The 144179-nt window shown below is 42.6% G+C and overlaps 4 protein-coding genes and 3 long non-coding RNA genes across 9 annotated transcripts; 3 read left to right on the forward strand and 4 right to left on the reverse strand.

Moving 5' to 3' along the window:
• Window positions 1-13682: 13682 nt before the first annotated feature.
• Window positions 13683-54411, reverse strand: LOC111843469 (uncharacterized). 3 transcript variants are annotated; one of them, XM_023811107.2, is made up of 17 exons: window positions 54272-54411; window positions 52940-53102; window positions 44049-44203; window positions 37573-37689; window positions 33860-34022; window positions 33059-33225; window positions 31298-31531; window positions 30348-30429; window positions 28260-28372; window positions 27706-27936; window positions 26808-26886; window positions 26375-26425; window positions 21852-21991; window positions 20354-20590; window positions 19524-19599; window positions 17287-17394; window positions 13683-16525 (listed from the first exon to the last, which is right to left on the reverse strand). In XM_023811107.2, the coding sequence occupies exons 2-17, from the start codon at window positions 53001-53003 to the stop codon at window positions 16404-16406; spliced, it is 2139 nt and encodes a 712-aa protein (XP_023666875.2). In that variant the 5' UTR covers window positions 53004-53102; window positions 54272-54411; the 3' UTR covers window positions 13683-16403. The 3 variants fall into 3 exon arrangements, with proteins under 3 accessions (XP_023666875.2, XP_023666874.2, XP_023666876.2); XM_023811106.2 differs by having other exon boundaries at window positions 21852-22024; XM_023811108.2 differs by having other exon boundaries at window positions 16418-16555; window positions 21852-22024.
• On the forward strand, window positions 54294-59808 carry LOC111843472 (uncharacterized). Its single transcript, XR_002838170.2, has 2 exons — window positions 54294-54424; window positions 58837-59808. It is a non-coding gene; the product is annotated as an uncharacterized lncRNA (long non-coding RNA).
• On the reverse strand, window positions 59243-71779 carry ak1 (adenylate kinase 1). The gene is made up of 7 exons (XM_023811109.2): window positions 71625-71779; window positions 66748-66795; window positions 64361-64396; window positions 62452-62615; window positions 60535-60651; window positions 60252-60443; window positions 59243-59332 (listed from the first exon to the last, which is right to left on the reverse strand). Exons 2-7 carry the CDS (start codon window positions 66752-66754, stop codon window positions 59264-59266), a joined length of 585 nt encoding a protein of 194 aa, XP_023666877.2. The 5' UTR covers window positions 66755-66795; window positions 71625-71779; the 3' UTR covers window positions 59243-59263.
• Window positions 71780-73776: 1997 nt separating this feature from the next.
• On the reverse strand, window positions 73777-98545 carry gpsm1b (G protein signaling modulator 1b). The gene is made up of 14 exons (XM_023811110.2): window positions 98383-98545; window positions 88892-89113; window positions 87424-87559; window positions 86835-86977; window positions 85734-85857; window positions 85318-85433; window positions 84789-84944; window positions 83812-83920; window positions 82552-82666; window positions 80659-80729; window positions 80224-80388; window positions 77086-77203; window positions 76593-76801; window positions 73777-75902 (listed from the first exon to the last, which is right to left on the reverse strand). The coding sequence occupies exons 1-14, from the start codon at window positions 98439-98441 to the stop codon at window positions 75696-75698; spliced, it is 1950 nt and encodes a 649-aa protein (XP_023666878.2). The 5' UTR covers window positions 98442-98545; the 3' UTR covers window positions 73777-75695.
• Window positions 98546-101949: 3404 nt separating this feature from the next.
• LOC111843439 (uncharacterized) lies at window positions 101950-104801 on the forward strand. The gene is made up of 3 exons (XR_002838161.1): window positions 101950-102410; window positions 102933-103175; window positions 104736-104801. It is a non-coding gene; the product is annotated as an uncharacterized lncRNA (long non-coding RNA).
• A 25991-nt stretch (window positions 104802-130792) lies between these two features.
• Window positions 130793-140504, forward strand: lhx3 (LIM homeobox 3). Its single transcript, XM_023811115.2, has 6 exons — window positions 130793-130918; window positions 132553-132724; window positions 133065-133267; window positions 135072-135223; window positions 138555-138726; window positions 138928-140504. The coding sequence occupies exons 1-6, from the start codon at window positions 130912-130914 to the stop codon at window positions 139350-139352; spliced, it is 1131 nt and encodes a 376-aa protein (XP_023666883.1). The 5' UTR covers window positions 130793-130911; the 3' UTR covers window positions 139353-140504.
• Window positions 140482-141725, reverse strand: LOC111843477 (uncharacterized). Its single transcript, XR_002838171.2, has 2 exons — window positions 141603-141725; window positions 140482-140996 (listed from the first exon to the last, which is right to left on the reverse strand). It is a non-coding gene; the product is annotated as an uncharacterized lncRNA (long non-coding RNA).
• Between the last annotated feature and the right edge of the window lie 2454 nt (window positions 141726-144179).

The following is a 144179-nucleotide window of genomic DNA, read 5'->3' on the forward strand; positions in this document are numbered from 1 at the left end:
ATGGATTATCCCTGCTACCCAGCCGTCTTCACGCTGGAGTCTCATGGGAGGCTATCGGTTGCTTCACTGCTAAGCAAACTGTAGCCTAACAGAAGAAGAAAGCGGCATACAGATGCCAGACTAACACTGCATCTCCTGTGCCTATGATGCTACCCCACTAGAGCACTCCAGGACACAAGGCCCCAACCCTGATAGGTAACTTTTACCGATGGCACTCCGCGCTTTGATTAGCAGATTATTGATGTTCTGTTGTTTTTAGTTCCCTCTCGTTTCTCTTTTGGCTCCACAAATGTGTTTAAATGGCCCACTTAGGAGGCTCCCTACCCATGTCAGCCTACAGTCCGCAGAGAAGTTAATCTGCCCCTGGGATGGATGGATGGATGGATGGATGGGTGGATGGATGGATGGATGGACATAAATAATCACTGAAATTAATGATGTGGGCCGCTTCACTTTTCCCCTACCCTGGGACCTACCTAGATATAATTACCCCCCTGACAAAATGTATTCAGCTACTTATTCTAGGACCCCTGTAAAGTGCTGCCCTTCTGAATCAGCCAGGGTATCCCTGCCCCTACGACACCCCTGCCTTTATGCCTTGAATTACATCCCCGGATGTTCTAAGGATTCAAAGAGAAAGCTTAGTAATATTTGTTTGAATATGAGGTTGCAAGGCTGTAATTTTAATGCATTGACTCAGGCACTTCAAGACGACGATTTAACTCATTTGGGCTGCGACGTTTCACCCGAGAGCTGGGCTGCTGCCCTGTGTCAGGTCAGTCTGTGACCTGTGCTGGTTGTTAGTGTGGAAGAACGTGCTGGTTCAGGGATCTCGCTCAGATGCCGAAAGTGAAAGCAGGGCAGAACAACATGAGTCTCGACTAAAACCAGCTGCCCTTCCAATTATATTTGTCTGAAATACATTTAATGGTGAAAGGACTAATTAAAATTCATCTTTATCGCTAAAAACGATGCTAAATCACATTAATGAGAATTTGAAAACATCTTTTGGCATCTATTGGCATAAATTTTTAATCATGTGTATTATGTTCCATTTGAAATTGCTTCATAAATATTATTATAAACCATTAAGCCAGTCAGTCAGTTTTAACATCCATCTATTACACAATTCGAACCCGGGTGCCCTGTGAGCCCAGCTATCTACCCAAGTGTCACCCTCCAGGTTAAAATGTCTGCTTATATGAGTATTTGTCATCCAGTACAGTTTTCCCGTTAGTTATTATAAAACTTACAGTGTCACTTTTTTAACCTGTTTGCACAGCTGGAAGCTTGCTGAAGTCGCATGGGATTATGGGTGTTTCTCATGTGTACAGCAACTGCTAGGCCCTAGGAGTTCAAACCAGCAACCTTCTGAACATTCATCCAGACCCCATCCCCCCCAATATCTCCCCAACACCCAGGTGTAGTCTCTTACAATGGTGACACTCTTATAGGTTATCCGTAACATGTACCTGTAAGATTGTACCACCATAAATCAAAACAAGAGCATAAATCACTACATCTAACATTCACTCATCATAGAATCATTGGAAAAATTATTACGCGAGTGATTACGGTATGTAAATTAGATTTTGGGATAACCTTTAGGTCAGCTGTTCAAACCCAGGTGTGAGGACTCTTCAGCCAATCAGTCTACTAATTAGTAATGTAATTAGGGAGTTGCAGCGAAAACCTGCATACACACCGGCCCTTTCTGGTTAAGACTGCCCACCCCTGTTTTAGCTTACATACCTCCGGAGAAGATGGAACATATTGTGATAGTAAAACATGTACAACATAATTCTGAATGCAGTGTATATCTAGCCAGCATATATAATGAAAAAAATTCTTAATACAAGCTGTCTTGCATGTATTATTTAAAAAATAATCTAAATGTAGTTTATAGCTGGCTTTATAGTGCATAATGCAATGGTGGTATGAATTTAATGTTCTTAGCTAATGTATATGTATATCCCATGAATTTTCCACAAGAAAACCTAAATTATCCTGTGCTTAGGGGACCTATGAGATAGCAAGACTCCCAAAGTTTAGGAAAAATGTAATGAAATCATGCATATTATATTCAGAGGATTTAAATGTATATCACTTACTGAAATCTATGGGCTGTTCTTCCTTATTCCAGCACCCTTATTTATTTTATCATAAACGGGGAAACTCCAGCTTTTAGGTTTTAGATTAAAGTAGGCCCCGTAAAGTTTTCAATTATCATTGGCATAATTTTATGCTATTTTTAGGCACCTCCCCTGGATATTACTCAACTTGTGAATTAATATGCCTGTTTAGCACAAGTCACGTGTGAGCCACAGGCCAAGTAATATCATTTTTGAATTTTAAATAAAATATTTTGAAAAAACAAAGGTACTGCCAATATTGAATTAATGCATGACAGACTTTTGGCCAAAACATTTAATTACATTACAGGTTTTAGTAAAAGTATTTTTTCCACTGTTGCTTCTTTTTGTTTACTTGAATGAAAACTAATTTACACTTATCTCTCATTTTCATAATTTTTCTGAAAATATGCTTTTAAAAATTCAAGTATTTCTGAACAACAGCAGATATAAAAGAATGTCAGTGTTTATTATATTTCAAAAGCTATTGTTGAATTTGAATATGGTCTGTGTGGCAGGTTCGGATGCTGTACCTCTGATCGGAAGGTCAGTGGTTCAAATCCCAGGGTCAGCAGAGTGATGTCACTGATGAGCCCTTGAGCAAGACCCTTAACCTCCGATTGCTTCAGGGACCGTCTGACCCTTTTTTCTACAAAGAAAAATGCATGTCGCTTTGGATAAAAGCTGCTGCTAAATAAATATTAAATATTTGGAGAAGATTTATCGATTTATCAACGGGATATTGACAAGATTATTCTATTTTTTTTAGGGTAAAAATTTGAAGCAATTTGAATATGCTTCAAATGTCAGGAATGAAGACTTCCTGCTTTGGCTTGAACCCTGTGAAGAACAGGAGATGAAGAGCTGTCTAAAAATGTTTCAGGTTTAATCAACAATACCCACCTGAGTGGGTGAAATATTACCTGAGAGGAATAAAAATGACACTAAGGCATAATTTATAAACGAAAGGAAATAAAGTTTCAGTCTCGGTGTAGGTAGAGAATATCTTTTGTATAAATAGTAGTCCAATAATAGTCTAATAATGGTGACTTAATAGGGTGACTTGATATGAATGACTACATTAGTAAGAGCACCTGGGGTAGAACTAATGGTGTGCGGGTTTAAGGAAAACAGTGCAGGCATTTGTTTTGGAAAATCGTTTAAAGAAATTCTAAGCAGGTCGGGAGTACTCACTCAGGAGCTGCGTGGCGATGATGCCTGTCTAAACTGCCATTTTCTTATAAATCATCCGCCGTTGTTGACACTAGCTTTGGGTGACAGAGGCTTTAAGACATCTGCGCTTCATGCGGACAGGAAAGAGGCATCTCAGCATTTCCTTACCAAACAGCCGCAGACCTAATTCTAGCGAGGAGGATAAGGAAAACGCCGTGTTACTATTCAGCCACTGACATGTATTATTTCTACCAGAATATGGAGCAAATTTTACATATAATAACTACCAGTTAACACTCATAAGATGTTATTTTGCGCTATCTGTTGGGTATGTGGTTCCGTGGGTGAGGATGTTGTGCATGTGATCAGCAGGTCATGAGTTCAAATCCCAGGGTTGGCAGAGTGAGTTCACCATTGGGCCTTTGAGCAAGGCTCTTAACCTCCAGTTGCTCCAGAGATTGATTGATCCTGCTGTCTCAAAAAAAATTAAATAAGTTACTTTAGCTAAAAGTGTCTGGTAGAATAAATAAAATGTATTAAGACGGCTGGAAATTCAGGCAAGGTCATAAACCACTGGTCACTATGGCCTCTTCTCCTGACTTGACTCCTGAGAATGCATAAAATGATAATATTTCCATTTATATGCGCATTAGCATGAACGCTACTGCTAAGTTCGTTCTGCCGGTGTCATCGTTTGAGGGCCGTCGTCAGCAGATTGGTTTATGCTCCTGAGTAATTTTATCTATACGGCCAGGTCCCATCTGGTGCCTGGTTCCCTGCATCGGCCTGTGTAGTTGCTGCAGAAGGCTCCCCTCCAGCTAATTAAAGCATCTGTGATTGAGCGGAGGCAGGGAGTTTCAGACGGAGTCTGCAGCCTCCAATTCCGAGAGCGAAACCAGTCCTCTGTACAGCCAGAGTGATGTTTACCTACCGCTACTGTCCTGATTTGCATTTTTGTTGCTCCCGCGATTTGCATATCTTGGGACACACTGATGTATGGTGTAAATATATCAATCATGCTTTATGGGAAGGCGTGCTTGACTGGAGTGGGTAAGGGTGGGGGGGGGTGGCGGGTGTCCAAGTGTCTATAAAAACGAGATTCATTATCTGCGAAAGAAGCGTTACCCTGAAGACACGGTTTAATAACTTAAGGTCTAGTGTTAGGGTTAGTCTACTGTCAAAGATATTCTGCAGCTAAATCATCAACATGACAGGATTATTATTTTATTATTATTAGAAATAAAAATACACCCACACATTTCTGGAAGCCCATCCATCTTTTGAAATCAGGATTTATAAACTCAATTTGGAAAATATCAATGTCAGCTTAATTAAGCATGTTACTTCAGTTCTGTTTTGTTTAAATTCTACAATGAAAAATATATTGGGTGCAAGTACATAGATTCAGTAACAGTATAAGAATGCATTTATCCAGCTTCATGGTCTCTTCCGTCCTAAAACAGTGTTTCTCAATTTGGTCCTTGAAGGCCCACAGTTGGTCCATGTTTTTGCTCCCTGCCAGACTGTCCACACTTTTGCTTCCTACCGGGAACTAGGAGGGAGTAAAATCTTGGACTGTGTGTGGGTCCCCGAGGACTGTATTGGGAAACACTGCAGTAAAAGGTCACGTTGAGCCTGAACCTCTTTCCAGGATAGGGCATGAGGTAGGGGGCCCTGGTTGGGCTGCAGAGGAGCATCAGAGCCAGTAGGAGCCGCTCATGAGCTAACAGCATGGAAGTGGCATTTGCCAAAATGAAATAAGCAGCCCACAAACCTCAGTGCTGAACACAAGACTGGGAAACCAAGTACAGGGTGTTTTCCCAATTTTCTCATAAGATTGTGAACTTTGATTAAATTGCAGCTGGGTTTTTTTTTTAATACTGCTTACTTTGACTTGTTTTGTTCCTCAGTGAAGTGCGGACACACACACACACACACACACACACACATGCACATACATACCTATCCTTATGGGGACCGCTCATTCACTTCTATGGGAAAGATGCTAATGCTAACTATGACAACCTTAACACCCGCCCAACCCTAACCATAACCATAAGTAACCAAACAAAATACAAGAGTTTTTGCATTTTTAGTTTAGTCACCGATTTTTATAAAATAGAGTTTTCCCTTATGGGGACCAGGAAACTGATCCGCATTAGGGGAAAAAAAAGGATATTTGTCACGTTATGGGGACATTGTGTCCCTATAAGGATAGGTATACCCGCTCTCTCTCTCTCACACACACACACACACACACAAATACACACATATGAATTTTTTTCCAACCTCCCTGTGCTCTGAGAATGTTGATTAGCCAAAGAGATATTACTGGGCACAAAGGCACTTCGAAATCAACTATGACTCGTTAAGTAAAGTGGATCCCATACCTTTATACAAAAATGCAGAACACCGACTGTAGATGTGCTGCTACAACCCCACCGGTGAAATGACAACAAAGTCATCTACCAGTGTGAGAATCAAACACGACCTATGTACCCCAGAGCCGGGTGCAAACTGCTGTATATTTTATAATGGGAGCTGTTCGTTGGCAGTCGCTGCATACGTATGTCTGGTTTCAGTAATTTTGTCTGTCATGGACAAGGACGACCAAGGTTGTTGGTTGGTTCTCAGGCCTTGCCTGTCTTGTTATTATCAGTCAAAACATCCAGTGTGGCTGCAGATTCCGTACCACTGAAGGCCTGCATTAATATTAATTTGTGACTTCTGGTGAGGTGTAATTTTGACTGCATGCTTATTCCCAGTGACTACCTTTTGTTGAGTGTTCATAGGACACCTAGAAAATTTTGTACTTCATTGCCAGGACTGAATCGGTCCTGCTGGCTTCTTGATAACATAATGATTCAAATGGGTCATAAATGATCTATACGCTTAAATCAGCAGTGGGGACACAGACGGCTGTTTTCTCATAACTCGGATTCCTTCCTTCACCAGCTGTCTCCCCCTGTTTTTTCCCGCCTTTATTTCAGCGCATCGCTCATTAAGCCGTGATGTATCGACAGAACGCACAAGTTAGGATAAGGATATCAAATCTCAGCTGTCGATATGTTCACACCATTAATCATTCGATACGCTCAGTCTCTTGCGCCCGTGAGAATGTTTGGTTTGTATCAATGGTACACGAGAGGACCTTAGGACAGAGAGGCTTTTCTAGGAGTGAAAGGCAGGGGGAATAAAAGGGGGTGTTTGACTGTCAGGCACCCGAGAACTGTGTATAACAAGTCATCGTATGAGCCTGAGGAGTGATTCTTCCGTGGAGCACAAAGGAGGCGCGGATCCAGGGCAGGGCAAGATCCGCCTGCTTATAGAGGGGCAGCGAGGTGTGAGCATCCGCACAGGAGCACTCAGCTCACCCCGGTGTGAAAGAGAAGCCCTCGAGAAGCGAGACGGACAAAGAAACGGCGAGACGTATGCAGTCAGCGCCTCTCAATAAGATTTACAAGCCCGGTTACAAAAAAATCACGCAGGAGAATGCAGACACCAGATGCTTCAGAGGTGCTCGTGATAAGCACATCTGGCAAAGATAGGGATAATAAATAGGTAATAAATATTATGTCGGCCGGGGGGGCCTCACACTATGTAAAGTCTAAACCACCCCCTCCGCCTCCTGACCCAACCTAGACTGTCATTCTAGTGCAGACAAAAATGAAACATATAAAAGCAAGTCAGCTCTATATTCCCCCCATTTCCACTGCAATTACCCTTTGAATCGAAAGCAAAACATTAATGATGACAAGGAGGAAGTAACTGTGTAAATTGCACAGGAGTAATTAGAGACTGTCGTCTTAAAATAACTCCAAGCGCTGTCTGGGAGCTGCTCTCTCCGCCTGACGCAGCACTCATATATAAAACATAGAGAACGACGCGCGTGAGCGCCCCCCATTCCCCACTCCCACCCCCGCCGAGCGCATGCTAACGGGTGCCGCACATATTTTAATGCGCATTTCACAGACCGCAATGTGTTGTAGTGTCACGTCTTTCCTGCGTCGCGTTTTATTTTAACTGCGAAATCGCTGTAATCCCCAGAGCTTTCCTTTTGTTCAGCACTGCTGCAGCACGCGCGCTCTCAAAACAAAGACAAGAATAAACTTTGAAATAATTCAGAGTCAATTAAATCTATGATCTATATGGAGTAGCTAGACCGAACTAAATTCCAAAAGATTTTAACCCTTTTTTTCCTGGAAGAAAAATTTAATGGGAATCCGATCATTGTGCATTACAAAATGCAAATAAAAGCATAGTTCGGGACTTTTTCACAATTCATAATTCCTTTAAACTTAATATTTCACAGAATGCATGAAGTATTCTCATATTCATGTTGAAAAACACACCTGAATCACCACGAAGGAAACGATTTATCCCCTAAAAAAAAAAAATCATAGACACTGGCAAGCATACCAAGTATATCTATCATTATACCCGTGAGGTGCCCAGACCTACACTAAATCCGTACATGACAAATGAGCGCCCTTTCAGCTCCCATGTCACAGCATCAGAAGACAGTTAAAGAACATGTAACTTTATTGACAAGCACCGTGCGAGTTACGCTGACACGTGTGTGTGGTCGGGCTTTCTGCCCATCAGACATCACACTGGGTCCGCCGTCTACAAAGTGCATAAGCAAGGCCGCTAAAGCAGGACTGGAGCGCACAGTCAAATGGGTGTAGCCAGGCTGTGCGAATACGCAAGGATTGGTGATCAGCAAGCAGGGACCAATTAGAAACCAGAAAACAGGGCAAAATCACTGAAAGGTCATGATTGGGTCAAAACCAGGAAAGCTGACCACCAAGAGTAGATATGAACTAACCCGAGAACTGTGGAAGACACATTAATCGGAGGAGGTTTATACAGACTGATTGATTGATTGTGGGTGTGGCCAATTACAGACTGACATTTGTAATAACTGGACGTGGGTTTTGCCGTGGAGGATTGACTGTATGTCACTTCTGAAATGGATTCTGCACCTGACGTGACCCTTTATTCCACATAAACCATTCACGCTACCTTTAAATAATCCACATATCCCACCTTATACTTCCTATCCATCTTCCTTTTATTACTTTTAATATATTGTGTTTCTGTTTCAAACATAAAAAACGATTAGATTTTATACTCCCGCTATTACACCATCCAGTAACGGACGTGAAGGTGTCGTTAAATGTCAAGTGAATTATTCGGGGGTTAACAATGCCAGCAGAATATGCAACAGGAAAATAGCTAGCACACATTGTAATACAGGTATTAATAATGCATTGTATGAACTACTGTACGCACTTACCAAACTACATTATAAAATATATTTGAAAACTGCAGGACCTGCAAAAAAAATTATAATTGACAAATGCATGTGTCAAATTATAGCTCAGAGAATCTGATAGCAAAGTGCATTTGAAATGATGGAGGAAGGTTTAATAAGCTTTTTACCTTTGATTAAATTTCTCCAACTACATATAGAGACAACCAATGGATTATGAAGCCTTGTACTCACATGTAAATGAAGGAGTGGAGTCGAGGATGAGGTTCCTGAAAAACTGGGACAGGCCCTTACAGTTGCATATAAAATGCATCTAGACGTATGCTAACATTTTATCTAGCTGCTGTATTAGGTATTATTTTCACTTGATTTGTGCTAGGCTTGCTGATTTTTGATAGCTGCATTGTTCTACGAGTACTTCAAAAGTAATTGGTCATACCTCGGTGGTTTAACCTAAAAGACTTTTTTTTAAAACTACAGATGTTTTTATTGTTTTGCACAGTTGTTCGAAGGATAGGTGTATTGAACTAAAATATCTGCCGTTCTCCGTATTCTTTCTGATGTGGTGATATTAGAATTTTGGAATTAGTTACATTATTGGTTTCCCTTGAGTCAAATCAGGCAGTAATCACAAGCATGCTACAAACCTGTCCGCTGCGGCTTTCAAAGCTTTGTTTCTTCCAACACTGTGTGGTCTGGCTTAAGCGATTAAATGTTATCATTAAGTGTGGGGCATAAAAGCTTGTTCTAGGTAATAAAATACCGCATTGACTCACATGCAAAGCAAAAATGCCCATGTTGCACATCCATGTACAACTTTCTGTTATGACCAAAGGAAGTCAGTCAATGAAGGCAGACAAATCATTGCATGAAATAATAGATGCAAAACTGAGGTCCTAAAAGATCCCAGGGCATCTTTCCAAAGAGTAGGGGGGTACCCCAATGTCTTGGCTAAAATTGCCCACTGTGGTGCTTTCGAAAATCTGGCTTCCCAGTCATCCCCTATACTGTATCTAACTGGTGAATTCTCTCATGCCCCTTCACCACCTTAGCTACTGTGTGGAGTGTGTATTGGTGCAGAACAAAGCATTATATGATTGTACTATTATGTTTATTATTATCATATAATATTTGCTGTTAATGTAAATTTAAGCTGTTACAGTATGCTAGTGTGTAAGGTTTACTTACATGCTGCTTGTGAATGTTCTATGAATACATTATAAATGCATTGTGAAGGTGCAGTTAATGTGAAGCTTTACCTAGAAATGTATCATACATTCATTCATTCGTAATTCAAAAGTTAGCTGTTCAATTTTGGGTTTGTGAAGTTTGGAACTTTCCATTCCACACAATCAAAGTTCAGTAAAATTGTAAATAAAATGAATTTGTAAGAATTTATGACCTGTGATGAACTATCCTCCAATCCAGGAAGTACCGGTCATTGTGCTTCCTGGGATAGGCTCTAAGCTATTGGTGATTTTTAATGGATGGATGGATGGATGGATAATTTGTCTTAGCACAATCAAGCAAAAAACCATACATACACCATACATACAGTCCAAAAATGTTTGAGGAGAAACATCTGGATTAGCATTGTTTGCATACTGGAGGAAAGCAAAAGCTCTGCATGCTGAAATCCTGGCTGACACTCTGTAAGGCCACGTGTCATTCTGTCCTGCCTCTTGACAGAGGAAACACATACAGTCTCTGCTAAAACACCCAAAAAGCACCTCTAACTGGCCCAGCTTTTTGTCACCTGTGAACATGTCCATTCGTCAAGATCTTATGAAAGGCTATTATGTCCGATTATATCACTTTTCTCCACAGCCCCGTTATCCACTGCCGGCTCGTCCTGCTTCACTGGGCCGACGCACAGGCGTCTCCACATCTCATGAACAGTCTGTGGGCAGCAGTCTGTCCAGATTTTTCTCTCCTGGAAGCACGATTCTCCACTCTGTCAGTGGTACGGGATGTGCACGACCCATTTTAAACTTGTCACAATCCCGATATCTTGGATGGGTTCATCACACTGATTGGGGCAGTAATGAGAGTTTTTCTCTGTCTTATTCCTGCTGTTTTTCTTCTTGTAGTTCCATCCATCCATCCATCCACTTTAGCAGCTCTGGGTCACAGTAGGTCTTCCCAGGAAACACATGTGCTACCTTTTCCTTCTTCTTTTCTCCAATTTGAAATCATAATCCTTTGAAGTACCGATATTCATTGTGCTCAGGCCCCCACGCTGGCACTGATGTACCTAAACATATCGATTCGAACATGAAAGTGGTGTTTCTCCTCGAATCCACAAAGCATACTTAAGGCTACCTTTTGGGAACCTGAGATCAGTCTAGATTTGGATGGATGGATGGATGGATGGATGGATGGATGGATGGATGGACGGACGGATGGAAGTAACACTCTAGATGTAATTTAATCCTGACATCAGCTACATTGTTTTTTTATGTTTTATGTAAAATCTAGGTTATTTTCTTATTTTTTCATTGAAAACCCAAAATTATGTCACATTTATTTTTTTTTTTGTGATGAGAGCTATACTCTATTACCACAGTAATGTACATACATTGTATAGGACCTTGTTATTCCAGATTTGGCAGTTTTCTAGATGTAAATTATTTTATCGCTCCTATACTGCAGTCCGTTTGTAGGATATGAGTAACTATACCCAATTCAGCTGCATTTATTTTAGTAACGTGGATAATACAGCACATATCTATCCATTTAACTAATGTGGCCTCGCATTTCAGCCAATTTTTCAGTGATCAGTGAGACAATATAGCCTGCTATGTGACAGTAGTACTGTATAATTAAAAAAACGTCTAATGTAGCTCCTTGTCCTTGTGTAATTTAGCTAGCCCACTTAGCATCCAACCCACTGCTAGAACGTCCTATTAAACTTTAATTGCCTCTGATTCGTGTAACATTATGACAACACAGGTTTTATTGAATTTTGAAGACCAGGCGTGGTGTAAAGACCACTTCTAACGGCCGGTCCTATTTAGTGCCCTGAGTTGTCATGGCAACTTCAGCATGCCGCTAAGAGCAGGATCCTTCTTAAACCCACTCGTGAACTCTTGTGCACGCATGCATGCAGATAGGCATTTCTATCACCTGTTTATTCAATTGCTTCAATGGGATGGTGCACGTTACCATACCTGGCCGACATCAAGGTTGCCATGCCAACAACAACCCCGTCAAGGACTAAAAATTATGATGTATGAATGACTCGGGTGACAAATTATCATGGTGCAGCACTAGACCTCTGGGCTACTGAGCACCTGACATTCCCCTCTAAGTGTGACAGTGTCAGAGAACCTGAGTTACCTCCTAATAGAGAAATTGAGTCTTTATCTGTCTCCAAGCAACTTAAAAGTAATACCACAGTACATTAACACTGCAACTGATTTCTGAGCGTGCTCCGCTGCGCAGACGGTAATCTCTGTTGAGGCGTGCATCTGGCACGTGGCTGGGGAGTCAAATGGGCCTCTGGGATGTATCCCATAAGCCCAGTCCCTCTGGGGTCCCATCAGCAGGCTCCACAGGAGCTAGCGTAAGCAAAACACCTGCACTGTCACCTCACAGATGTACTACAGCTGCAGCCGAATGCTATGAAAAAACTGGGCGGGGTGGGATTGGGTTCCTGCAGTCACGTCACGGATGCGCAGCTGCAGTCAAGGTCATTGGAATGGCTCTTTGTCCATGCAATGGCTTCCATTTATCAAACTGAACTACTGCCAGGAGATGCACTCCCTGAGTTTTGGACAGTGGCGCCGATGGGACAAACCATTGAAATATTGCTTCTGACCCTCCAAAACAGTTGCCATACTTCACTGCCTTCACCTCAGATCTGACATCAGCAAGCAAGAATCCCCTATCATTCTTCATCAGTCAGAGACGAGATCTGCAAAACGTCTGCGAAGTTCGCACAATGAAGACCAACACACCCAACCCGGCCAACATCTCCTGTGGTAAATTTGACCCATTCCATCAGGGTTTGGCAAAAGAAACTGAAAATTGCAGTAGATTAAAATAGCTGATTGACACAGCTAAACAAATCGAGGCATGACACGCCTGTAGATGAAAGACCTGTTGTTGACTGATGACTGTGTGAGACTACAGGAAGCATTGAACCATTAGTGTTAATTGCTCAATTAATAACAGAGCAGTCTGAGGTCAATAAATCATTTCACTGCAGAAGATTCAAAATCAAGTCCACGGTCCATGAAACATAGATGACATAATTTATAAAGCTATCAATTTGATTTTTTTCCCCATTCTATAGAGGTCTTATTTGCAAGAACAGTAACGTTTTAATCAATCAGCAGCCAATGGTTGCTCTACTGTACATTTCAGCCTCTAATATGTAAAACGCATTCTTACTCGTCTTCAGAAACCCCATATTACCACATTTTAAATTATGCATCCGAACAAAAATGTTTTTTTCTTCCGCAGGTGAATCCATTGCAATATATAGCACAAACCACAAGGTGGCAGTCAACATAAGCAAAATTTTGCAGCATGATTCTGAACCAAGAAAGTGTCCAAAGGAAAAGCCACTTGGAGACTTAAGCTGATTGTGGTAATAAGGTGCCAGACCCGGTGAGCTGGATGTCAAGATGGAAACAGAGATTAGTCTGCTTCAAGGAAGTGCTAAACAGGTGAGTGATGGAAGCCTGTTTGCCATTATTTACGTATTACTATTGCTTTGCATTAACCTTCATTTATAAAATTTTGGATTCATGTGTTATTTTTATCATTAGCTCTGCTCTGAATAATAAATATACCAAGTGTAATGTTTGTAAGCATTCATTTAAAGAGCACTTCAGCAATTCAGCTCCAGTCCAGAAATTAATAAAGTATTTTAGATTCTTGATAGATGTCTTACTGCTTGGTTTTAATTAATCTATCTAATAATGCAGATACAGTATGTGTGCTTGATATTTAATGGGAAGTAAGAAACAGACCATAGATAAAATATATATTGGTGCAGGACTTGGAGGAAGAACGTGGTCTGATTACTCATACTGTCTATAAACAACGAGAGGAAACCCATGCTGGTATATCAGCAGTAATGAATACAACAAGCGTACTTAGATTAGTTTATTTATGTCTGTTTGTATACAATGAAAATTATATAAAAGACACCTTTACAAAATAAAGTGAATTTGCAATTATCGATGAGTGAGGCAAGGCTTTGCAAGGGCATTTCTGAAGACACACAACAGTGACGAAGAGAGAGAGAGCCTCCCTTCCAGAAAAGTCTGGAAAATTCCACACTCTGGTCAGCACATAACGTTGTCTCACCTGCTTAAAATAAGGAGAGACATACAATACACTGACAGAGATGTGTGTGGTGCTGTCTCCGGGCAGCGGGCTGGGGGGGGTTCAGCGCTGGTCGTCTTGTAAACTGTTTGGACGGGTCCCAAAGCTGTCAGCTGTGTCGCTTCCCTGAAACCACCCAAGCGATGTCTTGGGGCCCTGCCCTCCACCCTGTGTCCTTTCCTCACGAGACGATACTGTTACACAAACAGGCAAAATTGTGCTTCTTATGCAGAGTTAGTGATTTGCCCGGTGATGTAGTATCTCTCAGAGTGAAAGACTTGACCGAGGTCAAGAAGAGAGCCACGGTGACGAGGAGCAAATGGGCTGATGGATTGTGTGACTCCCCCTCCACGTGCCTCTCAATCACCCCCCCAGTCCCCCTCCAAATGTCTGTCTTGACGTCCTTCCCAAGGAAGGTCTGTCACTCCAGGCCAAAAAATTTCCATGCCAACCAGATCATCTCCACTCTATGCTGTGAGTCTCCCTTCTTGAGGGTATGGATGAAGAGGCCCAAGAGAGGGACTGCGGACTGTCAGAGATGACTAGGTTAACCGCCAAGTTTTGACCAGCAATCGCTCTTTGTTGTACAGCACAGATCATGGCTCCACAGTACACAATGGGAGAGAAGGTTAACAGCAGACACACGGCTGCACAATCAGTCCTAAGTGGGGACAGTTACATTTTTCATTAGAAGACACATGTATTTTGGCATTAAGCTCAAAATGATTTAGACCAGTGTTTCCCAACCCAGTCCTTGGAGAACCCCGGACAGTACACATTTTTGCTCCTTCCCAGTTCCCTGGTACAGGTGGGCTGGGAGCTTACAGGAAGCGAAAACATGGACTGTCCGGGGTTCCCCAAGGACTGGGTTGGGAAACACTGATTTAGACCATTGAATAGCCATTACAAGTAAGAAAGTAACTAACAACACAGGAATAAAATTATTATGAAATAGGAGATACTTGAAATACTATGTAACATAAATGTATACTTCAAAATATTGCACCAACTCAAGTGGCAAATATTTATCTAATATTCCCTCCACTTGCCCACACCTTGTGTTCACACAAAATCTATCTTTCTTCTTTTTTCTCACGCACACACATGCACGCAACACACTACACATATAGAAAGAGAAACACAATGTAAAGTGTCACCCGACCTCAATACACCAACATTAAGTGAAAAACATTTACGTGTGACATATATCTTGTGTTAAGCTACATCAAGTGAATGTTCAATTTTCAAACTGTACAGTACTTACTGAAAAGAATCAGAAAACGATTAAGAAGTCATTCGGAAAAAAAAATCTAAAGAGTCAAGATGCAAGAGTCAAGATACCAAAATTGAAATTCCAGGAAATGCAGCAAAGGTTTATGACATTTAAAAAAAAAAAAAAGTCATGTATATTGTAGTGCTCGACATCCTCACCAGGGTTGAAAAATTTCTTTGTTCCCAGCCAGATCAAAGAACAAAGTACATTTAACTGAGGATACAAATCTCATAAGTTCATATTTTCTGGACAATAAGACACAAAAACAATATATATATATAGACATTTACTTTTCATTCAGTCTCTCATTTCAACTTTGGTCAAATACTAGCCATGTATCACTCTCGAATATAAAAAAAAAGGCAAGAAAGTGTAACCTGAGATTAATATTTTTGTTATCTGATAACATCTTAAAAAATATGTGGTTACTTCTCTATTTGGCATTTGAGGAGAACAACTTATAGAAGATTCTACTAAAGGCATCCGATTCTCGTCGACACTAAGGGTGCCTTTTTACGACATATTGCCCAGCAATTTCCGTCAATGATGATGTGGAGGCACAAAAAAACAAGGGAAGACAGCCTAACTTAAGGCGACTAACGCAACAAGGCTCATGTAGGGTATCAACCAAGACGAAAGCATTATGGTTACAATCATGCAGAAGTTAGAGGTAGCCTTTTCCAAAACGACCTTCAGTCTGATAACAGACAACCTTAATTACATGGAAAGTGGTAAACCCACAGAAGATAAATATATCACGAGAGAAAACTTTTTTAAAGATGACGGACCATCCTGATGGGAAACAGGAAGTTAAAATCTCTGTGTCTAGATTATTCAAAATAGTTACTAATGTCTTGCCAAATCTACGGAAGGCACCATAGGGCAAAACAGTGTGCTGCACAATGTCTGACAGACTATCTTTGGCTTTTTTCTGTAGACATCTTATTGAGTGGCTATTGGAGCACCAGTGCTTATTAAAAAGAATGTAACAAATTTCCTGTTAGTCCTTGGGGGATAGTCTTTGCTTTTCCTGTTGCTTGAAGCAGACCTTTCTCTTGACTTCCCATGTCTTGTTTTGCTAAGAGGTCTGGGAGATGACTTTGGGAGGGTAGATCAGAACTTTCCCCCCAAAGTTAACCATACCTCTCCAGCCCCTACCTCCCGCACTTCCTACAGGAGGTGTGGTGGACAGCACCCAGCTGAGAGGGCCTCCCTACGCCATGCTGCTGGTGGGGGTGCTTTGGGTGCTATCGATGCTGCCATTGGCGCTGCTGTTTTCAGAAGGGGGTGGGATGGCAGAGACCGGGTCCCGCTTGGTTTGCAAACGGGGACACCCTTCATGAAAAACACAAAAGAAGCATCACCCTTAGTGAAAAAAAAAACAAAAGAGGCATCAGTGAGTGAGAAGGTGAAGTCACTGGATCAGCACATGCCGTACAGTTTAGCCCAGAACAGCATGTTACACTGCGGCAGTGTTTACCTGGATCTGATGGCCCTGAAGTGACTTTTTGAGTGGGCCCACAGAAACAACAAACCCACCCCTGAGGCTGCGCTGACGGTTCTGAACCTGTTTGTCTCTATCTGCTGTTACTGAGGCTCATGGTTGAGTTTTACTTACACAAAAATGTTCTGAGGGCAGAATGAACAATGATTGGTTCAGAGAGGTAACCAATCGGATTGTAGAGGAGGTGGGTCCAACATCTTATTAGTTGGTTCCGCCACCTCTAATTGCTTGGACCCATAGGTGAAATCTGGATTCCAATGCTGTTTGGAAATTAGCTTTTTTACAGTGATGTCTTGCAAAATCATAGGGCTGGTTGCATGTATTTGGAGGGGGTGAAAATGCATTTTCGGTTGATTAAATGCATCATATGTGATATATATAATATTTAATAAAACCATGCACCCCTGTATGGACTGATTCCATGCCCTGGCTTGATCAAATTTTTTATACAATTTTTGTCTCTGTCTTATACTGTTGGCCAAGGCGTTACATCTAGCAATGCCAAAGAAAAACAGCATCTGGAATCTGCAATCTTGCTGATTTTAGATCCTGACAAAAGTTCTGTGGCAGGAAAGCAGGACTGAGAACTCACCAGTACGCGTTCTGATGAACCACAGAATTCCCACGAAGACCACGCCAGTCAGGAACCCCCCGAAAGCCACCCCCAGGACAGCAGAGGGACCAAAATCAACACACTGCCCTGAAAACGACAGATGCAACGCGTTAGGATAAGCAGAGTACTGCAATGATACACTTCCTGTAGGCTTCCTATCAGGGTCGTGTTTAATTTCAGATACGACTTCTTGCTAAACACTACTCTGTTTGTCATCTTCACAACGTCTGTTATGTCAAAGACCAGGGCAATGAGCCAGGCATGTAGGAGGACTTCTACACAAAGGGCGGGGGGGTTATGGGGGGCCGGTGTAGGGGGTAAGGAACATCCAAGCAGGCTGGCTGCCGAATTTATTGCCATCAAACAAATGTCAAAAACTGGTTTCAGCTAAAGTAAACAGAAGCCCAGAGGGCAGCGTATGAACTTCCTAAAAATGCACTCATTCATTCAAATACCCAGCTGTACAGGCGAATGAACATCGCCTTCACAAGTCGCTTTGTTTGAATAAAAAAGATGTCCGTGAAGTTACTTGGTTACGTGATGTAATCTGACAGCTATTCTGGTTAAAGGACATCACGGTCAACCTTCTGCCTCATCCCTCCAAGAGCACAACCCCCCCCCACCCACCACCAGCCCCCGTTCTTTTCCCAACAAAGCCAAACAAGCCAGCAGCAGGTGCCGGGGACGCCCCCCCCCCCCACTCTCGCCATAACCAGTGGGCTTGTAGGCCCTCCCTCTTCTGACTGCTCTGAGCCCTGATGTGGATCACGGGACAGAGTCAGCCAGCTAATCGCCAGGCCCTAAGAGGCACTGACCTTGAAAGGCTCTCACTTACACTGTGACCTTCCCAGCTGGTCCTCACAGTCTAAGCGCACATGGAGTTCGGCCTTCTGTGCTAAAAGATGCTCCATTTTGTTTCTCTTGGCCTCCAGTTCTTATACAGCTATAGTTATATATTTCCTATATATAGCTACACCAAAATGAATAACTGGGATTCTATCTATCTATCTATCTATCTATCTATCTATCTATCTATCTATCTATCTATCTATCTAATATTTCTATATCTTTAAAAAAGGCCTGTGTCACATGACCAAATCAAATCATGGAAAAATGTTTATTTTTTGCTTATTCTGAAGTGTCACCTAATAGCTGTGGAAGCAGGCACAGGAAGCAGGTGGCCTGCGAAGGAGGGGCTCGGATTTCTGTCTTCTTGGGGGGAATCGGGAGGGTTCGGGGGTGCAGTAAATCAGCCCTCTATCATAAAGACGACTGTTACAAAAGAAACGAGTCAAGGATCTGAAAGGAAATAAGAAGTGAAGCTGAATGATCCCTTGTGGACTCGATGGCCGCCGTGCATCTGCTGGGGCCAAAGCAGGATGACTGACAGGGAAGAAGCGAACCCGGCCCTGCTAGTGATGTCATTGGCATCGGCGCCTGGCGGGTTTTTAAGGTCACTAAGCAGCCGCACGAGGGCTATTTCACAGCAGGAAGCTTTAGGCTTCCCCTGCTGGCTTCAGTCCTCACCCCAGCAAACCCTATTGTCCCTGAAGTCACAACCCCATTCCAGGACACAAAACAGAGGAAAAAAAACAGACAAAAACAAACATCACGTCCACACCTATTTATTTCCACCCAGAGCCAATGCTAATCGCCTTCTATAAAGGGTCACCAAAAAAATACAGATGCAGGAAAAAATCAGTTGACTTGTACGAGACAACGGGACAGTGAGGCGGACAGAAGCACAGGTGACCGACCCCCCCCCCCCGAATCGCTTCTGGATCAGCGGAAAGCAGTAGCGTCTGACGCCGTTGACAAGGCACGCGCTTCGCTTTAAAGAGAATCCGCCCCCACCCTCTCGCTCCCCCCATTCCTGATTGCGACCAGGAGGTCAGGCAACAGAAGCTTCCGGAGGTGAACCCCCACCGCCCCCCAGCCCCAGCAGACATCCCGGAGTCGCCAACTTGACGACAGCCAACGGCCATCACACGTCGTAGGGCGACCGCTGAAAGGAAGTCTTTGGAGTTCAAGGCAAAGGGTGTTTTTTTTCTCATTTAAATTCAGTGAGTTACACTGTTTTTTGTTCATTTTGAACAAGAAGAAAAGCAAAGTGAATGAATAATATGATGCAGATTGTTTCTCAAATGCAAGAGAACAAAATATTCTCTCGTGCTACGGTTTTCAGTCTAGACAAAGCTCTCTGGTCAGATACTCACTGGCTGGAGATAAGGATGCTCTGGTGATCTCTAAATTTCTCTTCACGGAGCCAACATCTATGCATTGATAATTCCCCTGATGAAAGATAAAAAACAATCAGCAAAAATTTAGCTATTGCACACTGCTATTGTTCTGCCTTAATTGATTGCGTTGGATTCACTTGCATAATTAAGATAAAACATGATCCGAGACACACATATATAACCTAGTATTCTATGTATTATGTTATATAATTTGACAAAAAGTGCATAGTTGCATAATGTGGGGCTGGTGTGCGGCTCAGTGGATCAGGATGAAAAGGGGCTTCTGTAAATCCTGTGACCGGCTAAATGATGCCACCATTGGGCCCTTGAGCGTAGCCCTTTACTCTAGGGATGTGGGTCAACCTTGCGGGTCATATGAAGCTCTCATCTATAATGCACTATATAATACTTTATAATGCAGTACAAAGCACCCTTAATGCTTATACCGAGCATTATAATGCATTATTACTTGCTATGAAATTGTTTATGAATTACTAAAGACTGGACCTTGAGTAAAGTGTTACCAAAACCAGCTGGTAATATGTCACCCTGAGGCCGTGCCTCTCTCCACTGAGCGGGAGAGACGTGGGGTATCTGGGTGGGGATAATGACACTTGGAGCTATCAGCTTTCCAGTAGGTTCCTGGCACCGATTCCTCCTTCTCAAACTCATCACGCTACGTCATACGACTGACGATGCAGCGCAATGTCATGCTGCTACTTGGGGATGATGGAATTGACTGACAACGCACGGCCTGCTGGGAAAGGAGTGTGACACGCGGAGGGCTGCCTGGCAGGCACACTGACCTCTGGGAAGCACATCTGGACGGGACACTCCAGGAACCAGCTGCTGGGGCGCAAATGCTGGAGGGGCAGGAGGGAGAAGCCGAGCCGGACGCTGTGGGGGCAGACTTTGGCCGGGCAGCGCTCGGTGGTGAAGGGCAGGCTCAGGCTGGCGTCGCAGCTGGACCTTGAGGTCACTATGCACGTGGTCACTTGGAGATAGACGGACATGCTGATGTCGCCCAGCGTGCGGTAGGCAACCTGTAGCGGGCGAGGTACCAAAACACGTAAGGAGCTGCGAGTAACCAGCTACAGTACAGGCAAAAGCACCTAATACAATAAAATACAACCAAATATTTATATTCTGTGATTTGGATAGGCTCTTAGAAAAAAAGGGTAAAGATTTGTACCTTTTCTTTTTTCTAAAATTTGTACCTTTGCTTGTCACTGAGGCTGTACCCTCAAGTGTCTGCCAATTGTACCCTTAGCTGTAGGTAAATGTACCTTTTAAGGTACAGATATGGACTTTGAGGAACATTTTTGTAACATTGATGGTACATTAATGCTGTTTGTACCTTTGGGATGTTCCTCAGAGTCCATTTCTGTACCTTAAAATGTACAGTTACAAGGGTACAGACCCAGTGCAAAGCAAAACAAATTTTTTCCCTTTTGTCTAAGAGTGTGGGTTGCACTGTGGTCTCAGACCGTCAAGGTCGTGATCTGAGTTTGCATGTTCTGCCTATGCAGATCTGGGTGTCTGTGGGTAGGGGAGGGTCACGTGTGGCTCTGTGGGTTCGGACTCTGCATTGGAGGGCTGCTGGTTCTAATCTAATGACCGGCAGAATAATTTAACCATTTGGGCCATTGAGCAAGACCCTTATCCCCAATTGCTCCAGGAACACTGTCTGCACCCTGCTCTCTGAACCTCTCTTTGGACAAAAGCATCCGCTAAATATGTAAATGTACGGCTTCCTTACGGTGCACCAGCATCCTCCCACAGTCCAAAGATGCTGTTTAAGCTTAGTGCTTTATCACATATATGAATCTGTGCCCCGTGATGGGGTTTCCATCCTGTCTAAGGCAGTGTTTCCCAATCCGGTCCTTGGTGAACCACAGTCGGTCCACGTTTTTGCTCCCTCTGAGCTCCCTGCCACAGTCCACATTTTTGCTCCCTCTGAGCTCCCTGCCAGACAGTCCACATTTTTGCTCCCTCTGAGCTCCCTGCCACAGTCCACATTTTTGCCCCCTCTGAGCTCCCTGCCCGACAGTCCACATTTCTGTTCGCTCCCAGTTCCTACAGGCAAAAATGTGCACTGTCTGTGGGTCCCCATGAACTGAACTGGGAAACACTGGTCTAGGGTGTCCCCAGCCTTGTGCCTCACCGTGGCTCTGTACTGGTTAAATTGCTATGGAAGCTGGTGGGACTGATGGGTTTATGCTGGCTGCTGCTTAAGAGTCACACACTTTTCTGTATATGGACAGCAGGAGGGGGTGTCAACAGTCCTGGGGAGGCCTGTCATACCTCAGCATAAAGGGGCTTGTCGCTCGGAACCCGGGTCATCGGGTCGATCGGATCGCTGAAATCCGTGGAGGTGAACAGCTGCATCAGCAGAGGTACCTGGTCTTTCTGGCTATCCGGAGCGGGCTGGCTGGGCCCAATGTCTGGGTGAAAAGAGAGAGAGGGGGCTCCTGTGTCTACAGAGGAGAATACGGGGCACACAGCAGCAGAAACCGTTACCCGAGAAAAATTTGATGAACTGAATGCAAATGCAAACTGTTACAATTAAAAAATAACTCAGACTCAAAAAATACAGTTATACATAAGGCCATGTGATTATAATGCATTCAAAAAGCAGTACAAACGTGGCTATAAACATTTTTCAAAAGGCTTAGCTATATGTATTATGCATTATGAAGGTATCTATAGTGCATGATAGATGAGAGCTTCATAAAGCATTCATAATGTATAACAAACGTGGCTATAATGTGTCATGTCTTTTTATAAATATTTATAGTCATATTTGTAATGCTTTATGAATGCATTATAATACATTATGAATGTGTTTATAAGTTACTAAAAACATGGCCTTAAGTGTTACGGAAAATATCTTTTCTATACAGAAGAAACCAAACTATTAAATCACCGCAACACTGATAAATTCATATTAATACAGAACAAAATGCTGTATATATAGTTAGTCCTGTCAACTATTTTACCAATCATTAAATATCATATTAAAGTAGTTATTAAGTTGTCTACTATACTGTAATCAGTTTAAGATCTCACATCCTTTCTGATATAAAGCAACAAAGACCTTCATATTGTCCTCGGAGCTTAAACTTAGCTCACTCAGGAACTTATCACAGCCAGGAAAACCTGGAAGTTTCATGAAGATATTGTTAAATTGCCGGAATCACACTGTTCTCTAAAGTCCCTGGTCATCATGACTAATTCAAAGACCATAAGAGGAACTTGGGGAAAGTAAATCAATGGCACAGGAGATGGCAGGACTGTTGGCGTAAGTCAACACTGTGAATTATAAATCCTCATACCAGAACACTCTCATGCAAATGGGAAGTGTGTGAGACAATTCCACACAGAACAGGGCAGCAGAAAACATTATGGACATGACCCCTGCCAGAGAAAGCCTGCGGGATAAAAACCAGATACAGCGCAATACAGGCTCTGAAGAACAACTGCCAAACCGGGTCTTAACGATGGATGAGAATTCTGCAGTTCACGGCTTGATTCCAACATTGAATGTGAAACAGATAAACACGGAGCTAGATACAGTCGCATTACTGACTGCAGCAAGCTGCGCAATGTGCTGCTAACCCATGCGACACTAAAACCTCAGAACGAGACACCGCTGTCCTCACGTGGGCAGATTTTAACGCAACACAACAAGACAAAGAAAGTCGAGGAGCAGACTTTCACCGAGCGCAGTTGCAAATGCTTGTTGACAAGGAGGACACAAGGGCGCGCTGAGGTGTCATCTGCCTGTGCTTTTCCGGGAGCCAATGGGACAAAGGCTGAGTAGGCTCCCCAGCTGCATGACTCTGTAGGCTAGAAGTCTGTGCCTGTATTCGGAAGGTCACTGGCTTGAATCCCATAGCTAGCAGAGTAATCTTATTGCCGTTGGGGCTTTGAACAAGGCCCTTAACCCAAAAAACTGCTCTGGGGTGCCAGAAAAATGGCCCAGTACCCTGCCCCGACCCCTACCCTGCTCTCATAGGAGAGCAAGATGGGATATGCAAAAGCCAAAGAAGTCCTAAATGCTTGTGCTTGTACAGATGGCAAATAAACTATCGTCATTATATTGTAATCTTTTCCTTTCTAGTTAAAATTGTGCAAGCAGAGCTTGATGGTCCATTTGGTTGATGCTCGTTGATGATCTTATTTCCCAAAGGCAGTGTGCTAATGCTAATTAGCCTTCCCAGAGTCCAAAGTTAACTAGACACCATATTAGATACTTTCAGGAATAACAAAGAGCATCTAAAAACCATTGGTGCCACACAAAAAAAGCAGAAAAGGGGAAATGGCACTTTTTCAAGATTATCTGGGTCACTACTGATGTTGAAGAACTTAACACAGTCCTCTGGGACCCACAGATGCTCCATGTTTTTGCTCCCTTTCAGCTCCCTGTCAGACAGTCCACATTTTTGCTCCCTCCCAGCCCAAAAACGTGTACTGTCTGTGGGTCCCCGCGGACTGGATTAGGAAAGACTGCAGTACTGAAAAACATGAGCCGCGACCACGGCAAATTCCGATGGACATTTTGATCAAAGTGCAATTCTTACCACTGATTTGGTATTTACAAACGTAACCTGCATAGTTTTTTTTTTCTCAATCAAAACATCTTGCCAAAGACACAGACCAGTCTTGCCTGGGACACGTTTGTCTGCATACAGACAGGTTGATGATCCCTGCTGACAACCAATAAAATGCTCGTTCATAGGAACTGATAAGAACTGCGGAGAATAAAGTGTATCCCCTCCCTTGCTGGAAACTGCACACGACGTTAGTCACTAACATCAAACACTAAGTCACACATTGAGGACAGGAAATCCACCATGCATGGAAATGACAGCAGCCTGTCTTTGTCGCCACTTGCCAGTGTAACTTCATGACAGCTTGTTAAGGGAAGCCTTCTGTGTCTAACTAGTACATGGTGCTCCTGTCACCACACAGCTGATCAAGAATGGAACGTGATCAAATCTAGTTCTGTCTAGTTCTGGCTACACTGAAAGGATCCGGCAGTTGTAAAGGAATAGCAACATTAATTCCGCATAGAAAGAAAACATCCAGGTTGCCTCATAACGGCTTTCTCAACCACATCGTCTTTTGGCAGGCATTCAAATACTACTGTAATACTACTGTTATACCGAAACTTCGGTATTTTTCGATACTTTGAAATGGTAAATGATTCAGTGCTAGAGCATTCGGTAGCTTCCATATTTAAACGGCGGCGCTGTGCCATCTGGCCATCGTGATTTCACGATCGCGCTCATTCACAAATGGATGCGTGACGCAGCAACACATCTGACCGCAGTTTCTTTAATTTGTTCAGTGAGAAACTAAAGACGGAACAAACACGGATACAGGAATATGCTGACTGCTTGTAGTGAAGTTGCTTATCTTGCTGACGAAGACTGTAATTCATAAGACATGAACAGGCTAGTGTGTAAAAAGTATTATAAGTCGGGGCAGAGCAAGACTGGAAACACCTCCATCCTGGCCAAACATCTCGCTGACCACCGTCCCAACCATTACTGAGAGCTCAAAAACCAGCTGGTTGGTAAAAAACTTGGTAATTAATACTTTGATGGTATTAATATTTAAAATACTAAAAGAAAACAAAGTATCATGTCAAGATTAAGCATACAATTAAAACTTTTTTTGTTGCAACACTTTTTAAATAGATCGAAGGCATTGTTACATGACTAAAATCGGAATATAATTTTACAAAACTTACTTTTGATATTTAAGTTTATTTTAGGTATTTAATTTTCTTCTGTTTGTTAATGAAAAGCTTTTATATTTATGCTGACTGCTGAAAGATTTAACTGTTATTTTTTATTTAAAGGTTATTTTATTATAAGAAAGTTTTGTATTTTGTTTTGAAGTATATATAAAAGTTGCAAATGATAGAAAAAATAAAATAAACCAATTGACCTTTGGACTTTAATGTTCTTTAATTTTTGTCATAGTATCATATCGTTATCGAAAACTGTGATATTGGTATCAAAGTCAAAATTCTTTTGTGACAACCCAATGCTATTGCATATATTACATGCTTTTTCTTTACTGTAAACACAGTAGCCCAAAGAACAGGTTCTAATTCTTCACAGCTAAAAGAAAAACAACTGAGAATGTATCTTGACTTAAGGCCTCCACAGACAAAGCAGTGGAGCAAAGCGATGTCAAGTGTGAAGGCACACGAGAGTTCAAAGGTCATATACTTCACTCCAGAAGGAGATGTTCTGGTGTGAAGCTACACCAGAGGTGAAAACTGGGTCATTGCCTCCAACTCTCCGATGGGACCTGTGTCATACAGAGGAACAACCCTGTCTGGGGAAAAGACATGGACTAGGTGCCATGAAGCACGGCACTGTCAGGGCATGGGTAGCAGCCTTTGAGGAGATCAAGCAGCCATCCCTGACATTCAGCTAATGTCCAGGCAAAGTGGGTCAATAGGCATAACTCTTATACGTTTGGTAGAGCAAGTGTCGACCAAAACAGTGCTGCATGGAGATTCAGCTCAGAGATTTTTGCATGGAAAGCCTATATTTATATCTGTCTCTGGTGAATAATACCAAATGTTCAGCTAGGTGTGGCTTGTCCGTCCTCTAACCCTGTTAAGTGAAACTTGAAGCAGAACGTTATTGCTGTTTCCAAATTTAGTAGCAAAGAAATGTCCATTGTAGGATGTAGCAACAGCAATGCATTGTGGGAAGAAGGATTGCTGCGAGAGAAAAACAAAGCAAAGATGTGCTTGTGTAGTAGTCTTAAATTCAGCAAAATTGTTAATCCTTGAAACCTACCTTTACGCTCCCTGAATACATGCGCTTGGCTGTCTTCCATAAATGGTAAACCTGGAAATTAAAGATGATACAGTCAGTGAAATAAAACAACCACATCATCACGTATCTGCCCTTTGTGAACTACACAAACTGATTTATAAAGTGCACATCAGCTGGTTGAATTAAAAGGACAATACATGTGGGCGGCTTAGGTCATTTCCAAAGGCCACAGACTGATCAATGAATAAAATGATGCACTGGGGTATGTGTCAGGTTGCCTGTCCTATTAACCTCTGAGTATCTTAACACAAAGTTACATTCAGGAATTAAATGATATCTGGTGTGAGACCTGCCAAGGCCATATATTCTGTGTCAAAAAATCCAAGATAAGTCTTCTTAAACCAAGAAAAAGATTACAGAGGATAACTTGTTTGGCAATAGATATTGTACTCACTGGTTGGAAATAAATATGAGGCAACCATAAGGTTTCTCCTCACTGAGCCAACATTTACACATCCAGATGTAAAATTATCCTGGGGAAAGAACAGAGAAATACTGTTAGGGCCGTGGAATTAAAACAAAACTTTTTCGAAAAGCATAATTTGGAAATAATGCTGCAATAGCATATATTCCAACTCTGCTGAAAGTCTCTTTGAAATATAAGCTGTTCGAAAATGGATGGATGATGTAAAAACACACTTTTACCTTCAGTAACTAGAAATAAAAATAACATACATTAAAGCTGTTGTAAAACTTCATTTTGGGGGTAACAGTAAAATCCACCAGTAATTTCTGGCTGAAGATCTTCCTGTACACAATATAGTGTGACTGATCTCCATAAACGAGTTTAATATGAAGTGTTTAATTAATTTTCATATTTATTGGAAAGTACTGTTGCATTTTATATGACCATATAATTAAATCAATGCTTGCTGGCATAACTCAACATTACACTGTAGTATTTTATTAAACAGATTCGGGAAATTCAAAAAAGAAAATCACTAACAAGGTCTGTGTTTGATTTCTGAGCACCAGAATTTTCACTTATTTTATTATAGAACAATCAGGGAGCATAATATTATAGATTTTAAATTGTTTAAATAAAATTGAATCTATTATGGAGGTTTAAGTGGTTCTAATTGGAAGGACACCACCAGGAATGACTGGGGGCTTCAGAGTTAAAGTAGCTACATCTAGACCATGGGCCCAAAGTTTCTGGAAGGCTTCACCCCGAATATGTCTCTTAATTACATCCTCAGCCCCATCACATTGCATGATATGCTTGATACTGCAGCTGTTTTCGATTTTCAAACTCGTGCGCTAAACAGACTGGCACTGGAGGGCGCACCAACCATGTTGGCGCACATCTGCGCGGAGCACTCCAAGGCCCAGCTGGCATCGGCTGGCTCTGGGAGCTCCATTAGGGAGAGGCTGAGCCTGGTGCTGTGGCGACAGGCTTGCGGAGGGCAGGGCACCTCTGTGAAGGGCAGATCCCACACCAAGCCGAGATGGAACCCCAAAGCCGCTGAACAGCTGGTAACTTTGAACTGGAGAACGATTCCTCCCAGAGTGTTGCTGGAAATCTGGAGCAGGCAGAGGAGGCGGGACTTAAACGACAGTATCTTCTAAGAATAAGTACATAGTAGGGGGCTTCTTTGTGCAAATCCCATCTTCCTCCATTTTGAGACGCAGACACCGTTAAGAGTGCAGCTTGGGATTTGAGCACAAGGTCAGGTTTTTTATCTGGCTCCCCTTGAGCATTTCGGGGGGGAGGAACATGCTCTGCTCCAGGGCCCAATGCACATGTGACTCTTCTGCCGAGGTCGGGCCTCAACCCAGCTATCGCCGGTACAGAGGCCTAAACCACTGAGCCACTCAACCCCCTGAACGTCCTGGGGAGTCGTACCTCAGCGTAAATGGGCGTGTCCCTCGGAATTCGGGTCGTCTGGTCGATCGGATCCATGAAATCTGGGGTGATGAACAGCTGCATCGTCAGAGGTACCTGGTCTTTTTGGTTATCTGGGTGAAATGAGAGAGAAAGAGTTTCTTTGACACCGTGTCACATTTAATAGGCAGAAATTATCATGATATTTGGAAAGATATCCCCTATAATCCATTAGGAAGACCGAGCATTTGGTGATGTCAGTTCTCGTTCCAAATACGGGTATCCCCTGTCTTGCCACAAATCGGGTACTGTGTTAGTCACTAAAGTCAACCTCTAAAGCGTTGATTAAGTAGAGCAAATCCACCATGCGTAGAAATGTCGACGGCTTGTCCTCGCTGTCACTACCTTGATGACAGCTTGCTAACAGAAGCAGCCTGCTTCTAACTAGTGAACGGTGCTCCTGTCACCACACAGCTGATCAAGAATGGAAAGTGAACGTATCCAGTTCTGACTACTCACGGTGTCTGTAAATATGCCAAGATCTCTGGGAGTTACTCCAGATATACTCCCATATATACCCATTTCAAGAGGAACAGATTAAACCTTAGATTCAACCTTAGATTTACTCTGGGGAGAAAATTATAAATTCAGGATGGTCATTGTGAAACAAGAGATGAATGGGAAGTACTGATGACCTTCACCTCCGGAGTTGGGGGTTTGAATCCCACCTCTGTGAATGTGGAGTCCCCACATTCTCCCCATGTTACAGAAATTTCTTCACATAGCCTAAAGACACACGGGGTGTTTCTCAATACCAGGAACACAAAGATCTTACTTGTGGTCTTGGCAAGACCGGACTTGCTAAATTGCCTTCCAAAAACGACCTGGGGAGCAATGAATCATGGGATTGGTTTTGATTGGCAAGGATGCAACCATGTATCCTTGATATTTTGGGGGACAAGAATGACATTTAGGGATTTTTACCATCCTCTGTACTTCTGTTCTTAATACTGGAACTGGTTTTCAGTAATGGAAGATGACATAAAACGGGGACAAAAGAACACAAGTACGGTCAAGAATGCATATTGAGAAACACTTACGGTTAATTAGCATCTCTAAATTGCAAGTGCTTTCCATGCCATAGACTGGTATCCTGTTCCAGTTGAAACAAAGTCTTGGTCTGGATTTTTACTTTCTGGACCTGAAATGTCCACCTCTGGTCAACACAACCATGTTATGTTCTGTGCCAGCCTGCAACCCTCACCAGGATATCAGGTGGGAAGATAATTGGATAAAAATTAAATCCACAACCATTGTCAACTAAATCATCTCCCATTAGACTGGAAGAAAGATTTGTTCGAACCAAGTTCTTGCAGCAACACTGGACACTGCAGACCTACTCATAAATATTCCAATAATAGAAACACAACCAAGAATGAATTTTAACTTAAAGCCAAAGACAAAGAAATCAGTGCACTAACATCAACACGGAGAAGTACAACTCAAGATTTTCTGGTGGAAAATGTCATTGTAGCCATCATAGCCATAAAGGAACCTATAAAATGTCAGGACCTGTACTAGGAACAAGCTCAAAAGGATAATAAGTGAACCAGCTGATGTCAAGACCACCACCATCAACAACCATGACCAGAAGACTGTGAGCAGATCAAATGAGAAGCCCTGACATTCAGCTAATGCCTAGACAAGGCATATCAGCAAGAATCAGTCTTCCACAGTGGCAGACTGTACAAAGTACTATTATTTGAAACAGTGTCACATAGACATTCAGCTCAGGTATTATTTGACACGGAGGACCTCTGGAACATGTGTACCTATATCTGTCTCTTGTGAATGAGGCAAAATAATGCCCAAGGCTCAGATGGATGTAGAATGAGTCCATCCTCTCACCCTAGTTCACGAAATGTGAAGCAGAATGTTACTGGACCTTCCAAATTTAGTTGAAAGGAAATGTGTTATGTACCGTGTATCTGGACACAGTGCATAGGGGTGCTGCAACATCAATGCACTGTGGAAAGGACTATAAAAAGGAGAAAGCAATGTATGAACGTACTTACGGGACAGCTTTAACAGAATGGATACTGTACTCACGTGCGGGATGTAAGGACGGAGGCGTAAGTTCAATGTTTCGCTTCACTGACGTAGAATATGCACATGGTACGGGGCGATCACTCTGTTAGGTGAAAAAAATTGGGTGGTGACTAAAACGATGCACTTTTTAAAAGCATATGTACTGTGATAATATACCTTTTTCTTTATGGGATGAAAACAAAAGTTATCCTGCAGTTTAGCCTACAATTATCTCTGTGGTCTCCATTTGAGGCATTCCCTTCAGAGTACAATACAGTACAACTGTGTTCAATTACAGATAAATAATCATCGTACTAAATATCAGACTGCCAGCATATTAGTAAAGATACAGGTCCACACAAATGCTAAGCTAATATAGGTCCGTATGCTTCAGACTTTCTGCGAATAGTTATTGAGAAACAATCTGTCAGCCTAATCAGAATTTTTATTGCTTGCTTAAATAAAGTTCAAACCATCACAGTGGTTTTAGACATGGTTTCCCTTGACTAATTACATGTATTTCTGCAGATTAAAATTATTCAGTGTCGTAAAGAAGACGAGCAGGAAAATGCCACACCGCATGACATTCTTATCTGTAGGTCAGCACCGTGATTGACATGGACCATCGGCGTGGCAGTGAACAGAACTCAGTTATAGTCAGACTGAGTATAGAGGTTTTTGGCTAAAGTACTTCGTTTATCATTCATACAGTGCTATGCAAATGGAGGCATGAGCCAAAACCACCCTTTCCTCAACTGTAATTCTAACATTACACAACATCCTGACATTCCCCCATGTCCAAGAAACATTGACTATCAGTGCTTTGGGGTACCAGTGAGAACATGCTTAAGCAACAATCAATTAAGCTAGCGGAATTACGAAGTCTGAAGAATTGCAGCATGTTATTAAAAGAGTTTGAAGCCCTTGGCCTAGAGAGTCCCCTGAAGCTCAATGGTGGGAGGTGAGCCAACCTCAGTGGTCCAGACCATCATGGAGCACTCCAAGGCCCAGTTGGCAGCGGTCGGCTCTCGGGGCTCCATGGGGGAGAGGCTCAGTCTGGTGCTGTGGCGACAGGCTTGCGGAGGGCAGGGCACCTCAGTGAAGGGCAGATCCCACACCATGTTATGGTCAGTGCCTGAAGACACTGAACAGCTGGTCACTTTGAAATGGAGAAGGATCTCTCTCAGAGTGATGCTGCTGGAAATCTAGAGAACCCAAGGGAGAAGACAAGGGATTGTCTGCTTAGGATGCAGAGAAAGAGGTTCAGGAATCAAAATCGACAACTGAAAAAGCTATGTTCCTAAGTAAAACAACCCAATTTTTTTCAAATAGCATGCTAATCTAATGTGCAAAAGTAAAAGCAAATTGCTTTAAAACATCTGCTAACTTAGTTTATTGACATGCAGTGATTTCCTAGGTAAATACGTGTAATACTAACACTGGAAAACAAGATTTTGCTACCAGAGTAAAAAGAGCTGTTTTATACTAAATTGAGTATGCTGATTCCAAATCTGAGCTCGTCTGGATCTTAAGTTATACAAAAATTCATGCATAATAACTTCTATGCGTAAAGATCATAGGAATCTATTGTTTGACTGCTGGCATCAGTAGGTCTGCTAGCCATTGAATCGAACACTTCCCTGAAACTATTTCACAGACAAGTTTGGGCAGGTCAGTATGCAGACATCAGCACTGCTAAGTCTGCAATGATTATACTATTCAACACACAACTGGAACATTTGTGGTGACCTGAAAGTAATATCGCTTCTCCTTGGTTTACAATTGAGTTACACAAAACATATGTGCTTCTTGTGCGTGTGGAATAGTCATGATGACAAAAATCATTACCAACAGAGACACTGGCCTCCTAGAACTGAAGACACAGTTGGCTGGTAAAATGTACAGCATAAGTCGATCCACAGAAAGTTTACCTTCCTGCACTCCATATAAAACTGGGCCTTATGAAAAAATTTGTTGTATCAATGGATCGTGATGGAAATGCTTTTACGTATTTCGCAAGAATCCCAAAGTCATTCGTGACACCACTTTCAGAACATTACTCAACCCACTTGAACTTGCTGCTTGGGATGCATTTGTGCTAGTAGTGCAAAACTTTCTGGGAAACGAGCGAGCTGAAAACTATGTTGAACTCGTTAACGACATGCTGACAGCATATCAGAAACTCAGTCGCCGGATGTCTCTAAAAATGCACTTTTTACACTCCCATCTGGATTGCTTTCCACCAAATTTGGGTGATGTAAGCGACATGGGGAGAGATTCCATCAAGATATTTCGCTCATGGAAACAAGATATCAAGGCTACTTTAATCCCAACATGATGGGCGATTACTGTTGGTTTCTACAACGGGATACTACTACCATCCACAAACGCAAAAGCAAAAGTTTTAAGCACTTTTGAACACTAGACCTATTCAATAAGCCCAAGTTGAATCTTCAGTTTTGCTACTCTTAATGCATCAATGGGATGATGATGATGTGCCAAGTTTTAGTTTTGCGTAATGTACAGATAAATTTTTAAACGTGTTGACTAAACTTTAAATCCTGATGTGCTACAATAAATCTGACTTCAGATTTGCAATCAGCGCACTCGATTTAGTATAAGATCATTTTTTTATTTTGTTGTCCTGTGTAATTTACACTTTAAGTTTCCAGTACTGGTGTGGAGTCATTCGCAGCATGCAGATGGCGAACGTGTTGAGAGACCTACTGCACCTCTGCATAAAGGAGCTTGCCGATCTGAACGTGGGTGGTGACGTCTACAGGGGCTGTGTAATCCGGGGAGGTGTATAAGTTCATCTGAAAAGACATCCGCTCCAACTGCTTGCAGATGCTCAGATCTGCAATAGCTTGTTCTGTCGGTGGCTGGGTGGTCCCACTAGCTGAATGAAGCAAGGGAAGAAGGACTTCTTTGTAGCCAAACAATGCCATATAATCTTAGGTAGACAAGCTCTCGTTGTGTTCATGTTCAAGTTGCTGCATTCTGTGTTTCCATAAACAAAGCTTACAATCTGGCCATTGATCTGATGCATTTTGTTGCCTGTCCTTGTTAGTCGTGGGAGTTTTACTTACACAAAAATGTTCTGAGGGCAGAAAGACCAAGGGTCCAAGGAACTGGAGGAGGCAGGACTAACCAATCAGATGTCTTGGCCCAGCGTCCTCTAGTTTCTTGGTACTGGTTTTATCTCTGAACCAATAATTTTTCCTTCTGCCATCAGAATATTTTTGTGTGAGTAAAACCCCCATGAGTATCCTTGTCAACTTTTTCTAACTGGGCTGCAGGGGAAACTGTAATCAGACTTAATCCAGACGTATGTGTGTGCTCTTAATTATGTTCAGCTGTGGAAGAATTCTGTACTTCTTCATGATTATGTTACTGGACCAGTTCCTAGCCATGAAAAGCTTCTGAAATGTCAGCTGATGTTCTACTAAAGAGATAAGCAGCCGATTCTGATTCATCTTAGTTGGCTCAGGGGACACGTTAGAGAACATTGCCTCATGTCAGTCAGAACATACCTTGTACCCCAGAGAAACTGATAGATTTTGGATCTTTAATCGAAGTTGAAGAAGTCACGCCACCGAAGAGTGCTGTGACGCCTTTCAGGAGATCCTCTGCATTTGAAGGGAGGGTCATCAGGACTGATACATGACCTTTTGTGGACACCTGATCGGTTGTCATCTGTAGGACGAAGCAAAGCAGCTTTAGTATTGTGTCGGGTCAAAGGTCGTGCTCTCACTTCCCAGGTTCAGGGCTCTTGGTTTGAACCAAGTCCCTGCTTTTCTTGCATAGAAATTAGTGTTGGATAAGTTTTGGATCCCCACAATTATGAGCTGAAAAGCTGGTTACTAAAGACAGATGGTGCTTGCATAAATACATCTCTAACATCTATTCCTTACATCCTTAAATATCCTACAATCCTTGCATTTGGCTTAACTTGCCTGGTGATATCAATTTTTAGTGGGGGGGGGGGGGGGGGGAGTGAATCGATTCTGTTACAAATCGTGATTTCTTTCAAGGTGGTAATTTTAATGTTTAAAGTTTAAAAAAAACAGTTTCTAAACATCAATTTAAAAATTTACTGAAATTATGTCATTCACATTTGGTACTACTAATATATTTGCCCAGTTGCACAGCTCGATTTCATTAAGGGACTGACATGCACGATTTTGACACCGTGCTATCATGCGTAAGCCTCTGCAGAGACTTTTCCGGCACCATCTCAATTTAAAGCCGTAACTAACTGCAAGTGTGTGAAATGTAAACTTTCACTGAATATCTCTATACCTCTTCCCTGAACATTAAGAACAGTTTCTAAATAAATGTAACTATTTACAGACCTGTAATGCTCTTCAGCAAAATCTGTTTAACAATTGTGACACACATTGATTTGGCCGATCACTGCCGATTCCCACCCATAGTTCTTAGAATAGATGATTTATATGGTAATAGTAGTAATGAGATAAAAAAAAAATTGCCAAACCATTAATGGTAATCAGAATAAAATAATCAATGCTACACATACCGATGCATTGTAACAGACTCCATCTGTTGCCTCCTCAACATTTGAAAATCAATTGATTCTCCCCAGCAATCTATTCCCCTCTCAAAGTCTAGGTCAACAAGCACGTCACCACAACTCCAACAAAAGTATCCCTTTTTCGGCTGGTTTTCATATATTTCTATATCCAGATATTCAGGGCTAACTGGAAGCATCACCTCTTTGTAAACATGCCATTAAGTATGGAGTTTTCTTGTGATGCTGAACAACTAATGATTCATAGAAAAGAAAAACACAGGTACCCATTAGAATCAAAAGCCAACGATTATAAATTGCCGGTTAAAAATGTCTTTGAGTTCCTACTTTATCTCAGAAGGTTGGGTGACCTTTGAGCCTCTGTTCCTTCTCTGCTGGCACGCTTTGGTGCTTCGGCACAATCATCCAATTATCACCCAACCTGGTACGGATCCCCCATCCTTTCCCTTTATTCTAGGACCAGAAGAGCCCAAAAGAAAGATTTACTACAGTAAAGCATCTGTGGTCCTCAAGCAAAGCCTTTCCTTTGTTTTCCTGGACAGGAGACAAATGAGATCTAACTTTGTGCATCAATGTGAGCCACTGGAGTCTATCTGTACATACATATATGCATGAATGTCACCCCATGAGTCTTTTGCTATATAATAGTGACCAAAGGCTGTAATTTAGTTAAAAAGTACAGCAGCAATAGGTGCTGGCCCTCACATGACTTTATAATGTTGTTTTGCTTTTCCATTGGCAGCACGCTGGCTTTTCTCCTCACACCTCCTGGCTTGTGTATTCGGATCTCAGAGTTAGAGAATCTCTCTCATGTCTGTACTCTTGTCCTCCATAATGTAAGGATGCCTCATGTTGCCCATTGTAGATGGTCTATAGAGCTTTATGACACATTTACCTTCTATCATCTAACACTGTTTACATCAAGATCTCCGAGCAATAATTTAAGAATGCTCTCTGGGTTCACTCATCCACTCCATAAGTGCCAGAAAACTTTAGTTGAACTGACAATTGTGCATCTGGCATGACAAATGAAATGAAAATGTGCTGCTTCAGTAGTTCTATATACCTCCAAAAACTTTAAACAATAAAACTTATGGAATAATTTCCCTCAGTGTGATGCGTGTAGAGTTCAGAAAATACTACATAGTCGAACATGTCTCAAGACTGCCAAGGATTGTCATTGTCTTATCACTGTTCAGTCTGTACTGTTTTTATTGAATATAATTCAGAGGCGCTGAAATATGAGGATATGACAAATAAAGACAGAAGGTGGAAAATAAGAAGATAAGGAAAAAGGGAAAATATAACTGATTTGGTTTTATGTCTGAGGTTTATCTTGCTTGGAAAACTGACACACAAGATATGATGACGCAATAGGATGAGGCCCCAGAATCTTCCAGAAAATGTCAGCCAGACTTCCTTCCTGACGCCTTGGTTGGTGGACTGATATGGCCTTCAGAGGTGGGTCCATATGCCCTCTGATCCACCGGTTTCATTAACCCCAGCGAGGGCTTCTGGCGTGGCAACAAAGTGCGACATGGGTCAGGTGGTAAATGGGTGACCCCCCCCCCCCACACGCACACACACACACACAAGGTCGTGAGTTATCAACATTGAGTGGGGACTGGAACAGAATCCAAGTCACTGTCATCTCTCATTATGGAGACCAAATCGCAGACTGATTAAGGGAAAGGTACGGGTCACCAACTCCCTATGTCCTGAAATGCCTTTTTAAAAGGCTGCAAATTGTGGTTTTTAATGTCCAATGAGCTTCAGGAAAATATCCATCTTTGAGTGATTCTGGGTAACGAATCAGATGAACTGCATAACTGTGTAACAGCCCAAGTCTGACTTGCGTTTCTCCACCAGCACATTAAATTGAACTTTCAGACAAAAAACAAAATTATGTTCATACTCCTTTTCATCAAATCGTCACCATTATAGTAGAGAATGTTACCCATCCATTAAACTGCATTATTCCAGCTTTTTGATTAAAAGTTCCTGACAAAACATAGGCTATGTAATTACAGTAGCGCGGCCAACAAAATATGAGCATCCTGCTTTGCTAAAACTGTTTCTTTGAATCAAAGAGTCACATCATTTTATGTTAAGCCACGGCCTCATTAGCAGCTTCTTTGAAAGGGAGTCAGATTGGTATACGGAGCAAAAACTAAACACGGACACCCATGGCTGGATTGGCTCCTGTTGCCCCATTTCATTCACCCCCCCAATTTACATTCCATGCCCTTTTGTCGACACCAGTCCGCTGTTTCATTGGTGCACAAATCCCACTGCATTATGGGACTGGTTAGATCCAAACCACGGTCTGAGCTGCAAGGCCCTTGTCTACATTTGGGAGGAGTGACTGGTCTCTTTAAAAGGCCCCAAACTTAACTATTTCAAAACAAAGTTTCCTAATGAAAATGGCATGAATTAATTAAAATATTTGTCTAACTTGAATTCAAGAATTTGAAAAAAAAAAACACAAAGCAGGATACGTTTCCTCTCGCGATTTGGAGCCCAGCTATCCAAAAGGGACAGCCAATACTCCACAATAATCAATTAAGAACAGACCAGAAAGACACGTCAATCCCCATGACGGGTTCACTGAATAAATAAATCGAGTCGAAACAGAACTTATTGTTGAATTGAAAGAAAAGCAGGCCACATAAATGGATGAGAAGTCACACTTACGATATTGAGGTGCTCTTTATTTTCCAAAGCACTGACGTAGATGGAAATCCTGACATTGCTGCTGACAATCAGATGTGATGATTTCATCGCAGTCAGGTTGAGTAACATATCAGACGACTATAAAATAAAAGAAAAACAGAAGTTAGACTTCAAACAGTAAATGTAAAAGGCTTTCATCTCTTACTTTTAAATGCTTTCTAAATGATGACAGAAACCTGTATTCAGTAAACAAAAGGAAAATACACTCACTCTTTTGAACAGGATTTTCACATACCAATGATCCTCTGTGCAGCTTAAATAGCATGTGGATTTTAGGGAGCTGCTTGATGCAGAAACAATTCAAAAACGGTCCCACAGGAAATGAGTCTTTATTATAAAGAAATGAGGTAGACTGCTATAAATACATTTTTCGTCTGTGACTGGAGGTCACAGTGAGGCACCATCACTCACGAACGCACGTCTATCCTAAGATCTCCCAGGGTTCGAATTACACAGCAGCTTTCGGTGTGCACCATGTCTTCCCCAACCACATGCACGTGCGTACATATATGTGCACAGCAGCGCAGTTAGTAACAGGCTACGGTGAAAAACATTCTACTATTACTACTGCGGGCAGTTAATACTGACGGTAACATTTCATTTAGGCACAGTAACAACAACATAAGAATCATGGAGGAAGTCTAATAGCCTAATCAGGGCAAAAACACAAAGCAAAATCGCAAAGCAGAAGGACACAGGCAACATCTTCTGCTTCTCATACATACCCCTTCAAGAACAACACATCACTTGGAGAAAAAAAAACTGAGCATTATTTAGCGGACTTGTTTTTAACCACAGTGAAATAAAACAGCTGTCTGCGGCTCGCGGCTCATATTTACACTGTTACAATGTTTTTTTTTAAATTTTATTTCAGGAACCTTGGTGTACAGAAAATAAATTATAACCTATAACACAAAAGTGGGCAGTTTTTTAGAGCTCCCTCTAGTGGTCTCAGGGGAGGTCATATCCTTTTCAGGGGAGCTCAGCTGCCCTTAGCTCCACTGGAATTCGAACATGACTTCTCCACTTTCTTCAGTTGTGTGCCAAGAAATGGAATGATTCACAATTAATATGTCCAGGAGGGGACAAAAACCTCCCCCCACGCTGCTCACACACTGGGCCGTGCCAAACCACTTCTTCCTCACCATCCAATCGCCAGGGAGGTAGTGCGGCTCCCGTGCTCACTGCGTCTGATCGAAGTAACACACACTGTTTACACGCCCTTTACACTGCAATGCTGAAAAATTTACCACATGCTTTTGTTTTTTCAGGAATAGATCCATGTTTGATACAACCATGTTAGTTACACAGAAAACTCCTCACTGGCTGCCCAAACGCACTGAACATTTGGGCAAACACGTTATTCAATCACCTAATGCTGTCTGATGCAAGTTTCCAAAAATCACAGTGGAATGCTATAGAATGCTTCCCTTTTATATAATAATGCACAGTCGGCTTACCTTTTGCACAAGACGGAAGCTAAATGTCAGAAAGCTCAGGCAAGAATATAAATACTTTATCAATTACTTTATATGTACTTTATAGTATTTATTAAATCAAAGCTAATAAATATTTATTGTTACAACTACATATTTCACTACATTCTGATATAAATGTAAATATAAAAATGTGACACTGCTTGGTGCTGAAATTCTTGATGTTTTTGATGTTACCATGAGAAAGAGCTTCATTAATTTAAAATCACAGACTGAATATTGATCGTTAAATATTATTCGCTCAAGGACCTTTTTGGCAAGTACTTCTGAGATGTCAGACACTGCACTGGACACTTAATGTGCGTGACTTTAGGTACCTGAGAGTTCTTTATCCACAATGACACAGAGACAGGGAAAAGGAAAGGGAAAAGTGCCCTTCACTTTTAAAACAGTTTTGGTTCCTTCAAACAGCTGCACGCCCCTTCAGTCTACTTGGAAATGACTTGTCAGGTCTTGCCGACATACCCTCGCCGAAATCACTAGCTGCCGACTCTAAGAACATTCAGGATCTGAACAGCTATTTTGTTCTGCAATGGGCTCTTTCTTTCTGCAACATAAAAATTGTGCGCACCTGTACAGTAGAATCCAGCAAATATTCAAATCATATTTTGTCCATAAATCTGGGTCAACAGCCTAAAGGTCAACAGCTCATCTAATACTAGCCAATGCCATCTCTCCACATCTTTGTCTGGGTCAGCTAGAGAATTTATGGCCCGATATGTACCAATTGATGCATAATATCTACATGTATCTTTTTTTCAGTCAGATATCCATGATTCTGAATTTGTCTGGTTTCCTCAGTAAAGGGATCCTTCTCCTCTAAAATGTCATACATAAAACATATCTAACACTTTTTTTTCTAACTGCCAGTTTCCAAATGAAATAACCTTTTACACAGGCATAAATTACACCAATGCCAAGTTTCCTACAGGTGCAATTAATCCTGTCTGCCTGCTGTGTCAAATAACTCTACGCTTAAAAATCTGATATGCAAATAACTAAGTGAAGACGAAGAATTTGATTTTGTCAAAAGACTCAACAGAACACTGAAATTAGAATTTTCTGTTATTTTATGCCAAGCGTTTGTAGTGTTGTAACTGCAACTGACATCTTTTAAAATGAAAGGATGTTACAGAATCACTTCATTTTCAATTAGACTCTCTCCTCGACATTTCCTAGGCCGCGCCGATTTCAAAGGAAAACGGTACATCTTCTTGATTAGTCAAGCCGGCACCTGCACCGTTTGGAGTCCTGATAGACTGAGAGCTCCGGGGCAAAGGGGGGTCGGGGAGAAGCAGACGGGGCAGCACACGTTTCCAGCAGAGACCTCACTACGCCGAAGGCGAGGATTCTCCGCCGCGAAGAGCCGGCACTCCGCTCCGCGCTGACAGGAATGTTAACACCGCTGCCTTATCTGTCGCTCACGGTGGCTAACAAGCTTGACCGGAACAGGTTCTGCATGGCTACGATCATGGCGTTTGTCTAGCCTGGCATGGAGAATTATCAGTGCACACAGACCGGCTAAGCTAAACAGCTAAAACAGCCCACATCACGCTGGGGGAACTGGATGCAGTGTCGCAACTCTCTGGTTTTTACTGCAAAGCTCTTTAATTAATGTCACTTTCTGCTTTTTTCTTTTCAGATGTTTTTTTTTTTTACAGCTTCCTCTGTGCGTCTGCAACAGGCTTTCAAATTGTGTTTGAACTTCCTGCTCCAGTTCTTTTTATAGGACTCTAACAGCCGATGACATCGCCAAGCGCCTGGAGGGTGTGGAATGTGGGGACACTAAGGAAGTGTCCCCCTTGGCGTCCGAAGTCACACACGTCCAGAGGGCCTTCCTTGCCCTCCCCCGCTCACAAGTTCCACATGAAACCCACGTCGATGGCAATGGTCCAGTTTTATTCCGAATATACTTGTCATCTGTCATCTGTTGCTGCCAGCTAGCATTTACAGAGCTTGTCCACTCTCTCTCACCAATTTACCAAAATAAAAAAATTAATAAACCATCTCCATGACTGTTTAGATCTGACATCATGCAGTAATTTAGAGCAATTGTGTATGACAGACGAGTAAAATCCCAGTCTTTGACTACTGCAACAAAGCTATATTTGGAGTCCTTATTGAAACAAATATAATCATTCTCTAATTCTCTCTTTTCCCACTTTTCTTTCAATAGTGACACACTCTGTCGATAATAATACATAACCAAACCAAGGTTTGACGCATTTTCATTCATGTCTTGGTGGACATTTCTGTACATGAAAGAACTCTCTTCCATCTTGCTCAGTCAGAGACATTCCTGTTTTTTCATGCTCAGAATCCATTGTCGGCGTGATTCCTATTCAATAAACCACAGCCAGACTTCCCTTGAACTGGCTGCAGAGGACGGAAGCTGATAGCTGATTCACAGGAAGGCCAGCAGAACATTCCTCCTTGTTTATGTCCTGGAATTTCCTCTCCCCCTCCCCCCCCCCCAGCGCCTCAAATAGGTGAGCTGTCTGGAACGCAAGACCTCCGGAGGAGGAAGGCAGAGCGACCTCCCTGACAAGGCTGATTATCTTGTGACATTTAGGTTACTCAATCACTGTCTTGGAAAGTTGGCACTAAGAGATGAAAGCATGATGAATGAATCAGGTCTTGCTCTCTCCGTACTCCAGCATCCACGTCGCATGTGTCCAGTGGTGATGTGGCCTCGTATGCTCGCCAGTTACTATATTTAATATGGAAATCAAAGCCTTCGGGAAACAATAAAACCATTAATTTTGTTTAGTTTTTTCTCACCAGTTTTTGAAGTGGAACAGCCCAGCATTTTTGTCCATTTTCTCCATCACTCCATCTCTGGACCTCGTCACACAATGAACACTACAGCCCATGATTACTCAGTGCGGCTATTTTGGTTCCAGGGCTTTTAATGTCCTTGTTTTCCTTTTCAGACCAGTTTGTTCTGTCGGTCTGCCTGGTGCATGGCTTCCCATTATTCCTGTCTACACCTCATCTCAAACTCCGGCAGCAGGGCGCTAGGTCACTTGAGGAAGAAATGAGGGTGTGGCCACATGGCCTGAAGGCTGATGCCCAAGTGAAGGCCACCCTCCCCTCCCTAAGCCCTGGGTCACCCACCAATTGTTTTTGGCTCCCAAAGACCCCCACTGTCTACAGCCACCTGGAAGACACTGAAAACAATGGCAGTGTCACTGCAGTTATGAAAATGGAATTTAACGCCACATTAAATGATTTCATCGTAAATCACACTGGGGGTAGTGTAGGGCTCAGCAGAATAGGCAGCTATGTCTGCGATTGGAAGGTTGCCAGTTCAAATCCCGGCGTCCACAGTGTGATTTCACTGTTGAGTAAAGTCCGTAATCCCCAATCGCTCCAAGGATTGTTTGACCCAGTTTTCTCAAAGAAATGCATGTTGCTTCGGGTAAAACTGTTTGCTAAATAAATGTAGATATTAAAATATTGAACAGCAAGAAGTTGCTGACTCCAAGCAAACATGTGGGGTTTCTAAGCAACAGACATTCATGGAGCCCATGGTCTGCTGTTCCCTTGTCATGAAGGAGCATCACAAATGCCTCTTAACTTTATGTGCAGCAAGGTTTCTCTCAGAATGTAGCAGCCAACCAGTTTATTTTTCTGATTTATTTACCTCAATGCAGTTCAGCAACAATTTATGTGAAACAATTATCATTCAGTTCATCGTTTATCCTTGTCAGTTAGTTGCCACATCGAGAAAAAAAAAAAAATCCATTGCTCTAACCTGTGATTACAAAGGGTAAAAAATTAACTGTGTGTAACCACATTAGTACAGGAGTCACAATACAGCTACTGACTTGGAACAAATTATATTTTTCTTTCTGACCTTTGTCAGGTCAATCGGAAAGGGTTCTGTTTGACTAAAGTCCCTCCATTCTGCTTTCTACCTCTAATGGCCACTGGCAAACAGGAACCAGGCTGTACCCGAGCCGCACTGTGAAGAGACACTAGTTACAGTGCAGTTCCAGTTCGCTTCAATTTTCCACTGCAGAAAGGTCGGCTCAGTAAGGCGTTGCTGGGTTTGGGTTTGTGATGAAAAAACCAAAAAGAAACTGTGTACATCATGATTTACTATGTTCTAATTTTCACTAGCATGTCTTTGAGAATCGCCATGTTACGTTATCATTAAATGCTAGCAGAATTAGCATTAACTTGCATAAATCCGCATTACGAATACATTCTGTTCAGCCCATCTCTAGTACTTTTTTAAGCAGGTGTTTGGAAATTGTCAAGTCGTCAGATATCTGGAATACATCGATACATCGCGATGTGCAATACTAGTATTAATGATTAATATATAGAATATGACCATTTTTCCTTCAGATAATCCATACACATCGATGCAAATCACCAGTATCTCTATGCACTTCAACCAATCAGATGGTGGTGATGCAACCAACGCGATTTGATCACACTTTCGGCCATGTCAGTGTGGGTACGGCTCAGATAATTTACAATGGAAAATCGTGCCTTTGCGGTACGTCTCTGGTACATCTCTGGTACGGCTCGGTTACGGCTCAGGTACGGTTCGGTTCTTGGTGGCAGTGGAAAAGCTTCTAAACACATCGCAGTTCTCATTTGCCTTCTGAACATCACTTGTTTCTGTCCTCGGTCGTGTGACTAACCAGACGAGATGCCAGGAAGATACTTAAAAACAATTTTACCTTTCTATATCACTTTTTCAATTACTGCAATTATCTGTGGAAGGAAATTCATGTTGATATTGATTTTAAAGTAATACCTTGCCTCGAGACATAAAGTTGAACCTGTATTGCAACTATAATTAATTCATAATGTGTCTGGATGAGTTTTTTTTTTAACTGAGAGGACAAGCCGTAGAGATACCCTAATGGAACATGTTGTAAAATAATAGTTTTTTATTTGTGGTCACACAATGGTGTAACTTACATTGCTGTCCGTAGCGGTGAACTCCAGGCTCAGAATGTGGACCTCGTAACTGTTCATGCTGTAGTTGCTCTGGCAGGCAGTTGAAATGTTCTGGGCCTCACCACTCCAGAGTCTCTTATCTGTTTTTTCCAGGGGTTCACAAGTTCTTGGGTATTCTACAAGAGAAGAGAAAGGGGGACGTTGATTACGGCTCTTCGCACAACTGACACCTTGTTTTTCCCGTTGTGTATCACATAAGGATCCAGACCAGCAGTTCGGAGGTCTGGCAGAAGCATGAGAGTGAGAGTCAGCCATGTCAATAAGCAGATCTTTCTTCACCAGTAAGAATGCACTGCAACGTTCATCGTACTTCATTCACGTGTACATTGCAGTGAACAAACACATCTGCTAAATAAACAAATGCTAATGTGCTAATGTGATACCATACTGCATTATAGGATACACTTGTCAGGTGGCAGACATGATCTTCTTTGGGAAGCTCGAAATTCTCTGACTGGGGGGGGGGGTGGTCCTCAGACCCTGCCTGCTCTCTAAAGGTCCTCTGGTGATTTAGTGAGGATGTGTCCGCACTGGGGGGTGCAGAGGGGGAGGGACAAAGCCTAACCATGAGGTCAAGTTGAAGCAGACGAACGAGCTGTTGAAACGATTTACTAGTCCTCCAGGGAATAACTTACACAGGGTCAATAAATACTCCCGGCAAAGAAAACAAGAAGCGCCTGGAGTCTGCCAGCATGGAGCCGGATCGGTACCTTTCTGAAGTGGACATATTTGGGCAGAACACGGGGGTGTGTTGGCCGATGTGCCTCAGTGTGGAGGAGGTCAGCCACGCCCAATTTCAGGGCCCAATCAGACTGTCCATCTGCCAGGGCCCAATCAGACTGTCCATCTCCCAGGGCCCAATCAGACTGTCCATCTCCCAGGGCCCAATCTGACTGTCCATCTCCCAGGGCCCAATCAGATTGTCCATCTCCCAGGGCCCAATCTGACTGTCCATCTCCCAGGGCCCAATCAGACTGTCCATCTCCCAGGGCCCAATCAGACTGTCCAACTCCCAGGGCCCAATCAGACTGTCCATCTCCCAGGGCCCAATCAGACTGTCCATCTCCCAGGGCCCAATCTGGACACTGTGTCGCTGCCACAAAGCAGATACAGGCCCGGGATGCACTGGCTGCGTGGTACGTGTCACGGCAGCACAAAGTATCCATTTTCATTTCAGTGCTCATGATTATATTAGAGCAGCCACTACCTGCGTGAGACAGACGCCCCACCGCAGCAGCAGCAGCGCAGATGATGTGGACAAACGTGCAGTTCAGCGCTGCAGCAGCGACATTCACGCCACGCAGCCATTGGCCCCGGCCTTATTTTCCTCCCACTACAGTACGTTTCTGTACCAAAATGACTTATTTAACTTCAGAGTTATAAGCAGTATGACACAATGGAGAGGGGGTGCTCAGTTAAGGCAGGTGTTTTAGCCACCAACGTGCTTCTTGACCTAGTAAGGGAATAGGGCCAATCCTGTAGGCCAAATCACGGTCCTCAAGGTTCGAGCCCTGCTGATTGTCCAGCCTTCCTTTACCTGTGAGCCAGGTGTGAAGCCTCTGACCAATCAGAATCAGTAATTATTACACTAACTACCTGGGAGAACTGAAAACAAGGCCTGGATTTGGAATCGAGGTCCAGATTTGAAGAGTTTGGCTGTAGGCCATATGGGCGGCCATAGGCCACCATCCTGTGAGGGGGTGCTGACTTAGCAAACCATTGGTACCACCCCCCTCTCGGCAAGCTTCATACCCCACCCTCACTGTCCAAGACAAACTGAATTTGGACAGTTAAGTCTTCCAGCGGGGTGGGTGGGTCTAGTGTATCGTAAATGGTATATGTGAATAACCAGTTAATAGGCTTAGTGAAAAACTATAGACCAGCGCAGAACAGCATTTCAGTGACTCTGACACTAAAATATTAATGATGATGATCACACAGCTACAATTACCAATCAACAATAATAATCTTTTTATTGTCATCATCATAATTGTGTGAGTCCACATGGATGACTGAACTCAATGCTCAGATGTAGATGTATGCGCAGTCTGTCATGGCAGTGAGGGGTTCATGTGACAGTCACTTCATCAGTACAAAAAAAAACTCTGGCTTTGCAGAGTGATGGCGCGGTCAGGGTCGTAATCACGACCACAAACTGCCAGTCTAGAAATCCAGCCTTGCAGTTTGATTTGCATATTTCATAGACATTCAGGCGTGAGTTTAGCTTCCTTTTCTAAACCACACCGATTGGATGTTTAGACATGTCACACGGAGCCAGGGGTGGAGCATCTGGTATAAACCAACAGAAGGTTTCTGTGGCACAAATTGCAGGTAATTTTGAAGATGGTCACTGCTGCGATGTGTCACAACACATCATAGAGCCTTGCTTTTTGGCCCATCAGTGAATACAGTTATATCATGTTCGCTTTAGAGGATGTGCAACAATCTCTAATATGTAACACATCTCTTCCTTTGTTTGCTAATGCCAGACTGACCCTTTCACAATGCACTCCACAGCACCCCCTCATTTCTGAAAATGCAAAACAGAGCAGAGCGTCCGTCCATCTCCATTCAAGCCGCGCCTGATGTAAGAGATTTTCCGATCCACGACAGAGAATGCTGGGAAAGCCGCCCTGCTCAGAGACATGGCTCCATCGGGCTCTGGCCCTGCTCTACATCTTCCTGTCTCCGGGGGCAATAGGAAATGCCCTGTTTAGACGATATGCCAACGGCAGTAGATGTGAGCGCGCTGCCTGCTTTAGGAAGGAGACCGGAGCTGTAAACAAAGCCTTACGTCAACACTGTTTGTCAGCCAGACAGCCGAATTCATCTGTCCAGACGACGGCTGGTTCATTCCTCGCGTGAGCATGTGAGAACATACGTATGTTTACATTAATTTCAGACTAACCCTCCAGAGAAACATGCCCATGTGCCCGCCGAGGCTGCACTCTCCTGCCTTGCTGACCCAGTGTCTTGACCCGGAAATGCCAGTCATCTCAGTGAGCAGTTCTACGCTAAATGAGGCATGAGAGTTACTGGATTCCCCTCCGACGTTATCTCTTTCGATCAGTGACTTCAATTTTGTTTTCCATGACAACAAATGTTTATGCGGCAGCGTTGCACACAGGCTGGAGTCTCTGGGAGAGATGCGGTAAATGTTTATCGCCTGTAGGAGACCCAGAGATGACGGCAGCCCCCAGGTTATATACACCCCCCAATCGCCACCATCTCATAATGCGGTTCCTTGAGTTCTGTCAACACTGCAGTGATGGGCACAGTTTATTCTGTACGTCTCCCTTTTCCCCATCCACTGCCTGGGTCTGCCTCTAACCCGTCATTCGGTTTAACCCGCTGACCTGCTGTTAGGACGAGACGAATGTCTCATCAGGGAAGTCGACCCTGAATCGATGTGAAGCAAATGGAGCGGTATATCTCACAATGCTACTGCCACACAGCAAATGGCAAAACCGGAATGACATGGGGGGGGCGGGGGGGGACTACAGAGTTTAAGGAACAGCTGTAGGAATCTCCAGACCATTGATAAGTGTGCTATTTTGTACTGGTGGGGTTTTGCTAAAGAGTTCTTTATTCTGGCAGTACTTACAGCCTTAACAAAGATACGAGCTATCAAATGCCTCAAGTGGCCAAGATTTAACCGATTTTCAGTATTTATTTGTACTCGTCATGTCGCGCAAAGTCCGCCACATACTGCAAGAGCAGATACGGGTCTTGAATGTCTCACTTCAGTGACTAATTGTTGCGTTAGAAGCAGGGAATGTGTACTGTGATAAGACCAGTGACAAGCCAGATCAGAGTCAGCAGAGGACTGGTAGATTTCAGCTGAAGCGTATACATTGGATTAGTCAAAAAAGTGAATTATCCGTGAAAGTTACTGGCAAAATTTAGGCACGGCCCTGTAGGTATAAAACCTTGCCCCGAATTATGATTGATAAATGGTCTATTAATACAAAATTTTGTTAATTCATATTTCTTGTGGACGGAAACGCAGCAGCAGGTCAGCGAGGCAAACAGATTGCTGAAGTGCAGCCAAAAGAATATTTGATGCGAGGATCTCACATTTCCCGGTACATGAGCAAGAGATGGTTTGAAGGTACAGAGAGAGCTTCCAGAAACAGTGACCCTCCTTCACAGAGTGATCAGGAGTCTCCCTCACAGCTATCACACCTCATCCAATCCAAAGTCACAAGCAATACTGAATTTGCATTTGAATCCTTCAACTGCATTAAATTTGCATCTCAATAGCTGCATCTGATATTCAGTAGTTTGTGATGGTGCATTTATAAATATGTGCATCACACTAACTCTTCTGATTTATTTGTCTGTAAAATTCACCCCATTCCATTGAAGTTTGCTAGAGGAACTTTACACCTTCATGTGTCGAATTTAAAATATCTCAGCAAATGCAGCAGGTTATCCTTCATCAGCATGCAAAACATCGAGTTTACCAGCTGTGACATTAGCCGGCACCTTTGTAAATTGTATGTTTCAATGCATGGTGCACAATGCAGCACATCCAGTGTAAATTTCAACTCAGCTGTAAAAAACGAGTTCTCAGTCTGTACCTAGCAAACAGTTTTTCATTTCTCATCAGGTAGTAAATTTGCAAAGACTATGGTTAACCACACTGCCTACTTCTGGACTTTAGTTTTCCAAAACAAAATTTTACCAGACAAAGCATATTTTTGTTTGTTCTTCAAAGGGTTATTATTCTTTTTCCACTAGCTGATAAATTTACAAAGACTACGGCTAACCACATCTGCACTTTCATTTTGCTAAACAAAACTTTACCTGACAAAAGGTATAATCGTTTTATATTTTGTTGTCCACCACTACATGTTAATAGCAGAGGCAGGGACTCAAGTTACTGACTCACAACTCAACTTGGACTCAAGTCTCAGATTTGATGACTTGTGACTTGACTCAGCAAAACTGATGGAAAGACTTGGACTCGATTTGGACTTGAGGGCAAAGGACTTGGACCTGATTGGAGTGGGTTTTTGCTGTAGCAAGTTTTAATGACTTAAAGTTAAATAAAAACTGACATAGGCAGGGACTCAAGTTACATGACTCACAACTCGACTCGGACTTGAGTCACAAATTGGATTGCTTGTGACTCAACAGCAAAAATGATGGAAAGACGTGGACTCAGCTTGGACTTGAGGGCACATGACTTGAGACTTGACTTGGACTTGCAATGTTTTGACTTGAGAGTTAACTGGGACTCGCCAAGGACTTGTTCCCATCCCTGGTAAATACCTAGATACAGATGTCCACCGGTTGCTGTAACCTGACAGTTTTTCTTTCTGAAAACGGGATTTCTGCAGGTGGAGCCTGGCCCACTCTCTGGGGGCGGAGGAACGAACTGTTTGTAGCCCAGGGTCAGGGTGTGTGTGGGGGAGGGGGGGGGGAATACAGAGGGCGAGAGGCCCCGCCAGCTACAGCTCTACACACCTATTGTCCAAGAGTTTCCTTGGCTGCAGACGGAGGGCTAACCATCCACAGGAAGGTAAACAAACTCTTATCAGGGGCCAGCAGAGACCTACAGTGTCCCCTGGCCTCTCACCCTGTCGCCGCACCTCTCTTCCCCACTGCATCACAATGATTTCTCATTCGTAATTATTATTATTACACGAGGTAGGGTCCTACCTACATTCTTGGCTTGTTTTTCAGTAATTCTAGTAAGTGCAGAACAGCAAGAGTGGAACACCGTGTGCTTTTCTACGCAGATTCGTTTTTCACATCAGAACCATTGGTACAAGAAGCCAGGTATGGGGGGTGGGGGGGGGTTCTTCTAGTAAGGTGGCTCCCTCCAGCATTTTTTAATCCTCAATACCCCTCCACCAATAGCAGCAGTCTCTTTTCAGTGCTTTTCAATACATACAACTTCACATATTTATAAACAAGAATAAGTAAACGGCTGCTGGCTGTGCATGTGGTACGTGGCAGAACATGAAGTGAGGCAGCTCATTCGATAAAAGTCCAAATCGGTGTTTACTGGAATGTTCTGAACCACATGCCGAGACTGGCAAGGGATGCTTGCAAGCAGCACAGAATCAATCTAAATCTGCATACATTTACTTGGTCCCAAGTCTCACTACATTGAGAGTTAATTGCCTTTACAGGTAAACATGAGTGTTTTGTGTTTGTATGTGTTATATGGAATGAATATGGAAACTGGATGTCATTCAGTAATTACCTTTTTGGTAATAGTGGCTACAGAATAACCTCATATAGGGAGTAGAACATATATCTATCATGAACTGAGAATTGCAGATGCTCTGCAATTTAGGGCTGAGATAAGTTATAATCTGCTGTAGTTAAATTGCCCAAAATGTTCAGGCAGCCAGTTGCCATTAACGTCACAGCCTGACAAGCGGGCAAAGTCGTCATCAGGGCACGTTTTGGGCCAGGGAGGGCAGTCGTCGTTTTGTCTGCGCCCGAGCTACCTTCTGATCCGAAGTCGGCCAGGAGCAGCGACCTGCACGGCTGGCCGGTCAGCTAGCGGTGAAGGGACTGGAAGCCTGCAGCCCATCTCAGACCACAGATCACTAGATCCGCACCGATAAACCCATGTGGCGGCATCTCTTATCGGCGCAGACGGCGGCCCGTTATCAGTGCCGCGACTCGTCCATGTTCTTTGGTGAGGGGTCTTCTGTGGGTGTGGCGGGGGGGGGGTTAATCTCGACCCACGGCTAATGAGGCGTTCAGAACTCTCGCCATTGCCGCCAACCCCCCCCCCCCCCCCCAGGGGAATCAGACACGCTGCCCAGCTGGGAGGGCGGGGCATCGAGCCGTTGATCTGTACAGCAGAGAGGCTCCCAGATTCGCTATGCCAGTTACTCATGTGTTGCTCCTACGTCCAGATCAGCTCTGTCATCTTTCCCATTTTAGTAATTTATGTAAAATTAACACTCCCCTCAAAAGCACAAACCAAGTCTTAACTATATGCTTCTGACTGTCACATTTAAATATACCTAAGATTACTGGGGGGACCATACTGCAATACAAAGGCAAGTACAGTAACTGCACATTTTATCAAAAGTGAATTATGAGCAAAATCGGGTCTCTTAGGTTATGTTTCCAGGACATAATACCTTTACCAACCTACTACATGTACAGATGGACAGTCGGAAAACTATGAAGCCCGTTCTCTCAGTACTTACCGTAGGTACAGCATGGTTACTGTGTTTTGGCATTATAGGACAGTTTACTCAAAAAAATCTAAGTATTTAACCCGCCCACTGCGCCACCAGATGCAGAACTTTCAAAACCTGCAGAAGAAAAGACTTTCTAATTCACAAGTTCAGACTCAAGTTACGAGAGTAACAGAAAGCTGAAAAAGTAAAGGAATCGGACATGGGATTGTTATTTGCTGGTCTGAGATAGAAATCGGTCTCCAAGGGCGACAGCTGGTCGCGTCAGTAGGTCTCCCTGCCACCCAGTCTGGCCGGTCAACACAAGTGCGAGGAAGTGGCTTATTTAGACTCAAGACGCCATATTTAGTTTTTTTTTTTTTTTTTTTCCTTTTTTGGACCTCAGAAGCCATCTGTCGTCTCCCGGTCTTTCTGTGTTAGTACCGTAGCTGAGTGTGTGTGTTCCTAAACAGTTACATAACCCCCCCCCCTCCCCCCGACCCCCACTGTTGATTCCTGAAGATATCATCCCTTAGCATCCCTAAGTCGACCTTCTCTGACCTACCCCCCACACCCTCCCTCCCTGCCCCAGAGAGCCTCTTTCCAAAACCCGTCCATGCCAAACCCCCCCCCCCGCGTCCGTTCGTCCCTCCCCCCCACCCTACATTTCAAGCTCTGGGTAATTGCCTTTGTACTTTTCCTTCTGCCCATGGACTGTGGACCGGAAACTGTGGAGGAGGCAGTAGGCCGCGCCACTGAACGCCAGCCCCTGGGTCCTGGGGCGGCCCTGCCCAGCCCAGAGGAGTTCCAGGGCCATGCTAAGCCCCACTGAACCCTGCTCACTCTGCGTCTCGCCACAGCATTGGTTCAGGTACCAAAAAAAGTTCCTGCTGTTGTACCCTTCAGTGAAGCACTCAATTCTAACAGCTCCAGTAAACCATAAGTGGGAAAAGCTGTTATTCACTTAGATTATAAAAAGCACTGAGGCTACAAGAGCACAAATTATAATATTCATTAGCCCAGCAATACATCTAATATGCTAAAAAAAACCTAAAAAATAATATTCATCATCAGTAAAACACTACAACTGTCGGGGATATGGAAATGAACTCATTAGTTATGTATTGCATTTCATCCTCAATATTATAAGGTAATCAATCTTTAAAAGATTTTTAAATTTATTTCATTGTCTCACCAAGGATTTTTTTAGGTGTAGGAGTCAAAATAGGCTCTAGTTTCTACTTCCAGTGGCACCCATTCTATAAATCCAGAACAGGGACCATTTCTTTGTGGACCGCGTGGGAAAAGAGAAAATAGTTCAAAAGATAAAATGAACACATAATCACACTGTTCATGCACATCAGGTGCTCTAAATGAGCAGGAGCAAATTTCACATCCATCCCATCCAAAAAACAAATGTACCGAGAAAGAATGCATGTGGTGTAATTAAGATTCAGTACCAGGTAGATAAAAAACAAACACGGATTCACAGGTATACATCTCAAAACAGACAAATACACTGCACTGATGGGCAAGAATCTTATTTAACTGAGTTATTTAGAAATGTCTCATAACTGCCTGAAGGAATGGTGTGTTCTGGATTCTGAAACGCTAAGCCTTAAATCGCCTTAATAAGCATAAAATTCGCAAACTGTCAGTGAGACACGTTCCAGTACTAAGCGGGTGAAAAGCGCTCACCTGAGGTTGCCATGGTTGCGAAGGCCAAAATCAAGATGGCGGCAGCAACAACAGGGGTCTCCATGTGTGAAGAGTGACTGGTGCAGTGCAAGCAACGGTGGGGTGAGTTGTCTTTCCAGTCGGCCAGTGGAGTGGATTCGGGGCTGGCTAATGTCCCAGGCAGCTGTGGGGCAATGGGGCAGTTCAGGGCGGTGCGGCTTATTTTGAACAATATGACAGACACAATAAGACACAGCTCTTCAGGTTAATTAGTCAAGTTACCACTGTCTCCTGTTCCTGTCTGCTTTCACTCGAACTACATTTTTAATAATGTTAAGAAACAGGCAACCAGAGAACTAATTAATGTTGCCATGGTGCCCAAATGATATCCACATGACATCTCAACCATATCCAGCCTTTAATACCATACAGAGGGCTGCAAATCTGACAGGAATTTTATTAGCCCACTCGACAGTCCACCCTCGGTCCTGGATATGTTTCCATGGCTGTTTAAAAACTCCATTAATAATTTTGTTTACTTGTTGATTTTCACGCATACCGCAGTGACTGCGTGACTGCAGCACGGACAGCCTTCCAGTTATTTTAAATGCCCTCAGTCACCGTCTCGCATACGAAAAACAGCAAGAATTCTGTTGATCAGTACAGTCTCTCGAATCGCGCCTAATTAGTTTCACTGGCTAATAATATGGCCTCATAATTCCGACGGCACCTTAAATACACAAGGGCTGCATGTAATAAAATGTTTGTGTAATTGAAGAAAAAGATCTTCATATGAAAATACTGCAATTAATTAGGCAAAGTCGCACAGTCATAAAAGTACATCTTAAAAGATCACATCCCTTCACGCACATTCATGCCATCCAAGCAGCAAAAATTATTTTGCGATATTTTGCAAAAACGATCTTAAACGATGTACCATACTACTACTATAACAAATAAGAATAATAAGAGTAACAACAACTACAATAATAATTATAAAAATAATAATAATAATAGAAGAAGAAGAACAAAAGATAAACACGTAATGTAAAAGACGACTATATATAAATAATGGTCACTCCGTATAAAATATAACAATTATATAATGACTACAGATGCTGGATTATTCCGTAAAGTACTTCTTGTGGACTTATTTAAGCTACTTACTACTTGTCAGTATCACTAGAATAATTAAAGTAAGTTATAAATAGAGTCAAACTAAGTTTACTATTGTAAAATTTGATGTCTTCGTGGTTAATACAGTCGGCGGGTTATGCGTACATTTCCTACACGAAAGAAAGCGATTCAGAGGCCAGATAAGCAGTAACTTGTATAAAATATAAAGGCACTCACGTGTTTTAAGTTGAGAGTCGAAATGTCTCTTTATATACTGAAAGGTACAGTAAGGACGGGGAAGGCTTCTGACTTTCAGCTGAACTCTTGCACGTCTTCCACTGGCTCGGAATTTACACTCGGCAAGCAGACGGGAGCTGCGCAACAAGTCCGGTGCGTATGTTACTCACGCCTATGTCCGGTACTCGAGGTCGGGGGGTTGGGCTGGGGGCAGCACGCTATTTTAGTCTTCCGAGAAAAAGCCCTAGTGCCAGGCTTAAATGCTTTATTCATATAAGTCTTCATTTATAGGAAAACGTTAATTTGTTAACAATGCATGTCATTTTAGGATTTAATTAAAACGCCATGACGTTAAAGTCTCCAGAATACATAAAACAGAAATTTCTTCTCTAGCCCTTTAAACAACACATTGTTTTTAGATCAAACGCCCCACAAGCAGGCTTGTGTGGGTATAGGCTATATTGCCTACATACACTGTGTATACAGACGGATTCGTATATTGAATAAACTTGAAACCTACATAACTTTCCTCGGCTGAAAATATTCAGGAACTCCTGAATGTTACAATATGAAGAAAATGTACATTTACTGCGACAAACGGCGGTGATCAAATGTGAACAAGTATGTGTGATACTGCTAATTATCAAATTCGCGACTCAAAAATTGCGGGATTGTGAGTGTCCTGCTTTGCCCCCTGTGTTGGCTGACCAGAATAAGCAGTTAAAGGATGGATGGATGGATGGATGGATGATTATAGCTGTTTTCAAGCTTCAACATTCTCTGTGCCATGTTATGTTTGCTGCAGTATATAAAAATATCAGTGCAATACATTTATCCTAATATGACATTGTACAGTACTGGGGCATTTAAAAATGCATTATTATTATTATTATTATTATTATTATTGTTGTTGTTGTTGTTATTATGATTATTATTAGAATGCTGGCAGTTCATCAAAGCAGGCACCGAGAAAAACAAACAATCCTTATGTGACATTAGGTTCAGACGGTGGAAGACACACGTACTCATGGGCCATAAACACTGTGGACCTCAAGCATACTTTTGTCCGAGGTCCTCCCAGGCTGACTTAAGAGTTCAGCACAGTCCTGTGCGTTTCAATAACAGGAAACGTTTTATAGGCTGTGTCATCATCTGTCAGGGTGACTACAAAGGCAAGACTCCATCATGTTGATACACGTTTAAAAAAACACAATAATAATAAATGAAAACTCAAACAAAACAGATAAACACAGTGTCTAATGATGTCTGAAGGTTTCCTGACAGCCCTCTGAGGGACAAACTAATGACGTGTGTGTGTGTGTGTGTGTGTGTGTGTGTGTGTGATGGAGAAAAATCACCAACTGAAAAGCCATAGGCTGCTTATTAGAATCATATTAATTAAACTCCAGTAATCATTAAATAATTCTCATGCGAATTATGATTTCTCTGGGAGGCGCATTTGTTTCAAATGGCTCACATGGTTCAGTGGCATTTAGTAACTTAAGGCTACAGTGGTTCTCTTTTGTAAAGCTGAGACGCCAGACTGTGCCTTCAGATTTTACCTCAGTTCATACAATGTGAACTCCAATGAGACAAATGCGGGTCATCTGAGGTTGCAGCAGTCCTGCTCAAAAAATTTTTGCAGAACTAATTCTTAGCAGCTGAGAGCACGGTAACTTGCAGTCATCTTCGGAGTTAGTTCTTTGTTGCATTCAGAAGGGGGAGTTGAACTGTTTCAGTTGCTTATGCATATTGCGGAATGACGTGTTGGACCCTCTACCAAAGTCATGCTTACATAATCCCCAGGTTATCGATCGACTGCTTAGTAAGGAAGCGCAATAATTTCGCTTGTGCGCTTGTCTGTGTCTTCAAAGCCGACGAGTGACCTCCACACCTCAAGGTGGCAGCAGGCTGTTTTGCCATCATGAGAAGCATGTGCACCTCTTATTAACTACTAAGGATTGGAATGCGTTGCCAAATACTTTTTCAGCGACCAATGATTTAATTAAAAATACCCAGGTCTGAAAATGAGTAGCATGACGCAGTCACTATCTCACTGAGGCAGGTGTTCAGGGGTCAGTATTGCGAAAGGTGCATCTCTGTTTGTTGTTTGTTTTATTTATTTATTATTTCATTTTTCATCTTGTAAGGTAGCTGACAGGGATGTTTTCCAGGCAACGGTCCATTATACTTCCCCACCAATGTCAACCACCTCTCTGCTTTCCTGTTGTACCCTGTATCAGATAATCACTGATTGGATGCAGGCTTAGTTTGAAGTTTAGTTAATGTCAAAGAGGTAGGTTTGTTTTTTTTTATCCTTTTTCACGTCACCATAAAAGACCACCTCTGTGGGTTTCGCCTACAAAGTTTATTTCTACATCGGTGTGACTATTGTCCACTAGTGGGCAGTGTTCACAATTATACAATTACACCTGATGTCACAGAACTGCCATAATCAATTTTGCTGTGGCTAAAGTGTTAAACAGTTTAATCTGATTTATTAATTAATTCAGTGGCATTTGAAATTATAATAATAATTTTATAAATAATAATATTGTATTGAAATGGTGTCCTTTGGAACGAACTCAGACGCTGTAAAGTTAAAACCAAGCTGATCAACTAAACAGATTTTACTGTTGCCTTATATGGGCCTGTAGCCAGAAATACAACTTGTGTGTGTGTGTGTGTGTGTGTGTTTGGGGGGGGGGGGGGGTACTCGGAGACTCTGTATATTTTGCCGATTTTTTTTTTTTTGGGGGGGGGGGTCACCATTCATGAATTACACCGACCTGGGGGGCTGAGCAAATTTCGACTGGGATTCACACACTCACAGTTTTACTCCCTGTCTGTGTGCCTGATTGGTAGTGAATAATATATATATATATATATATATATTTTTGTGGGGGGGATTAAGAGCTACGTGGCTGTGTGCCTGGCCCTATACCTTTGGGGTTGGGGACTTGGGAGTGAGTGTGGGGTCTGAAATTTCTCATTCTTGGCGATTAAAGCATGAATATGGATGGAGGGTGGATTTATATGCTTAGATTTTGTAATATATAATAATAAAAAAACCTTGTGTGTGTGTGTATTTCAAGCAAAAAGATGTTCCATTGTTGAAGTTTGCACACAGGAGAAAGGGAGGCAGCTTTAACTGAACCTTTTCTGAATTAAATCAAACGCGGTAGGATAAAGGCAAATGTATACTGAGCAAGGTTAATGCATGGTTTTCTGTTTCGGTTTGCTCAGCAGTTTTGCAGACAGGGCATGGTGGCTGCAACTCAGCTCTCCTGGGGAGTTAATGACCCTATTCCACCTTGCGCTGTTTAAGACTGCCTGTCCTGACCCTCCCCCGGCATCAGGGGAGGCGCTGAAACAGTTTGCGTATTTAGATTCGCCCCCCTGGGTGGGGCATCAACTTTTTTTCTTATAGTTGAGGCAAGTTTATCATCTTCTCGCACCTACCCCGGCTTCAACTAATTGGCTGTTTATCTTTGCGGAACATGCTTCTATGATTTACGTCAACTTGAAACGTTTACGAGCGGCACGACATGTGTATCGCAGCAAAAAGAACGCACGTGACCGACACTGATGCAGACCCAGCTGGCACGCCGAATGATGCGTCGGTGCAGTTTGAATTATAACTTAAAAAAACGCCTTAACAAATGTGGTGTTTTATATCGGCTAAGATGGATGCTTTGCACTGCACAATGCATTGATTGGTCTAGCTATTAAGTACGTGTAGGATAATATTAATATGCTGTTGTAAAATGTATGGGGCAAAAGTTTTCTTATTTGCATTTTAATATTTATGTACTAATTCACCCTTCTGTCTCCACCCCCCCTCCAAAAAAAGTAATTTCCTAATTTACCAACCACCTCAATTGACTTATTCAAGTACATCCATTCAGAGATATCCAAATAATTGCTCTTATTGGTTACTCTATTTTGAAAACATATATTAGGAAATGCAATTATACCAGATTCACCATATGCTTTAAATATAGTCAGTGAAATGCATTTTAAAGAGATGTACTCTGGGCCCCTAACAAATAAGTAAAAAAAAATTGATTCATATAGCTTTGAATATATGTTTCTCCCAGAACATTTTTTTTTCATTTTCTTCTAACTAAAAGACAGGAAGATTAAACCCACTGTCCCTGAAAGCAAAAGGACACACTAATAGGATGGTATTGTTAACTATTAATAACTGTGGAGATAAAGTACTGCAAGTGCCCTTTCAAGAAAAATAGCCCTTTTTTTGCATTGGTTGCGAAGCCCAATTCTACACACCTCCCTTGCTTATGTCTGCGCCCACCGCAGGCATCGCACAGCCAAGCTAGTGCAAGGAGATGACAGCTGCTATAATTACAAACAGCTAGCGTCAGCGAGACTGCTTCTGCATGTCGCAGGCGTCCCGAAATGTACGCCGGGCACCCATGAGAAAAACCCAAGGGTCAGCCCAATCTCAGGGGTCCTGCTCCGTTCTTCCCCAAAGGCAGGTACAACGAGAACAGGGACAGGGACGCAGGATTTAAACAGACCTTTTCTTTTTTTTATTATTAAAGGTGGTATTTAATGGGAGCAGAACAGAAACAGAGGTTGACAAGCACCCCCGGGTAACATCCAAAAACGGACTCTAGGAGGGACATCACAACAGCAGAAGGCAAAACAAGTGCCATGAGGAGAGATGGGAGCCAAACAGCCAAACACAAACTGGTGGAGTGGAAGCATGGGAGAAACAAAGGTACCCATGGTGAAAATGGTGAAAGGGACAGCAAATGCCAGCAACGCAGGAAGACGCCGATGGCGATTTCGGAGGTTGCACTGCAGCACCCGCAGTTGATATAATACAGTTAGGGGGCACTGTGAAGTGAAGTAGGGGTGACAATGAGCCAAAAAACCATTGTGACTTTTGGTGGGCTGTTCATGTAATTTGCGAAATATAAATATAAAAAGGCCAACAAAAGAGAATTTTTTTCGTTTGTGATGCCTTTATTTCATGGACTCGATAGCTTTGACAACTTGGCTGAAGACCGCATCCACAGTACCTTCTGAGTCAATCTGCAAAAAATGGGAAAGTACACAGTGAGAAAGGATATAATGCACTAACTCTTTAACTAAAATACCGCCTTCATGTACACAGTATATGTTTTAAGGCTTGGTTGCTTCAGTGCTCACAATTTTAGGCTGTAAAGGAGACATTTTTTCTTTTATTGAATCATAAAAGTGTAGTATTAATGTATTTTTCATATTAAATCATTAAATCAACACAGCATGTACACCGAACTCCAAGTAAATATATAGTGTTGCTAGGCAACTGAGCTTATATACTCTAAATTAATTTGTTTTTTATAGCATGTACCATAAATAAAATCACCCAAATCAGATTATTCATACTGGGAATTCTTAACGTGTAAATGTGAAATTAAATTACACAAATTCCATTTTGTGGATTAGATATAGTTAAAAATAATGAAACGCACTTGTGTACCTAAGATATTAGACCCATAAATACCGAAAGCAAGATTCACTTACAGTGACATCTACTGGTTAAAAGTATTTCAATTATTACAAGAACGTAACTATATAGCACCCCCCAGTGGAATTTTCAAGTATTGTTTCTGAATGAAGTATTAGACATGAATACAAAAACCTGAAATTCATTTTAATGTTTCAAAATGATTATAAGTGGTCTCTACCCTGCACAATATTGGTGTTATATTTTCAAATTCATTTGAATTGAGTAATATTTGTAATTTAGTTAAACTATATTCTCCCTCACATTGCAGCAATGATCCAACCAAGTATGATCTTGAAAAGTTTTGTAATCCACAGTTGGTGGGACTCTCAAGGAGTGTCACTCATTCCTATTGGTTGCTTTATTATTGCCAACTCAGAGGATCCAAGCAGTGACTGATAGCGCAAACTAATCCCGCCTACCTTGCCTTTAAAAAGCCCCAGAATCCCATCACAGGCTCACCTTCCTGACAATGCCGCGTCCCTCATAGAAAGCAATCACCGGCTCGGTGGCTTTGTAGTATAGGTCGAGGCGCTTCTTGATTGTCTCCTCGTTGTCATCGGCACGGCCACTGGTCTCCCCACGCTTCATAAGTCTTTTCACCATGGTTTCACCTTTGGCATCAATGTACAGCAGCAAGCTGGGGGCCCCGATCTGTCAATCGATGGCGACAGCACGTTTCAGACCACATCTGTGAAGCTGATCATTACACCAGTAACAACAAGACGTCCCTCAGTCTGGGCACCTTCTTCTCGAACTCCTCGCCCTGCTTGACCTCGCGGGGATAACCGTCAATCAGGAAGCCCTTGGACACGTCAACCTTGGCAATCATGGCTTCCTTTATCATATCCAAAACAGTGTCCTGAAAACACAGATATGCAGATTAAAAAGGGCACCGAAATTCCCACCCCCAGACAATTCATCAAAAGTAAAATCACAAGGCCTCAATCAGGTGCTAGATTTTAACTGAAAGGTTCCCATTGCTTGGCCAATTCAATAAAGTATCTCACCAAATATCACAACAACAACAACTCCTTCCTCCACAACATGACTCCCTATAATTCATCCTACCACTAGTCAACTACTTATCTAGTACAGGGTCTGGCAACCTAGAGCTTATCTATGGCAGCACAAGGCACAAGGCATAGGACAGTCTTTGTAGGGTTACAGTCTACAGGGTAGTCTCAATACAATCTATTGTATGCATCATCCATTAATAACATTTTCTACAATCAAGAGAGCAACAGAACAGAAGAACAAAATTGCAGCTCTGTCTGCCAAAGGCATGTGGCATTCATTCATTTCTGTCAACATATCCCTATTTGATAGTATTTAAGGTCTAATCCAAAACAACAACCAGCAATGGGGACCAGGCAATATCAGTGAGCCAATGGGAAGCAAGGAAGGCTTAGCTGTAGTGATGACCAAAGGAAGCTTTAACCACTTGTTGTATTTTCTGACCTCACTAGATAGTGTTCTCAAAAAGCAAGCTAAGAGCACCATCTAGTGGTGTCAAAAAATACAACGAATGGTTCATGAAGCTTCCTTTGGCCATTACTAAAGAGCTGTGTCATTGACCGTATAGGTGCAAACTGACAAGCCACTGATATAAAATGTTGTAAAATATGAGTGTGTGGAGCTGGTCACTCAGCAAAAAAGGTACAACGATTTGTGAGGCTTTACTTGAAGGAGAAGCTAACACAAGCAATGCTGTCTCGATTAATCATTTCCGCTCTATAGCTATACCACTAAGCCGGGATCTAAGATACTTGTGGGACAGTTCAAAGAAAACAGATTCAAAAGCGGGAAGCAACAACACTTTAGTCTTCAGTGTTTTTGCCCCTGGCTGAAAATGTCACGTCATGTGCTCACAGAGTGTTACATCCACTAATTTAGCAGCAATCTGGGACTTCGCTAAATGTCAATGGACCAGCTATTAAACACAGTCACAGACAGAGTCAGCTTGTGTTTGTTTCTTTAATTTTTTTTTAATCTGTGCTAAACTGCAGTCACAGATTTATCCAGAGCATGACTGAAGGCTCCCTGTCAACCTTATGGGACACTAAGGGCTCCAGGGTCACAAGCCATTGGGGTCGGGTATACATCTAATATGTCGCATGGGCCACAGGATCCTCTGGAAGGGTTTGCACGGGTCAGGGGTTATGCAGAAGAGATTCTTCCAGAAGTTTGGCATTCATGATTTTGTAAATATCTTGAGAGAACAAATCAGCCAAATTTGATGCTGATTATTAATATACACCAATAATGAACATGATTGATCAACACATGCTTGGATAGATATTGTCCCTTTAAATCTTCAAAAAGGTTTTTATTCCTCAAAGAATGTACATAACATATTTAAAATAATGTAATATACCTCACAATCCAGTCCAGGATAAGTCTATGTAAGATGGATAGATGGGTGGACCCCCCCCCAAAAGTGACTTTTTTATTTCAGTTGTGAAATTCCCCCATAGATAGATAGATAGATAGATGGATGGATGGATGGATGGATGGATGGATGGATGGATGGATGGATGGATGGATGGATGGATGGATGGATGGATGGATGGATGGATGGATGGATGGATGGATGGATATAGAGCAATCAAACAAGAACATGCCAGAGACGGCTAGCTTTGGTACCACAGCTCTCCCCTACCAGCGGGACGAGCTCTCCCCTCTGCATGATGGCGGACAGCTGCTTGCCCCTCTCAGATCCAGAGCTGACCTCGGCACGGAGCAGGTCTCCAGAAGAGAGGTGAGTATAGCCGTACTGGGCTACGATCTTCTCACACTGCGTCCCTTTTCCGGAGCCCGGTCCGCCTTGGCAAGACAGGACGACATGGTGAAGTCGGACAGTTCAGATTTTGTTACTCCATAGAGAAAATGATCTGTCCTTTTTCCCCTCTCTCTCCCTCTGATACTGAGTTATTGATGTGTCATCTATCGTGATTTCCAGCTTTGGCTCAGACCCAGGAACAGGCAGAAAAGTATGGATAGCAACAGGGACTCTTAAAAATAAAAATATATGTAGCGCAGCCGTTTCACGGGCGCAGCTCGTTTACGAGCTTGTTCAACATTACTGTTCCAAAAAGACATGAAGTGAAATGGCCAATGCATTTACTATGTTAATTTTAATATGTGCATTCACATATATTGTTAAGTATATATTAGTGCTGTCAAACGATTAAAATTTTTAATCAGATTAATCACAGGGTTGCTGTTGATTAATTTCGATTAATCACAATTAAATATTGAAAATATTTAACTTGTTTATTGAACATCTTGAACATGAGTCGGATGCATTCCATCTGCCACAGAAGTACAATACCATGGACGCATATCGAAAGTTTCTTTGCTTAGCCGGACAACTTGTCGGATTTAAGGTACCTCAGTTTAAATGGTCTCATCTTTGTTCACTTACAATTAGCCAGAACTACCGTAAATCCGACAAATAATCCGACTAATCATGAAATCCAATTCTAGCCCGGTTAATTGCCATTGTTAGCAATATCAGTTGATAACACATTACGCGCGGTGCTTTACGTATAAAACTCTGTAGCAACACGTCCACAGATAAGTTGGACGGTATAGTGTGTGCGACCGATTTAATAAGCCACAAATGAGAAGTAGTGCTTAAACAGTATAAAACTACAACTTTCCCTTCTGTTGATAAAAGGCGCAGCCATCTTGGATTCTGAACTCGGGATCCTCTGTGCTGCTCCAAGATATTTCTTGGATCTCCGAGAAACGGGAGTGCACATGCCGTCACTTCCGGCTTCAAAACTTGGAATCCGACTCGGAATACGAGTTCCCAGGGCAAAAGGAACGCACCAAAACTGCCCGAAATGGGTTGACAGAGACATTTCAAGGATTTTGAGTCATTCTGTGCATCAGATGGGATAATTGCGTTAAAAATTTTAATCAGATTAATCATGATGATGGATTAATCTGCGTTAACTCATTAATTTCGACATCCCTAGTATATATAGATGTTTTAAACAGATTGTTATACACTATCAACAAGTATTTAACATTTGTTCAGTAAATTATTCTGATAATCTTTTTAAATGCTACTTCTGAGTCTTACAAAGTTCGGTGGTTCGTTAAGATGACGGAGTTCTGATGAGTTGAGCTACTTTGTCGAGTTAGGCTACCGTAGTGCTAATCGATAGCCCTAACCCTAACCACCCAATACCCCCTAAAACCCTTACCTTAACCCTAACCCAGGGGTGTCAAACTGCAGTCCTGGGGGGCCGCAGCCCTGTGTAGCTTAGTTCTTTCCCTGTTCCACCATAAATGATTCAGCTCAACAGCTATGTGGTAATTAGCACAAGAAGTTGAATCAGATGTGTTAAACGAGGGGAAACCCAAAAATGTGCAGGGCTCCGGCCCCCCAGGACTGGAGTCTGACATCTGTGCCCTAACCCCTAAAACCTAACCCTAATTCCAAGACGGTGGAACTGCACATGTGCCGGAAGGCTCGATAGCACGTTTCGATAGGTAGCTCAACTTGTCAGAACAACGGAATACCTTACAAGCGCTTTAATGGCATAATATCCACTCACCCACAACGAAGATGATCTTGCTGTCCTTCAGTTTGTCTGAAAGTGAGGCAGAAATATTTGTGGATCAGTGCGTTTCGGAGACATTTTTGTGACAGGCTTTTATGGGATTGTGAAAATACCATCCACAGTAGTTCCAATCCTTATTTAAAACCTTATGCGATGTGTTGGACTGTTGTTAACAAGTGTCACAAGCTGTTCCAGTCAAACAGAGGACTGCTTTCACCTGGCGTCCCCGAAGGACGAGCAGAAGCATCGTTTGAGCAGCTGCCTCCCATTGCTTGCATGCAGCTCATCTTTTTAGAGCACTAGGGCGAGTCCCTTATTGCTTCAGAGGCCAGACAGTGAAACGTGGCGTGTTACCATGGTGACAGTTGCTAGAGCCACATGGCAACCTACTCTGACCACAGAAACTTTTTAGCCGCCCTGCATCAGCCATGTAAACACATTTGGGAGTGATTTCCATGTTTCTTTTTTTTATTGTCTGTTATTGTTACTCTGAGTCAGAAATAATACCCATCCTACATTCACTTAAAAATACATCCGCTAGAAATGCTTAACATGCAGTTTATATGTAGTTATTACTGTGAACAAGTTAAGTCATTTTCTAAAAATAGGCCCCAGAATTAGCTTTTAATCAGCAGTGGAAAGTTCAGGTCTAGATAGTACAAATCCAGACCAAGACTTTGTTTCAACCAACCAGCTGAGTGAAACAAAGTCTTGGTCTGGATTTCTACTTTCTGAACCTGAACTTTCCACCTTTTTCACCTTTTTACCGTATTAGTCTAGAATGTATAACAATTTTGAAGTATTAATTAATAGAGTATTAATAGAGTATTAATTATGTTGCTTTATGTGAAGGTCATGATTGTTTGTTGAGTCTAATGGTTCGGCCTACTGCTGAGAGAAACTCAAGACTCAGTCAGGTGTGAAATTGGTGCTTGGTCTCTTTCTTTGTCCCCAGAATTATCTGTACAGTAGTATATTTCATATATTAAAAATGTATTCTCATAACTTTTATAGTTCTTAATAATAAGTGTGAATGTGCTAAATAACTACATCTTGCAGAATTGGGTAGTTTCTTCTTTTTAAAATATGCTGATTTAAATTATACCCCTCTGACAGTCAGGCTGAGTCATGTGGTGTTCTGAGTATGAATAGGAAGCTGACAACAGATCTGTCTTTAATTCAGAGTGGTGCCGTTTTATTTCCTGTCTACGTGGAGTGCTAGAAGAAGGAACCACAGAATGAACTAGAGAATTTAATATAAGTATCTTGAGTGCGAATATGGGCATATGTGTTCTGTATAATATCTGCAGAGTGGTGCAGTGGATAGTACAGTTGCCTTGTACCTCCAGGACTGGGAGTTTGAACCCCATCTAAACTGTGGAGGGATTCAAACTCCTGTTTGGCATTTGCAGGTTGTCTTTGGGGCGTGTGTGTCATAGAAATTAATGGAGAGTCCCCACAAAGATATGGGTACGTGTGTGTGTGTGCGTATGTGCGTGCGTGTGTGTGCGTGTGCGTGCATGTGCGTGCGTGTGTGTGCGTGTTCCCAGTGCTGGATATGTGCACTCCTGTAACCCTGACCAGGATAAAAAGTTGAAAATGATGAGTAGCTTGACAGTAGTCTTATTACGTATCCAAGAAGCAAATTTGCATCCTGCCTGGTAAAACGTAACATATGATTATTTTTCTTTTGACGGCTTTTCTCATTTTTCATTTCTCGTGGTCAGTTTACGTAACAGTCTTTTACTTCGGTTTAGGTTTTTTAATGCCTGTAGTACAATTATCTCCAGTAGAGGTCGCAATAGATGGCAGAGAATATACCAACAAGAAAGGCAGCATAAATGTTTCATATACAACATTATATCTTTATATTTGAAATATCATATTATTTCCAGGAAAGCACTTTCAATCGTTCGTTCGAGCTAAAGGGGCACTCTCAGCCCCTCCCGCATGTACCTAATCTTACACGTATCATTTACTGCTATATATGGGAACATCTATAAATCAGAAATAATATGATGGTCACAGGCTTTGACAACTTTACCAGTTTTTTTATATGACTGACTGTTTCTAAATAGGCTTTATTACATATTAACATTATAGATGTGGACTTGCAGTCTCTCTCTACAACATGTATTATTTAGAATAGGACTTCAGAATAGTAAATAGGTTGCAATAGTTGTGTTCTTCTAGCTTTGCAGCAATGTTGCTGTTTTTAGACACATTCCTGTATTCGTTCTAAGTTGAATATTTGTTATTGAGATTAAAGGGAACTTTACTATCAGCAAATTGCTTCAACAGTTGTGATCAATGCCAGTAATTGTTCCAAAGTTTAATTGTTGAAAGCGACATGTGAAACAATCTGGGAAGGAGATATTTACCTGCCATGGTGTCCTGGTAGGTGCGAGATGTTCTCCCAGCTCAAAGCCCTGGAGAGACGTAAAAATGTAAATGATAATTAAGATATTTCTGTCTGTTAAGCCCTCATACTGCAAGGCTTCTTGAACTTAGGCCTACTAGCCTTAGTTGGCTGCTTCTCGTAAAGACCGATTTAATTATCAGTCTCAAATTAAATCAAAGGTTATTTGTCAAATGCACAACAATGTAGCAAACAGTGGTGGTCTGACGTACCACGTAAATGTTATTCCTAAATAAGCCTTTCCTTCTGTGCGTAATACAGTATTTTATTCAATATTTATGCTCCTTAACCTTGAAATGTTATTACACTGCATCAACTGCATTTCAGTCTAACAAGGGATTTTATCAGTTTAATAGTCTTAACAGCGCTTTATGTTGCTTTGTTATTGAATCATTGTGAATTAACAAGATTAACCTGTCTTGTAAATGTTTTATTGGTATCCCATTCTAATAAGAAAGGTATGTGAATTATTAATTTTAGCATAAATGTTGATGCCAGCACTGCTGATAAGATATCCCAGCAATTAGAAAGCAATGAATTGTTTTTAATCACTTTAGGATATTGCTGGAATTTCATAACTTCACCGTTTAAGTTTGCTTGGATGGGATATTACATAAGACAGGTATTGTTGCTGATCCATTGATGCATAATGTTTAAAGGTGAAATTAATGTGATTTAAGTGTTAATTTTTACGTGAAATCAATGACTGACAACACTCCTAATTTCCATGGATTTCTCCCAATTTTCCACCCTTCCTTTCGTGGTACTCCCGAATTTCCAACACCCACACTTTTACAATAGCCCCCCCCCCCCCCAGTTGCTTACACTGAGTAATGTTGAATTGTAGGCCTATTTAACATTCATTCTCTTTGCACTTTCACATCTAATGGCTGCCAATTCTAACACTGTAACTTTACCAAAAGTGAATCATTAATATTTTTCTGCAGGTAGAAAGTGTTTATGAAACTCATCCGCCACATCCCATAATAACCTGCATGTCTGAAGTTAAATGTAAAGTAGTTGAGTCACTCAGACACCCATGTTACAAAAAAATCAGCAGTCTGAGATGTGTTCACTCTAATGAGTGATGGTTATGGAGTCAGTTAATTAGCTTCCAAAGGCTAGTGGGGAAATCCCTTACAAAAATGCACTGGTAAGGTTTCCATAGACTTATCGTTTTAGCTGCTTCAAATAGGATTTCTGATGATGTTCATTCTGATAAATGAGTGGTTTGCGAAGCAAAGCACATTTAATACAACCATCGTCTTTGGATGTTTCTATTTGCAAGCTTAGTTAGATCTTAGATGAACAGATGAAGCAAGAATTAGTGGGACACGGGGAGTCAAAAGATTAATGGAAAACATCGATGATTCATATTTACTTTTATTTAATCCTACCTTTGTTCTTGGGGAAATGTGAATATTTTAGGTGAAATAAAAGACGTAAGCTTGCTTTTAACATTGGTGGTGACTAAATCAGCCCTGGACCACCCCCCCCCCCCCATCTCCCTAAACATATGCAGTACCTCCAAAATATTGGTAGGGACGTGTTCTTACCATACATAACCAGATCTCACAAATCTGGCACGACACTCGCTAACGCTACCTCTAACGCGCACTCAAGAAATCGTACAACAAAAAATATAATGAAAATGATTTCATTATAAACCTAAAGTAAGTTACGTCCAACCATTCCAATAGCAAACCCTAGAGATTATTTACATAAGAACCTAAGAAATTTACAAAGAAGAGGCCATTCGGCCCATCAAGCTTGTTTGAGAGGAACTCAACTAATAGCTGAGAGTTAAAATCTTATCTAGCTCAGATTGAAAGGAACCCGAGGTTTTAGCTTGCACTACACTAACAGGAAGACTATTCCATACTCTAACTACGTGCTGTGTAAAGAAGTGCTCTCTCAAATCCAGTGTAAAATGATTTCCCGCCAATTTCCACCTATGGCCATTTGAACTAATATTGAAATAACTATTTGGTTGAACAGCATCCAGACCTGTTATTTTATTACCAGAAAATAAAACTGTTTTATACATGCAAATCTATGTGCATGTCTGTGCAGACTTCTCTCGAATTTAAAATCTCACACCAGTTAGTTCATCAAATTTGGCAGCCCTTCAAATATGAACTATAACCTATAAAACTTGGATGAAGCTACCAGCAGTTGTAAGAGCTGTCCTTGGGCACTTTATAACCAACTAAAATCCTACAATAAATGAGTTATGGCCTACAGATAGAGGGAAACCCTGTGACTCGCTTTGCCTGCCCATCTCTCCTCTCCTTCCTGTACTGGTCCTCAGGGAATCTGATTCCCTTGGTATAGCCTCATACAATCGGGGCCTCGGTAAGCAGATCCCAAGTCATGGTGACCCTCACAATGTCTGCTCTTGCAACACACCCCAACATCTCCCTTTCTCCTTAAATAATGGAAGCCGCAAGTTAAATAGGCTTCTGCACATGCTGGAACTGACCATTTCTTGATCCTTGTTAGCGTCTACAGGAGCATAAATGTTATCTGTGTGTATGGAGCTGTGTGGCATTTTTATTTGAATAATTTGTCACCCCAGATAGGCTTTATCTAAGGGGCTGTATGCAAATTCCATAGCGTTTAATTTGTGAAACCATGTTCCAGGAAGTCAAGTCTGCATGCTGTTACATTCTTGACAGCTCTGTTATTCTCTCTAAACCCCAGTTACAGATAATGTACTAAAAACTTTCAAGGACTGCATCTACTCAGATATTTATGTTTTTGCAGACTATGTTATTATCCTGACAATATTTTAATATTTCATTTTGCATGATATAGGTCCTTAGGCATATAATTTGGTGCTTAAGGTCTAATGACCAAGTTAAACTGACAAATTCTACACTCTAACCGATATGAAAAAAGTCTGCATCTAGGACATGTTTTGTGTCTTGCTTCTTAGTTTAAGACTTCCAAGTTTGAAGATGGCCTCTCTTTCGTGTTACCCCGGGAGGTCACAGCTCTGTTCCCTTCCCTACTGTACACGCTTTATGGGCATCGCAGTGACCCTGTGGTCTTTACAAATGTCACCAGAAGCCCTGAGTCAGGACTGCACCTCGCAGAGACTCCCTCCCTGGCCAATTATGGAATGTTCCACCGTAATGCCAGCGTCCTGGGCATGTCAGGCACATTCTCCTTATAAACGGGGGTGTGACGGCCAGTGGGCAGGTGCTCAGGATGCGGATGGGATATCCGTCTGGGGCAAGTCAAGGATTCTATTTTTGTTCACCATAGTTGCACTTCCGACACAGAATTTCAAAGAGCTTCATACAGACCCATTAATGTGCAAAAGCAAACGATTGTTCTTTAAATATATATCGCTCTATATACTTGAAAATCATGCCTTAAAACACAGCAAAATACCCTAGCATAAGTTTTATCAGCAATTATGACTTGTCTACTGATGTGTGAAACCATGGGGGCATATTTACACTAATACCTTTTCTTGGGGGTATATTTCTTTTCCCACTGAACAATTCACATTTAAAATGTGAATTTCAAAAGCATTAGACCTTTGCAGCTGCTGCCCTGGGTCACATAGTTAAACTGCATTCCAGTGGTTATGGTGTCAGGGGAAGGCATGATGCAATTGGTTAATAAAAACAAACCAAGCACGCTACAGAATCTCCCTTATGCAGTTAATATATTGCTACATACTATACAGTAAATAATAAGCAATTCATCTGAATGAGTTGCTGAATTTATCCATAAGCACTTCGTATTTTAAAGCATCAACTTTCCCAGTATTCAATATTATTTATATTATATTTATGTCTTACAACACAAATTTATGCTGATCATTAAAAATCTATTATGCAATAACTTGTAAATAGTGATTATGTTACCACACGGTGCAATATTTGTGTAATGTTTTATAATGACTTGAGTAAGATTACATTAAAGACCGTAAACGGCTTAAAATCTTGAAACATATTTAAAAAGCCTCCTGTTACGGCTGCTAAAGTCCTGGTCAGAGTTAGTGCAGCTTTAAAGTCTGTCCCCGTGGGCCTCGTCGCTGCCTTCAGACATGCGACGGGGCTAAAAAAAGCCTGGACTGCTGCAGCTGCTCGAGTCACATCAACAGTTGGAAAGTGCCTCCGAAGGGATGCTCTCTGCAAACTGTCCGTCGGCCATTTAGCGAAGCAATATCGTGTCTATGGTTGCTATGGCCGTTGGACCGCATGCCCCCCAGTGAGCATTAGCTTGACATCAGTAGGCATGTGCAAGCGACGTTTACGACGTCTCCATGGCAACAGACGTGTCGGTGGCGGCCGGCGGTCCTGACGGAGAGATGTAAACAGAGCCAGCCGGTGAAACGCGCGGCGACCTTGCGGTTGCGGTAAAGCAAGCTGGGCAAGCGGGACTGAGGGCACACTGAGTGCACTGGCGCATCCCCTTTAAAATCTCGCGGCGGCACGCTTGCGCATTTGCATGGTTAAATCCCCCCCCCCCCTCCCCAGACCTTCACACATTCATGGACGCCCTCTTGAGTGCATTCCAGACACACCTCTTTGCCAAGCCCTTGCATCTAATATGTGTACATATTGTACACCCCACGCACCCACCCAATCAGAAATCATTTATGTGGGGGGGGGCTGCACTGCATGAGACGTGAGACCGCACTTCCTTTTAATGGCATTCCGTTGCCTCAAAATAAAAAGCTTAATCGGGGTTTGACACCCCGTGCTGCAGGGATCTGCCTTTCCTGGTTCAGCTAATCTGTTTCCCCCACCCCCCTGACGCCGTCAGCCAAACCTCACTATCTGAACAGGCGTCCCACTCTGGCGATCCTCCGGCACTGACCTCTTTTAGCGCTGAGACTCTCCAGTGAGGCTTCCCCCAGCTCCTGCCTGTCTAAGCAGTGTTTCTCCTGCCCGGCACCCCTCCCTCTTCTCCTGGCTGCCTTTATACAGAGCGTCGAGCAGCTGAAGGGTGCAGTGCATTGTGGGAAAACTGGAAACCGGAGAGGAAGGGAGGGGGAGGAGGTGGGGCTTGAGAGATACTGTCCTTCTTGTGAGGCAGAGGAACTGGCTACTCAAGCAACTCCCTTGCATTTCAACTTCTAGCTCTGCTGCCTCGGACTGCGAGGGGGGTGGGAGTTTTGTAACGAAAGGGAGCATTGTCGGGGGGGTGAGCTTCTTTTGAGTTCGTAAGCAAATGCCATGGCTACACTCTGGTACTGGGTCTCCGTCCTGGCTGTGTCAGATCAGCAAAACAGGCTTGCAACCCGAGAAGACAGAGTTCCTCTTTTTTTGCCATAAACATGTTTCAGCTTGTGAGTGTGAACTAAGGGTGACAAAGAGCCTCCCTGCAAAGGCACAGGCCCAGCAACCATAACAAACAGAGTGACACCTTCCACACACAGACATTTATCACATGATCAAATTTCAAAACCCCTTGTTTGGTCGTTGCCATTGAATCTTGACTCTGCCATAGTTTTGTTTAATCTGCATGTGAACTAGCTGACCTACAGTGCTCACAGAAAGTCTCGGGGCGCTTGCTTAATTCTGTAAAAATGTTGCCAATTTATTTCATAACAAAAGCCAGTTGACAAGCAAGATTTAACAAAATCTGCACATATCATCCAGAGACATTTTCAAGTGTCTTTTTTAACTTATTAATTCAGTTGTTGGCATTTTTCTATTATTGGTGTTTTATGTTATTGCAAATGTGTTACTAATCACAAAGCACCTAATAAGCCTGCTTGTCAATCAACTTTTTAACCCATGTGTCACTTTTGTGTGCATTATACTAAACCCCCCCCCCCCCCCCAAAAAAAAAAAAAAAATTGGTTGCAAACTTTTTAACCCAGAACAAGTTAAGGGAGGTGATGCTACGATTATATAATTCCTTGGTAAGACCCCACCTAGAATGTTGTGTGCAGGTTTGGTCACCGTACCTTAAGAAGGACATTGCTGCCTTGGAAAGGGTGCAACGGAGGGCTACGAGAATGTTTCCTGGTCTTAGAGGAATGTCTTATGAGGAGAGGTTAGCTGAGCTGAATCTGTTTAGCCTTGAGCAAAGGAGACTAAAGGGGGACATAATCCAGGTGTATAAGATTCTAACGGGTCTGGATGCTGTTCAGCCAAATGGGTACTTCAATATTAGTTTAAATACTAGAACTCGTGGCCATAAGTGGAAATTAGCAGGAGAACATTTTAAAATGAATTTGAGGAAGCACTTCTTTACACAGTGTGTAGTGAGAGTATGGAATTGTCTTCCTGCTAGTGTAGCGGAAGCTAAAACCCTGGGTTCCTTTAAATCAGAGCTAGATAAGATTTTAACAACTCTGAGCTATTAGTTAAGTTCTCCCCAAACGAGCTTGATGGGCCGAACGGCCTCCTCTCGTTTGTAAATCTCTTATGTTCTTATGTAGCTCTTTAAGAACTATAATTTGGGTTTTGATTTATTACTACTTGAAATTGTTTTACTTAAACCTATTGCCTTTTTCTAATGTGATATATATTTTTGTTAACACTTGAATAAAGTAATGATTCTTGTTATAAAACCAATACATTTGCAATATTTTTAGTGAATTATGGAAGTGTACCAAGACTTTCTGTCATGTACCCCTGACCTAAAAAGCTTGTGATCAGAAAGCTGAAATTAAGTGAGTCTGCGTGCAAGAAGAGTGAGCAAAGGGCAGCAGATGCAACTGTGCCCGTCTCTTCGGAAATGTAACCGGCTGACGGCATCGTGAGAAATTTATCTGCCACAAATGATCAGTATATCTGCAAGCCAGTGTTTTGCATGTTGAGTCTGTTGATGACCATAGTGGGTCATATTTTTCATTAAAAACTTAAACAATCCTGCAGGTGTCGCATGAGAGCTGAAAGTAGGCCAGCAAAGTAAAAACAGAAACAGGTTCTATACAAAAATTCAAGTTCCAAAAGACATCTAAGATAAAATTAGAGATGGAGGCATAACCACCCAAAAAATAAGACAACAAATCAGATCATGTTTTAATAAAAGCCCATTTTTATCGAAAGTTCATTTAAAGCAATTATGAGGTCCTCATGTTTCTATACAACTTAAATAGAAAGCATGACGTACTTAACAGTGATAATTAAAAGCGTACCGACAGATTCAGAAGAGATAAGAAGTATATTGGTTTCAAATGGCAGTTTCTCTACAGAAAAACAAACAACCCCTTAAGAAGAAAACGTACAGCTATTTCATTAGAAAATAAAGGAGAACAAATGAGTAAACAGGTCCAGACTCCAAAATTCCGCTCCATATGGTTAGATTATTCTGCGACAGAGATGTCTATTTTGAAGTCATTTATATTTAATTGAGAGCACCCAGAGCAAAGCTCATATTTTGGCCCAAGACTGCAGATTTCTAAAGGGGACCGCACAACCTATCAGAAATAAGTTTAGTCTGTTACTTTGAAAAAATTTAATTTGCCGTTTTTTTCTGTTATGTGCACAATACTTTTGTATTATTAAAGTGCATACTTGAGTTAGTCGATAGAAAGAGCAAATTGCTAAAAAGAAATAGAGTAAAAAAAGTAAATAGTCAATTTGCTATACTGTTAAAGGACTTACTGAGACTGTGAATTATATTTCGATTTAAAAAATGTCACTTGCAGTTTTCCATGCCTCGCCCTGACACAAACCACAAGACATCACGAGTAATTTTTAGCAATTAGCAAAATGAGCCTTCATCCCTTTAGTTGTTGGCAAGGTGTTTAATTCTGAAGACTCGTGCAGCTATTGACCCAGAGAGGTGCTTGTCAGTGGTCCAGGTTTACATTGGCACACAGCACTCACATGGCACAGATAGTCAACCAATCAAATCGTACCTGAATTGGACCTTTGGGTTTTTAATCAGTTGGAGGCACAGGTGGGCAGTTTGCCCTTAGCTTGTTATGCAGAAGGTGCATTCTTGCACTCAGCTTATAAAAATCTACTAGATAATGACTGGTATAAGAACTCCAGCATCCAGATTTAACTGCAATTTGTGGTTCTATTTTAATGATTATTTCCTGAATATCGTTTTTTTTTTTTTTGCTTATCTACATTTAAAAGCAGTCCTTTTACCAAACCCCAGAATAGGCATGGAAAATATACAACACTGAGTGTGTAACGTGTTAAATGTGTAGCATGAGACAGGTAAGCAGTTTCACTCGCTACGTTTTTAAAACGGTCCGATTCCTTTCTTTCTCACATTATGTCCCTTGACATAGGGGGTGGAATTTCCATCCTAATCTTAAACGCACATAAAATAAATTCACAGTCATCTTTAAGGTCCACATCACCACCCAGAAACGAAAAAGGCATTTTAGCCCATTTTCTGTCCACCAAGAACTTTTAAGAGCATGGATATTTTGCGCTGGAAAACATCGTATGTAGGAGATACAGAATGCATGCAGGTGTTGCGTGTCGCAAATATGTCCACGTGTAGCTATCGCAACCATGTTCGAACCACCCCAAAAGCAAGCTGTCTGTCAACTGTGGGGTTACTAGGAGTGAAACTAGTCGCCTGATCCAAAAATGCTGCCGCCCACTTAGTAATTCTGCTGTCCGGGTAACTTTAATCTTACAAACAGGCTTTGATGAGCAGTATTTCCATCCATCAATCGTAACAAAAAAGCTAGATAGCTAATCCAATTAAAATAAGGCATAGACAGCTGGATACATCTGTCTTGCATCTGGAAACTTTGAAGCATCTTCTGTCTTCTAGTCTCTCCTCTCAAACATCAACTGGTGCTCCAAGCGGTGCAGCCTGGACCGGAGCGGGATCATCGAGATAGCAGAATCGGACCGGGCCCCTTGTTAGTTTATCCTAAGCTTCGTTTCCCACTCACTCGACCACACGCAGACACGGAACCGCTGCCGGCTAGGCTTCCCCGGGCTCTGGTCGGCCGGGCCTCTAACTCGAGTCCCCAGACACAGCGATCCTTTCTCCGTGCTCCGAGTCGGGCCCGTCCTGCTCATCAGAGGGCAGGTGGACCCGCTGCTCATCCATACGTTTAGCCTGCACGCGCTGGATCAGGCTGAAAAAGTCCTCGTCCGGCACGGTCGGCGCTCGGGGGCCAGGGTCAGGGGGCGAACACCTCTGATCGTTGATCCTGGAGGACTGGAGGGAAACAGATAAGCTAGTGACAGGGGAGGCTACAAAATGAAGAAAGGGGCCTCTAACAGCGCTGAGGGGACCTGGGGCACCAAGATAAGAGGATGAGCATAGCACTGGGCAAAGAAAAGCAAAACGGCGCAGGATTACAGTTTATATATTTCTGCAATCGTAACTGATTACCGCAAACCTTAAATAACTGGATCTGTACTATTCAAGAATAATCAATGCTTTTGGCAACAGCTGTAACAGGATACACTAAAAACAGACCAGACTGATTTGCGGCAATGTGCCAGCTTCACCACTAGATGTCACCAAAGATGTGGGTGAGGTATCAATATACTGCTTAAAATTTATTATTGAATCTGATCGATAAGGACAACATATTACTATTTGTAATTTAATACCAACTAATATATTATTACTTTAATTCAATATATTATTTCAGATATGACCACAGCTAATTCCAATATAGGTATATAATTATTCAAATGTATCATTAATTCATGAATAGGCGTAATTATTTAACAAAACCTCTGGCAATCATATGTATATAGTTCATCTACATCTTTTATGAATTGCCCCAATTCTAAGCACCACTTAGTGTTTCTCATTTAAGCTTATAATTCTCAGAATTCTGAGGCCACCACAGCGCCCCCTTCAGGACTCGTGTGCCCATGCGCCCCACCCAGTTACCTGGCACTTGATAAGCATGTTGAAGAAGTCGTCTCCGGGCTCCTGCGGGTCGCCATCCACGCACAGGTGGCCCAGGTTATTGTGTGTGATGCGGAGCCCTGGCAGGTTACTGACACTGACCCTCTGGTCGTCAAGGCGGCGACTCTGCGAGCTGGCGATCAGGTCAAACAGCTCCTCTGTCTGGGGGGAGGTCATGAGGGAGCAGGCGTCTAGGGACGTGCACAGGAAAAATTAAAATGAAGAAAACAGCTGTCGTATTTTGGGTACTTAGCTTATTGGTCATACAAGAAATGAATGTCTTTCAGATCTTCAGTGCCACCAGCATTACAGTCGAATTACAGTGAATTCTCAATTGAAATTTGCAAAAAATTTGAATTGGTGATGTCATAAACAAGCGCCCACAACCATTTGGGTCTCTAAGTTAAGAGGCTTGATGCAGGAGGGGTGGGCGCTTGTTTATGACATCAGCAGAGAGCGACACAGGGGGGCATACCTTTGGCACCGTTCTGCTGCTCGTCCAGACGGCACCGCTGGTCATCCATCCGGCTGCTCTGGAACTTGCTGAGCAGGTCGAAGAAGCAGTCCTCGTCCGAGGGATCTCGGCCTAGCTTCTGGAACAGAGCATCGCGATGGATCAGAGAATCATCAGGACCCTAGACCTCCGCCCCAGGCAGCCTTTAGCATTTACTTTAGGTCAGGGGTCTCGAACTACCGGCCAAAGGATTCCTTATGGCTTCCTCCATGTTTTTAATTCAATATTAAATCTGGCCTGCAGATCGATTTTTCGTTTTCCACAGAGAATAAAAAACAATGTAACGCTAATGACCTCCACCACACCCCCAACTCCCATTTCCCTTTCAGCTCAAAAAAATAAATAGCTTAAGTGGCCCCCTTGGGAGAAGACCTGCTAGCCAGTGCCGTGGCCCCCAGCTTATCTAAATCTGAGGCTCCTGCTTTAGCTCCTGCTAAGAATTAGCACTGTTTATAAGTGGTGATGCTCTACATAACGGAATTACAGCAGTGCTGGTGTTTGGGCCCATTGCCTTCATGTCAGAAGCGTACATCTCTGCCGGTCACATCACTGCGACCATACAGCCAGCACTGCGCGAATATGCAGATCTGCGTGCAGCCACCCCATCTGCAGCCAGAGCTGCGTCTGCCTCTGCGCTTCAGGCAAACAGACCACCCAGCGCCGTCACCCATTTTCCATTAGGTGTAAAAGCAGGTAAGATCATAATTAAGCAAGAGCACTGATTCTGATGAAATGCACGTCCGTGGAAATGACAGCATTAAAAAAATAAAACTTTTCATTCCCTTGTACTTTTATGCAAAGTGACAAATACAAGAAGAATCCACTCTATATTATACACAATGAACAGATTAACATTGCAATTTCTCACTGGTCTCCATCCTAAGTTAATTACAAATTACATCCAATGTCGTTAAACTCAGGTCGTTAAATTATTAAAAAGGGTCTGATTCTGCCAGTATGTAAAACCGGTGGTGACTCACTTTTGCATGAGGAAAGATATTATTTTCATAATGTAGCTCTCAGTTTCCTGACCTCTATGATTGAGGACACCGAGTGGTTACACTGCAGGGAATATTTAATGGAATGACACGCCAACCTCTGGTAAGATATTATTCAAGTAAAAGCAAAATTACTGTCTGTGAGCGGAGGAAATGTTGCCTGTCCTATTATGAAATAACAGCCCGGATCCACAAAAGGTCGATGCGCTGAGCACTAAAGAACATAGAATCAAATCAATGGCAGACACACCGGTTGTGGGACACGCCCACACCCAACCGTAGATGAAACACAAACGATCGCCTTGGCAACCTATCCACAATGTTGACTTTAGGCTCATTAAGCAGCCTTCACTTGTTATGAATGTCATTTCAGGGACGGTCTCTTTATAGTAAACAATGGGTAACGTTCGTCACCATGCTGGCATAACAGTAGGCTGTGGGTGACAAACGTGGTCCTTTCACACGTGGAGCATCGTTCAAAGCACATTTAATGAAGGAACACGCCGACTAACATACGACATCACCGCTCGCCGGAGCGACACGGGAGAAGCCACTCGCTAAAGTCTTAGAGAGTGCTGGACCCGGAAGCAGACAGAGGCGCCCTCTACAGGCGGCACCTGCACACTGCATTGTCTCCCCTGCCTCCTCCCAGCTCCAGCCTGGATACTGGGGATGAAGGTCACACTCTGCGGTGTCCACATCCTCCCTCTCCGGGGCCCCCAAAAGAACATCAGCCACCACCACCTCCTCCTGTGCTTTTCCTCCCCCTCCTCCGCTGGGTACTAATGTCGTCTGCATTGTTCGGTTAAATGGATGGAATGAGTGAAAGAGAGAGAGAGAGAGAATGGGGGGTGGAGGAGGAAGGGGCTCTCTTTGGCTTACATCACGGTCGCTATAGAAACCAGGACCTCATTTCCAAACCCTCTCTGTTTCCTGCTGGTCTTCTTTGAATTCACACACACATGTACGCACAGGGGCAAACAAAGGGCGACGTGCACAAACACTCCAGTACCACACACACACACACACACACACACACACACACACACACACACACACACACACACACACACACACACACACACACACACACACACACACCTTTGTGGGGACTCTCCATTAATTTCTATGGGGAAAACTCTAATCCCAACATGACGACTTTAACCCCTACCCAGCCCTAACCTTAACCATAAGTAACTAAACTAACTTTTGCCATTTTTAGTTTTTTGATTACGGTCAAAGATTGTTTTCATAAAACTTAGTTTCCCCTTATTGGGACTGAAAAAAAATGGTCCCCACAAGGTCAAAATAACAGGTTTTTGAGCCCCGCAGTGTAACATACGACCCCCCCGGATGCAGCCTCCACACCTCACATCTGGCATAGAGTGAACACGAAACCTGCTCTCTTGATCAGATCTTCCGAATTCTGAAGTCGAATTCCAAATTTGGAAGTGGGTGGGGAGACTAATCCAAACAAAAGGGGGGGGGCTCAGATAAGAGAGGCTGCTGGGTAGGAAACACCATTGTTCCTAGTAACAAGCAAAACACACCAAGCGCCTGTGTTTGTGCATAATTCACCCAGACACCACAAAGAGGAACATGACACACCCCACCCATGACTCCTTCAGGCTTTCCTGAGCTCCTTGGCTCCCAGGAGGCTACTACACTGACCTGGAAATATGTAGAGTATGCTCACGGCATGCCGTGCCGACTGAGTGCGGCGGAAGAAAAACAAGCTGCATGCTCCTTTAACCAATGGAAGATGAGGGGCGCCATCTTTGATAAGGGCATTTTTTTTAAGGACTGGAAATCAAATTAAAGTTTAAGCCTTCGGCCGACACCAAGATCAGATGGATGAGCTGGTTCTGTCAATGAGCCTTGTTGCTCTCCCACCCCCCCGCCCACCCCAAGCACAGGCGCTGCTGGGATGCAGAAATCATAACCCGCAGCATTTAAACTGCCGATAATGTGGACTGTGACACGTAGCAACTTATGGACTGCTCTACCAATCAGAACGTGAGATTAAACCCCGGGGTTTATTGTGCTTTCCAGCCAATAGAAAGAGGGCCCTAAGTGACAGGTCCCTTATCGGAGCAGGTACCGGTGCGGCGCCATCCTGAGATTCCACCGGAGAGGCCCGGCTGTCCGGCCACGGCGGGTCGTCCAGCGGCTGCCCGTCAGTGCCTTTCCGCCTGGGGGGCCGTGACATGCGGTTCCTGCTCCTCCTCGACACGTCGTCCAGGTCCTGGCTGCTCCCGTTCTGTCCCTGGGGAAGGGCAACACAAGCACCAAAGTTAGCTTCTCTGAGAGAACAGCTCATGGTGGTTTTATTACACAAAAAAATGTTCTGAAGGCAGAAGGAGAAATGATTGGTTCTCTCTCTGAACCAATCAGAGTGTAGAGGAGGTCTGTCCAAAGAATTTCTCCTTTTGCCCTCAGAATATTTTTCTGTGTAACACTCCCATGAACTGAGAGAACAGCATGGCAGGTCAGAGGTCATACAGGCTGGTTATGGAAAAGGGGGAGTCAAGGTCACCTTTTCTGGGGGGTACTTCCACAGCTCCACACTGTCCATACTGCTGGCTTTGCTAAATTTTGGTCTTGCTCCTGTGAAAGAAGGAAGAGCATCACACATCCTTATTGAAAAAGGAGGCCTTTACTGAAAGACGTTCTTGTTGACAAAAGAGTTCTCTATATAAGGGCGAAGCTATTACCAACAGGGGAGGTTCTCAGTAAAGAGGTTCCTATAAAATCAAAACTTCAATATTACCACTTACCACAGTGTTTCCCAATCTAGTCCTTGGGGACCCACAGTCGGGCCGTGTTTTTGCTCCCTCTGAGCTTCTTCCCAGACAGTCCCTGCCAGGAACTGGGAGGGAGCAAAAACGGGGACTGTCTGTGGGTCCTTGAGGAGCCGATTGGGAAGCACTGATCTACCGATATCAACTTATGGAGGACGTGTTTAAGACGAGCCTAGAGGACCCAGGACGAGGCACAAGGCAGGGACACCCAGGACAAGAAACCAATAGTTCATGTTCTGACCGTACTTTCGTTATCAAATTTGGAAATTTAAACTAAGGAACATCACTGAATGTTTTGCTTGAATGTGGTGAACGACTCCACCAATCAAAGCTGCAGAGATAATCCAATGAATTCGGGATAATGATACCAGCAGGCTGTCAGAAGGTCTAGACGTATTTAGCTTTAGTCCGTCACTAATTATCAATGACAAAGTACGGAGCGAGCTAATGTTTTATACAACCATCATTGGGAAATCAGCAGACTAATTAGATATACTGTATTTATAAAAACAAGAAAAAAACTCTGAGAAAGTTGTTAGCGCTGTGAAGACGTAGAGGGACAGTGAGGGATGACCATCGGTGGGGACAGGCAAAGCAATCGCAGACTAAATTGGACTCCCTCTCCGGCAGGTTTACGCACGTCAGCCAAATTCCCATTAGTGCCACCTGACCACAAGACGCTTCACCAAGTGCCCACTTAGGGCAACGGGCATCGCCACGGAAACTGCCAAGTGCTTTCGGGGGGGAGGAGAGCGGGCTTTTAATGACATCATTTTGGGACTCGCTTCACTTCTGTGCCATCAAGGCAGTGCATCGCATCATTACTCACTGCCAGGTCAGCCGGCAATCATTTGTATTTATTCCCAACAATGACGACTCTGCATATGATTTATTGAACGGGAGCATTATGAAAATCCCAAATGTACAAAGGCCCTTCTCAGTATGATGACATCATGTGTATTAATATAAATACTTAACACAATCCTCACAGGCCTGACAGTCATTATTATTATTTCTTCACTCTCCATATTCAAATTTCTAACAGCTTCAGCATCTCACAAAGCTGCTTGTGCCTCCCCCACAAGCAAACAACACTTTCGTTTCACTTCTTTACTTCCTTACACTGAATATCTAGTGTTCATATTAAATAAATTAACCAAAAGATATATGTATGTAGGGTTATATGACATGACTGTTGATTTTCACACCAAATATTTCCAATGTCCAATGTTAAAAAAGATTATAAAATAAATATTCTTTACCTGTGTTTTTCTATTCACAACTAACCAAACAGATATGGTGACAACGACATTCTCTGTTGAGCAGCACAGTGGATTGAGATAAACATTGTTACTTTTTTGCCATTCCGAAACGCGCTTAATGCAGGGCCAATGTTTGAGCAATTCCATTTATAACCAAGAGAGGGCGCATTACCTCCACTTTATGAATTTTGTACACAACAGAGAGGAATACAAAACTTACATCAATATGATATAATGGTGATTAAATTATTTAAATGGTTAAATCATTGATAACCACGCATAAAGGAAGGCGTGAAGCATGCTGTAAATTCCTCATAGAAATTAGTTTCTGGAAAACTCTTCAGCAGATGCCAATTTTAAGCTTACCTTGCACCTCAAACTCGGACCCGCATGATGAAAGGTCCGCTTCGCTTATGTCCAAGGTCTCCATGAGCTCCTCCACGTTCATCTGAGCGGTCTGTTCGCCTTCGTGGTCCCCGATCTGCAGAGAGACCGTTTCCATGGTGAGCGCCCACAGCCAAAATGTACAGCACCAGATTCCCTGAGGGCAAATAGAAACTCAATCGAAATGAGTTTCAGCTCCATCCTCGACCTTCTGTTTAACCAACTGGGAGCCTCACTTTTCCATATGTGGATGAGGGTGCTTACATTCAACATCACAGGAGGCCACATTTACCTACTCAGGGCTACCCTCCATCCATCCAAGACACACCCATCAAAACCAAAGGGAATGATCCTATCTGTACTCCGCCATATTGCTTTCCACATGATCTTCGCATAACAGAGGGGATTAACCGAGATCAAGGGTTGATACCCGGCCAGTGGAGATGGAATGTGCTGATGTAATACGTAAGGAAGTCACAAACTGGCCCCCAAACCACAGTCGGCTGCACAATGCACTAGATCAAAGATTCTTTTGTGTCCTGTACATTATATTTAATTTATTTAGCAAAGTCTTTTGTCCAAAACAACTTACATGTGAGGAAAACTTGGAGTCACCCAACATCTGACACCAATGGTCTTTGTTCAAGGCCCTAACAGTGATATGACAACTACACCAATGACAGAATTGGAGCCCACAAGCTTCTGATCTATACAGTGCCTCATAACACTAAAGAGAGCAGATCATCATACAATACGAACAAAATGATCAGGGGTGCTTTGGCTTTGTGCATGATGACAGGACTGTCCAGAGTTCTGACTCTTTCTGACCTCCAACAGTCAAAATAAGAGGAGAAAGTGGAGTGAGAAAAATCTTTATCCCAAACATCACAGGGCATAAGGCTGTGAAGCGCACCGGACAGAATTCCTGTCCATCGTCACACTCACACACAGGGTCATATTATATGGCCAGTCAGCCTTGCTTCATGCGTTTGGACTGTGAGAAAACCCACTAAATGAGGAGGACATGCAAACTCCACACGCACTGAACAATGGTGGGATTCAAACTCACAACCCGTGTCTGTTGTCTGTGCCGAAAAAATATTTAAGATTTGTTAAGACTTCTTCATTTTACGAGCCGTTCATGCAGAAAGTGAGATTACTCCGAAGGATTCGCAAACGTTTATCACAATCATAGCAGCGTACTTCGGCCAGCTGTCCAATGTCTTGGCCAACAGCCCTCACCTCTCTGGAGATCTCCAGGTGCTTGCGGGCATAGTGCAGCGCCCTCCGGTGGTTCCCCAAGGCCACGTAGGCATTCCCCAGGCTCCAGCAAGCACGGCCCTCCCCAACCCTGCCGGCCAAAAGCAGCAAACCATCCCAGGGGTTGAACAAAGCTGACCTCAGGAATTACAGTCAGTCCTGCTACAATGCAACCAATGCATTACAGAAAAACCTCGCACTCATTAAAATCACATACTAAAAATACACATAATCCAACAGGAAAAATTGGGTTAGGGGAATGCAGCTAAAAAAAAAAACTTGGTAACTTACGAATTGGTAACTTAAATGAATTCAATAATAAAAACAGGGATACCAGCGGTCAATAATATAATTATATGCCTGTTACATAAATAATAATAATGCAATAATAAATTATATCAAACATTTACATACAGTCTCACGAGAATTGCCTAGTAATTGCTTCAACTGAACATGCTGAACTCTAACGTCAGTTGCTGAGAGTCAGGAATAACGACGGCTAAAATGACGCTCGTGGAAGTTTTGCTTACACAGAAATGGTCTGAGGGCAGAAGAAACAATGATTGGTTATCTTCCTGAACCAGTCAGATTGTAGAGGAAGTGGGTCCAAATTAGAAGAGGCAGAACCAAGACATCTGATTGGTTGGTCCTGCCTCCTCTAGTTGCTTGGACCCACCTCCACTACAATCTGATTAGTTCAGGAAGATAACCAATCATTGTTTCTGGTTTTTGGTTATAAAACTAGTTCGCACATGGGGCCACCAAAGGCCAGGGCTCAGAGCTGCCAAACCCAGACACAGCTGTGTGTTACACTGGGGAATGAGGCAAGCTTCACCAACCCCCTAGGCATAAATTTGACTTTACCTCGTGGACTGAGAAGTTGGGCCTAAGTCTGACCCTGGGGAGCTGCCCATCTTGCCCCTGCCCGGATCAGCTCCCGGCTCGGCGAGCGGACGCACCTGTCAGTCAGCTGCTGGGCGATGGTGAGGTGCTTCAGGTGATAGTCGGCCGCGCGCTCGTACTGCTGCAGCAGCGTGTAGGTGTTTCCCAGGCTGTAGCAGGCCTGGGCCTCCATCACCTGGTCCTTCAGCTGGTAGGAGAGCTGCAGCGTCTTCCTGCATGCAAGCAGCGGGGGAGGTCAGGTGGGGTTGGAGGTAGTAAAGTAAAGAGAGCTGGGGGGGGGGGGGGGGGGGTACTATATAACCTGCATATCCACATCTTCAGAAGGCAACATATGGGACCCATTAAAAACACCCAGTACGGCAAGGCCATAACCCCACTAGCCCCAGCTGAAAGCGGATTGGCCCACAAAGTGCCCCTCCCGTCACTCACTGATTCAAAACATATCATTGGCTAATAAGGTTGGCCCCTCTGTATGGATTATGTTCCGTCTTATACCTCCCTCCCACCTTTAAACGTCCTAGAATGCCCCCCGTCGCACAGCTAGGCAGAACAGAAGAACTTCAGAAAAACCGCTTCTGCTCTTACCTGTAATATTCTGTGGCAGTGTCAAACTCCCCCAGGAATATGAGGGCGTTGCCAAGGTTACTGTAAGCCCGGCGTTCTGCCGCCTTATCGCCGAACTCCTTGGCGATGGAGAGTCTCTGCGTGACGCAAGAAACACAGTTATGGTCTATTGTTCAGTCGCTGGCGTCTCCTCCTACCCCAGCGCCTCAGCACCGACTGAAAATGTGTTAACAGCTGGATGCTGATAGGTGATAATTAATTCCCAATGATACACGCTGTCATCTCATCCAGATAGCACAGGGTACAGGGCAGTACAAAGCGCCCCAATGACCCTGACGAGGATAAGCAGTTAGATGATGAGTGGATGGATGGATGACATGGTAATGCTTAATTACAATTTCAGTCAATTTCAGTAATACTCAATCAATTTCAGTTACCTCTCTATGGAATTTGATGGCTTCCACAAAGTTCCCCAGCAGGTAGTGGGTATTTCCCAGGTTCCCGTAGGCCCTGCCCTGTGCGGCTCGGTCTCCAAGCTCCTTGACCAGGGAGAGGTTCATCCTGATGGACAAAGCATGACAGGGAGAACCGGAGTGAAGTGGGCCGGCATGTTTAAATCAGCAATGGGACACTCCTGAGCCAGAAATGGTGTCCTGGATCCCAACGAAGGCAAGAGAAGCACGCCGATGGCAAGGATAATGCGTAATTATTTGTGACAATCTCATTGTACTGTTTTCATTCCACACATTAAACAGCACTTCATTCAAACTGATTATATTCAAATTCAATTCCCATTTGACTCGCAGGATCTGTGCAAACATGCAAAACGCAGCTAGCATAATGTGCTAACCGCTAATTGCCCCTGGTTTCCTGGGGCTGGATTCCTGCAGACTCTGGCACTGACAGGTCACCGTGGGACTCTGCTCCCGAGGGGGCACCATCTTAACGAACCGTTACTGCTCCCGCCACACTGGGCGAAATTGACAAGGCGCGGCGAGAGAAAGGGAGTGTGTAATTATATGCTAATAAGCCAAGGGCTACCATAGTACGGCAAGTGATCCCTGAGTCACAAAGGAGTCACAAGGGACTCGCTAGGGAGTCATGACGCTCACTGGCTGCAAAGAGGTACAAGCAGCATATGACTCCCACTGGATCGCTTTGCACTAAAGGGATTATTACTCAATGAACACATTTTATCTGCATCAATCTATGTTTCTGTCAGGCATTCAAGATGCGTCTGCATATTCTTTACTAATGCTGCCCCCAGTGGGATTGTGGTTATATTCCATGAAGCGGCTGCTCCTGTTGTGGAAGTGGAAATGTGAATGAATGAATGAATGAATGAATGAATGAATGAATGAATGAATGGTTTAATGGATGGAAGGATCTTTTAAATATTGCCTAAATATTTATTCAATGAACTTTATAGTTGATTCATGAAGTGAGGGAATTTCCCAATTACCTGACTTATTACACACCAATTACTATTTTTATAACTTAACTCTGGTTAGAGTTAAAAGAACATTAGAGGCACTTACTCATAGAAGACGGTTGCCTTCTCCAGGGTTTCTCTGACCTCAGGGGGTAGATTCCCAGGGTCCTGATTGCAGCCCCATGACTGCTGCTTGCCCTTGGCGTGGAACACATTGCCGATGTTGTAGAGCGCCCGGGCCTCGCCCACCTAGTGGCCAGACACAGAAGTGCAATCAGTCATCAGTTCTAATGAGCACCATGGAGCCACAACAATCACTGCATGAAAAACACCACCATCATGCTCATTGAAGGCTCAATCATACACCATATAAATAATGATTCATCATTAGCAGCATTACAATGGGTCGGAGTCTAATGAAAGTTTATCTGGTACTGATAAGGGCTAAAGACTCGGATTACTGGCAGACCAGATTTAATGGACTTGTATTATCTCTTAGAATTTACAAATGCCCATCATGAGGTAAATAAAGACAAATTATTGAAGCCATTATAATATTCAATTGACTAGTTTTGGATCAGAAATGTAGGGCATATAGTTTGTGTTGCACTATGCAAACCCCTGAGATGGGACATCCCCCAAAAGTGGCTCCACGGTCCACTGAGGACAGGAGGTCCTGGAGGAAGGTCACACACCTTGTCCTCCTGCTCTCTGGAGATGTCCAGGTGCCGCTGGCAGCAGACCACTGCCTCGTCGTAACGGGCCAGGACCTTAAGGGTATTCCCCAGGTTCCCGCTGGCCTTTCCCTCCCCAATCCTATCCCCGATAGTTCTGGAAAGGGAGACCAGACTTAGGTTTGTTGACAAAGTATCTTCACACATAGGGTATTTGTCTCCAGTTGTCAATGACCCTCATACATACAGTAGATACACATACAACTAAGACAAGTCAACACTCATACAGTCCAGTTGAAATATTCAACACGTTGCTGTGGTTGACAGATGTACAAAGAGTGCATTTCAGTGCAAAGAATGTTGGAATTAATACATCCATCCATCCATCTTCTACCGCTTTTCCGGGAATAAATACAATGCATGCAATAAAATACAATACGTACAGAGTTATTGATAACAATGAGGTATTGTGCAGTGCTGGGTGGGAATTGTACAACTGAGCTGGGAGATCACAACTGATCATGATTATTTCAGTTTGCTCCTACAGAAACTGTTTATTGAATAGGCTCGTACACTAAGCAGCATAAACCTGTTTCCTGTGTTTCCCCATGGAATGAAAAATGCACACTATTCCTATATCATACCATGCAGAAAAATGGTAAGAAAATGAGGCTTCCAGACAGAACATCCTGTTCAGCTCTGAAAGTGTCCATTAGAAATTATTATGGACTTCAAGTGGAAATTAAAAGGCTATTTTCAGTTCGGTCCATATGAAGAGGCAGAGTGATAATGGCAAACAGATGCTCCTAGTATAATGAGTCAGAAGGTGACCTCAGTTTGGCTCTTGTTGGCAGTGTTAACCCCGGTCAGCTAAAACAAGTCAAAGGCGGCCGCACATCAGTCCCACCCTGCCAGACCAGGGATTTCTGAATCTACTGACTCTAAGTTTGGACTTACTAATGTAGGATGCAGCCTACTGTGGGGTAAAGGTCTTGACTTTGGCCTGCTCTGAGTATCCTTTGGCTGACGGCACAACGCCCTGATTACACACTGCAGAGGTCATGATAATCACTGTAATTGTGACACACACTTGCTTATGTGCTTGGGGACACTGCATGCCGTTGAACATTTCTGTGTAATTTCTGGTCTTCGTGTGTCGTCCCATATATGCATCTTAAATTCCTCTTCTTAAGCATGTAGATCTCCAGGATACCTCAGCGGAAGGTCACCAGTTCGAATCCCATCCTTGGGAGAATAGTCACATGTCCATTGGACTCTTGAGCAAGGCCCTTATTCCCCCGAAATGACCCAGGGATGCCAAATAATTGGGTGACCCTTTGATTGGACCGCAAGCTTCACTCTCAATTGTGTGTCTGTGCGTGTGAGACATATTCCAACGCACCTGTGCTCGTACTTGTGTAAATGGCAAATAAAGCATCATTTCTGGTCTAAGCTGTCTGTTTTGAATCACCACAGCAGGCTCCTTTACCTGGCCAAGGTGAGGTCATGCCGGTGGAACTCCAGCGCCTTTCCATACTCCTTCAGGTAGAAGTAGGCATTGCCTAGCTGGCTGTAGATGGCGCTGAGGGTCTTCAGGTCTTCGGTGCCCACCTGGACGGCCGCCTCGAAGTACGCCGCGCCCTCCTTGAAGTTCCCGACCTTACAGAGCCGCTCCCCCTCCAGGGCCAGATCCAAACAGGAGGCCTCCACCCTGAATGCGGACGGAACGACCCAAAAGTTAGTGTCCGACACCCGGCCAAATTACCGTTTCGCAGGCTAAAGCAGCCCCGCTCTGACTGCACACACAGCACATGATTACATACACAAACTCCCCAGTAACTGCCACTTAGTCTTTTCTCGGAACACAGGAACTTCTTCGGCAGGTCGATAAGTACACCCCGGCACTGCATTCTTCACGGTCTTACACAATAACATCAAAGTCCATAGTCCTGAGAGGTGCACAGGAGCCTATCTGCCTGAACTTTGACGAGAACTTCAGACCCTCCAACAGCGGCATTGCTAGGGACTTGTAACAAGACGCGAGATTTGCTGGTCAATTAGATAACTTGTCGGATTTAAGGTGGACTTAATTTTCGTCCACTTACATTTAACCCAGACTACCTTAAATCAGACAAGTTATCCGGCTAAGCAAAAAATCCTGAACTATCTAGAAATCATACTGAACGGTCTCTCTCTGATGTTGCAATGAAGATTCTGAGAAGCGCAACCCTGGGCTGAGACTGCTGTTTGTATGGAAGTATGGAATTTTGAAACTGAGTGAAAGGCTGTTAAAATATCTGAGCTAAACAAATCTTTGGGGGCTCGCCCAGGCTCGCGAAGCATCTGCCCTCAAACATTCACCCTAAGCTCTTTTTTGTTCAATTTCCCTGCCCGTCACTCTGTGGAAAAGCTCTTAAATCAAATGATTATAAAGTTCTCCACCTACACTGGAATTCCTATGGCACATTACCTGCAGATGTTTGCTGTGACAAGTATTGATGTCCATTTCTTTCTGCATGCAATCTTTTGTATCAGACCAAAACGTTTTTTTTTTTTCCTTTTTACACAGACATAAAATAGGACTGAGCAATGTTTTTCTTCGGGGGAAAAGACAGAACATCTACTGCGGCCTTCTCCACGGTCACCATGGTAACGGTGCACTGGAAAGGGGCTTAAGAAGGCGCCTTTTGGCTCGTCTCAAAATGTCAGCCGACAGCGAACTTCTCCTTGGCTCGAAGAAACTCTGCAAATGCGGTCTGTGTGTGTGTGTGTGTATTTCCCATTCTAGATACAAAAATGCAATAATGTCACCGCAAGAGCCGTCTCTAATGGGCCATTCCCTCCCTGAATTTCTAACCCGAACACACTTCCACATTTTCTCTGGCTTAGCTTAAATTTTTTATTTTATTTTTTTTTTTTTTTTTTGCAGTCGGCCAGACCAACATAAACAGAACAAAAATATCTAAAAATAAACTCTGCTGCCGCCTGCTGCTGTTTGAACCCCCACCTCTGAACAGTTAGGGGCCTCAGCGTGGATAAATCCACAGCTATCAGCATGGAGAAACAAGGTGTCTGACACACACCGTCTCCTCTTTCTGGGTAACGTGCATAACCAGCCCCCACTCAGTGCATCAGGAGGCCCACGAGATCACTGATCACTCCACCCAAAATGTAAATCTGGACAAGAAAGTCCACAGCTAGTAACCCCCTCCCCTATCCATCATCTGAAGAATTTCCTGCACTCTGGGTGGGGGGGGGGGCATCAGAGAGGCTGCACAGACCTCAGAATGATTCTAGAAGGAGAATATCTCAGACGACTTGTCAGCCAAAGCTGAACTCTCAAGAAAGACCCACCACAATGTCACTTCTACAGCATGTTCTTGGCACAATGACAGGACTAGATCCAAGACGCCGTGATTCCGGCTTTGAACCAAAATGTCTTCACGCACATGGCATCTAGGGACCGTTATCAGTGCAGCTGGAGCTTGTAGGCTTTACACCCTACTGACTGCTGATCCTGCCACAAACGCTCAGCACTCTCCCAAATGGGCTCCCTTGGAAGACAAACTCCCTTTATCATTTTAAATTAACTGCTACTGCAAACCCTTACAAGTTCTCCAAAGGGGACAGAGGAAGAGGTGCCCTTGAATATTCATGACGCTTTCAAATCAAAGGGCGGATGAAGACCACAGGAAGGTCTTTATGGTTAGAGATCTGTCCGCGCGTAAAAGCAAACGGGGGGGGGTCGTTTCTTGGCCTTGAGAGCGGTGGTAGGATTTATCAAAGTGGGGGGGGGGGGCATAAGAGGTAATAATTCATACAGGAGGACCCACCTTATTATTAGCCAATGATATGTTTTTAAATCGATGAGTGACAGGGGAGATGAACTCCAGGGGCCAATCAGCTTTCAGCTGGACCCAGTGCCCTTGTGGCCCCGCCCCTGTATATACCCCTGCTTGGCATATCAGATGAATGTAAATCCACAGAGCTTCCACATCGCAGCCAAGGCCAGATAACAGAGAAAGGGGGCCCTGTTTTCAAACAATACGCGTGGGCCTTCATAAATATGTAAATGCCGCTGTAGGTATTTTGGCACCACAAAGGGACTGAAATTTCAGTCGGTCTTTTTCACGACGGCACTGGAGGCCGAAAGCCCTTAAAGGCTCCGTGACGTAGACCACAAAATGACTTTTTAGTAGTTAAAAATTTTACGTTTTTTAATGTGCGCTGCAATTGCAGCATGCTGTATATAAATCGCAATACAGAAATACCGCTGGTCGAGGGCTCTCGTCTACCCATTTAATGACACATACTATTCAGATCCCCTGAGGCAAACCGGGGACGCTAAAGGGAGGGTCAGCGCCATCAGCCGAAGCGTGTGAATCCTCGTTAAACCCACGAGGGCCCTGGTGTAAAATCCTGCACGATAGGCCAGGCTGCATGCTAACACTCAGCCACTTCATCCAGCTCTTACACATGATCTTGCGCCGAGCAGTAGAGCTGCATCCAGCCGTCACCTGACTGCTCTTCACGACAGGCGGCCTTCCACCACTGAGCTGCATTATGGCGTGTAGGGGTGTAACGCTACACAGTTCGGTATATACCTTGGACACAGTTCGGTATGTTTCCGGTACAGCAGTGGTCAAAGAAACAAAACATAAATTGCTTCTTTTTTACTTCATTAAACAGTGGTTTACTGAACGAAGTATGACTTTCTTATCTCTGTCAATACTGCTGCAACCTACTAATAAACTAAAATTTACTTAAAAGAAAATCAAGATATTCTCTTAAATAAAAATAAAATATCCATTGAAGGTGCACAGTTACAAAAAAGTAACTGTACCTGATCTGTACTGTATTCACATTACCAGCTTTCAGTTTCACATCAGAACCGTGCAACACAAATACTGCCTCAAAAAATGCAAAGCAAAACAAAATAAATATCCTTTATGGTGCAGCATTTAAAAAAAGATACCTGTGCTATATATGTATTCACATTAACAGCTTCCAGCTTCACATTAGGACGCACGTCTATGTGTAGCAGCGCGGCTTCATCCGCCACTGTCTGAATGTTGCTTGGGGGAAACACACAAAGTTTCCGCATTTCTTGCATTGGTTTGGTATATATGCGTACCAAACCGAAGGACCCGTACTGAATATTTTCGGTATGAATATGTCTACCGTTACACTCCTAATGGCTTGGTGTGTTAGGATGCTGTGGCAGTGATCGAAAGGTCAGCGGTTCAAATCCCAGGGTCGGCAGAGTGCTGTCGCTTTTGGGCCGTTGAGTAAGATCTTCAACCCCCAATTGTTCCAGGGACAGTCAGAGTCTTTTCTCAAAAAAGAAGAAAAAAAAAATGTGTTGCTTCGGAGATCAGCATTTAATAACAGACCGGAAGTGGGAGAGAGACTTGTGCTGAATACTGAAAGACATATTACTCCGAGCTCTTTGTGTGATTATTTATGCATTTCACCTGCACAGCTGAAATCTCCAGCTTCCGTGCAAAGTGTGATTTGGCGTTTTGCCTGCAGGGGAGATGGAGCATTCCTCAGTCGTCAGTGACACTGGGATGTAATGACATCATGGAGGACCTTCACTCCAAGCCCATGGGCCTGGATCTAGCGTGTGCTGGGAGGAGGTATGAAAAGCCACCACTCCTGAGCTGCTGGTGGACCTCCAGCACTCATCTCCACCAGTAAGCCAAGCATCAGACTTTGATGCCTCCAAATTCTTCCACAAAAGTCAAAACTCCCCAATTAACTACCTGTGGCTTCATTAGTATTGAAAGAAATCAAGCTTGGGAACAAGACTGGGTAGCTCAGTGGATAGCAATGCTGACACCCACCCCCAAGGTCGGGGGCAGTTCAAAACCCACCTGTGTTTCCCCAGGCAGTCCAAAGGCATGCAATTTTCACTAACTGGTGTCTCTGAATTATCCAGATAGTGAATAATTGGGTGTATGTGCTGTGTGATGGACTGCCAGCCCCTTTCCAGGGTGTCCTGCCCAAAAGGAGGACGAATTTGTCAATGACTGCATGATTCAAGAATCATGAGAACCAATCAATGTGCGACATCACGACAACCCCGCCCTCCATGGGAATACACAGGTGCAAATCACCACCACTATTGCATAAAACCTACACAGCAGTGAAAACTCAGTGGGGTTTGCAGAAGCAGCCTTTGGCGAATGCGTACTGCGCCCTAAAGCCCAGCCCACTTTCTGGAATGGAACCGTCTTGTTTACCAATTGCAACAGGTTGAAATACTTTGCTCCAGTGATTTGGGGGCGGAGCTCTGTGGCACTCCTCCAGTTCGTGCTTGACCAATATGCTGACAGTGACAAACTGGAGTCCGTGGGGGATGTGAATCAGCGGGGCACGCGTGTGCCCCGGCACTGGCAAACGCCGTCATGTGATGACAGATCAGCCTTAATGACTGGAATTGACTGGAAGTTATTTAAATGTTCTAACCTTTGGTGTAGTAAACACCAGTTGCTCTATTCCAAAGCCTTTTCAGGACTGACCTCTCATTCTTTGGGCAACAAACTCAATATATCCAGTGTGGTACCAAGGTACACTTGCAGCCTTTCAGTGTACTTGCGTTTATTTCCACAGCGGCTGACAAGACAAGCACACACTTGTCGACGGGCGAATTTAGTCCGAAAATGACGAGACAGGCATCCTCACTTTTGGGAGTCCTGAGCCATAAAACTTGTCTACGTAACGTCCAATTATGTCTTTTCTATTTAGGTCCACTTGCTTGCTGGAAAACCTCTCGCGCCCTGCACATCAAAACAGGTTTATCCCCAGTGGAGAAAAAAATTATGTACACAACACCGTCAATCCTGCATAAGTGTAAAAATGATTATTGCAGCTGCACTGGAATATTTTGAATGCCAAGCAGTACATACCACTTTGCTCTTAATCTGGATTAGATTAATGCCTTTTAAAGGCTAATCCAGATTTCATAAACGCAGGTAGGATTACAAAGGAGAAAGCTACTTATCCTAATAAAAAAAGAAAATATAGCATTATATTATTATAGCATTGACCTGAACAGCACAAGGACATACTTCATGTAGAAAACTAACAGATAACATTGAGAGAATGTAAAATTTATATGTTATAGATATGTTACCGATTCCCTTCATTTCTGATTATAGCAGGATTATAGTAAACGGCACAAATCTTTCCATACAATATCCTATAATAATTCTTAATATTCCAGTTCCAAAATGTGGCATTGACACGAGGCTCACGGCGTTATCGGCACAAACAGGAAGCCGCGTCGGACAGCAGGCCACACCTCCCATCCTGCCGACGGGGATCCCGCATGCCCCCCACCCATCAACGCTAAACACCCAGCTCTGGTTCTAGCGTCCATTGTGATGGTGGCCCCCACAGGCGCAGCTACACAGTCTGGGACCCCTGACAAAATGAAAGCGGCCACCTTTTGTGGGTTGGGGGGGCACCTTAGTAGAATTAGTATTATTTATACTTTGGCGTGTTCCAGGGCCATGACACAGCCCCCCCCCCCCCCCCCCCAATCTACCAGGGAATCAATGCTCCTAAAAGCCCCAGATGAAATTTCACCAACTTCCCCCAGTCCTCTCTATGGGCATTAGGTCCACAGGGCACTAGTGGAGACCCCCCCCTCCTTCAAAATCAGTGCTCACTGAGTCCAGGATTCGTCAGGAAACCCCCCCCAGCACCCTCCGCCTGCGGTGAGGGCCGGCATGGCTGCGGCTACACGCCCGCTCCATCCGAGTCGCATGGAGACGATCGCTCTGCAATTACGCCCCCGCAGTCGGCGTGGGCCGGAGTGTGTGTGCAGGGGGGGGGGGGGTGGGTGCAGCTCCTAGTGGCCTCATGGGACACCCTCCGCTTCCTCAAGGAACAATGGCCCTCATTATTGCTAGTGCAGCTGTTGCCAGATGTGGGAAGCAGCCGATCCATGCGATTAGCATAGCTGTGATTTTTGGGGTGAGTGCGTCTGCTTGTCAACAGCAAAACCAGGCTTGTTTATGGCAAATCAAATGGGACGAAAAGATCCCAGGCTTTAGTAAGAAGAGTCTGCTGCCAGTGTTACTTCATACTATTCCTCCCTACAGTCAGGGCCATCCACATTTTCCTCCATTAGAACCATCATCTGGAAATTAAACTGACGATTACACCGTGAGTGAGTGAGTATTCTCAAAGAAAACACTGACTTATTTTATAATTAAGCATGAATTCCTGAGGTTTTGACCTTCGGAGCCAGCACAAGCTCACTCACACACAAACCACTCTAATTCACAAGTTTCATTTTCCCTCTTAAACAGTACAGACGATGGCCAAGGTAGGTTAGTTTCATCTGGACCTATAGGACACTTCTGTTCTATAGAGACCAGCTGGCTGTCTCGCAGCTGCACCCTGACGTGGGTTATTTTGGTTACTAGATTATTCCCTATCGTCACACACGGGCTGCATTGTCGTAGATGATGTAATGGGGACTGGATAGTGAATCATCACCGCAGACTTTGGAGGAGCACTGTCAAAGACAGAGATTGATATATTAATTAGGGCTGTGCAATATCACACCGCGATTATTTGGCACATGCGCAATAATCACCAGGGCTTTAGATGATGGCCATAAACATATGTCCAGATGCCAGGCTTTCAGTTCTATACAGACATTTACTTACTCAGACGATTTGGTAAGCAGATCTGTAGCACATTAAAATATTAATGAGAGACATATTGTAATGTGCAAAAGTTAGTAACCTGTATAAATTTTGAATGTCCTTATGGTTCATTAACGTCAGACTTTAAACTGCAAAACGCACCTTCACACCACCGATGTCTTGTTTATCCACAATATCTCCTCTTTTAAAAGACGTGGCTGCTGAGCTGTTCCTTTCTTCACCGCCATTTCAATGCTTATCCCAGTAGTAAACAGTAGTGTGCGACGTGCTCCGCTAACCGAATTTAATAAACATAAGGATACGCTGAATTCACCAAATTGCGGGCATAAGGAAGCATCTATATCAGGGGTCACCAACCTTTTTGAAACAGAGCTACTTCACGGGCAATGAGCCATACGAAGGGCTACCAGTTTGAAACGCCCAAGATCCTAAGATTATCTAAACTTCATGTATAACAAACATGTTTTAAATGCTTTTTTTTGTTAGATATTGTCATTTTCAAATCTATATAAATACAAATGTGATTAAAGAAGAATAGCAACAAGATAAAATTAAATTTTAGACGCTGCTCACTGGTGAGTTGTGCTATTTTTAGCACAGGTTCGCGGGCGACTCATGTGGTCCTTGGGGGCGTCCTGGTGCCCATGGGCACCATGTTGGTGACGCCTGATCTATATAGTATCGAAAAGCTGATGACTGGGTGTAAATATTTACACCAATCATCTAAAGCCCTGTTTAATTTAAGCTTCTAAAGATGATATCTTAAGGGTTCAGAAACACCTCACTGATGCAGTAAATTCAAGAAATCAGATTAAATCAAAACGATGGGTCACTTTTTTCATCCAGAGCATCCATGAGCAGCTTCAAGCTACAGGACATTAAGCTGAGCCGATTTAGCACTAGGTACTTCCAAGGCAATTAAACCATAGAACATATCTGTCAAGAGAAATTATCACTGCAAGTAATCCACAGATGTTTGTTTAATGGTTGTGAGGTACCTGTTGAAAGCTTAAATATAATGTAACAAGGTACAAAATCTGTATTTTTTTTTTAGTAAATTATCCAGTTGGGGCAAGAACTTCTCTTGATAACAGCTAACCAACCAAATGTTATCCTGCATAAGCTATTGACTACTATAATTAGATAATCAAACTATGGATTACAGTCATCAAGTAGTGACATTTCTCTAAATGCCCATGAGAACTGACCAAAGAGGTTACAGATCCAGCTGCTTCTCGGTTTCATGCACCAGCCTTATTTCATTACAATGGCCGTGTGCAGAACTGAGATCCCGACGTGGACGCGAGCACCGACCACAGCCTCAAGAACCGAAGCCGGCGCGCCCCCTTCCCACGGTGCCGGTGTTCTGACGAGTTGAGCTACCTATCGATACGTGCTATCGAGCCTTTCTGCGCATGTGCAGTTCCACAGTTTTGGAATTAGGGTTATGTTTTAGGGGTTAGGGTTAGGGCTATAGATTAACCTAACTCGACAAAGTAGCTCAACTCAACAGAACACCGGCCTCTGAACCATGAGCCTGCAGGGCAGGCGATGCTCAGCACTCACGGCAGCCTCCTGGATGGGGGCGAAACTGCGACGCCAAGCGTTTGTGTCAACAGTCTCCCCATTCAGACAATCTGCCCTTCCCCCGACACACTTGTTTGCTGTACACACACAGCCTCACATGCCGGACAGGGAAGTGGCAGGGAAAGGACGCGCTGATACCGACCGATCAGTGTGGAGTCCCCGACCTGACTCTGGCCCTTCTTCTTGCCGGGTTCCGCCTTATTTTCCAAGGTCTGGCATGCACAGCTCCTCCGATCTTAACAGCAGGCAGCTACGGGTATAAGCTACCTAAATGCGCGGTTAGACCAGAGTAGGAAGACCGCAGGAAGCCGACTACCATGCACACGATCGGTAGGGGAAACAGCAGCGTTAGGAGCATAGCGGGGTGTGGGGGTCTGCGGGGAGCCACCTTGCGCTCTGATAAGTGCCGAGGGGCTGGGATCTCTTTCCAGCCTTGGACTAAGTGCTCCAGATGATATCCTTCACACCATGCGGATATGGAGCGTGTCCTCTCGGCTGGCACATTGTGGCGCGTCTCCATGTGCCGAGCTCAGTGTGAAATGTGGCCTCGAAGATGGAGCTAAAAAACTCAGGCGGCAGCGCTACGTGCTCGGCTCCTCCTCACACAAGCCAGAGAATCGGTAAATCTCGCTCCTTAGTCCCTCTTTCCTCCCCCCTCCCCGACAGCAGGCCTGCCCTCCCCACTGCTGTTTTTCCTCCAGCCTCTTACCTTGAGTGGAGCCTCTTGCTTGGTGCCTCCTGGTCCATACCATTAGCAGCATGAGCCATGAACCGGGTCCGGTGCTGCCTCGCGTGAATCCCAGCTGCGTATCGCTTCCCCCCTTCGCTCCTCTCCCGGCAGCTCCCTCTGTAGCAATGGCAGGAGCCGAGGAAGTGATGTATTATACAAGTTAATGAAAAAAAAGCTGGCGCCTCCCCCCCAGCCGTGACATCAGAGCGGGGCTGTTGGACTGTACAGCGGTGCATGCTAATCCGCTCCTCGGGGACTTACAGCCGGTCCATGCTTCAGCTTCCTCCCAGCCCCCTACCAGACAGCCCACATTTTTGCTCCCTACCGAGAGCTGGGAAGGAGCAAAAATGTGGAATGTTTGTGGGTCCCAGCGAACCGGATTGGAAGCAGGCTGAGAGCTCATTGATACGCACAATCAGTGTGTGTGTGTGTGTGTGTGTGTGTGTGTGTGTGTGTGTGTGTGTGTGTATATATATATATATATATATATATATATATATATATATATATATATACGCTTTTTAATTTCTTTTTATTTTTCTCATCCCACGCTCATTCTGTGTTGATTTCCTTGAGCTTATTATGTTTTTTTTTCTATTTAAGACCCGCATTTATTCATATTATATATTTTATTGTTCATGTACTTTAGATTTCCTGAGTTGTACAGCGCGATGTGGCTTTGTCTGTGAAAGGGGCTTTAGAAATAAACATTTACATAGTTTACATTACTTCCTGATAAAGTTTCGATTTCTATTATTTTCTATTTTTGTATCTGTATCCAGTTGATACACTAGACACATCTTATGCGTGGGCAGTAGATACGGTTATAATTGAGCTCCACGATACTGCGGCGATCATTTATATGGGTTTGATAATCAGTTATATGGGTTTGATTTGCATTACTTGTTTCCATATAATCATGAAAAAACGGTTTAAAAGCATGAAACGTGAATAAGGGTAAATATTTGGGCTGCACAGCCTACTTTTTGGGCCCGATTTGACGTGCGATTGTCGCGTTTGTTCTGCAAAAAGTGCGGAGCTGCTCTACGCCGTTTATCCGAAAATTTTCGATAGTTATACGGACAGTCGCTCGGGGGAGATTGTTGCATGCACGCTGCAGGCGATCACCCTCCGTATTTCTGCAGACTAATGCGTTCTTGGGTTTTGAAAAAGAGGCCTGTGCTTTGACACACTGAAGCCGAGGCTTCCGGTGCTGGGTCGCTTTGGGCAGGGAATGACTGCAGCGGTTCGTGCCCGGCAGACCATCCGCTTCGGCTGACTTCTAAAGATAGAAACGCGCCTGACGAAGCGTCGCCTTCGACCTCGATTGTTGGGTTCAACGCGACTTCCGCATCCGTCTCTTAGAGAAGCTGAGGTCCCCGTACAACAGTTTCCCACTAATTACTGCGAAGTCGTGACAGTAAGCCGGCGAGTAGAAATGTCCCTTTGGTCTTATTATTTTTACTGTTATTTGCAGAGCGACGTGTGTTACAGGAAGATAACATTTTAGAGGACATCTTAGAGGAACTTAAACATCATATTGGGTGACTTGGCCACGAAAGAGAAATGTTACATCTTCAGCAGAGGTGTACAGTGTAATTTGCAGTTTTGATTTGAATGTTTGACTTTCAGAGGCACAATAACAAGGTCGGAGGCCCTGAGTTACTTAAGCTCTGAGGGGGCCCTTACCGATGGTAAGGGTTAAGTTTAGAAATTTGGACACGTTTAAGGTAGTTCAGGCCACCTTTTTAGAGGTGACAATTGGGCTTCAGCATAGGTAAACCCGTGCATTAAAGGGCCAATTAATAAAATAATGTAGGCCTGCATGACTTTTCTTAATAATGCAATAGTCTAGCGTGAAAATAGCATTTTGAAACAAAGTTTAAAGTTGTTATTATTATAGAATTTGGCTTTGCGGTATGTTAGATCTCATGACTTAAAACAGGGCTTCCGAACACTTAAGCTTGCCGTCTCGTTGCACGTTTTGCGCAGGCGCTGGAATTCCAAGCTCCCCGAAAACCGCACTGTTCAGTTCCCGGAATCACAGCTTCAGATGGTCCAAGCCAAGCACGCAAACATAAGACAAGCAATTAAAATACTTACATAGTGTTGCCGAAATAGCCCGGAAAATAACCTTACCGTTCGACCTGGTAAATTAACAGACAGTGCATTTGAAGATGTGATGTGGAGCCATTATAACAATAAACTTTTTTTTTTTTTTTTTTACAATTCAGGTTAATATATTACATTTTTCCTGCCATTTGAGTCTGTGTGGCAAACTCTCACATTCTCATGGTACTCTCTGTGATTTTCATTTGAAATTAAAAAACACTTTTATTTACACTTTTATAGTCTTCCACTATAAACTATTTTAGGCAGCCACAAACAATCCAGGGTGATGTGTTTATTTTCCTAAACCACAAGTTGAACTTTTATTTCTGTGGGTTAACATCTTTGTCTAGGGTATTCTGATGAGTAGGCCACAGTTATAATAAACCTGTTTATTTGGAAAGCTAAAGGAATATCATTACAGTAATGTTCCGCATAAGTTGCTGAGACCTAAATTTGTGATCTGAAATTTCGAATAATCATTACCAAGGGCCTTAATGGCCTGTGTCAGCATGAATTTAAAATTATCTATAATTATGAGAAATAAGAAAGTGCTGTCGTTATGTAACGAATTGGAACAGCTTATTATTGCGCAAACAATAGTAATACATTCATCCAGTTTCCACCTGATTAATATGGTGAGGGTCATGGGAGACTCAGTGCCGGGTCGAGATTCATGTCGTGCCTGGACAAGCTATACCGCCCTAGTCCCCCGTAGTTTCCTCTTAATGGGTTGATCGGCACTGCGGATAATAATATTAACTTAGCAAAACACCATTTGAGATCTTTGGAGCCGTACATTTTAATGGAATGTTGGCTCCCACTTGTGGTCACAGGCGGTAGTTGCGAGAATTTTGCTACTAAATAAGGGTACCCTAAAGCTTACGTACTGAAAAAATTATGCCCCATTATTATTTTCTGATATGAACATGAAAAGTACCCCTTACCCATTCCAGGTATTAATTTAATTATTTAAATCCAGATTTGTATCGCACTGAACACAGGCAACAGTAAGGAGTGGAGTTCAATATAGCATAGCTGTATGCTGTTGGGGAATCAGAGTGCGCACATGCAAGAAAGTATACGTGTAACAGTGGGGTCTGGCCGTCCTCGTGCCCACATCTGTCTTCCGTTTCCTACCTGACAACTTAAAATGATTACGTAATTTATCTGTCCACCTTCAGACCGCTTATTCTGATTATGGCCACCATGGGAGCTGGCGCCTACCCAAGACAGCACCTTAAATGTGATGCCGGTTCATTACGGAGCACATAAACACACAAACTGTCACACAAATCCATACACTATGCGTAATGTACAGATGGCACTTACCCTACGTGTGTTTTCGGACTTTCGGTGGACAGTCAGTGCTAAATCAAAAGATAACGAAACTGTATAAACTGTTGCCTATAAATATTGCGGGCCGCTAATTTGAATCCTGTTTCCAGCTCTGTGTGTGATTTGTGAGTTATCTTTTTTGTGGATGTACTTTCAGTGTCCACGGCATGCCGTCTTCTGCAGTGGGCTGGCGTCCTCCGCTGGGTGTAGTGCTTTTTAACATAAAGCCAGAATCGCTCGAAACTAGACTGGATAAGTGATTATTTCAAATGGAATGCAGCTGAGTTATCGAGTGGGGATATTGTGTAAAAAGTGTATTATTCACTAGCTGAGGATGATCACTGAAATAGCATTAGAGAATAACACTTGCCTCTTCACACCGAGACTTAAATCCCATTGTTAGCCGGAGCATAAAAGGGTTGCGCTTTTGTGAGTCTGAAATGAATACTGTTGTGTAGCGAAGGCAGTTGGAGAGGATGCGCCCTCGCTTCGTGACGATCAAAGGGGACGGGAGATGGAAGCGAGGGGGCGACACGGAGCGGCATGCAAATGTGAGACGGGTACGTGGCGCGAGGGGGCTCTTTGATTTACACTAAACACGCGCTGCCTTTGTAGCGTTTTGATATCTTTTACGGCGTCACTCTGCTGCTAATTGCATTGCTTCTTTCTGCAATACTCTCTGGGGAAATATTAGACGTACGCCGGCATTATCCATTTTTATTGCAATTATATTTAACAGATTGCAAATTAATTATGATTCCTGTAATATGAACCTTTTTTGCAGCTTAAGAAATATAATTTCTTAAACATCCAGATGATGCTGATTTAGACTTTTGAATCAGTCCGACAGTTATATGTTTAAAATGTTTTAAATATCTAACTACTGTATCTGATAAATTTGTGTTTAATCTCATTTTGGATTCCCAAATGATAGGAAAATATGAATGATTTCTCCTTAGTTTTTCTCAAAAAGATGCTGGTTTCACGGTCAGAATTAAGCAAAGCGCTGCTGTTAATGATCAGACATTATTGTTTGCAAGTCTAATGCTGATTTAAGAGAAGGCTGCGTTTTGTGCCTGAAGGCCGTGATGCATAGTCCTGGGAGGCCGGAGAAGATGTATGAATCTGAGCGCACTGTCAAGCACCTCAACAGATGGCCTCGGTGACCCGCAGCAGCACGGCCGCAGGCGGAGACTTAATGCATCACTCACAGCCGTCTGCCAGGGGCCAAGGTGGGGTCAGAGTTCGACAAATAGATGAGGCCTATATGTCTCCCGCAGATGGAGATTCGGCCGACACCGGTGTGACGTATGTCTAATTTGCTGGTAAGTCCTCGTGTGGGGGTCAGAAAGGGGAGCAGGTAATCTCTCCATCGCTGAAGTGTCGTCGTTAGCTTTCCATTCTGAAGACACCTCTCCCATTATCCATTATTAAAGAGCTTGTATTTGTCTCCCAGGAATGTCGTCTCTGTTGCCTATTATACATTTGCTTTTCCGATATATGGATATATTGTTCTTATGTTCTGGTTTGAAACTTATCTCTTATTTTTGGCTTCTGTCTTCCTCTGGCCATTGTGGAAATGATGGGCCCTGACTGGTAAATTTGCCAGCAGTAGAATAGAATGTTTTCCCATTAAAGGCCTCAGTGTTTTCTCCCCTTTTAACCCACAGTGCAGTTTTTCCTGAGTTTTTTCCTGATTTTCATATGTAAATACTCCTGTTTTATCTATCATGCATTCTGAGTTAAAGGCAGCAGTACACAAGCGTAAAGTACACCCTGGCAATAGTGCCCCCCTCCCCGAAATATGATTGGCCCCCCAGGTACTCCCCCATTTTCATTGGCTCTGAGTGATGTCGATCACAGAATTCAGAATACAGTTTTTAGTAGTTTCCAGATTTGCCCGAATATACATATAGTGTATATTTATTGTGTAATTTAGAAAAATGCAGTTAATTTTATGTGTATGACTGACAGGCATGTAATGATGAATCTCGAATCAGTTAAAAATCGAAGTAAATGTATAACAATTTAAACCGGTTGATGTGAAAAATGAATCGCTACTTTAGGAATACTTCACAGTACTTTAACAGAAAAACTGGTGTAATATTACATTTGATTTCACAACGTCAGTTCAGATGTCACTGCGTATTCACGTCGACGTCGGACGCCAGTTTCTGGTTTTGACCAAACGGGAGCTGGCGAGCGAATTTGAAATTGAGGACGGACCGCTGGACCCAGTGGTTATAGCGCTGCTGCATCACAGCAAGAAGGGCTTGGCTTCGGTCTCGGATCCTTTCTCTGTGGAGTTTGCACGTTTTCGCCGGGGGCTCCGGTTTCCTGTCTCGGTCCAAATGCATGCAGGAAAGGTTGATTGGCGAGTCTAAATTGGCCCTGTATTTGTTGCGTGTGTACGCCCTGCAGTGTGTTGGCGACTGCCCGGGGTTGGTTCCCGTCTGCGCCAATTGTTCCCATGATAGGCTCCGGTCCCCCCGCAATCCCAGTTGGGATTAAGCGGTTTCAGAAAATGGATGGATGGACATACCGCCCGATCTTAAATCGACGGTGTGGCAGCATTTTAGCTTTCCGGTAATCACGAACGAAAACGGCGAGAAAAGCACAGACGAGACAAAAACTGCGTGCAAACATAGTAAAAGACTGATAACGTACACAAATAGCATGTCCACCGGCACCACGTACGGTAAGCTGAGCGAAGATTATTAAAAGGGAAAACCATGCTAAAAAGTTGTACATGCGAGCCTTAGTTTATTTATTTGAAGAAATAGTGAGAAAATTGTATCGTGAACCCAGAATCGTGAATCGTATCAAATCGTGAGTTGAGTGTATCCTCACATCCCTAATTACTGCCTTAATTTTTTTTCTCTTAGGACGACCCTGTACCCCTCCCATGCCCCACCTCTGAGAATAATTGGGTGCTTCTGCTTCCTGACCACAGAAATTAATTTTGTTTTATTAGGATTTTTCCAATATCATGAGATGTGTTTGTATTTTTTCTGTGTCTGTGTTTGTACTGTTCTTTATAAATTATCAGTGAACTGTAGTGGATGGATGGATAGATGGACGGACTTTAGTTATTCCAGAATTCAGCAATCAATCCCATGCACTTCCGCTTTAATTACAGTCATTTCAGGCTCCTATGTCCTACAATGCACGGCATTATAACCCTTTTCCAGGAGAGGGCAGTGCACACCTGCTTTCTGTTCATGGCTGCCACCGTTACTGGAAAACGACCGTAATATATTCCGGTATGTTTACCCTAATATTTGCATTATTATATTTCTGAGCGTTGTAAAGGAAATGGGAGTAGGCAGTGTCTCATAACCCCATCGGCAAAACAACAGATACGGTCGGTTCGATATTATTTGTTCTTAAATATTTCATATATTTTCCCCCCTCTGGATAATCTGTATAATGTTAAGCATACAATTTGTCATAAAATTGCTAGTTATATAATGTGATACTGCAAGTATTCTTGTAGTATTTATCCTATTGTCTATGATAGCAGTGTTGTTGCATATATATTATATTATATTACATACAATGTGTGACATTCCATTGTCATAGACCGTTTAAAATTACTTTCACTGAATTCCTGTTCCCACCCTACTGACCTGTTTGGAGTGACATGTTCTGCTGTATTCTTTTGGCGATCCGCCCCTCGCTCCTTCCGGAAATGAATGTGTATATATAATGCTTTACAGCTGCCGTGATCAGGGGATTAAAGAATGCAAGATCATTTACTTATCTTCCCATTTGCTTTATTTTTTATTTATTGTTTTTGGTGCAATTGATTTATTTTATTTGTTTGTTTTGTTTTGTTTCTTCCATTCTAGAAGCATCTTATGAACCACCTGGCTGATTGCGATCTGAAAGAGTCGGGACACTTTTAACACCACAAACCAGACAACATGAGCTGTTTTAAGTAGATTTTGCTTGTTCCGGGATAAAAAAATGCCCCCTGGTGACTGATTTCATCTTAATCCCTTTGTTTTTGTAGTGTTACTGCGTAATGCACGTCCTTTTTTTCACAAATATGTGGTCATAACAATATATAAACACTAGTATATAGTGGTGTATGTGTTGATTCAATGGTAATATCCTCAATGATATAAATTGAAACATTTATTACCCTAATATATCCTATGAACCACCTGGTACAGCTGAAACGCAGACAGAAACACAACTAAAACGAATAAAACAGAGCATCAGCCAAAGCTTAAAGGATTGTCGATGTTTAACCAAACACCCCTGAAAAACCAGACTTTAATATTGGTTTTAGGAAAAGGAGGGCCTGTGTTTTCTTTGTCTAGAAAAACAAATACTAATATTAATGAGGTTTATTTTAATTCACTCATTAAATTTCGAGTCCACTAGAAATACTTACATCTCATACAAAAACAAATTTAAGAGAATCTTATTTAAATGGCTTTTATTGATAATATAATCGGGGCGGCTCTGGGGCATCATCTGACTTTGTGCTCGCGCATCCTTTGGTTGTCAGCGCATCCTCTTGCAGTGGAATAGCGTACATAGTTTGATGGATCTGGTGTCTAAATTGTCCTTAGCCTGCGTCTGCCATCCTGTCCAAGGTGTACCTTGGCGTTTTATTTTTTTTCTTGAAACAGGATCCAGGTTTGGATAAGTGGTTATGAAAGGCGGAAAGAAAATATAGCTTAATAAGTTATTCCAGTTATGTGTACGTCAGTGGCATGGCAGTGTGATGACGTTTCATAAATTACGTTTAAATCATTCTAAGCAGGATGAAATCCTTTGGGCCACCAAATCATTACGCAGATACATACGTTTGATGCGTAGAACACGAATCAGGTGCAATTCTTGCGTAAGGCCGTTAGGGGGAGATGTTAGTTTCGGACTCGATTGAATCTTATAAGTACATCTGGAACAAATGAAACGCACAAGATAATCATGTAGTTGAATCGTGTAGTTGAATGAAATATAAAATATCGATCTTTTAACAATAAACACTTACTGGTGAGAATTGCTGGTATTTACTTGTTTGTGCAGAAAATATCCTTTGTGATACACCACACTTTCAAATTATTCAGATCCAGCTGTATCATTAGTCACTTCTGTGGGATCTATGCACTTCGCAGTAGGATGATGCAAAAATGGGCCAATAGTGCAGATTATTTTTGTATGATTTATAATCTCCATTTTATTTAGCTGAAAACATTTTATTTATGTTTGTTGTGGTGATTATTGCAACCGGGTATGGCATTAAGAAGTATCTCAGCAACATACAACACACAAGAAAACAAGACTAACATGAAAACAAACCGATTTTCTCTCTAATCTCCAAATCGTTTGTCTCTGTCAGTTCTCTCCGTGACACATCAAAATGATCAGCCTATATTATGTAGGAAGGAATGAGAAAAAGATAAATGAGATTTGAGTAAGCTGGTTTAAAGCGGACTAGTTTATTTTTTGAAGTAAAAAAAAAACAACCATCTGTCTATATTGCTTATTCTTTGTTTGGGACCCTGTGTCACAGGGCTAATGTTGTGGTTTTTTTTTTTGACTGATCTTGTATGAACTTTGCATTTACATCGATATTCACATACTCTGTATCAATGCAGACTGCATACTTCACGCACAAGGGAATTGTTACATGACGTAGCACGTTGGTGCTCATCTGCACAAATAACTAGAAACCAGAGCGTACTGAAAAGAATGAGGGCTCAGCTTAAAATAGGTCGCGTACCAGCACCTTCGGTTTCGGCCGTTTTATTAGCCGACTATACAAAGTCGGGGGAGGGGGTTTCCTTTAGTAACTTGCTAGGGACCGGCTGGATCTGCCAGTCCTGTGTGGCCCGTGGTTGGCAGCCACACATTACTTATCAGCTTCCATAGACAATGTTCTTGGATAAAGTTTGGAATAAAAACAGCTGTAAATGGGATGGTGCTCTATCATTTGTTTTCCAATCTCTTATCTTGATCGGGGTCAAAGGTGAGCTCGGAGCCCATTGCAGATACCATTCGGCTGGGCTACGCCCTACATCCATCGCAGGGCACATGCAAGCACATAATAATGCATCACGTGCAGTTGAGGCACCCCAGTCAGCGGAACCGGAGAAGGGAACCCGCACAACACCGGGAGACATACAGAAGAGAGGTGGGACTCGAACCCTCGACCTCAGAGGTGTGAGGCAACGCCGAGCCACCCCTTACTGGGCTGTCCGCATCTGACAATAGTGTGGTCATTGGCGTGTTGAATGACGGCCTTATTAAACATGGATGAATCCACACAGTAAGGACATCTGCTGGTAAATCCAGCAGAGTGTTTCCTGCACCCTGCACTGCATGATGCAGGTGCACAGGTGCCTCAGCATTTGCACCAGACTTTCCCCCTTCACCTGGCCAACTAACCCATGACCCCACCTCCCTGCATGTAGGCCTCCATGGGCTAAGGGGGGGTTAAGTACCACGGTTCATCCCGTAATGGTCTCTCATTGGTCCGATGTCATGTCAGCTTACCACCCAGACCGGAAAAAAAAAATGCGTCTGTCCTTTGTGCACCAGCAGGAAAAGGTATAAATCCTATTGTGCTGCACTCAATGTACAATGAATATTGTTTTCTTAGCAGTAGCAGCTGAAAGCAGAGAGATGGACAGACAGAAACCAGTATACAATATCCAGTAATTTAAAAACACGCAATCTAATCTGAAGTTTGGATTTTCCCACAAACCAAATGAATGGAGGTGAGGTTAGTTTTACTAGCAAAAATACCCAGCTATGCAGAGAGCAGAAGTCCCCCTCCAGTGATCTGGTCTCATCAGGAAATGCACTGTTGCAACAAGCTAAGATGCAGTGATTACAAGAACCCCTGGACCACCCACGGTGGCACTTCCCACAGGAGATACCAGCAGATCCCTCTGCCCCATCCAAACAGGAAGCTAAATAAGTGAGATTTTAATTAGGTTTGTGAAAACCTTAAACGGCATGGATTCCCATGATTTCTCTCTGCTCGGGTGTCCGGTCTGAACCTCTGCTCCCTGGAAGTGTGCATGTACCAAAGAAGACTATTCAATTAAATCGGAAAGTATTTATTGTCGCTTTGCACTTTGTAAATTCCACTTAGAAGTCCTATATACTCTTTTTCTTCATCCAGTACTGACTGGCGTTAAAGCAACAGCTGTTGCATGCATTTGCACAGAGTGACAGCAGAGATGAGGAGGCTTAAACAAATTTTCTAAAAAGTGCTCTTTATCTTTGACTCTGGTTACCCTACATTCTAGCACATTAAATGTTAGACCTTCAACCAGACAGCCAGGCTAACAGGAGAACGGCGAGCACAGCGCTCTGCTTTGATAAGGCCAATAAATTCTGGGTAACTGGTGCAGGAAGTGTCCAATTTAATTCCTCTCTGGTCACACGTTTGCATGTTATTACAACCCATTTCCCTGCTTGGTAACACCAAACTGTTGTCAGTTTGCTAGCGCTATTTATGTTGATGCTTTTATGCTGCAAGATAATGTTGGAGGGCTCTTAGCATTCCACATTAATGCTAAAACACTGCTAAAAAAAGTCATCTAAAAACGTGTTGCAGGAGAATCGAGCTAATTAAGTAATTAAGAGGGATTGAGTTTGGGAAGACTAATAAAAACATCCCTTATCCACAAGATTCAACACCTTCTGAATGTCTTCATCCCTCCGAACTGGACTGGTGAAGATCCACTGAGGATCCCACAGCCCAATCTCATAAAATGACCTTGTTCTCAAACAGGCCTCCCACGGACTCCAAACCGACAGCCCCGGGCGCTAATGCGCCAAAGTTAACGAGGCATGCCGCACTCTTCATTAGTCCGCTCGTTATGCCGCAGACCTGACCTCGCTCCGGAGCCTTCACTCTTTGGCTTCGTAGTGCCAGGTCTTCTTGGAAACTTTGCCAATTAGTGCGATTGCTCCTTAAGCAAATTGCTCGTTTGGAGTTCAGATTGAAGAGAACTCAAGTGAACAAAATCTCCACGGGAAGTGTACATTTTCTGTAATGTACATGTCATATAGACTAAATTAAAAGTACCATGTATATTGCAATACCTGTACCTGTACTTCTGCCTACCCACTGTGTCATGGTGTCAACAATCAGCTCTCCATTCCACTAGGGCAGGGTTCTTCAACTCTGGACCTCGATTCCAAATCCAGGCCTTGTTTTCAGTTCTCCCAGGTAGTTGTTTAATAATTACTGATTCTGATTGGTCAGAGGCTTCACACCTGACTGACAGGTAAAGGAAGGCTGGAAAACCAGCAGTGCTCGGACCTTGAGGACCGTGAGTTGAAGAACCCTGCACTAGGGCGACTGCCTAATCCACATCAGGGGGGGACACAATGAGCTACTTCAGATTTTACAAACTACTTTATAACTGAAAGTCTCCTTTGCTTGGCTAATTGGTTCAATTCTGCATGTGCCTTCAATGGTTTGTTTCCTTGATTGAAAGACTCATCCAGCTGTTTCACATTAACATTAGTGACACCTGCATGATTATAGGAGACTGACCAATCAGCACACAGCAAGAACTCAGTGTTGAAGTGAAATCCTGTGGCCTGTACTACGAAACGGGGTTACTGGCTTATCGGGGTAACTTGTCAGATTTAAGGTACCACAGTTTAAATGGACTTCATATTCTTTCACTTACATTTTGCCCAGACTACCTTAAATCCGACAAGCTACCCCGATAAGCCAGTAACTCCACTTCGTAGTACAGGCCTCGGGTCTTTTTAATTAAAATGGTAGTTTACAAACCCTGTCCTAGCTCATAGTGCCCCCCGACATGGATTGGGTGGGCATCCTATTTGCCATCATTCAGAGCTGTATACAGACATGTACCTAATTTGGACATCTGAGGGATTTCCTTTGTTTCTTCATGCGTTACATATTTATTTATTAGTTATTTATTCCCCATGATATCATAATGCACCCAAATACAAGGTTTTGATGATATCACAACTACAAAAGGGTCCTACTATCAGTCTTCCAGCTCCCTGACTATTTCGGGTGGGGGTAGCCTGTGTATCCTGCCCTTAAACCCACTGTACCATTTAGTTTAAAATGTACATTTATTAATTTATGAGATGCCTTTGTTTAAAGCAGTGCACCAATGAGGCAGGTGATACATCACAGCTGTGAAGGGCCAACTTAGGCTCCAGTGCTGCTGGGCCAGTACCAAGTGCAAGTTAGCAATGGAGTTCATGCAAAACATTGCAAAGCGCGTGCAGCCAGCCAGCACGTTGGCTGGGTTGATGCATGTGTGGACAGGGGATACCCCCATAGGGAAGCGTTCCTCACGGTTCTTGGCTAGGAACCATCACTTTCTTGTGATGGTATCTTCAACCTAGAAGTTACCAATCTGTCGAAACCGAATTGTGGTATTAATAATTCTGAGCCTCTCTAGAAAGTTACAAAAGCTCGATTACACAGATTCTTTCCATAAATTTCAATTTCAATTTTGGGTTTTTTTTTTTATATCATTTGCATTTATGTGGCAAACATCTTCTCTACATCATCTGCTTAGTGGGTGTTTGCATGACAATAGCATTGTGTTTTCATTTTTTGCTATGTACTATGTGTGAGTCTGCACATGAGCTCGTCTAATGTAACAGAGGGGGGGTTGCATTACCTTTTGAGAGCGGAGCTACCTGGTCACCAGATGCTGGAGAGCAGTGACCTCACAACCTCCAGGGGTCGAGTTACATCGGTCGCCAAGGTAGCGAGCTCAGGTTCAGGTTTCCATAGAGGATGCCGTCACCCCCCCAACAGTACGCATCACGGTTAAAGGGTCCCGTCTCTGTGTGTAGCCTCCCTCTGTTTTTCAAGGAAAGGCCACCGGTCCACCCAGAAAAAGAGCCGTCACCTTCTGTTACCCCCCCCCCATTTCATAGAGGTGGGTGAATGGAGAGGGCCTGCATGCTTGGCCTACTGTCATGTGGGTACAACGACGGCATCCCATAGTCTCAGAAGACAGATATTAGGTGCCTCTCACTTCTATCCCATTGTGTCTGTCGAGGATTTAAAAAAAAAAGGTGCAGTTTGTGGGGGATGTAATTTTGGATTAAAAAGAGAAGAAAAAAAACAGAAGGCAGAAGTACAACCAAGAAATCTGAAGCATCTCGCTGAGGACCAGCCTGCTTCAGGTATCCGGCATAATTAATGGGGTTCACACAGATTTTGTTGCTTCTGCCTCTCTCACTAGGTGGTGCACTCATTAAAAAATCTTTTTTTTTTACCCAAGACTCACCTCTCTCCCATAGTCTTGTTTTTTTTAGCATGCATAATTTATCTTAAGCTGCCATTCGAAGTTCCGGACTTGAACTTCCGGTGGAAGTTAAAGGCTTGGCTGAAAGGCACGAAGGGGAGGTGGAGTATAGCGTAGATTCGGGGAATCTCCTCTGTCCCGCATCACCACCAGAAACTTCCATTTCCCCTAGCAGACTGCTTAACAATGGCTGCCCTACCATCCTCAGCCTGCCCAGCGATGGCAGAGAGGGCACCTGCCTTCATTGCCAAGGGTCGGGAGAATAACTGGCCTTTGTGTTGTTGCATTATAAACACAGCAGGGACCGTGCTTGACGTTCACATACCTGTGCTGCCATATCATGTAGCTTGTATCTCTGCCTCTTTCGGTTTAGGAAAGGTTTCTTTTCTGGTGGTTTTATAATCTTCCCCAAGGGCAACTCAGAATATGAACTAGTAATTGATCTTTTGTGCATCTTTAGCTTTCAGCTCCTCAGTAAGATGCTATATTAAGTGGGTTATAAGGCTGCTTCAGGTTGTATGTTTTGTGCTCATTCTAAGGCCTCGACGCCATAATTCATAGGAGCCGTTAGACAGGGAGCTTAGAATTTCTGTTGCCATGGTGACCAATAAGGTAATTTTCTGATGTGTCTGGAAGAGGCCAGGTCAGGTTAAGGTACTGTTGTTGTTGTGGGCCTGTTCTGAGCTGCTGCTTTGGTCCATACGCCTTTTACTTTACCAGCCTCCTGGACATCCTGTCATGAGCTTGTCCCACATGCCCCAGACATCCAAGAAACTGGACGGACTCAGTAACCAGAGCAGATTCCAGTTTGTCCCACCTTGCAATTCAGGAAATCACTATTACATTAACCCCTTCCCACTAGGGCTACCCCTAATCACCCCCCTTTAATCACCAGTATCCACACCAATTCTACCAAATTTGTTTGTTTGTTTTTGCATAGAGATGCATCTGCTGATCTCTATAAAGACACCCTCAAGGTGCAGTCGGTTTTGGGCATGTCATGATTATCGTAGACACTCTCCAGCTACACAGTTTTTCCCCTGATGAAAATAATTTAGCTTCACGAAAATAAAATAACAAATTCCTAGCACTCATCGCCGTCGCGGTTTTGAATGAGATATGCGCGATTTTCAGGGTACACAATGGATTGTTTTCTAATTTATAGAGTCGAGAGCAGCCCGGCAACATAATGACATATCATAACGGCACAATGATAAATGCAAGCGTTTAAATGCTCGATCCCCTTGACCTCACTGGCAGCCTGTTTGTCCACCGTTTGATGACACAGAGCATGATTAATACTCAAATAAATTCTAAATAATAAATACATTAATTCCGAGGCTGGGTGATTACATCCATCATTAAGAGCAGTTTGTGGCCCCCCATGTCATTTCCTGCTCATCCCACTGCCGCCAATTCTTCGGTAGGTGTCATCCCAGATGCACGCCAGCAAAATGTGAAGACCCCTTTGTGTCTGATAATGCAAGCCTTAAATATCTCCAGACAGGAGACCATCATTTATTTTCAAATTATTCTGAAGGATTTCTTCCGGCAACTTATCTCAGGTATACAACAGCAGGGTTCAGAAGTATAAATCGGGGTATGGACAGAGGATACAACTCAGGTTGGATCACGACTGACCTACTTTTCATCCCGATTATGACTACATGAGTTAGGTGTAGCTAATATGGATATCCATGGACTGTGGAACACATCTGAACAAGGGGGTTTCTTGCGGGGGCATAAAACCTGTCCACGTAACTGTTTGTTTTTGAAAAACTCAGATATAACCATCTGTTTTTTAAAAAAACATGGATATAACTCAGGCTTTTGTTAATAGAGTTTTATCCAATCCATCCATCCATTTTCTGTACCTGCTATGTACCTATGCAGGGTCATGGGGGTAAGGAGTATATCCCAGAAGCTGCGGGAACAAGGCAGGGAATAACCCTGGATGGGGCACCAATTCTTTGCAGTAAAGCTTTATCGGATTGTAGTAAATTATTAGGTGATGCTTTACATTAACTGCACCTTCATAATGAATTCATTCCGCATTCATAGAACATTCATAAGCAACATGTAATATACCTTAACATGTCTTAAAGCATGATTCATGATTCCTCCAATGACCTAGATATGACAGTTGTAATAAACATTAATAACAAACATTATAATAATACAATGTTTGTTATTATTGCATATTAAAACTGTTAAGGTATGTTAGGATGTTAAGGTACACTTACATGCTGCTTATGAATGTTCTATGAATGCATTATGAAGACTTCATAAAGGTGCTGGAAATGTAAAACGTTACCAGTTACTTGAAGGTTCCAGTTCCACGGTCCATGTGGTGCACATTGTGAACCAAAGATACAAAGCAAATATCAGAGTGTTTTCACACCCCAGTAGATATTGCATCATGTGGAAGTTAGCTCTTTTGGGTTTGGGAAACAATTACACCCCCCCCCCCCCCCAAGTCCTCTGTGAGAAAGGACCTCCTTATGTAACAAAGAAGCTAATTATTGGCCTCATTTACTCCAAGAGCACAATAGCAAAGTGGGTGTTTGTGCTCACTGCTATTCACTGGTTTCAAACCCAAAACAGTTGCCAGAAGTGTAGTAGAGGCCCAAAGAAAAGTTAAAGCGGTCAAAGAATAAGTCAGTAGGGCATCAAATCCCTGTGCATTGTTGATGAAAGTATCAGGTCTTCCTTATATTCATTTGCACCCAACAACCAACAACCTGACACCCCCACACCCAACCCTGTCCCCGTCATCCCACCAGGCTTCTGCCCCTTCACCATTGGGTTATCATGGATACGTGCGATGCGCCAGGGCCAACTCACCATCCTGTCCACCCCGGGACCCCAGGGAGCGGCGGGAGCGACGTCGTTCGAGGCACGCCAGCCCGTAGCACCCAATCCAAGTTTGCCGCACGGGGAACGATGAAATACTGAAAGCCTTGTTTTTTAAAGAAGGGTTTATTCTCGCTGCCATTATCTGAGGCGGCGAATGGATGAAGTTCCAGAACAAAGAGCTAAAGAGGAGTGCAGCGGCTGGGGATTCCGGAGGCAGTTGTTTCCCCTTATTGTGTGATGCCACCAGCGGGGACACATGTTGAGTGGTAAAAGTGTCGGACTTGAGTTAAGTGCCATTGTGATAGCTAGCCGTCCCCCTCAAAGCCTTTGTTCCCAGCGTTGTACATCATTAGCATCTGACCATACTGTTGTCTGAGATGGTATTTCCCTTTAAAATGCCTTCTGCTCCCCAGGACCCGAATGGTCCTTCTCAGCCCCAAACACGGCCAGCTGACGTATCCACCAGCGCAACCTGCCATCGGCGGTCAGGAGCCGTGACTCGATGGCACGATGGTGCTAAATTATTAGCCACGCCTTTTTATTATTAACATTTTCATTAAAAGAATTATGCATTGTGTTGTAGTATGATGATAGCATGGCGTGTGAGTGTGAGTGTGTGTGTGTGTGTGTGTGTGTGTGAGCGGGTTTACCTATCCTTATGGGGACATAATTTCCCCATAACATGATAAATATCCATTTTTTTTCCCTTATGGTCCCCATAAGGGAAAACGCTATTTTATAAAAATCGTTGACTGCTATGAAAAAACAAAAAATGCAAAAACTCTTGTATTTTGTTAGGTTACTTATGGTTATGGTTAGGGCAGGGTGGGGGTTAAGGTTGTCATAGTTAGCGTTAGCATTTTTCCCATTGCCAGTGCTTGTAATTCTGCAACATTAAAACCCAGTTACAGTCAGGTAATGGTCCAGCTTTTTCAGTCAGCTGTCATAGTGGTTAAACCTCAGAGACACACCACCACCCCCACCCCCCAGCCCCCCCCCCACCCCCAGCAAAAGGTCCTTGGGAGGGTCAATGTCAGTTACTCTGAGCGGTTGGGCGGTTTGTCCAGCTGCCATAGGTGGGGGGGGGGTCATCAGTTGTTGGCCAGTAAAACCTGACAGATGGAGGCAGTGGAGACAATGGGCCGTCACCTTGCCTGGCACGGCGGCACGCTCGCCCTTCAGCCACTGGCCATCGACGGCCTCTGGGGGGGTCAGGCCTTCCCCACTCTCTGCGTCTACAGCCTCTAAGGCTGCACCCAAACTGCGCCGGGGCAGCGGCATAAAAGGGCTTTTCTCTCCGCAGATCTTGCCAATGGATCCACTTCGTCTCGGACTTAAATTAGACGGCAGCTCAGATCCTTCATGGGCCGTGCACGTTAGCAAAGGTTCAAGCCCAATAAAGACAATAAATCCAGCGCCCCCCCCCCCCTCCCCCCACAGCTCCCCTCCCCCAGTCAGACCCTACCCTCAGACAGCAACAGGCTGAGTGCCCTGGGACGACTCCAGCATTAAGGACCAAACCGAGGGTAATGGGGCACATGATTCGAACCCTCCTCCCCGGCACAAGCCTGGCCATTGAGTGGCATGATTGATTATGACAGCCTGACAATAGGAGGGTCTAGTGTCAGGAGGTGGCTGGATTGTGTCGTCTGAATAGACACTCCCCTCCCCGCAACTAAGCACCACCCCCACTCACTCACATATACCCACATAGAGCTTTGGTAAAGGGACAGAGTCTGGGGTTACACACTGGTCCTCTCCTTTTTGAAAGACACTCTAGTGATCTTACAGCCAGAAGCTCCTTGATTCATATGCAAGTTTCAAGAAGCATCTTCGCAGGCAATTGTCAATTATAATTTTTTTTTATGCAACTATTCTTGTTACTTGTGTGATTTGTCCAACAAAGAACAAGCTTCACATTACGGCAGACCATTTTTCTGGTCCCCACAAAGATCTGTGAAAGTCTAAAAAAAACCTAAAAAAACCTAAAAAGTCTGGCATTTTTTGGTTACTTATGGTTAAGGTGAGGGCTGGGCAGGGATTAAGGTCGTCATGTTGGGATTCAAATTTTCCCCACAGAGATGAATGAAGAGTCTTACAAACCTCTGTGTGTGTTTGTGTGTGTGTGTGTGTGTGTGTGTGTGTGTGTGTGTGTGTATGTGTGTGTGTATACAGTGTCTGTCGTTTAACTGATTTTTTTTTCCTGATTTTCTTATCCAGTTTCTTATATGCAGTAATAGTATTCACAGAGTACGGTCTAAGAATCAGAACTATAAGATTTAAAACCCGATTGTAACAAAATCATACCCAGTGCCTATCAATCTCTTTCTGTTCTATAAAAAGACGTATATCACAGTATGTGTATTAACTGCATCCACATGCATATACGATGTGATAAATTTTCACATCATTTTCACATCAGTCGAGCCTTCTGTCTTTATAGTGAGCTTGCAAACTTTTGCTCGAGGAATTCCGCCAGATTTCCGTCTCCGTGTGTATGTGTGTGCGTGTGAACGCGTGTGTGTTTATGCACATCTATTGGGGAAATTGGCCGCACTAGTGGCGCTCGCGCTTTTCCCAGAAGCGAAATCTCGGTGATGCATTGCAGCGCGTGCCGCACTGCAACCGGCGTCCGGCAGATGATTCATTCGGCTGCCAGCGGGCTGCAGGCTGCAGCAGTGGATGCCAGGCATTTCGCCGACTGACGACTGCGGACTTGACTGCCGGTAACGCGGTTTAGCTGACTCATCAAAAGCCATCAGTTCCTAACGATCCGAACTTTTTTTCTGCTGACAGGTGCATACCTTTTCGGTCCCCTGCGCGACCCCCGAAATGGTAATCTGCCGAATTAAATAAATCAGAGTTTATTTTGTTTGCTTTATGCTTCCCTCAGGGCGCTGGTTGATTGCGGCATTTTTGTTGCCGCTCACACTTTGTCGTTATGTATTGCTATGTATATGATTTCCGAGCGAGCCATAAATTTGGAATGACTTCGTAATCAATATTACCATTAAGTAAATATGGTTCTTGCATATGCAAAGACATCCAAATGCATAACTTTCCTAGGGGAAATAAGATTTAACTAATGAATAAAACTTTTCTTGCCGCGCCCATCAATCACGTTGGCACCCTTAGCTGCACTCACATACCTTACGGGGAAATACTACAAAAATGATCATGCACAGTCCTAGCTGTATGACTTTTGCGTGTCACATGATCACATTTTAGTCCAATAAAAACATTTTTATATGCGCCTTCAGACGGAAGTGTTGGAGTTTTGCTTATCACATTATGATAATCTTTTGATTTTCAGTTATATAACCACAGTTATATATGATAAAGCGAAGTTTTGGCGACTAAGAGTGCATATTGTTAAATCCAAAGCAATTTTAGAATTTGTGATGGGCTAGCATTTCACGCTGGAGGTCCCCTGCCTTGTATCTAATATTTCTGAGGTCCAGTCTTACGGGACAATGAATTGAATAAGTAGTCATGGAAATTGATTAATGGATGGATGAGTTAAAAAAAAACCTGGAGATAATAAAATTTGATAGAAATCAGTCCTTCACTATAAATACAATTGCCTTACACGCTGTATCTCTTTATAGTGACAGAAAAGAATCGAAGAGAAAGCAAAATGAGACCATTTCGCCTTTTCCAGATCCTCAAATCCAAAGCTTGCAGGCTGTCCTGAAATTAGGCACGGGCTGAAAAAATCTGATTTTTAATCTTAACTAAACATTTATAGCTACATGCATGAAGCCCTTTAGAGGGCTGAACTGAGCATCTTCGTTTCTTGCAATGCTAAATTTGTGCAGGTGATCTCCAGCTGACCGCTTACTATAGGTTAGTATTATTACTGCTGTTGTTGTGTATGTCTGGTTTATATTCTGTGTAAACCCCTTGTTTTCCAAATGATATACATAGGTAAGTGTTTATGATATATATATTTAATGTAGTGGGGAATCAATGAAAACATGAATAGGTTGTTGAAAACAGCACATTGTAGAGGTATAATCCTCTGAAAGAGTATCCATAACTGAAAAATGCATCGTCTTTCTATTCACCTATTTTGTCTTATTTGCATTTCCAAGAATCCAGCTATTCAGCTTCATTACCACTGGATGCCAAGTAACCTGACCGCATGTTTTTTGACTGCAGGAGAATGCCGGAGTGCTTTATGGCAATCTGGACAACATGGGGAGAGCGTGCAAACTCCACATGCACAGAACAGGGGTGCGACTTAAACCCCGACCTTACAGATGTCAGGTAACGCTGCAGTCCACTGCTCCACTGCAGTCCACTGCTCCACTGCTGTCCACTGCTCCACTGCTGTCCACTGCTCCACTGCAGTCCACTGCTCCACTGCTGTCCACTGCTCCACTGCTGTCCACTGCTCCACTGCTGTCCACTGCTCCACTGCTCCACTGTTCCACTATTTGCAATTGTCCTGTTTTTTTTTTTTCATTTCAATGCACAGTGAACACACAAACGTTGAATATCGACGATGAATGTTAAAACAGAAAGTAACTTAGACAAAAGAAATGAATGAGAGTAAAGAAATCTGCTATTTTCCTTCCAAGTCTGATGTCATTAGTCAAAGTGTTGCCTTTGGGCGTTTTAGCGAAATACCTGTGCATCATGTAAGGAATTGCAGCACGCAAGCGTTGGCAAAATCCATCCTACCTTTTTTAATCAAAAGTTTACTGCTCCTGTTTTCAATCTGTGCTCTGCCGCTAGACTTTGCCTCACATAGGCGCACAAATCTGTGATTTGCAAGAATAAAGGAGGGTGAGAGGCAGGGTTGATGGATGGGGACGTGGTGACTTTTTCAGTCGTCCCTCAGCAGTGTGAACAAAAGGGCAGCTTCGCACGAGGGAATGGCGGCGGGCCCTTGTGGTGCACGGACGACAAATAGATATGGGGAGAGGAAGACCCTGTTTGGTGCTAAAAGAGGGGATGATGGACTATAAGGGGCCCGCGTACTGAGTTGGATTGTGGAGGAAAATGGCAGTTACATTTTGTCTCGGGCCTGTAGAGGTATAATTGCAAATTGGCCTCGCTCCCATTTTCGAGGGTTCCTCGCCGTTTGATAAAAGTCCGAAAGGCATTCCGTCCCGGCCGAAGCGACAACCACTTTTGGCATTAATATTCATCGCTTCAAGCGCCGTTAGCACTTAGAGGCGGCTTAGCCCGCGACGACGGGGGGCCAAGCTGAGTTGCCGCTCTGGCGAGGGGCTGCCGGAGATGAAAAGGAGACCAGCAGCAGGAGAAAACACAAAGTAGGCTGGGAGAAACATCTCAAGCCTCACTTCACCCTTCTGAAGACAAGTGGGCCGACACTTGCACTCCTTGTCCCTGCGGGCGACCGAGGACCATCTCAGACCCTCCTTGCTGCCCCGAGCGGGAGGGCGTGAGTGCGGGCGTAAATGCTCTCGCCATTGTCAGGGCCTCGATTGCGGCAGACCCCTTGACTGGGACCCAGGTGTGTCGTTTCTCTGCCAATCTGTGGTAATGAAGCTCCACACTGTGCTAAGGGGACCCAAGAGGCGCTGGATGAAAGCTTCAGCCTCTTCACGGCAACTTTGAGCTGGAGCTTCCTGGCATGGCAGGCAAATTACAACTAAACGATGCTGCAGCATCCAGTTTCGTTGAATTTAAACTCAGCTGATTTTTCCAAAGAAAATGAAAGGGTTTGTTTGTTTGGTAAATTTTATATCCCCAAGACACTAACTTTAGCCAGATGACATTCAGTGCTTACTAATATAGTGAAGGATCTTGTCGTATTTTTGGTTAAAATTACCTTTATTTTGGGGGACATTTAGTGAGTCGTTCTGCATCACTGGGCGTGTGCAGCAATGTAGCCAAGATGTCACCTAATTTCTCATTTTGCAACAGGCAGGGTTCCTTTTTCCCAAGGATGGAGACTGTTTACTGTTAAACCAACAGTACAAAGAAATATAATTTCCTACTTGGACTTTTTACAGGCATTGTTAATATTTCCTTGCAAAGCATATTTTAGAGAATAGCCGCAATGATACAAGAACACACTAATGAAGACATTAAACATTAAGACACAGTCACCTTGACGCTGAGTATCTATACGTGACAAAATGTTAATTATAAGCCATAGTGCAGTGTTTGTGACACGGGATACAGGGAACTATGCTAAGGTAGTGCTTCTTCAAGTGTAAAGATGGTGTAGTTGTGCGTAGTTTTATTTAAGTCGATGCAAACTCACGTGAAACGAGAAGAAAAGAAACCATATATCCTGGACATATGACTACTTTAGAAAGAATTCAATATAATGTATCACATAGTAAGTTGCACTGTACATTCCTCGGGATTTTTTAAAACCAAGAGCAATTGTTAAATAATTCAAATCAGAGATAGTGACAAATGTTTTGTATGAATAAAAAGGCTGAATCACATGAAAATCAAAATGTTTTCCATATGTTATGTTTTATAATAATAATTATTGACTGTGACTGCAATTTGTCTGCAGTATCAATCAAACTTTCACATGTCATTTTGTACAGTTTCCCAGTCTTATTCTCACAGGGAGCATCAGGGTCAAAAAATAAATCTGTCCATCCATCTTTCAACCACCCATCCAAAACAAGGTCATGGGATAAAATACAAATGATTCCTTGAATTAAATATTATATCATTTCAACAGTTTAACCACAAGCCTGCATGCCAGGACTAAATAATAAGCACATCATATATACAGAAAGGCAACCATAAATATTCTTTAAGATAACATAAAAATGTACTTAGAAGTGGAACTAATTCCATCTAGCCAATCACAGAAAAGCAAAAAATAATTATATGCAATATATCTTTGAAATGTAGTTCACGGAATTTCAGTGCACCAAATATGTGTTTTAACATAGGAGTTCAGACTTAGCTTGGCACATTTCAGTATCATATATCAATATTATATAATTACTGGGGTTTTAAAACAAAATTCTACAGTGACAGATAAAAACTTTTGGAAATCATAATACTGTGATAATAACTATTAATAATAGTCAAAATAGATTATTTGCACAGTACACAGTAAGACACAGTAATACAAATTTTTAAGTATATTAAATACACAATTCATACAACAGTAAGAAAAAATACTTTGCTCATTTCAGAGATTTCACCTGTTGTTTTCTATTTCTAGAAGTCGTCTAAGATTTCTGTTTCCTCTAACATTTCTATTTCTATAAGTCCTCTAAGATTTCTATTTCCTCTAACATTTCTATTTCTATAAGTCCTCTAAGATTTCACCCAGTTTTAGTCCTGTTTGCAGTTCATAGTCCCTTCATTCTTACTGTTTGTCCTAAACAATCTTCAGTAAAGCGATTGGGGAGTTTTGATATTGGATTATAAGACAGCAAATTCCTTCCTTATTCCAGCTGTCGTGTTTATGAATTTAAGGTATAATCACCAGCTGTAAACAACCCTTATAAAAGTATTTCAGGTGCTTTGTGCGTACAAAAACTCACATTCACAAAAAGAGATACAGAAATCATTTATTTTTGTTACTATATAGAATTCCACAGTTAAGGGTTACTTATGTACTCCAAGCACAGTTAAAAGTGGAATATTATATAAAAAAATGTATTTGATTTTGAATTGGAATTCACTAAACCTAAATCATCCTGGTTTTGACTTTTACATTTAAATTTGTTTAGACATTTTTGTCCAAAGTGAAATACGTGTGAGGCCAGGTTAGACCACAAACATGCAAACGGAGCCGACTCTGCTGCTGGCTGAGCTTCTAACGAGCGACCAGTAGCAAGTGCTCGTTAGCACAGGAGCAGGAGCGGACACGGAACAGGAGCGGACACGGAACAGGAGCGCGTAGCCAGCAGGGAGCCAGTGCTGACAGAGAGGAGCTCAGCATCAGGGAGAGTTAACTGAGGATTTTCTCCTTCACCCATGATGCCATTTCTTGGCCCAATGTCATGTCATCATTTCTATTGTATAATCTCTGCTTACAGTCCTTTGTGTTTCGTAATGATGTTTTTACATCCCAGGATCGTGTGATGCACGGGCCAAAATAACAGTACTGGAATGCCTGCCAGAGATATCTAACAATACATAACGAATGGCACATTTAAACTTGATTCATATAATCATGGTCCTATTTTACTTATTACATATTTATCTCTTGGGAACGTTTTGATTATGTCTGGAAGTCAGATTTATTGTAGAAGACCTAGAATTTAAATCAATTAACAAGAAGCAAAAGATGGAAATAGTTTGAGTTTTTTCTAGTACTCTTACACCCTGATAATTATTGTATAGCTATACATGATTTTTGGTATTTAGAACTAAATGAGATTTAGAGGACTAATTATGTAATCTTCATTTACATGTAAAGAATACCAAATGGGGAAGACGCTGTATTATTTTATAGAAATATTTCTGTAGTTTCTAGATTGTGTTACAAGGTCGCAACACCTCGGCATTCCTAAAACTGTGCATTTCCAAGCCCTAGAAATCAACCACAAAAGGAAAAAAAACTTTTTAAATCACATTGTTCCTCGGACAATTGCCACTTCTGTTAGTGTTCTTTCTCGTGGGTCTTTTGTTGAACAGAGGCGAAGCATTAAAATGCAAACGCACCACGACAATGTCCCGACGCAGCGCTCTATTGTGCGCGTTGAAAGATGGACACGTGTACAGCTAGACGGATAAGGGAGGCGAGCCTTCACGCGGGCACATTATGAGGAGGAGGCACACGCCTCGCGTGTCGCTCTTCTTCAGCACCTTGGACAGCGGAGACCTTTCACTGCACCGCGTCCCACTCTGCTCGCCCGCTCCGTTTACTATTGTTATGCTAAAACGGACACCGGTGGCAGCCCGAGGTCAGCTGACTCTTTTTAATTGCCAGGGACCCCCCCCCCCCCCTCATTCCCCATCAGCCTCTTGAACCCATCGGCAAGTTGTAGCATTTTAAAGTTCTCAGCCACAGCGACAGTGGCAGCAGGATCGTGAATTTTTCACTCAGCTGTCCTGACAGTTTTTTTCGATTTTGTGCGAATATTGTACTTAATACTTTACTTCATACGCCTACCATTTCTCTGTTGTTAAATATAAACTGCTACAGAGTTAGTGAGAATTAACTAGCGACAAAGCATATAATTGCTGTTTTGTTAATAGAAGGGTCTTCTAATACTACAGGAATATAATACAACAGCGATATATATTCTTATACTATAGTTACAGTATATAGCCTATTGCACGCGTTGATTTGGCTTAATAAAATAAAAATATATAAATATAAGACGCTTGTTATTCAGAATGTTGCTCGAAAATCCAGGATCGAGTTGTCAGAACCTTGGAAATTATTCCAGATACAGCTCAAGTCAAGGTAAGAAACCTGTTCGCTTGTTAAAGTTACGACCGCTTGCTTTTGCCGCGTTGTTTGTTATGCTAATTGTGGCACTTTGTAACGTTACAAAGAGCGGCGTTATGCCAATTTTACGCCCATCACTTTCTCCTCGTTAAGCAGTGGGATGTAGCTTAGCGTGAAATCGCGTAATATACAGAAAGTACGTCCTGGCGCAGTGGGAAATCCGCTTCTTATCAGTGTTTTAAATGCTCCGTTGACAGGACTGCTCAAGGGATGAACGTTATTGCACTGTGTAGTTATGCAATTAAAACTGGAGTTTCTTATAATTTCTCCCGATCCTCCACAATAAACATTCACGGAAAACATTTTCTTTGTGTAAACGTTAGATATTGAAATATAGTTTCGAATTCAATAGTTTAAACACGATTTTTTGAAGAGTATGTATATCTGAATGACTTCACTTGTGTTGTCATTTATATCAATAGTGGTTATATTCACGCGCTTGGGTTTAATTCCACGCATTTGGGTTATTTTGTGCTGTTTTGAAATTGTCTTAATACTTAAAATACGGCTTTGTCGAAGAGGACAAAACAATAGAACATTATAGGTATGTTTATTTATTGTGTTTTAGCGTCCACTAGCCCGGAGAGAGACGTTATGAATACGTAATGAGCTGCATTGTTAGCGCCCCGTATGAGCAGATGTTAAGCGCTTGCTGTCATTTTACACCATCACTCACTGCTGTCATGAGACCACCGCAATGCCGCTAAGCCACCCCCCCGAGTGGCGGAGACTGGCCGACTGTCGGCGGGCCGCACCGCGCCAGCTTGTCTCCCTGCACTCGGGACAAAACACTCAACAGGTATCGGATTCCATCAACAGTTGCGGCACCTGAGGTTATCTTGCGTATAAAATACGATAAAAAGATAGAGAAATGCAAATATGGAGATAGCCATTCCTAGGCTTTTTAGACGTCTGAAATTGATGAAGGTGCCGTGAATTGAATAAGAATTGTATAGAATCTGAAGGAACATTGGTAAACTACATATAAATCGCAAAATTTCAGAGGCTGGCATGTGCCTGCTTCTTTTTTCATTTTTATTTTTTGTGTAGGTCTAGAAGAAAAGCATTTCAAGCTGTTACTTTAAAAGTTTTGCATTATAAATTTATCCCATTAAAACTGTAACTGATGTTTCACTCTAAATAAATAGCCAAAGGCATTCGTTAAAACAACCGAATAAATCTTCTTTATGTTTAAGGGAATTATAATCGCTGACACCTTAAATTCTCCCCAAAGCAACATCTACACAGTGGAAATTAATGTTATTTTTTCACGAATTAATGCAGGCCTATATATACTAATATGTTATTAATATAGCTCAGGAGATAGATAAATGTATTTGTAATTGTTAACGGTAGGTACATTGACTTTGGTCTTCCCAATAGAGGGCAAGTTGAAAATGAGGAATGTGTTTTTCCATAATATGCCTTTTTGGAAGCCCCATTGAGATCCATCCGTCTTCCAATTCGTTTCATCAGTATGATTATAAGCGTCAGTCGTTTTACCCCATTACTGTCTTCTCGCCCTTCAGAACGGCACGATCAATGAGACATAAAAATATTATTAAAGTTCAAAACCTGTAAAGAACATCGAAGCATCGCGCCCCTTTCGCCAAAATGTATTTCATATAGTCGGAAAACGCAGGCAAATGGGACATTGATTTTGAATTCATCAGAGGAACAGTCCATGGTGGCACTACGTCTGATTTCCCATGGCGCTCTTACACGCTAAAGATTCGTGTCAATAAAATTCATCTGGGTGTTGCCACACTTAACATTTTATTGAGCGGCCAATCCTCCTTAAAGTAAACAATTGTCTTTTGGAAGTCTCAACACGGAGAACTGATGCCTTTTACATAACCCCCACGGGCTGGAAAATACACAGTCCACAGTGGCTAAGTGTACGCATATTGCGCGGGGCGAAGTCGTGCGGCTCTCTCTGGGATGTTTGTTACATCGCAATGTTCAGTGTGAGATACCGTAAGCCTGCTAGAAATTAGTGATCGTCTGACAAATATTTAAATTACGATGGCGCATTTTATTTTCAGATATCAGCTGTTCGATTTTAGGTGAAGACTTAATTATTTTACATCGATAACAGTTTACATAATGTTTTCTAGTGCCTAGACATTTTGTTCACGGTGAAGAATGGAACTGAATTCATTTTTACTTATTTTTTAAAATACATATAGGCCTACAGTTCCTTCGCCTTTTTAAATGTTTAGTGAATACACAGACCGCAAAGAAAACAATACATCGTTTGGTTACCTGCAATTAAAAAATAAGTTAAATAGCTTATCTGACCGTGTTATTAAGAAGGCCATTATTGCCATATCGTTTATTACAAAAATGTAGTAGTACAGGATATTATATTGTTTTGTTTTACGATGTTGTTTAACGTGTTTATATTATCAGCAGAAACACGTGTAAACAAAACACCAAACGCCTAATTAAAAATATAAAAAAGGAAAACATTTGCCAGTAAGTTAGCCTGGTTTAATTGGGATACTTTACGGTTGGGTATGTGCTATTGTGCAGGATAGTGCATATAATTTGTAAAGCAATTTTAGACCTAGGTTGAAACATATTTTCTCCCGGAACAAGATTAATTTGTTTATTTAGTACATATTATTTTTCTTTTTCATATTGTGCGTTTTTTCAATATGACTTCGTAGCTCAGTAATTATGTTCTGCAAAAATTACGCCTAATTGCATGAACTTGACATTGAAACGTGTGCACAATATGTAAACTATAGATTTGATTTCATTTATAGCAGTTGTACAAGGTTCCGACAACACAAAATTATGTGGATAGGTTACATTTTCCCATACACCACTAACCCAAATTTAAGGTGCCTGGTGCAGTTAAAGGAAATCTGTAACTTTAGGCCATGTGGTCACGGTACTTATAGTTCTGTTACATGTTACACATTCATTTGCACTCCCTGCTCTGTCAGAGAGGATGGACGTGAAGTGTGACGATTCACCGCCTCGCACTGCTTCAGTGGCTGAGTCACCTGGGTAACGCGGCGTATTCCGCTATCATACGTGGACGGCATTCTCCACCGTCGACTAAAACGCTGAAAAGTGGCCCAGTGGAGTTTATGTTCGGTCTGCATGCCACTACGTTTTTTTGCCCGGCTTTGTGTGACAAGATAATGAGAAATGGATGTTTTTAACGAACGGATCTCTCCGAAAGTAACACATAATAACACGGAAATACTACTTGCATTATTGGTTCAGAACGAGGATCTTCGCAAAGGTAGCCAAATACACGATTTTACTCAGTGTTTACTCGGGGTTGACTCATGTTTGATTTGTTATTTATGAAAGTTAAGTCGCTTCACTTCAAATATCTATACGGGGATACTCTCCAGTTCTGAACTTTACATTATGAGTAGCTAACGACGTTTTATGACTTGTCTTAAGTTAAAATTGTAGAATAGTTTAAAGCCTTTAAAATATTTGTCGTTTAGTTGCTAGCATTTGTTGCGTATGTGGAAATATAAAAGGCAGCTATACGTCTGTTTAGTGTCATAGCTTATTATACATTTAAAATTTCATATCTAGAACTGGGTTGACAGATGCTTCACTAATTTAAATCATAGTTGAACAGATGTTTCCCATTCTGTGTTAACTATAGATTAATCCCGTTTAACCTGTAATGCTCTTCGCCACTGTACCAGTGCAGTGGTAGATAGGTGGATATAAAGATTAAAACGAATACTTCGAATAAATGTTTTGATTCCCACTACGCGTTATAATTTCTTTTTCATAAAATATTCTTTTCTCAATTTTTTTTCTTCCGTTTTACATTATACTGTACAACAACAGTGACAAAGCTAACAGTAAAACACAATTTTATGTCTTGGATTTCCGTCCAAACCAATATAATATAAAAATTATTACTACGAAGCTTTGATGACGATTATATTGAAACATAATGGAAATGAACTGACATACGTAGCATTTTTATCGTTAAAGCGTAACTTCAATGCTGTAAAATAAACAGCTTTTGAAAGATCGCACATTCCTTACAGACAAGGGACTGCTCCTTGGTTCAATTCTTTAATCAATCCAAGTGACATATGCCAACAAAATTCAAATATTGATTAATTCATTTATGTTTAAATAACCATCACTGTGAAGGCAACAGGATTAGTGGTGGTAGCGGTAATGGTTCGGCGAAAGACCAAAATAACGTGGCATTTGTTTCTGTATTTTTTTTATTTCTGTATTGTTTTATCGTTATACGTCGTACTGTTTAATGATGACATGTATATTATTTTCTAAACATGTTTTTAAATTTCGCTAAATGAAGGAACGCGTGGATTCAAACAAGAAGATCCAGTAAATGACGTCTTGGGGTTTCCCTGACAAAGATTACTCGGTATCCTAAAGGATACTTTGATCATAAATCCACTACAGTAATCAATCAGTCTGAGTTCACTTTAATAACAATCATATCTTAACCGTTATCTCGCACTATTACCTGTGAATGTATTAAAATATTATAGGATACTAAGTAACTATACAGCCTGTATGCCTCTTTCAAGAATATTCGAGTAAGGCCGCCAGCAACCTGTTATTAACATTAGACAGTAACACAATGACTGATATTTCAATATCACATGTTATTAGACTATTAGTAATAGTGCTGTTAATTTCTAAATAATTCAAATATCCATACTTGCAAGTTATAAGGCTCCGCGTTTCTTTACCTCTTTTACTAGAGGCCGACCCAAAGTCAGCTTTCTGAAGAAAATGTCACACCGCGTCGTAAATACAAAACTCATTCACAGACATTGCAGAAAATGTCGCCTTATACCGTGTTTTCAGTCTACTTTTACAATAGAACAGTAAAAGTTTGATTTTTTTTCTCTAAAAAAATTATGTCAGAGTGTATTACATTATGTATTTTTTTAATTTCGTGAGAAAGTTCATAACACTTTCTGCTTTGGCCAATAAACCAAACCAATTAGGCCTAACATGTTGGCATCCTTGAGTTATGGACTCGTTAATGATAAAAGTATCTAAATTTATTTGGCTTAATCCTTCAACTAAAGTTACAAATAATTATCTAGTTTAATGCATTTTAATAGTTAAATCCTGCTTGAGGAATCATGTTATTAAAAAGTCATTCACGTTTTTAAAGTCTTGTCAGAAATGGGTGGAATTTTAAAACAATATTGATATTATATGCAGAAATGGTAGACTGTACATTTCGCCAAAAAGCTGTTAGAACGGACGCTGGTTTAATTAATTAAAATTTTTCCGTTTCATTTTAGCATTATAAATATGCTTTACTTAGATTTTATATTTGGATGAGCAGTTACATCGTATTAACCTATTTTATGGTTTATTTATATAATATTTCGTTAGACCTCCAAGAAAAATTTTATATATTTGCTAGTGTAATAATTTACGCCCATATTTAAATCATCATAACCGAATTTTATGTTAATTTGCTGACCACGTTATAGAACCTAAAAATTTAGTCTTTTACAAACTGATCTACAATTATCCCAAAGAGAGCTAAAATTCCGTCATACTGACAATGCTTCTGTACTTTAGGTTCCAAGCTCGCCCGTGCCAATATGACGATTGTATTATCTTTTACAATAATAATAAACTATAACATATTCCTAAAAATCTATTAAAAGTGCACAAAATAACAACGTACTTAACGTTAAGGTAAATTTTTATTTTAACCCTGGTGCAGGCGTCGTCCTGGAAAATTTTGCACGCGATCACTCATTAAAAATTGGTGAAAAAAATTCACACGAGAATGTTTTGGTTTATTACTGATACGGAATACTGCCGGAAAAACAGGGGACAGACAGGTATGTAAGTTGCAGTTATAAGGTCGACATGAATGGTGCTCAAACAATGAATTTAATTTAACATTGAATAATACTGTTTTTTCGTGAAACAAGTTGCAAAAATCACGTTGGCGGTAAACAGGCAAGAGCATTTATCGGAACCGGAAATCTTACATATTAGGTCTTAAAAAAGAAATAGTGTCACAGCGGTAAACCCTGTGATTGACAGCCGGCATCGTATATTGACAGGTGTTTAAATCTTTCGCGTCTCTAAGTAATGCTTAGGCGGTTTCCCGAGTAGGTTTGAAATAGACGTGTGGGTTTTTAATTTAATTTTATTTATTTTCTCTACCTGGTAATATTCGACGTTTACTGAAGACAAACCTGCAGAGCCACCTATGGCTGACAGTGATTGGCTAGAGGGGCTGCATTTGTGGGATTTTACTGGTCCTGGTGCAGAAGGTTGTTTCAGCATCACTCAGTTTACTGGGCAGGAACAAATTGAACCTTGTGTTGAGAGGGATAAGCGTACCCACCTACAATTAAAGGCAACGAGAGATGGGCTTTAGACTCTGAAACACACGGCGGAGGCGCCGCTATTTTTGTCCGTAATTTTGGGACGTGAAGAGAGGCTGCGGTCCTGGCTTGTTGGTCACATTGTCTTCTGTCTCTGAACATCATGCAAAGTAAGTGCGCTGAAGTTCAGCTGCTCCTATCACTGGTGTGAAGGGCAGAAGCACGAGGAAGTGTACGTCTGGATGATTATGCAATAATCGGTACGGATGTGGGAGATTAAATATTGTAGTTCGTGGATGATTGGTCCCTGGCTGATAGTAAGCGTTATCGTTGTGGCATTTCCTTGGCTTTTTAGTGTAAAGTTGCTTGGCAACATTGACATTCATGGGAGATTCTACACATTTTCTTCTTGGTGTACATGTGTTTTTTTTTCAACCAAATTTGTACCTTACTTTCCCATTAACATTCTTTTCTAATGTTATCAATTTTAATTAAATTTCTTTAGAAATATTCTGGATGTTTCATTTATAAGACATTTCTACATACTCTTTTACGTATACTTTTAACTGTTTTGCTCAGTTGTTATGTAATTTATCAACTGTTTTGATATAAACTAGCTAGGTATTTACTCAGGTAAGCAACGCACGGCTGTCTGGGTGCTTTAACTTCTGCACGAAGCCTGACTCGGATAACTGAACATCTCACATCAATTGTTGTGGGGCTTGGTTGCGTTGCACGAATCTGAGATTTATTCGCGGAGAATTGCAGGTATTCATTTCTTTGGATTAAAATTATTCCTTCCTTATAGAACTCTAGATTCGAAGCAGATTCGCAATGTAACAACGTGCACGACAAGCAACGCTTTCAAGCGATATCGAGCTCATTTGTAAATATCATTAATTCATTAATAAATTATTTAAGCAACATACCTGATGCATGGTGGTTAAAAAAAGCAAAATTTAATGACGTATTACATGCAAAAAAAGATAATTTACTTGTGAAAATTCGGTAATACTGGTGGAACACCAGATATTACCAAACCTGTTTTGCGAGTGAAGAATATTTATTTTTATACAAATTCACAATTTGGTGCTTGGCATGCATTTTTTGTTTAAATTTTACCTGATGGATGTAGAAATCTAGGGAGGAATATTCCGTTCTTCCGATCAAAATACTTTACAACATCTAGGCTACTGCATGTGTTTAAGTTTAAAGGCACATTGCAGTATGTTTCGTTTCACATATTCATCTGTTCTTGTGTTCTACATTAATTCGGAGTTATTATACCCGAATTATTATTTATTTTGGTTTTGCATTTAATATTATCATGTTAATTTTGGCATCATAAACGTCGTTGCTCTAAGATAACGCTCCAGTTTGATTATATCATCTGAAACTAATGAAGCAGGCCTGCTCGATAGTGTTTGATATATTGCTAGCCAGCTGTTACATTAGCGAGGCGCTGCTCTTATCGTGCGTCCACAAACAGAACGACTATTCGAAGGCAGGATTTAAGCTTGTTTTATATTTTTTTGGGATTAAACAAAACTTACCCCATTACTGCATAATAATTGTCACACTTTCAGCTGCCGATTTTTCAATTAAAATAAAAATAATAAAAATTCAAACTGTTGACTCATTTTATACTATTGTGACTATTTATTTCCAGTTTAATAATAATGATAATTGTTATTATTATTGTTGTTGTTAATGTTTTATCTACTTGTGGTGTGTACGAAGAGTATACTGCTTCTAAAAGCCATTTAGGCCTAATATCATTGCCCGGTGTTCTGCTTTTAAACAGAGATCCCAGTTTGTGCGGGTTGCAACCAGCACATAGTGGACCGTTTCATTCTCAAAGTGTTGGACCGCCACTGGCACAGCAAGTGCCTGAAATGCAACGACTGCCAGTCCCAGCTGGCCGACAAGTGTTTCAGCAGGGGCGACAGCGTCTACTGCAAAGAGGACTTCTTCAAGTGAGCAACTGAAACCGACCACCTGTAGTTGATTCTGCCGAAAACAGGAGTGCTTACACAGAATTTATCATTAACGAATCTGCATGCAAAGTAATAATATGAATAATTACTTAGTATAATTTAGTATTGTTTTGTACCATTGTTACATAATGATTGTCCGATAGACGATTGTGTATAATTGCACAATCCCAGAATTATTAGGCCTATTATTATTATTATTATAAAATTAGATTAATCTATGTGTAGCTCTTTGAGCTGAGCTGATTGAAATGTATTCCATTTTTACTAGTACACTTTTTGCAGTCTAAATTGTTGATATTGGTTGCATTGTTTCGAACAGGAGATTTGGAACCAAATGCGCTGCCTGTCAGCAAGGTATCCCACCGACCCAAGTCGTGCGAAGGGCGCAGGACTTTGTGTATCACCTACACTGCTTCGCCTGCGTTGTATGCAAGAGGCAGCTGGCGACTGGCGACGAATATTATCTGATGGAGGACAGCAGGCTGGTGTGTAAAGCTGACTACGAGACTGCTAAACAGAGAGGTGAGCGCAGCACATTAACACATAAACCATGCGCATAGACTGTTCCACGTATGTACGTCATATACGTTTTTGAAAATCGTTTTCTGGGTAAAAGACATGCTTCTGCGCTTTCTAGTGATGTCTCCCCTTCTGTCGCGTAATTGAATGGTAACATACTCTCAGTTATGCATAACTTTGGTTAAAAGCTGAGGTGATTAAGAAATTATTAAATCAATATACGGAATTACGAAATTAAACGAAATGCACTAAAGTAGCGTTGCTGCTTCGAAGAACAGACCAGCTGTGCTACATAATTATAGCTTAAATTGTTTATTCTGTAAATTAAAGATTTCTTAGCAAAACGATCTAATAAATGCTTAGCCTACTAGAGATTTGCATTTAATAACCCCTAGCTGAACCCCAGTTCAAAATAGTTAACTTGAGGTCAAAAGGTCTTATAACACTCGATCCAGGGAAACCGCTACCACGACATGCGTGTCTGTTTCCGCATCAGAAAGCCGGACAGCACCCATTCAAATCCAATTGCATCACGGGAAAAACCCGAAAAACTAGTCCGAGCTTGCGACGAATATTTGATACGACCCCCCCCCCCCATATAACCGGGAGTCAGCGCATTCTTCGGGCCGATTAAGCTACGAGCTGAAAAGCCTTTCAGCTGAAAGAGTAAAAGAAATCACCTGTTAACAAACTGCGATTTCCCCGATGCCTTGGCGACTGATGACCTCGCATTATTGGTATTTCAAGAGCTACTGATGTAAAATTCGAATTTTAGCAGGTTACCTAAGTGATCATTCACCTAATGTTGACACAATATTTTTATGATATTAATACAATAAGAAAATAATATGTATTCAAACTTTCATACATTTATTTAGGCCTACCAATTCTTCAAATTTAGTATCCTATTCTATACGACAAATGCGTAGTTTTATAGAATATTGAAATGCAAAATCATTTGTAGTTATATGGTTCATAAAAATGTTATTTACATAATGTGCAAAACATTTAGCTTTAATCACAAATGTAGTTGCCATTGGATTTTTGTCATCATCATATTAAAGCAAGAGTACTGCTATAGACGCACAATTTTAGACCACATAGATAAGCGCCCACAAAATTAAATTAAATGTAATACAGCAGGAAGAAAAATCTGCATGTTATAAGCCATGTATTCTACGGCTGTATTTCTTTGGCTTTGGGAGTCGATGCACGTTTTCAGTAAAAACACACAAGTTTGTTTTTTGATAACAAGGGGGCGCCATTATTTACGAGCCGTGTTGTCACTCGCACTTATGTAGCCAAATGCCCGCGTGTAAAAGCGCGAGAATTTAGGCTCGAGGTGATTTATCGCGAAAGCGGCAGTAGTAGCGATAAAATAAAAATAAAGTAGTGTTACGTTTAGTAACGAATAAAACATTTGAACTATTAATTAAATGGGGGGGGGGGGGGGGGGGGAGTTGAATGTGCTTTGGCTTGTATGCGTATGCTTTTTATTGGGTTGGACTTCAGTATCCTTCTAGCTGACTTTTTCTGTTTCTTTAATTTGATGTGACACGGCTGAGGAGATGAACATGTGATAGTGTTTTATTTGCACAGTGAAAATGAGTATAACATGATATTAAGGTCTGGAACCAGTGTTTGCTAAGAAGTAACACTAATAGGAGAAATGTAGCCTATCTGTACAATTCCCGGAGGTGTAACATTCAAAGGTAGGGCCTATATAAGATTAAATTATATCACGATATTGGACATTTAGGACAGCAGGCAATGCGCGGAGTGGCTAACCCAGACCCGTGTGTCCCAGAGGCAGACTCCACGGCGAAAAGACCACGGACCACCATAACGGCGAAACAGCTGGAGACACTGAAAAACGCTTATAACAACTCGCCCAAGCCGGCCAGGCACGTCCGTGAGCAGCTCTCATCGGAAACCGGCCTGGACATGAGAGTGGTGCAGGTAACGCTACCATACTTTTGATTAAAGTTGTCGTGATCCTAACATTAGTGACTATTTCTTTAGTGCTGGAATCCTGACGTAAATGGGACAGATTAGCGTTATATTCAGGTTTTATTATTTAAATGACAGACTAGAGTAGTCTAATGGGGGTGGGGGGCTTAATGGCTTTAATTTGTAAAATGATACAGTTAAGTGAATTTCATGTTTGAAAGTCAGATGGCAGAGGACAAAGCCCTCCTGGATTGTCTTCAGTTAGCCCGCTGTGGCACACCCTGATCATATATATTGTTTTATGCCCATCTGAGGGCACGGAGAGATCACGAATGGGACTGTACTCCCTGTCTCCATTATTCATTTACCTTTTAAGGGACCTGTAAAAAAACAGGACGTCAGCATGAATTCATAGGCATGAATGTAGCCTAGTTAAACGATTGCCCCCCCCCCCCCCCCCCCCCCAATAATACCATATAAGTTATTTCACTTTTGTTTAAGGACTATCAAAAAGCTGGAGCTTATATTTTTAAGTGCTGCAGGTGCAATAAATAAGCCATGAAGATTTTAGCTTACCTGTACTTACAAAAAGCACATTTTCTATTGCATTTCATTGTGTAGTCCATGTTGAATATGAATAACTGAATCAATGCAAATAACACTGGATGCTTTTTTTAATGGAATGGTTAAGGTAATCTTTATACTCTACAAGTCAAGGATGACTTGTAGCCATCTGTGAGTTAATTACACATGTGATAACATGGTGTCCTACAGCACAAAGCCTGTAATGCAGTGTTTCCCTACCCCGGTCTTTGGGGATCCCCAGCTTACCCACATTTTTGCTCCCTCCCGTGGATTGTCTGGGGTCCCTGAGGACCGGATTGGGAAACACAGCTCTGACGTAACTGTCACGTCTCTCTGCTTCAGTCTTTTTTTTCTCTGAGGTTAAAAAATATATCTGACGTTCGCAAGCTTAATTACCTCCAACCTTAAAGTGCAATGTACTTGTAATTGTACTTATAAAATATGTAAATTATGTTAAGTGAGAACAAATTTATGGTGGAAAGCTGAGAGGAAGGTAGCTTTTTAATTTGCTCTTGATAGAGATAATTGACTGCTGAATATACATCCATTCTTGCACCTTTCTTAGTCCAGGGCTGCAGTCCATCTCACAGGACGGGGGACACCCCGGGCAGGATATTATGGGCGATTTAGAGAATTTGGGGAGAACATGCAAACTCCATAATGGGGCTGAGAATGAAGCCCAATTTAAGGCTACAGTGACCCAGGGCTCCATCCACACAAAAAAAGAAAACTTTAGGAGCCAAATGTGAAATAAATAAATACGTACCTATCACATTTTGTCTCCGGTCTACCTCACAGTGCCTTTTCTTTCTCCAGTCTGAGCTCTCTGATCTGCCTACTGTTGCCTTCTGCATCCATAACAACATAATATTAAATGACACAGAAATGTGAAATATGTAATATGCAGGATGTAAGAAAGACAGCTGTGCTATTGAATGTGAAGTGCACACACAAGCATTGAAATATTAATTAAAATTTGACTGCAAAGAAATCTGGAAAACCAAGGGGTGTTGCTTGCATTTGTTGAAAGATATTAGGGCCAGAAAACTGTATATAAAGCGAACTTTACGGTGCGTCTTTGGTTTTAGGTTAAAATCTTTCCCTTTCGGGTATACCTGCCTGGTATTCTTGCTTGATGATGTATGATAAGGGATATGCAGTTCTATACTGAAATATTCCAGAAAGCGGGTTTGAGTTTAAACCTTAACACCAACACCGCGTTAAAGTTAGCTTTGTATGCAGTTTTCCGACTGTAATAGCTTTCATTGTTTGTAATATTTTTCAGTGTTTGTCTGTGCGCATCACGTTCAGTAGCCCATCTGTCTTGCTTAAAGTCACTGGCAGTGAATGGACAGTGCAATTATTAATAAATAAATGCATATAAAAACACATAATACTGTAGTTATATGATGTGCATTGCCCCCACCTAGTTTAATGCTTAAAGTGGAAAGTTCAGATCCAAAGAGTACAAATCCAGACCAAGATTTTGTTTGAGTATAAAGAGTCACAGTCACAGAGTACTCAACTGGTTGGTTGAAACAAAATCTTGGTCTGGATTTGTACTCTCTGGACCTGAAATCTCCGCCTTACAACAGGGGTGCCCAACTCCAGTCCTGTGGTGTCCAGTCCTGGAGGTCCGGAGCCCTGTGTAGCTTAGTTCTTTCCCTGTTCCACCATAAATGATTCAGCTCAAGAGCTGTGTGGTATTTAGCACAAGGAGGTGAATCAGGTGTGTTAAATGAGGGGAAACCCAAAAATGTGCAGGGCTCTGGCCCTTCAGGACTGGAGTTGGGCACCCCTGCCTTACATTACAGGATATGTCTGTATCGTTTAGGTTTATACTTATTAGTCTATAAATAAATTCTATCTTTTGTACTTTAAACGTACACAGTGCAGTTATTAATGGTAACGGAAAAGTATTGTCGGGTCTCGCAAAAGTCCATCCCGTTTCTTTCCCAACCATCGTTTTTTCCCCCTCCATGTACCCTTCCGGGGCTCCACACTCTCTGCAACAGGTTGCCAGTTAGTGTGAACAGTTTCCAACGCAACGATTTGACAAAACTCGCTGATCTGTCAACACTGCTCTGGATCAATTCACGCTTTAATCACATGATAATGTAGCGGGACAGGTAGATGTGGGTTAAGAGTGCACATAATTGAAAGTTGGCACTTTTATTAGGTTTTTAGTTTTTTTTTTTTTCTTGAATTGTGAGAAGCAGTCACCATTGGCAACTGGAATGAAAAAACGAAACTAAACAAAATGCAAAATAAAAAATGTAGTCACACTGGCAACCATTTAGGCCATCTGGAGCCCTGCCACTGAGCCACTGAACCACACTGCATAATATCCACTAATCTAGGAGTGGGCAATCTCATCCAGAAAGGGCCGCTGTGTATGCGGGTTTTCGGTGCAACTCCCTAATTAGATTACTAATTAGAGGACTGATTGGCTAAGAGTCCTCACACCTGGGTTTGAACAGCCAAAAACCTGCACACACATTGGCTCTTTGCGGATAACACTGCCCACCCCTGCACTAATCCAATTTGCTAGATCCTGACAGGGCTGTGTAGAGATTTCTTGAGGGTCAGGTGCTCAAAGGTTAAAAAAGGGGCAGAATTCCTTCAAAGCTTACACACAAGTTCATGACTATGATTATTTGTTTAGATAATCTGCAGCGTTAAATTGACTTCCCATATGGAAGGAGGACCTTAAGTGTATCAACTTTTGATGGCTATTCTGTGGCGCCCCATCCAGGTGTGGTTCCAGAACAGGCGCGCGAAGGAGAAGCGGCTGAAGAAGGACGCAGGCCGACAGAGGTGGGGGCAGTATTTCCGCAGCATGAAGAGGTCACGGGGCGGCTCAAAGTCAGACAAGGACAGCGTTCAGGAGGAGGGCATGGACAGTGATGCAGAGGTCTCCTTCACAGGTAATGCAATTAATCTGGGGAAAAGATTAAAAACTGAAACTTAAATAATTTTACAAACCTAAAGGGTTCCCCTGATGTTTGGTACAATTTTTTTCTGCCTGAGCTGTGTATGAGCGTGTAACGAAATGTACTTGTGGGGACTCATTGAACACATGTGGAGTAGTAAACATCCACCTGACTCATTTCTCTCCACGGTCTCAGATGAGCCCTCCATGTCTGACGTCAGCCATTCCAATGGGATCTACAGCGGCCTAAACGAGACGTCCCCCGCCATTGCCCGAGGAGGGGGTAACCACGGAAACTTCCCCCTAGACCAAGGGGTCATCCCGCCACAAGACCAGTACCATGACGTCCGATCCAGCAGCCCGTACGGCCTGCCCCAGTCCCCGAGTTCCCTGCAGGCCCTTCCTGGACATCAGCCGCTCATCTCCAGCCTGGTGTACCCCGACTCTGGGTTGTCCATCATGGCCCAGGGCGGGCCGCCCAACATGAGCCAGGCCATGCGGGTGATGGCTGGTGGTAACGGCCCCAGCTCAGACTTATCCACGGGCTCCAGCGGTGGATATCCGGACTTTCCAGCGAGCCCTGCCTCCTGGCTGGACGAGGTGGACCACACTCAGTTTTAAAGACCCGTCAGTGGAAAACATGAGATGTACAAAATACGTGTCTCTGGACAAATGTCTTTTTCATGACGTGGGAAGGACCCCTCCATCATGCTGTGTTTGTGACTATAGACCGTTTGATGAAGCCGTACCCCGTCCTTCGTTGAGCTCCTCAAATGCCCCAATACTTCTGCTTAGACTGCATTTTCACTTCACATTTCATTCAGTCTCCATCCGCATGGCCAGGATGTGGGGCAGGACTTGCAGGGAAACTATCTAGGGTAGACCACGGACTGTCAGAGCAGCTCTCATGAAATGACTAATTCAACAGAAAATAGACTTCTGGTGGCAATCAATGGGCAAGGGAAAAAGGAAACAGAAAAGTAGAGTTTCACAGTTTGTAGCCCACGAGTTTGGCTTTCTGCGGCAAGACACCTCCTGAGCTTCTGCTCCGAACACCCCTCTGACAGCTGCTGAAGCTCCCTCCTCTCCTAAAATCATCTTGTCAGATCTGAAAAGTCTGCAGAATTGTCTTGAAAAACTCTATAACAGGGCTATTCAAATCCTCAGGGTGCCCTCTACACCCTTCCTTTACCGGTGAGCCAGGTGTGATGCCTCTGTGGCCAATCAGAATCAGTAACTATTAAAGTACCTGGAAGAACTGAAAACAAGGCCTGGATTTGGAATAGAGGGCCAGATTTGAAGAGCCCTGCTCTAGAAGGGAGAGGAGTGGATTTCTGAAAACACCACGATGCCTGAGACCACATTTATTTTTTGGAGAAAAAAAAAAAATTCCTTACTACGCATTCCTATTTTCTCATCAAGTAGGAGGAAACACCAGCACTGTATTCCCCCAGAAGTAACCATTTTCTTTGCATCTTTACATAGATCTGATGTTATCCCTAGAGAAAAAGTGTGTGATTGGTGTATGGGAAGTGGGAAGACACACTGCCTTATGCAGCTGGCCCCAGCCAGGAAACGCCACATCAGGCACTTCCAGCCCTATCCACCGCTTTCACTTTTTTTCACTCTTTATATTCTTGTTGTACTCTTTTCGTCCGTCTGTTGCCAAATATCCCTTGTACTCAGTACACTTTATAATCATTGGAAGCTTAATTTTTACAGCCCCTGGAGAAAAAGATGGATTGACATAAAAATGTAAATGTGATCCTTTATTAAGTGGGAGTATTTCTATGCATTTGTGTGTCTCAGATGTATGTTAATTAATTTCGAAACACTGAAACCACCTGGTCAGTGTAACCGTTTGTTTATGTGGAATATGTTTTATGTTGTCTATTTATGCTCTCCGATGATCACGTGCTACTGGTCTTTAATAAATTTGTCAATGAAATACAAACAACCTGCTTCCTTGAGCTGTTCTGTAAAATACTACTTAAGTTCTACTGGGCTAAAACGAACAGTACTCAGGCAGAAAGCGTGTTTCTTGCAAGTGCAGTCAAATGCAGTTGCTTGGAACATGCCTAGCTTACGTCCATAGCGATAGAACGTGATCCATTATGACTCTGTGGAAAGCTTCATGTCAGTGAGGGGACACATTCCCACAATGCACTGCACCAGTGTCACTGAAATGCAGGGTGCGGCCAATGGGGATGAAGGGATCATTTTTCAGCCCTGTTGCCTCCTGCTTCAGGTGTGAATCAGACCCAGCTGAGAATGCACAGATGCACAGATCAGACAAATCAATGTACGATTTGTATTTACAAATACACATTCTGAAGTCAGGCTCCATTTCATTCTCTGCCAGATTAAATCCGCAAATAAAAAAATTAACAAAAGAATATAAGAATTATTTTATTCTGCTGGCTGACTACAAACATCTGTATTTCGCACCTACTTTCCTGATATACATTTCCTTCAGAGTGTTGGCTATAATTCCCACAGCATGACGTCACATAATCTGCACAAACTGCCCCGCCGTAAGCAGCAGTCCTAGTTTATTGATTTAATATTGCTTTAATACATTTATAGAAATAACTCTCTTTAAACACCATAGCCATGTATAGAGTATAACTCTCCTTATAGGTTTATTAATACCTATTAATTTCTGTTGGAGACCTTGTCTGCTGTTTGCTGTGCTTCCCGTATATTCTGCAGGGTCACTGTGACCGTGTACTGGATAGCGACTGGAAGACGGATTGGTAAATGATTTGCATTTTTATTTACGGTGCGAGCAATACGTATTTACTTATTATTCATTATCTATTACAAATAAACACAATATGTAAGGCAAGAGACGCAGATGTACTAACAAACCTGGTGGTGTTGGGTTTCCTGCAAACCAGCCTAAGGATCCCGGTGTCTTTCCACTCCGATCCGGCTGCAGGGGAGCCTGTAATCAGTCACGTATCTCTCCCGTCTCCTGTTGTTAGCCTACTGTTAAATGGCGGTTAAAGAGAACTTTCCATTTGCACGGCACAAAAGGTTCGAATAAAAAAATCACTAGCACTAATTGCCAGTAAATTAATAAATATGTCGAGATACTATAATGTCGGGGCGTGCACTTCATATAATAATAAAATGCACACGTTTCATTACAGTGCATCCATCCATCTTATCTCTTACCATGTTGCGGTCACAATCAATATATTTATATGAATAATTAAATTAAAAATAAAAGTTCAGAACTGGTAAAATCAGTAATAGCTAGGCCTACAATAATTTGCCTTATAACACCCCAAATCCCCCCAAAACGGTCTTTTAGGTATTTATTTGTCCTAATTATTTTCTTGAATTAATCACACTGTCCCCTTCATGTCCCGGTAGATTAGGAAACCCGAGTGGATCTCAGCGATCTACCTGAATCTGTAAATTGCCCGCTTGGCTAATTACCAAGGGTGTATCAGCCGTTCAGTGACTCTTTAGCGTAGAAATCTGATGCAGAGCGCGGGGACGGTTTGATCTGGAGATAAGCGCACATTGTTTGTTCCTACCAAGCTGAAATATTTAGTCTCTTATGCCGTAGGGCTATCACAGGACAGCTTGTGAATTCCCTCATATGTTTACTTATTTAGAGTCAGGTTCAATTAGATATATTGGGCATTTGCTGCATACCTACAGGAGACGGTAGTTTGGTGCTTCGGATATGCCTGCAACGGAGACAGAGCTGGGGGAAATGAAACGTTTGTAAGCATTTTGTGATGCACTTCCTTCACAAAGAATTGTTTGCAAAAGATTACAGGAAAAAATGTGAATTTCAAATCATAAAGAATACGAATGTCTGTTTATTGTTTTTTATAGAAAAATAAAGCTAACCGTGGATCTTGTTTATAGTTTTGAAGTTCTATTTAAAATGGCAACCTTTCGGTTTTGCTTTAGTGTACAAAGCATATGGACTAGGTCAATTTTGTAAAAAGAAATTTAAAAAGCAGTGTTTAATTTAAGGTCTACGATGATAGCATCAGTACTTCTTAGGAGTTTAGAGTTAAATTCCCAGTCTGGTCATATTTATTCAAACAACATCCTTATTGTAGGGAAGCTATGGAGGTTAGATCTGGGACTTTCAGAACAGTTATCACATAATGGCTAATTTATCAGGAAATAGACTTTGAGTTGCAAATTAACATTTTAGGGAAAACAGAGATTGAGAGTTTGCAGCCCACTAGTTTGACTTCCTGCAACTAGACACCTCCTGAGTTTTGGGTTTGAACATTAGATTATTAGATTATTGCAGTTTAGCAGACACTAACGTAATCAGTTTGAGCTGCAGGTGAGTGGCTAGGACAGGTGTGGGAAGAGGCTCTCTGAGGGGTGGGCGACTGAGGCGTTAAAGGCATCGTTAATCCTAGGCCTGGTCAGTTTACTGCGCCCTTTCCTGGGAAACGCGTCAGTGAGACTTGCCTGAACCGACATAGAATGAAAGTGCTGGAACACGAGGATCCTTTCCCAGGTGCCGGTGCCATTGCGTTTCCCCTGAAAGTGGCGAATAACAGATTGATGTGCCCTGAGACCGCGTTGTAACAGACCTCTGGATGAACTCCAGTGTGCCAACAGGAAGGAGTATTTCATCCACTCATTCTAATTAATTTAAAAACCTCATACCTTCGCGAATCAGACGCGGCATGTCTGAGCTGTGCAGTCCTTCCATAAGCAAGCCGTACAACAATAATGTTTTTTGTTTTTTTTTTTTATAATGGAAAAAATCATTCATTCACTCAATTTATTTATTCATCTGCTATATTTTTGTGCTATAAAGGGTTCTGGGGGTCCAGAGCATTTTCCGGAAACAAGCGGCACAAGGCAGGGAATAACTCATTAAAGGGGGGCAAACCACCACAGACAGAAAAATGAAGTTTGTGTAGCATTGTGATGAGTCTTACCAGCATTCATTTTAGCAATGTTATGTGTAGAGCTGGTTTCCGTTGTTCTCAATGTATTTACTCAAAAGTTAATCCCAAGCATACTCAGGTTGGGCATCATGACTGACAGGTAGGTATTCCTCCACAGACCAACCATGTGATGCAAACAACATCCCAGTCTGGGTGACTGGCGTGTTGCCCATGGGCAATGGGGTGGGTAACCATGGAGATGAGAAGTCTTTTTTTTTTTCTACAATGAACAAAAATTACTCTGGTCATTGTCAAATTTTTGAAAACCCATACTAACTGTCAACTTCTTTGTAACAGAGATTTGAATTTTTTCAATCACAAAATGCAATAGAGCTTTCGGTTACATGCGAGCAGCGTGACGGTGGGGTGTTTCTGATATGACAGCCGTGTCTCCTGCCAGTTAGCGGGGCCCAGCTGCCTGACTTGCTCTCCTTGCCCCATCCTGCAGCCTCAGTGTCAGCTGGCTGGAGTAAATCAAGCCTGACAGTAACACCTCCCGTGGGGG

This window comes from Paramormyrops kingsleyae, chromosome 7 (genome assembly GCF_048594095.1).
Source record: "Paramormyrops kingsleyae isolate MSU_618 chromosome 7, PKINGS_0.4, whole genome shotgun sequence".
Taxonomy (NCBI): domain Eukaryota; kingdom Metazoa; phylum Chordata; class Actinopteri; order Osteoglossiformes; family Mormyridae; genus Paramormyrops; species Paramormyrops kingsleyae.

Excerpts from the sequence above, each read along its gene's own strand:
- gpsm1b (XM_023811110.2), bottom strand. The coding sequence starts at position 98,441 with ATGGCTCATGCTGCTAATGGTATGGACCAGGAGGCACCAAGCAAGAGG. Across the intron at positions 85,858-86,834 it reads AAGGCAACCGTCTTCTATGA|GATGAACCTCTCCCTGGTCA; the intron begins GTAAGTGCCTCT and ends TTTGTCCATCAG. Across the intron at positions 80,389-80,658 it reads GGAAGTACCCCCCAGAAAAG|GGACAGAACGGGAGCAGCCA; the intron begins GTGACCTTGACT and ends GCCCTTCCCCAG.
- lhx3 (XM_023811115.2), top strand. Across the intron at positions 133,268-135,071 it reads CGAGACTGCTAAACAGAGAG|AGGCAGACTCCACGGCGAAA; the intron begins GTGAGCGCAGCA and ends CGTGTGTCCCAG. Across the intron at positions 138,727-138,927 it reads TGCAGAGGTCTCCTTCACAG|ATGAGCCCTCCATGTCTGAC; the intron begins GTAATGCAATTA and ends CCACGGTCTCAG.
- ak1 (XM_023811109.2), bottom strand. Across the intron at positions 60,652-62,451 it reads GGGGAGAGCTCGTCCCGCTG|GACACTGTTTTGGATATGAT; the intron begins GTAGGGGAGAGC and ends CTGTGTTTTCAG. Across the intron at positions 60,444-60,534 it reads GCGAGGAGTTCGAGAAGAAG|ATCGGGGCCCCCAGCTTGCT; the intron begins GTGCCCAGACTG and ends ATCGATTGACAG.
- LOC111843469 (XM_023811106.2), bottom strand. The coding sequence starts at position 53,003 with ATGGAGACCCCTGTTGTTGCTGCCGCCATCTTGATTTTGGCCTTCGCA. Across the intron at positions 30,430-31,297 it reads TGATGGTCTGGACCACTGAG|AGTGATCGCCCCGTACCATG; the intron begins GTTGGCTCACCT and ends TTCACCTAACAG. Across the intron at positions 22,025-26,374 it reads TGTATTCAGGGAGCGTAAAG|ACACAGGAGCCCCCTCTCTC; the intron begins GTAGGTTTCAAG and ends TCTCCTCTGTAG.